At 38.8% G+C, this 142971-nt stretch overlaps 9 protein-coding genes, 3 long non-coding RNA genes and 1 pseudogene across 24 annotated transcripts; 5 read left to right on the forward strand and 8 right to left on the reverse strand.

The window, feature by feature from the left end:
* Nucleotides 1-11920: 11920 nt before the first annotated feature.
* LOC124344551 (feline leukemia virus subgroup C receptor-related protein 2-like) lies at nt 11921-13977 on the reverse strand. Its single transcript, XM_046798116.1, has 5 exons — nt 13748-13977; nt 13486-13688; nt 13249-13352; nt 13070-13180; nt 11921-13000 (listed from the first exon to the last, which is right to left on the reverse strand). Exons 1-5 carry the CDS (start codon nt 13800-13802, stop codon nt 12943-12945), a joined length of 531 nt encoding a protein of 176 aa, XP_046654072.1. The 5' UTR covers nt 13803-13977; the 3' UTR covers nt 11921-12942.
* A 6459-nt stretch (nt 13978-20436) lies between these two features.
* LOC124341831 lies at nt 20437-21297 on the forward strand. Its single transcript, XR_006918623.1, has 3 exons — nt 20437-20629; nt 20685-20887; nt 21205-21297. It is a non-coding gene; the product is annotated as an uncharacterized LOC124341831 (long non-coding RNA).
* A 24543-nt stretch (nt 21298-45840) lies between these two features.
* Nucleotides 45841-48140, forward strand: LOC124344619. Its single transcript, XM_046798222.1, has 2 exons — nt 45841-47423; nt 47486-48140. Exons 1-2 carry the CDS (start codon nt 47113-47115, stop codon nt 47673-47675), a joined length of 501 nt encoding a protein of 166 aa, XP_046654178.1. The 5' UTR covers nt 45841-47112; the 3' UTR covers nt 47676-48140.
* Nucleotides 48141-49092: 952 nt separating this feature from the next.
* Nucleotides 49093-50799, reverse strand: LOC124342287 (cytochrome c oxidase assembly protein COX18, mitochondrial-like). Its single transcript, XM_046795248.1, has 6 exons — nt 50380-50799; nt 50180-50317; nt 49965-50112; nt 49676-49911; nt 49435-49610; nt 49093-49355 (listed from the first exon to the last, which is right to left on the reverse strand). The coding sequence occupies exons 1-5, from the start codon at nt 50683-50685 to the stop codon at nt 49440-49442; spliced, it is 999 nt and encodes a 332-aa protein (XP_046651204.1). The 5' UTR covers nt 50686-50799; the 3' UTR covers nt 49093-49355; nt 49435-49439.
* A 75-nt stretch (nt 50800-50874) lies between these two features.
* LOC124342290 lies at nt 50875-54703 on the forward strand. Of its 9 annotated transcripts, none has more exons than XM_046795255.1 (10): nt 50875-50959; nt 51622-51755; nt 51834-52020; nt 52107-52275; nt 52335-52529; nt 53198-53270; nt 53334-53387; nt 53740-53910; nt 53980-54279; nt 54352-54703. In XM_046795255.1, exons 5-10 carry the CDS (start codon nt 52480-52482, stop codon nt 54526-54528), a joined length of 825 nt encoding a protein of 274 aa, XP_046651211.1. In that variant the 5' UTR covers nt 50875-50959; nt 51622-51755; nt 51834-52020; nt 52107-52275; nt 52335-52479; the 3' UTR covers nt 54529-54703. The 9 variants fall into 9 exon arrangements, 5 of the variants coding, with proteins under 5 accessions (XP_046651211.1, XP_046651209.1, XP_046651210.1 ...); XM_046795253.1 differs by having other exon boundaries at nt 50952-51563; XM_046795254.1 differs by having other exon boundaries at nt 50952-51427.
* A 1241-nt stretch (nt 54704-55944) lies between these two features.
* LOC124342289 (protein MEMO1-like) lies at nt 55945-57754 on the reverse strand. 4 transcript variants are annotated; one of them, XM_046795250.1, is made up of 9 exons: nt 57651-57754; nt 57501-57583; nt 57337-57418; nt 57158-57226; nt 56978-57090; nt 56809-56920; nt 56506-56722; nt 56344-56448; nt 55945-56285 (listed from the first exon to the last, which is right to left on the reverse strand). In XM_046795250.1, the coding sequence occupies exons 2-9, from the start codon at nt 57547-57549 to the stop codon at nt 56148-56150; spliced, it is 885 nt and encodes a 294-aa protein (XP_046651206.1). In that variant the 5' UTR covers nt 57550-57583; nt 57651-57754; the 3' UTR covers nt 55945-56147. The 4 variants fall into 4 exon arrangements, with proteins under 4 accessions (XP_046651206.1, XP_046651208.1, XP_046651207.1 ...); XM_046795252.1 differs by having other exon boundaries at nt 56978-57110; nt 57192-57226; nt 57651-57669; XM_046795251.1 differs by having other exon boundaries at nt 56978-57110; nt 57192-57226; nt 57501-57723.
* A 178-nt stretch (nt 57755-57932) lies between these two features.
* On the forward strand, nt 57933-59000 carry LOC124342291 (E2F-associated phosphoprotein-like). The gene is made up of 3 exons (XM_046795258.1): nt 57933-58062; nt 58134-58646; nt 58730-59000. The coding sequence occupies exons 2-3, from the start codon at nt 58147-58149 to the stop codon at nt 58977-58979; spliced, it is 750 nt and encodes a 249-aa protein (XP_046651214.1). The 5' UTR covers nt 57933-58062; nt 58134-58146; the 3' UTR covers nt 58980-59000.
* Nucleotides 59001-59067: 67 nt separating this feature from the next.
* Nucleotides 59068-62864, reverse strand: LOC124342292 (calmodulin). Its single transcript, XM_046795259.1, has 4 exons — nt 62618-62864; nt 61869-62043; nt 61345-61587; nt 59068-60678 (listed from the first exon to the last, which is right to left on the reverse strand). The coding sequence occupies exons 1-4, from the start codon at nt 62618-62620 to the stop codon at nt 60650-60652; spliced, it is 450 nt and encodes a 149-aa protein (XP_046651215.1). The 5' UTR covers nt 62621-62864; the 3' UTR covers nt 59068-60649.
* A 24392-nt stretch (nt 62865-87256) lies between these two features.
* LOC124342121 lies at nt 87257-90310 on the reverse strand (annotated as a pseudogene).
* A 16790-nt stretch (nt 90311-107100) lies between these two features.
* On the forward strand, nt 107101-108908 carry LOC124342122 (uncharacterized protein K02A2.6-like). Its single transcript, XM_046795093.1, has 2 exons — nt 107101-108135; nt 108180-108908. The coding sequence occupies exons 1-2, from the start codon at nt 107101-107103 to the stop codon at nt 108906-108908; spliced, it is 1764 nt and encodes a 587-aa protein (XP_046651049.1).
* A 12034-nt stretch (nt 108909-120942) lies between these two features.
* Nucleotides 120943-121887, reverse strand: LOC124341802. 2 transcript variants are annotated; one of them, XR_006918613.1, is made up of 4 exons: nt 121749-121887; nt 121565-121686; nt 121351-121499; nt 120943-121286 (listed from the first exon to the last, which is right to left on the reverse strand). It is a non-coding gene; the product is annotated as an uncharacterized LOC124341802 (long non-coding RNA). The 2 variants fall into 2 exon arrangements; XR_006918612.1 differs by having other exon boundaries at nt 121351-121686.
* A 334-nt stretch (nt 121888-122221) lies between these two features.
* On the reverse strand, nt 122222-123456 carry LOC124341799. Its single transcript, XR_006918609.1, has 5 exons — nt 123061-123456; nt 122862-122987; nt 122585-122803; nt 122349-122525; nt 122222-122287 (listed from the first exon to the last, which is right to left on the reverse strand). It is a non-coding gene; the product is annotated as an uncharacterized LOC124341799 (long non-coding RNA).
* A 16-nt stretch (nt 123457-123472) lies between these two features.
* LOC124342123 lies at nt 123473-125281 on the reverse strand. The gene is made up of 8 exons (XM_046795094.1): nt 125182-125281; nt 124784-125108; nt 124584-124703; nt 124397-124504; nt 124042-124332; nt 123736-123959; nt 123551-123665; nt 123473-123489 (listed from the first exon to the last, which is right to left on the reverse strand). Exons 1-8 carry the CDS (start codon nt 125233-125235, stop codon nt 123473-123475), a joined length of 1254 nt encoding a protein of 417 aa, XP_046651050.1. The 5' UTR covers nt 125236-125281.
* Nucleotides 125282-142971: the final 17690 nt, after the last annotated feature.

Below are 142971 nucleotides of genomic sequence, written 5' to 3' on the forward strand. Positions count from 1 at the left end.
CTATTTCTCCTTTTCCCTCCACTTTTAACTGGTATCTTTTGAGACTCCTTTTGACACCAATGATTTGTTTTTTAGCTCTTTGTAGCATCAAGAATTATTTTCGCCTGACTTGGGGCGAAACTATTTTTATTTATGTTTCCTAATAAGAAGAAAAATTAATAACACAAATCTGAGTAAATGAGTGAATGAAAATCAATTTACCAAATACTCTGCATCAAGGGTACTTATAGAGAACCGTATTGGGTTAGCATTCCACGAAACAAATAACTCGATTAGTTTTTCAGGTATCTGTCGCTTAGTATACCTGCTGGTGACTTGATTATTCGTTATAATCCACAAAAAATTCTTATGTCTGGTTGTGGGATTATTCTATTATGCTACAATATTTAAGACGTTTGGATATACCCCATTTCACTACTGTTACAATGTGCCATTTTCTTACTAAAAGTATGTGAAAGTATGAAAATTGGGGTTTTTCCCTACTTTTTCCGCACTTATGATAGTAAAATGAAAGAATCTACCATGAATGGTAGGGAACAAAAAGTGAGAGTGCACTCTCACTTTTATTAGCAGCGCTATTAATCAAATTTATATATAAAATAATTTAATTAAAATTAACTTACATATGAATAGGCAGCAACGTGGATTTAAAAAGTTGCGGAATAAGAAATGGAAGAGTAGAAAAATTTGCGTCGCAGGCTATATTTTCCTAAGATCGTAAAATCGGTAAAATGCCTTGGCATATGAAAACAAGTGTTGTTCCTGTTCCAGTATAAACCCTTCCATGATAAAAGAGGGAATTTCCATCTTTAGTCCTACTATTGGGATAAAAACGCCATAACGTAATAGTATCCAACAAAAATATACTTTCATTTTTTTCATACATTTGACATCGCCCCAAAAGTTAGGAAAAAGTTCTGGGTTCCCCTAATAAATGCAATGAAATAAACGAATTGCTGGAACATTAAATACTTCTAATGTGGATTATTAATTAAAGCTTCCCCTGCTTCGTCGATAGATTGTGGACGGCGTTTACCTCTTCCTTCGCGCTGCATTGACAGTTGAAGTTTGCTGTCAAATGCAATGACAACATTAGGATGTCTATGTAATAATAAGAGGACTTATTTGAGGTGTAACGCTGCAATGGTTCCTACAGTTTCCTGACTTCTTCAAAAATCGCCCGCATCGGTTTGTCTTGTTTCCCGAGCTCTGATCCACATTTCGTTTTTAGTCGAGGGTAATTAAGTTTTAACCTCGAAAAAAATGTATGCAGAAATTTTTTTAATTAGCTTTGTTATTGTAGGGTTTAAGGTGTTACATCCAAAACCCTCCGTGAAAATATTATAAATTTCTGTAAAAAAAATCAATTTTTTTTTATTTTCGTAAAAATATAGTACAATTATAAATAAATTATTTAAAAAATTCCCTCGTGTTCTAGATGTCTTTTATTTTATAAGTTATCAAATTTTTATAAAAATAACGTATAAAATAGCTTATTTATGATATTAATAGTGACAGACAGTCAAATTATTTTCAGCCGCGCGGCAGCCGCGGTTTACATGGCGCCTTATGGCCAAGCGGCCTTGACCAAATTAAGTTTTCCCATTGAACTATAATAATTAAAAATAAGCGGCATTCGCAAAAAAATTAACAAGATAATGCCCAATTGATTGTAAAAAGGCCAATAAAAAGCGATTTATAGCTTTATAATTATTGATTGGCAAAAAAAATATATGCTTCTTGCCGATGACATTTTATTCCTTTACAAGAATTGTCCTTTTGTAAAATATCTTATGGCTTCTTCTCCATGCAGCATACAAGAAACAAGAGTGAGTTTCCATTTTAGAACTCATCAAGGGATTCTAAAGTCATTAAAAATAGCATGTCAGTGGAATTAAACAAGAATTAAGTCAAATAAAAAATGTGATTCCCCAACAACATATCAGTTTTAAGATTTTAATCGTCCAAAAGAAATTCTGATAGTTCTGTAAAATAAGACATTTAAACTACCCATAATTCCATAATAATATTAAGTACATTTTAGAAGAATAAGTGTAGTAAACTGATGATACTGAAATAAACTAACACTTTAGATATTATTATGCAGTTTTGCTGCGACTCCACTACCAATAATTTTATGTTTGAGAATCAATCTAAATATAGCCGATGATTGCTATTGGAACACGAGCGATATGGTCAAAAGTCAAGAAACCTCTTTCCCTTCTTGTCTTCTCGTCTTGTAAACTTACATGCATAACAAGTGATTTCAACAGCATGTTAGCATTTTATTTCCATATTTTTGTAGAGACATTACAGTATGAAAGAATTTTTATGTGATGTGACGATGTGCCTGTGAATATGGTTAATTTTTTAACCATTTCAATAACAGTATCAAATGAATCCCCAAGATAAATAAATAAAATAAAATAAATAAATAAAACAAATTGTTAACACAAGAAATGATATTGGGTCACCTTATTCAGGCCACCTTTATCTTTGGGAATTTTTTTGTTCTATGTGTATTCAGAATCTTTTGGGATCTCTTCACTCGTGAGTAATGCCATTGCCATGCACTACTCCCGCAAATAATTTAATAATACTAACTTTAAATTCTTTTTCGTCTGAAAGAAACCAGAACTGACAGAGAAAAAAGTAACTAGGTGACAATTACAAATGGAATTGTCATTTACAATTTAATTTGACAATGTTTTGCAATTATAAATTTTATTGTTATAGAGATATTCAAAGCTTCTAAAGTTGCTTGGGTGTTAACGTAGAAAAACCAGTTGAATCATGTGCCATCTACATTTCTCATATGTTTCCCAAACGATTTGGAGGTTATCCACAATACGGCGATTCCGGTGCTGGACCGTCTGGCGGCTATCAGGAAGGATATACGCCAAGAGGGCGTGGAGGCTATTCCTGTGGAGGGAGACAAACGACGGTCAAAGAAGAAAGGAAATGTTATTTGTGCGGAGCAACGGATCATTTTATCAGAAACTGTCCCAAAAACACCCACAAAGAGTAATTAATTTTGACTGATTCAATACAATGGCCTTTACACTTTTTCATTGCGCGATCTCAAATCAAGTTTTATTTGTCATTAGCCACAAACAAATACAATTTGTTTTTTACAGGAATTCAGATGAGATTATTGAATCTAAAGACGGGAAGAGACGGTTCGAATAAGAAGAGACTTTGCTGGGACGGGTAAAGAAGTGTAAATCTGAGCATCAAGGAACAAAAGGTTACTCTCTCAGCGAGCACTTCCAGCGATTATTGTAATTGACACGAGACCAAGACTACCAGATAACTTATGATCTAAAGGTGGCCTATCAGCATATAAAAATCCACCCTGTCAAACAAAATATCTCGGCGCAGCCATACCAAAGCCGAACGGCGAGATTCAATATCTCATCTTCCTCAATCTTCCCTTTGGACTCTCCTCTGCTGTCCACTGTATCACAAAGATCCTTAAGCCGGTCAACGCTTTTTTACACGAGAAAGCAATGCGCCATTTAATCTATTTGGACGACGGCAGAGTAATAGCAGTTTCACAACGCCAAGCAGAAGAGCATATCGTATTTGTTTACGATGTTTTGCAATAGTAAGGATTCATTATTGAAACAAAGAAATCTGATTAAAAAGATGACGCAAGTCAATCGAAAGAGAACTTTGGCTTGATCATTGACACCGGCAGCGTGGCGGTACGACTTGCAGTAACAAAAAACAAAACAGCTCAGCTTACAACAAGTAAACAAAACGATTAACCATGGGTCAAAGTTTATTTCAGACAGGGATCTCGCTGAAATCGCTAAAATAGCTGAATGTCGCCAGCACACTTGAAAAAATTGTAGCCATGGAACCGGCTATAGGACCAGTTGTTGTCATGGCTGCAAGAGCAGCGTATATTGATTTGGACAAGGCAGTCGAGTAAACAGGATGGGGCACACGCTTAGTTATGAGTGAAGTGTTCATCAACGGGATGAAATTCTTTGTCGAGAATTGCTACAAATTTGAAAATTAACCGATCGGCAGCCAACGAAATATCAGTTGTGTCAATCATCGGTCCTCAAAACTCTTTCACGAAGCAAAGCTTCGTTGCCAACCATGCTCGAACAAATGAAGAAAATATTTTGGCCAGTGACGCCTCCGGTTTTGCTACTTGCGTTTCTCTATCAAAGGTAAACATCTCTATTTCCGGGGCGTGCTGAGTGAGTTAGAACGAGAATCGTCATGTGGACATAGGGAACTACTAGCAGTCACGAGGACTCTAGAATACTACGAACGGATCGGCGTGTCTACTAACAAAGCATTAACTATCTACTGGCTCACCGACGGCCAAAACATAGTCACATTCCAGACAAAAGGATCAGGAAAAAGACACATCTAAAGTGAAATGTTTAGGATAATTATTTGTGCCAACGACTCAACATTACAAACATTCCGATTCACCGGTCACACTATGAAATACGGTGAAAAAAATCATCACCAACTTCTTTTTGGATTTCTTTCAAAGTACGCCGGTACATCCTTTGACTAGACACAGTCAAGGTGAAGAATCTCCATCAGGCACGTTTGACCGTCTACGGAGATCCATTACTTTCAATCATTCAGTATAATGGAGCAATCAAAAACAATTCGTCCTGCTCATACATATAACATAAACAATCTTTGTGTGGACAAGTTTATGACTTAGTAAGTTAATATATTCAAATTTTTTTAATATTATTCAAATCATAATTTTTTATTTGAATAATTAATAGGGCGTTCCTGCCAGGAACTTCGTTTGATGTCTACAAAAAATGGATAGAAAAAGAAATGAGGATCAATGGCTACTACCATCCTCAGATTGTTTTGCGGGTCTTGGATGATTTGTTACTAACCATGAGATGTGACATCACCCCGAAAAGTAAACTTTTTCGGGGTGAGATACATTTGCACGAGATACATTTGCCGACTTAAATTTTTCATCAAAGGAAGCTGTAAGTTTCATGTTGTGTTCTTTGAGAAGATATCGCATTATTAATTTATATAAATTTCTGTTCTAGTGTACCAAGAGATGGAGGAGTCGAAAACGAAACAGCTGGCGAAAGTTAAAGCATACATGAAGATGGCCTCCAAATTGTACAATTTAAAAGTCAATGGACCATACATGCCTCTGTCAAAACAAGAAAAAAAATGTTGTGAAATGGCTGAGCGATCAAAACCGTCAAGTCCGTCTGGGGGCGGCAAGTCGTCTGAGTCAACTAGTATTTGGTCAAGAGCGCGTCGATCCACTGTTTTCCTAGATCTACACAAAAATCAAGAAAACAGAAAACTCGTCATTCAGGTAGACGTCGCTGCATGCCCTCAGAGCCGATATCACTCAGGCCGGCGACAACATGAGTGAGCCCATCCGCAAGTCCATCTTGGCCAGTCTGCAGTCGATGCTATCGCATCCGGAAGAAAAAACGCGATCGGCCGCCGCCGGATGTCTTGGCGCCCTCTTCCGTCAACTGCCCGCCGACGAACTGGTAACCCTGTTTAACAACTACTTGATTCAAGACGATCCGTCGCTGGACTGGACTCTGTGTCACGGAAAGAGCGCCTGTCTCTCGGTGACCTCAAGGAAGCGGCCGAGAAAGTCTACACGCCGGAATGGCGCGATAAGTTGCACCGTGTCCTCCTCAGTTACCTGGCGGACGACCGGTTCCCATCCTGTCCAACAACATCCGGGCCATCGGCTTCCACTGAAATCACCTGATGACGAGCGGCTGCACTAGCGGCAGCCCAGTCTCTTTACCACCATCGTTATGCCTGGCGTTCACCAAGACTCTGAATCACACCAGCAACGAAGTGAAGAAGCTGGTGGCGCAGACGAATCACTATTTGGGCCGTCATCAAAAAAAGTTCCTCCCCCTAAATTTATTGAAGTTTTGACGCCGCATCTGGTCAACGCACTCCTGGAAGAGAAAACTGCAGTCCAGTCGGCCTGCAAGGTGGCCCTGATGACCCTGATTACCCTGATGACCCCCTCCACCCCACAAGACATCAGTGGAGGAACTTAATTGACGCTACGCTGGTGTCATAAAAAAAAGAAAGGAATAAAAAGCAGGAGCGGAACCATGTTACAATCGTACTCGTTACTACGTTAATCGTGTCTCCAAATGCTGATTAAAAGCTTTTCCTTGTTCTCCCCGACTCTGTATCAGATTACCTTCTCTTCGCTCCTCTTTTTTTTTTATTAGAAGAGAGAGATAATCACAACCCAAACACAGAATTTTTTGTTGGACATTTTCTGGAAATTTGGATTATTTTTTTAAGACCATAGCTACAGACTCCTAGTCTCTAGCTCTGGTTAGAATCAGATTTTTTAAATGTGTACTACTTGTTCCCCCCGACTCTGAATCACATTGTCTTCTCTTCGCTCTTCGCATTTTTTTAGTGGAAGAGAAAGATACTCACAACCCCAATACAGCATTTTTTGTTGAAAAACCACAAAAATACACAGAAGTTTCAATTTCAATCAGCTATACGAACGGAATTTAACTTTATTTTGCAACGTAGCGTTTATGGCATCACTTTATGGCCACTGTGTGTGTCAATTTAAATGTTGTGGGTCGTCTCAATCATTGAACAGAAAAGTAAACAAATAGGACAAATCAAGAAAGTCCGAGGCTTGTTGACAACTATTGAACACTTGTGAAAAAAATTACAAGAATTTGGATTCTCTTGAAATCTTCGATTAATTGAATCTTCATTTGTCAAATTTGTAATTAGCACTTCGACGAATAATTACAAAATGAATTGATTACCAAATTTGATGGTTTGCATGTAATCGACGACATTTTTTATGCCACGGGTGTGACCTTGTCATACCCGTTTCGGATGACTGCTGTCAACATGTACATGATGCTACTAATTGGGGAATAATTGGGGAATAATTTAATTAGGGTTACGAAAAAACATTGACAGAAAGAAAAACAAGTTAGGAAAGATTATAAAAAGACAGTGTTTAAAAATTAGTTTAAATTGAAAATAAACAAGTGAATTTCAGTTTTCCACGTAATGAACGGGATTGATGCAAGTCATGCATCATTCATACATATCAAACAGGACATAGGAATAAAAATAACAAAAATTATTATCTAAGTAATGGCACTGAAATTGTTGCTGGTGTCAAGACAATACGAACACAAGCAACACTTGCAATATCATGCTCTTACGGTGGCTTGCTCAGTCCTCAAATATGCATGAAGGACATTGGCAATGATATTTGTTTTATGTAAATAGCATTCCACTAATTTTGAATAGGTTACACTCTTCTTCTTAAGCGTCAATAAGCATTTTACTGCATTCATAGTTTTGTTTACCTTCCCAAACAGCATGGAACTGAGAGCTTGGAGAGCGATCTGCGACTCAATAGTTGATACCACTTCACATTTATGTCATTTTTTGTTTCATTTATCTTTGTGCTGCCATGTAAGTTTGAAAATAGTGATTGGTCGGTTCTTCTTCGAAATTTTGTTGAACTTACAACTTACTTAAACTAGGTCTTTACTTCCAAACTTGTTATTCCAATGGAAGCAGCAGACGACACATTTTTTCCAACAACTGTATTAGCGCAATCTATAAGAAATCGATAGAATCCAATAACAATTAGACATTCATAAAAAAATATAGCCAAGGCCTTTGCACGGATAGCCAAAGTCATTGCATGGATCGCCAAAGCTTTGACTAATGAAAATAAATAATAGCTGTCAAATAAAAAAAATGTGGTCTCAAGTCTAAGTGTCATGGTTGTTGGTTAGCAGCCTGTTTAATGTATGAAATTGTATCACTTGAATCTAAATAAAAATTTTTTGTGATTAAATTTCTATTGAAATAATCAATAATTGAAATTTTTAAATCAAAAACTATTGTGGCTGTATAGAAAAAAAAATTTCAAAGAAAAGATTAATGTTTTTTAAACAGATTTTAAAAAAAGGACAAAATCTTTTGAAAAGCCCAGTAATATCGGGAACATGTATTAGTCTTTTGGAAACTGTGTAAAACACGAGTATTAGACAAAACGTTACTTTAGCATTAAAGAAAGAAGATCGCAATCCTCTTTTTCTTCTTCTTCTATAATTGACATTCGGTTTTGAATGCCAATTATTTCTTCATCCGTAAGATTTTTGTTTACATTGTTAAGATTTTTTCTCCCTACGTCCAATCCATTAATAAATAGTCTGGCATAGCAATTTAGCCATAGCTCAACAGTCCATGGTAAACTATAAAATCAACAAAATTTGTTTGTAATTATAATTTAAAAAGAAATTATAATTACTTTAGGAATACCTGCTTCTCATTGAAGATTTTTAGCATATCTGAGACATTTAGAGTAAATGGATTACGGTATATGCACCTGCAACAGTCTCTTGGCCAACAAGGAAAAAGTGAACATTTGATTTTGGAATTCCGAAATCCTCAAAGTCGTTCAACATTTCAATCTGAAGACAATTATTTAGAATTAATTCTGTAAATATAATTTCTAATAAATTATATTTACCAAATTCGATGGTTTACAGAAAATTGAAGACATTTTGGATGCTACCAAAGTTACAGAATCCATCGTAGAACGAACGACGCATTTTGACTGGTATACGATATCAGCAATCGGCATGTAAGTTACATTTTTTCATCTTTTAATGGATGAATTGTAACGAGCAAAACTCCTTCTACTTGAACCAATTGGCGGCATTGATACTTGTACGTGAGTTGCGATAGTTGGCATCATCCTGTAATGAATGTTGAATATTAGTACTGATGCCAGTAGTAATATTTTTTTTCGCCATTTACATGTTGGTAGTGTAAAAGTTTTTCAATTCGTTGTAAACGCTGCTGTCGATGACATTTTTTCGTGATTGTCTAGCAATGGCGAAAACAAAATTTATTGCTTTCGAAGTCAACGGTGGCAAGATGAAGTTGCTCAATGTTTTTTTTCTGTATCAATTTGTTAGTAGAAAGATGACCGGTATGACATGAAGTGCACAAATGTTAGTTTTTGAATTTAAAAGTGCGATCAACTTTTTCAAGACAACGGGAACAAGTTAGACCCGATGGCAAATCATTCACGTGGCAATCCAAAAAAATTTCAATATTGTAACAAACACTAGTTGCAATATTTAATTCACTAGCCAGGTGAGCAAATTTATCTGAAACAATAATTCGTTGTCATTAACATCATGAACTAAGAATAGTATTTGTGATTTAAATTACCTTTAATAATCATTTAAAATTCTTCAAAACAACCATCTCTTTTAATTATCTGTTTTACTAGTTCCAATTTTTCTAGTGCTAGATCTTTGTTCGGCGCCATCTTTTGCAGCTGAAATGTGAGCTAAAATATTCGACATGTGGATAAGACACGACCTTTATGGTACGACCAATAATCCATTATTTATAACCAATTTTAACTATCGATTAATTACTACACGTATGTTGTGAACCAGTTGAGGTCAGATAAAATTTGTTTGTGAAATAAAGTGTGCTGGCTTTGTGTACTTGTTTGGTTCTTAAAATGGATTTAAAGGTCAACAATACAACTTTTCCGGATGTGGAGGTATGTAATCCTTTTTTTACATTTGTATGTTGTAATGAAATAAGTGCGTATTATTTAAATTAAATCCCACAGAAATTTGAAAGTTTGCTTCGTTTAAAAATATTTGAAGAATAACACTATAAACCAACAAATGCAATCGATAGATCACACGTGTGAGACTGGAATTGGTTGTTTTCGCACAGAGTTAATGCTTATTGTCAATGTGGAAAAGTCGTGTGCCAAAGAGATGAATGAATAATCAAAAGTGTGTTGTAGGGTTTTTGGTTGCAACGTACCAATTTTAATCGGTGAATAACAGAACGAAACATGAGAATCGTGTACATATCACTCCAAAAATATTTTGTGATTGTTCATGGTTTCTCGGAAGCAAAATACTGCTGGAACAACACTGCTCTCACTTCCATTACATTCCTGGTAGTGATGTTGAACGTAGTAATTCTGTAACACATCGTGACTGGTACTGTTCTTTTACTCTTTCTCATGTCCACTTTAATAAATATTTCAAATTATAAATACTAATTATATTTTGAATAGTGATGTAGCAACAAACGACGTTGGTCGGGTTTTTTTCCAAAGATCCAAAAGAAGACGATCAACTTGTAGATGAAACTTATCAGAACAAACGTCAAACAGTATATTTTATAAATATTTGTTATTTAATTTTAAATAACAAATATTTCCTAAACAAAGACAACGAGTGGGATTATAAATGGAATAATCTGGACTTAAACATTGAATCTTCTGCAGGATGACTCGTAATTCAAATATTATTTAAGTTATTGTTAAAATTATGAACAGGAAATAATTTAGAATTTTAGAATTGCAAATGATGATGTCTCAACGGTGGCTGATGTTCATTATCAGGAATATGTCTTAGATATTTCTATGTGTGATCGTGGAAATATCGCACTTGGGGGAAGATTATGATTGGTTGCTATCGTTCATATTAAAAGAAAATGGTGGTTTGTATAAAACAGAAGATGTTGTTGGTGTTAATGGAATACTAGTTGGCCGAAATTATTGTCCTGAAAATTTTGTGATGGGATTATTGCAAGAGGGGCCAAACCCTGAAATTTTTTTTATATGCAAAATACAGAATAATTAATTTGTATATATCTTTAATTTAGACCACATTTAAGTGTAAGAGTGATGTGTCAAAAAGTGTAAAGGTTTCGCCGAGTGAAAATATTGACGCATCTTTACCTTCTACGTCTTTTAAGAAACCATCAATACCTTTTGTGAGAGGCTGTGCAAAAGTTTCTGAACCACAAATTCCGGGAATCGTTAATTAAATTTAAAAATTACAATTATTTTTTTGTGTTTAATTGTAATTTTTTCTTTCCCTTAGAAATCTGCCAAACGAAAGCATTTCTTGATTCGCATCAACAACTTGAGCCCAAATGTTACCTTTAATATGCTTGCCGACTTTTGTTCCCAGTGTGGCAGAGTCGTATTTATTTAAAAAGTTCATGAGACATATGGCTTGTTGATATTGACGTTGATGCTGCAATTGTAGCCGCCTTCGTTGCAAAGTTCGGAAAATATTGCCACATTTATAACACTACGTTACGTGTGTTCTCCAGAAGTCATATGGCAATGTCATCAACGATAAAACTGAAAAATGGAAGGTATTACCATCAAATAATGATTATGTTATGGAATTAAATAGTAATTGTTATTTTATTTGTTGTAGGTGTTGATTGAAAGTTATAACTGTTCCAAGCTAGTTGATTTGTGATTTGAATATCAAAGTAAGCTATTTGAAAAAGAACAATTTCCAAATCTGGTTTAGCAGTTTAAAGTGCTAATTGAATGTGAGAATTGTAACTTGAACTCGATGCCATGGCATCGGCGACAACCGGCGGCGGAAGTGAATTATAGAAAGGTACGGCCTGGATCGTTTTTGTAGAACGTGAATCTATTCTTTGGAGCCGGTCGTGTAGCCACCGGCCGCTCCACCAAGGCTTTGCCCAGAGTTGAATTAATTATGCCAACTCGGTTGGAAAGACCAAATTACACCTCCGTTCCTCTACATAACAAGTTATTTATGCAATTTTTGAAACTATCCACAATATCGGCGGTTATTTGAATTACCTGCCGGTGGCGCCAATTGGTTATTTTGTTTTCGTTCATCCTTGGGAGAGAGAACAAAAAACGACGTTTTGGTGGAAGTCCCGAAGCGAGCAATACCCAGCCCTTGATTCCAACTTTGACCACTAGGGACCCAAATCAAAACAACAATTTTCTGCTGTTTTTTCTTAGAACTGGCAATGTGGGGTCTCAGGTCCAGTTCCCGAAATCTGGCAATTTTTCAGAAATGTACACTGGGGTAGTCACTTTTTCCTGTAGATGCTTATGGAGCGATGTTTCTCCTTCTTCTCATCCTCCTAGAAGCAAATTACCAAGAGAATTTTCAGCACAAATTATCAAAGTGCTTAATCTCCCGTTATGGCTTATCAAAGACGTCAGGAGGGATATTTGCCTTCACCCAAATCAACCAAAAATCAGTACATAAGATACAAGAAAAAAAAAATAATTCTTGTTAAAGTAAAATAATTTTTAAAAATCACCAGAAGTTTGCTCTGCTTCTTGCCAAAGCATTCAATTTAAAAGCTGGTCGTCTTACGGGCGCCTTTGAAGTTCCATTTTCAATGCAGAAATCTGCAAATTGATTAGACAATATCTTTCCACGGGTTTCTTTTCAAACAACGACTTTCTCTATTTAGGTGGAAGAACTGAAACAGAACGGATCCAACATTCCCGTCACACCTTCAAATCGTATCGAATACATTCATTTGGTTGCGGACTACAAATTAAACAAGCAAATCCGTTTGCAATGCAACGCATTCCGCCAGGTATAATGTGTGATTTTTCACTGTTTCATTTGCCAGTCATTCACTGTTCTATTGCGTCGCAGGGATTGGCGAATGTCATCGATATCGAGTGGTTGCAAACTTTTAGCTACCGAGAGTTGCAGGTTTTGGTGTCAGGTGCATACTCACCGGTTGATTTAGAGGACCTAAAACAACACACGCACTACTCCGGTGGCTACTTTTCAACGCATCCAGTCATCCAAGGATTTTGGAATGGAAGAAGTTCCGTCAGCGGAAAGCCCTCAAGGGCCTCTTGTACTATTAGGGCTGCCGTCTGTATTTTTTTTTCTGGTTCTATCGCATAAGAACTCTTTACCTTTGAAAAAATAAAAAATAAAAAGTACTTTAAGGAGGAAATAGAAACGTATTGGGAGTCAAAGTTGAAGTGAAAAATACCATCTCACAGCCTATGAGACGGGCAGACAAATGAACCGCGAACTTGAGCGAGAAGCCGAAAAAGGGATAGCAACAACACCCAAATGTTCATTGTTGGCTACTCGTTTCCGTCCAGGTAAATGGCAGATATCCAGTCATAAAGAACCTTATCCAAAATACAAATATTTAAAAGCCTTGAAGAACGCATAAGTAATATTTAAAAAAAGTGGATTACCCTACAGCTCCGGCCGTGACGAACGTAATGACGATATATTGAAGTTCGAACGTAAAGGTGTAGGCGACCATTCCGGCCACTGCTAATCCATACACCACAAGAGTTGTTTCCCTAAATAAAGCAGAACGCTAAAGTCAGCTATCTAGCAAAAATAGAGTATCACGAATTTTCTTTTTTACCTGAATTTGTGCGTTTTGTCAAGAATAATACCACACACTACCGAGCCGAACATGCCGCAAACGACGATCGTCAAGCCAATTTGACCCGCATTTTCTTCTTCACCCTGAAATTTAAAAAAAAAACGATTATTTTTACGTGCATTTCTTTGACATAAAATAATGATAATAACTCAATAATGTTGTCATTTTAAACTTCACATAATGCAGTGAGGTATAGCCTATATAAATTTAAAATACCGGAAAATGTCGAAGCACAGTTTGGTTGAGCAGGGTTGACATAGCGTATAAAACACCCGCATTGATTCCGTACGTAATCAAAAGCAAAATGTAATTCTTGTTAGTGACAATCGTTTTGACTGACTGGTAGTAGGTCACCGGCTGTGACGATTGAGGTGCAATGCGTGCCGCATTCGAAGGAAGAGGCGGTTTAGTTTGAAAGCCTGTATCGAATACCTTTTTGAAGTTATTGAAAATATCTTTGGAAAGTAATGGTCTTTACCGATCACTACTACAAGGAATAAGGCCGTGCAGACGCCCGCCACAATGTAGAACATGAGTTTCAAATCGGCTCCAATATCGTCGATATTTGTGTGGTCCTTTACCAAAATAGGGGGCAGAAAAAAGCCGAGGGCCACGCCTAACTGATGTAAAACAAGTCTGGTTAGTTCAGTTTTTGGAAATATTTCAAACTCGCCATTCGGTCTGTCGTGCACATGTGATGAAGCACGACCAAACTTTCATCACATTCGGGCTCATCTTCTGTAACTTCATTTTCAATGGCTGGATTTGGTGATCTACAAATAAGATCATTACAATTAAATATGCAATACATAAATTTAAAAGAGGCACAAAAAAATCACAGTTACCTATTTCGTTGCCTTTCGTCTCCTCTATCTGCTACTTCAGGGGTATCTTCTTCCAGTCCCTGTTTTCCCAGTCCCATTTCACGTCTCCTCCTTTCCTCCACTCTTTGTCTCTGCTCCACGGAAAATGGTTTGGTTGCCCTAAGTGGCACGGGTTCCCCTTTAAACCTGTAAAATTAAACTATGAATTAAACTAACAAATTTCTACATGATTACAAAGCTAACTTACCCTTCCAAAAACTCTCTGATGCGATTGGGACAGCCATCGCAATCACCATCATATACCCAGGTTGTTTTTTTTGTAATTCTCCCACTTTACTAAATACCATGTATCCCCGAATTGACTTTTTCTAAAACATAAAAATAAAGAATTACATTATATAAAAAAATACATAACTTAAAACAAAGTTACCCAATGCCAATAATTTTATCAACCGCATATCTCTTTCGTTTATCCATGGTCGGCGAAACTTGGTCATAAAAGGGAACGAAACGATCAAACTGTTCCGAAAACGGCCAAAAAGAGAAACGGCAAATAAATAAAAATGAAAATTACATTTAAAAAAGGAAAAAAAAACAGGAAGGAGAGAAAAGTTATAACTGCGTAATAAAAGTAGCGCTCAGATCAATCGAATAATACAACAAAAAGAAAAATTCACGAAAAAAGACAAGAGCCCATTTGTTTGTCCCATCTCTTTTCCATCCAGACCGTCGAAAAGGGCCAGGCAAGGCCAGCCCCTCCGACTCCCTTTAACACACACACGCAACACACACGCTCACGATAGATAGCGATGACGTCACGAACCTGACAACACGTCAGATGTCCCACCAGCTACCACCATCCCACTTGAACATTTTATCCGGCCCCCAAGTTGTCACCCGATCTTTCATTTTACGTTTTTGACTGACTTCAGTGACTTGGCAGCAGCAGCTCCGGGTTCTTTTTCTCCTATTATAATTGAATTTATAACTTGACTAGTCTTTTCTATAGCAATTGACAGAACGTTTGACTAACTAGACCGGACAATGTCTGTTCGTTCCCAAGCCGCAAAAGAGAAAGAAAAAGAGAAAGAAAAAGAGAAAAAAAAAGAAAAAAACAAATTTTCATTTTTCTAACGAAAAACAGAACTGTCCAGCGGCCGGCCGGCTGTCAGGTCTTTGGAAAAATAAACGCTTGATAAGTGTCATCCACATATCTACAGTCCTCCATCTCGATTCAAGTGACTGGCCCATGGCAGTAGCAGCAGCAGCCGAGAAGCAGCCCGCATTACATTATTATGCGCAACTCCGGTTTCTCGCCCAGCTTAACCACTGGTTAATATCTGTGTTTGTCCAGCGTGTATGTATGTGTGTGTACATATCCAGCAACTCCCTTTCAAATAATAAAAAAATCCCCCTTCCCCCCCTGGAAGAAAAAAAAAGTAATAATAATAAAAAATCATCAAAAAAGAAAAAGTAGTGGCAATAAGTAAGTGTACGATTAAAAATCGTGATGCAATCATTCCGGTTTGAAATTGCGTGGAACGAAGTTAACGAACAAAACGAAATTTTAAAAAAAGTTTTAAACAGCAATTGCAACGGAAGATGAAGAGAAGAAGAAGTTTCATTTTCCTCAGGCGCTGGCGAATGGCCGTGATGAGACTTTGCAGTGCACGAACGAGACAGCTGTAAAAGTTTAGTTTCTGTTTAGAATTACGCATCACAAAACTTCGTGTTACGTTTCACCTTCAGTTCATACCGTCACATCTTCATCTGTTCTTCATCGAAGCACATCGAGAGATCCGAGTTCTGTTTCAAAGGTAGTAAAAATGGAACAAAAATAAATTCAATTATTAAAAAAATCATTATTGTTATATCAATACGTTGTCGTCATGTTATTTCGTAAATTTTAAATTTACAGATGGGAATTTGGTTGTCATGGAAACTGATAGTTGCGTCGATTCTTTGTCTGACATCTTTGCTGCCACCACAGTACCGCACAGTGAGGTAAAAAACAGACAGATACACTAAAAGGTAAAAGGAAAAAAAAATTATTATGACGCACGTGCCGTAAAAAAAAGTTGGTAAAAAAAAAGAAACTAGATACTAAATTGATTGGAAATTGCCGAAGGATAGACACATCCAATCTTTTACCTACAATAACTGGGTGCCGTGCGCCGTATGCCGGCTGGGCAGGCCTTGCTCATTCAGTCACCCCACTGAAACCAAACAAAAGGGGGGAACACAAAAAACAACAGAGGAGCGACGGTGGTCCCGACGCTTCATCAATTTTATTGCGGCTAATCAAAAACAAATGACGTCGCTTCTTTTCCTTCGTGCTTCAGGCAGAAAGGAAGAAACGATAGAAAATAACAGCAATGGGTTCGCCCTAGCTCTTTCTCTCTCCTCCTGTATAACCCACTGAGTACCACCAGTACCAGCAGCAGCAGCACCCACCCCGCATCCGGCTATTACGTGTCCTCCTCGTCGTCGCCAAGGCGCATGCACCCATTACATATGACCTTCTATGATGTTTCTATGTCGTCGCCGTCGCCCTTATATATCCCCCACCATCGATGTCTATAAATGTTTTAAATCATTGGGACAAGAATAAGGAGAGCGTGACGCCAAAAAGAGCAACTTAACTCACCAATGGGACAAATTAAAACGGGTAATAACATGATTCCGTGATCTGGAAAACCATCGCTTCACTTGTGGTCGAGCGATTTTCGGACGTTTGAAGCAACTGTCTAAATTTAAAAAGTTTGGGGATTTTAAAACCTTTTAAATTTTTAACGAACGCCAGAAAAGTGGCTGTTGGTATTTTTCGTGATGTTGAAAGACCTATATTTTTTTTTAAATTGCATACAAAATACAGGATTTGGTGAGCGCAAGTGACGTCACCTTTGTATTTAAACTTCTCAAAGGAGAACACCCATTTTCTGAAAAAGAATATCAACAGTTTCTTTTAAAAGCCATAGGGCTAAATCAAGAAAAAGCGTCTGTGAACAACGCAGAATGGATTGCAGCAAAAAGTTGGGCTGACTGGTGGATGAAGCAAGGATGAACTCTTTAAATTTTCTCAAAAATCTACCTTTCCTCTCTTCGAATACAGCACAAACACAAACACAACAAAAAAAAAGTGCTCTGACAACGCAATTTTTTTAAAATTTTCTAGCCGGGGTGTCACATACAACACAATTTAAATGAACCATAAGAAATATCTTCCGTCTGCTTTCAACATCGTTTCTCGTTCTCTCCTCGTCTTCTCGGTGATTGACACATTGGTTTTAGAAGACCAACAAACTAGAACTTGTTGATGTCAATGACCATCTGTTTTTGGTGATGTATTTCATGGTCCCCCTATATCATGACTTACACCATGTCTATTTTTAAAACTCGATGTAATTGCACCTGTGATTGGAAAAGTTTCGTTAGTAACTATGTTGAAGAATTAATTAATAACTATAATTACCTTTCTAAGTAATACTGTTCGTTCAATGTTATAATTCACCGCTGCTCTTATAACTGATTCACCATTTCTATTACTTCGCTCCTTTAGAGCTTGTTTCACAGATTCCTCCTTTGACAAATTGTTTTTAGCAAACACTTTCAGCCTACGGAGCTTTTAACTATAAATGAAAAAAAAATTCAATTGTGTTACATCAATCTTCTTCAAATGTTGTATTTGAATATTACCTCGGTATCTAACGCTATTTGTTCCAAATGGAAGATCTGGGAACGGGGAGAGCAGACGAGGGACGGTGGAACACACACGTTTTTCTCGCTGATGTATCCTAACGTTTTTTCCCTCGCTGATTACGTGTAATAAGGAAAAATATTGCCAGTGTAAAAGGCAGAAAAATACAACTGTTGTGATCCGCCAGCTCTCAGGTACAATTGTTATGTTTATTGCTCAACGTGTTCTTAAAGTTTCAGACAATATTGAACACTATTGCTGAAATTCTGAACTAATCAGAAGCTTCAGTAGGTTTCTTTCCTTCTTTAACGGCATTGACTCCTTTCAATAAATTAGTGTGATAATCAGGATCCTTAACGTTTCTCTCTCGAATTAGATTCACCTTTCAAAAGTAAAATTTCATGCACTACACCAGAACCTAATTACGAATAAATTTAGCGAACAAAACATTTTTTTTTTTAATTTGAACTTACAATCGTTAGTAATGTGATTATCCGATGCAACTTCAGTTGTAAAACATGCACAAAAAGTACATTCAAATGTCAAGTCCAATACATTCTCTTCGACCCTTGGTAAGTGACGTAAGGATTTTGGAACAAAATTTCTGTTGATTCCAACACTCTCCACTCTCGCTTTATAGCCAAAATTTCACATTTTAAAATTTTCCTTTTCTGTTGGAAATATTTGATTAAACTACAACGTAAAATCTGCTTACTTTTTGCAAGAATCAGTAAGAATTTGTGTAGTACAGTGTCTCCTTCATAGGGATTAATTTTACTATAAATTGCTGCAGAAAGTTGATTACCGTCAAAGCTGTAATTAAATTTGGGATCTTTTAGTTCAATTCTTAGGAAAATAATTTTTTTCAAATCAACCCCAATCTTCTCGAGAAAATTTAATAGAAATGCCTTTAGAAAAAAGTAATTATTTGTTTAATTTTTAACAAAAAAGAAACTTACTAAATTTACGGGTTTGCATGGTAATTGAGCTTCGTGATTGAATACCAAAAAGAAAATCCATTTTTGTCTTCTTCCTGTGCTCCAATTATTTGGAGCTTCAACAACATTGAAGCATAGGACATGTGTGGTTTTACTTTTGTTCCTTTAAACTGAAAAGCTGGTGTTGTAGCATCTTGGAATCCAACCAATTGAGAGCAACCAGATTGAAATAAACCCTAATTTTTCATGTTGAATGTCATCTTTAAAGTATTTCTTTTTTTTAAAGAAGAAAATTAAGAAAATTAATTATTAAATATCTATATTTTATCATTCTTAACATACTCAATTTCGATTATAGCTTTTTCATGTAGTGCTGGACCCAAAGCATGTTCTATTAAACTCCAAGGGTTGCTTATTCTTGTGATGTAGAATAACTTTAATGTCTGTAGGTTGAGTTTTATTGGGAGTACATAATATGGTAAATCCAGTTTGAAAAGGTAACTAGGAAATATGTCTTCTTCTAGACGTTTTTTCCATTTCTTCCATCAATCAACCCAAAATGTTCGAAATTAGAGTAACTTTCCTGCCTTATAATTTCGAATTTTGTTGGAGTAAAGTGTTAGGCAACTATGTTGTATGCAGGTAACAAATTATATTGGATGACATACCTGTCAGTACAAATCTCTTTCACCAAGAATTTCGAATTTTACACATCGTGTCCCAATGATAACAGCAATAAGCAGAAAATATTGTCACGTTCCGACTGTCCCCTAATGCTTTTGTCCCTTAAGTGAGCGCTGGATGGCTTCCGATCAACCTGAGTTCCTATTTGTAACCTTTTTCCCATAGCAGATCTTGACCACCATTACCGGCAAGGTATTTTTGTTCCCCGTTACTTAGACAGTTGGAGCATTCCATTTAACTAAAGACTGGAACAAGAACGTCTAATAATAAAGCGTAACTATCAAAATATTCAAAGACACTTCTGTAAATAACATGCATACTTTTTTTCAAAAATGTTATCGTCGGCATCAAAGATTTAGTTTTAGCGGAAAAGACATAGTAAATTTTAAAACATGATCTATTGTGGAAAGGCATAGTTTTGTAATAGTTTAAATCAAAATCTATGCACAAAACTTATTTGCAAGTTGAACATCGTATACAACTTAAGACTGCCTTTTGGCATTGATAAAACTTTTGTGAAAAATTTGGAGCTTCATGCATTATAAATGCGGCCATTAATTCTTCTCTCCTCACATCCCAAGAATTGTCAATATCCTGTCTTTCCGACCACTTTTCGTGGTTTTCATTTTTTTTTGTTGTTCTGCTTGTTATGCAATTACATTTCCTCGCAAATCTTTCTCAGTCTTTGTTGATGAATATAAATCCCTACAGAGATATTGTTATTAGTACACAAATAACAACTGTTTTTTTCTTTGTATTATAAGAAAAACAGCTAAAGGATCTGCATTGAGGCAATCAACTAGAAATAGAAAAAAGAAGGATTTTGACGATGGAGAATTCGAAGGAGTGTCGGCAAAATCAAGAACTGAAACTGTAAAAATTAGCTGATGAGTAGTAGTTTTAACATTGCCAGCACGTATTTCTCACCTCATGCTTTTGCCTTTTAAATAATGTTCAGTTGTTTTAATACGAAATTTTGAAGAATTGACATGTGCCGATGTAGTTAACATTTGTTGAAGTTAATATTACAACCCCGAGATCCCAGTTGCTGAACCCCATGTGTTGCATAACCCAATCCTCTCTTCCCCTTGACATCAAGCATATAGTCGTCTGCTAAGCCCAGATCTCACTCACTCTCACACTGACACTACGACGGTACAGTCACAGTTCCTCTCTAAGTATACCATCACTGTGTGTCTTTTGATAACGTGTAACGTGTAAGTTGTATTGCTGCCTCTTTCTATTGTATAGATTAATAAATAATCTCAACAGGTTATGGGCCCAGGTTCACGCATCGACTGATTAGAAAGATGGCAAACAACGTAAGTGAAAATCATCTCAAAGATGTCAGCCATGTCCCTAAGTTTGATGGAAGCAACTTTCGTGAGTGGAGCTACGAACTTCGCATGATTCTTCAACAACTAGGTTTACTTTCAATCATGGAAGCAAGAGTTGGACACACAATCCCCACAGAGGTAATCGTGTAAGCCAAACATAAATTCGATCACACATTTATTTCAAGGCTATGCAATTTAATATTCTCAAACATGTACGAATCCCAGACTTATTTTGATTCACACACATGCAAGAACTTTAGACTCATTCTAGTCACTCACATATACGAATCCCAGACTTATTCGATTCACACATATGTTAACCTGACACTTTTTTGTCTCAACACCCTGCAGTTTAATGATGTCACATGTAAGAATCCCAGACTTATTCGATTCACACACACGTGTTCACACAAACTGTCATATCATGCTAAAAAAAAACATTTGTCAACTTTCAGATAACTAATGACAGAGGGCAAGTTACCAACACCGCCCAAATTGAAGCATGGAATCTGAAAGATGTCACGTCCAGAAACTACATCTTTGCCACACTTTCTAAACCAATGAAGGAGAGTCTTTATTCGTGTAACACTGCAGCTGACATGTGGACAAAACTCAACAATCAATATCAGCTCAGGGCGGCCGATAATCTCCATCTTCTTTGGCAGAGCTTTTACGACTTTTCTCATCTCTCTGGTGATGACATGACAACCCATTTACAAAAACTATCAAGCATTGCCGACAAATTAAGAGAAATTGGTCAACCCATGGACGAGATGCAGTTGGTAACAAAGGCCCTGGCTACCCTACCAGAAAAATTCAGAATTGTTAGATCGGTTTGGGCGAGCGTCCCTCTAGAAGAAAGAACCATGGATAATCTACTCCAACGTCTACGTTCAGAAGAAAACGTTCTCAAGTCATACGAGAGGAACGACGACGCCAGCCAAGCTGCATATGTAGCTCGTAATCGCAGTTCAACCAGAGGAAACCACCATTGCAAATGCGGAGGTTCATCGGGTGCAAGACCTCGTCACCGAACTCAAGATGGCTTCGTTGATCAACGCTCACCACGTGAAGGTCCGCGCTGCGGTTACTGCTCTATCTTTGGTCATGAAACACACGAATGCAGAAAGAAGAAGAAAGCAGAGCAAGAACAAAAAGAAACAGCTGCATTGTAAATGTAGAAAAGAAGAAAAGCAGCCAACACCTTCCTGTGCCGAAGCTTAAAAGTTTCAATGATGTGTATTTGATATTGTGTATGTTCCCAATTTGAGATCTTGGTTTGAGGGGAAGTGTTGATGTTTAATATATGCAACCCAAAGATTCCAATCCCCAACTTGACATCTCGGTTTGAGGGGAAGTGTTGAAGTTAATATTACAACCCCGAGATCCCAGTTGCTGAACCCCATGTGTTGCATAACCCAATCCTCTCTTCCCCTTGACATCAAGCATATAGTCGTCTGCCAAGCCCAGATCTCACTCACTCTCACACTGACACTACGACGGTACAGTCACAGTTCCTCTCTAAGTATACCATCACTGTGTGTCTTTTGATAACGTGTAACGTGTAAGTTGTATTGCTGCCTCTTTCTATTGTATAGATTAATAAATAATCTCAACAACATTCTGGGTTATCCATTATAAACAAGTGGGTACAAAGAATATCCCAAATGATGATGAATATGAAGAAAATGCCCAGTTCGTTGCTGAAACGGGCACTGATGATGAGCAAAGCACCAAAGATTCACAGTCATCTTCTAATTTGGACGAGAATACATGCAACGGAAACAACTTAGATCGTAAAATTGTAGTTACAATAATTTTAACTTGAACGATACAATTTTCAGCTGATATATTATTGGCCACTTTAAGTAACTTTACTTCAGCTTCTGATTACAACTTAACCTTAATCATTTATAATTCTATTGTTTAAAAATTTGTATTTGGCCAAGATACTCATTATTTAATAATGAATAATTGTTTTTGCACTAGTGAAGAATCAGAGGATGAAGACCAAACTGAAGCTGAAGTTCATAAACATGAAAAGAGAATCCAGTTGCTGAAGTCCATGAGAAAAGAGATAAGAAGAAACAACAGCAAATAGTCAACGGCAATGAAGCAAAAACACACGATGAAGAAAAATGATGACTACTCAAAAGAAAGTAATAACGTTGCCGTATGAAACATTGTCTTTAAGAAACATCAATTTTCAGGGATACGTGTGGCAAAAAACAGCCATCCAATGTGTCTACTAATGACATACAATAGTTGCGTTAATGGCAAGTCAAATTCGTCTACTGCTTCTTCACGTTCACTTGATTTACTGTAAAAATAATATGTCAGAATAAATTTTTTAAATCCAAATGTCGAGTTTAACAAATTTGTCTTTGTACATTTAGAAAATCAGCTGCAGTCCAGAGAAAAATATTTGAAATGGGCATCAAATAGGATTTAATATTACAAGGAAAATCTAGCAAAATGAATTGAAATATATATTACAACACAAATCAAAACCTTTTCCTCTTAGTTAGAGATGAACAAGTTGATTTGTATTTAACAATGTTATGTTTAAGTATTGTTAATCCAACAATCGTTAGCAAATTCAAAGGACTGGACATTTAGAAATGTATAGAAAGAAAGAAAAACAGCGTTTTATTTATTTTCGAAGGAAATTTATTAACATTTCTTCTGTTATTTCTAGATTCTATTCTTGATCGATTTCCAAATGAAACGGTGGCCAGGATTCATTAAAAATATGTTGAAGTTTTTACAAAAACAAGAAGTTCCATAAAGTCCAAGTCTGCAAAGAAAAACGAATAACTTAATATCATTTGTCACATTATATGTATTTATATGTAATCCACGTTTCATTGCGCGTCAGTTGAAATAAATATAATTCAGGTAAATTAATAAATATCAAGCTCATGTCAAATTGCTTCTATAATTTTCATATTTACATTTTCAAATCACAAATATATCTGAACAATAATTAGAAAACGATCTCTATTTTACATCCCTTCGTAGGATATATCCAATAAATGTTATATATGAGAATCATTTTGTATTTTGTTATCTCGTGAATGACGTCGCTATTTATAGATAATTTCCACATGTCCCAGAAATTTTATCGTTTTTTAATATGTTAAAACTAGCCTTGTTAGCGTTCTCACTTAGATGTCATTAGGGAATAGTAATAATAACATCATTTTAAGGTTCTAAAAACGATTTAATTTTTGTAAACGTTCAAACGAGCCTCTTTTGCGTTCCCACTTGGATATCCAAATGACATACCTTAAGTATCCATTTTTTATCCGAAAAACGATAACAACCGACTACAAAAATGATATCAAAACGATTAAACGACATCATTTGTGCTACTTGGGTACTTACTGAAATCTCTCACTACTTCTTTTTCCCTCTGCAATGTTGAAGGCAACGGAAATATTAGCCTGGTTCTTCATTTCAATATCGTCAGACTGACACTGATTACCCTTTACATACGATACAGACGTTACAGACTTCTTTTTGGGTGTACTAGCACGCTATAGATAGAAAATGATCACTCTTCGACAGAATTCCATTCTTTCTGTTAAAAAGACCATAGAATTAGAAGTCCGATCCAACTAATCCAGTTCCATGTAGTTGGGCCCTTTTTAATCTTTCCCCATTTCTATGACAAGTTTTACTTGATCTTGTTTTCATGATAGAAGAAACAGCATCAAACTCGGAATTCCAGCGGATCGGACAACTGGCGTTTTCAGTTGCCAACCTGTAAATTGCTAGAATATAAAAAAATCTGTATAATGAATTTAAACAAATTGTTGTTATACTAATAATACCATTAAAAGGCACTTATCCTATTCATAGTATGTAATTTCGGATCCTGGAATATACTTCTGTAACAGGAGTTCCACAAATTTAATATAGTTCCAAACGGTTCCTAATGACTAACTTTAAAAACAGCCAAGAATATTTTTAATCAATTGTTGCCATTAAATTCCAGGATTGTGAAACACATGGAATACGCTCGAAAATAAGTTTAGTGACAACAAATTCAAATGGTGCAGATTCAACATTTACTTCTTTAAGAAATTCGGCTGCATATAGCTCTTGGACTTCTATTTCATTTATTTCATCTTCTTATTCAATGTCCAAATCAATATAGACAACATCATCATCTATAGCTCAATGTCAGAATCGGTTATCGCTTTATGAGAAATCATAGTGTTTATTAAAATAAAGATACGAAATACAAGTAAATTAATACGGCTTTTAGTATTTTCTGTACTTTAATGTAATTAGTCTATTTACGAGCGCTCGATTTTTTTATTTTCTTTGTATTTGGCTTGCCACATTTCTCAGGAAATTTTGCTAACTTTTTGTCTTTCCATTTTGCTTTCGCGGCTTCCAAAACTGCTAGACGACGATTCTTCTCTCTTTCTTGGGAGCAATCTTACATATGTACTTTACGGCTTTCCTTATATTTTCTCCGTGGTCTGTGACACCACTTTTCCCACAATGATGAACTATGATCCAATGAGTCCAGAAATAAGTTCAGGGTGTGTGTCCTAATTAAGGAAAAGTTTAGTTTATTCATATATTTTTATACTATTTAGTAGTACTAAATAGTATATTTTAGTAGTACTAAATAGTATATTTTAGTAGTACTAAATACATATTTAATTCTCTTGCATCACAGCGCAGCAGATTTTATAATAATAGTATTCTCATCCAACCAATGGGCTATTATACCAATCCAGATATGATGAGTCGTTGACCAAATATCCGCAGTGAGACCAGTGTTGGCAACCGAACTCATGTCCGCTTTATATCCTCTTAAAATAGTTTACGTTCCTCCTTTTCAATCATTTTTTTATGTCCCTGCTCCCATTACATTATTGGCTTTGGCATTGAAACCTGTAACCATGGCATTGAAAGCGGAATCGTTGACAATGCTTACTTGTCTGGCTTTGCTAATCACGTTATTCATTATAAGGTTGTCATTTATTTTTACAAATTCTGGCAATTTTAACGGTTGCTTACTTGTCTTGAAATCGATCTAGAACTGCTTTTCTCCATATTGTTTCGGTCTGGAGGCAACCGTCTTTGAGGAAACAGGAGTTGCTAATTTCAATTTTTGGTTGTCTTTTTCGTTTTAAGTATTCAGCCTGAAGCTCATTATGTTTCTAAATAGTCATAAGAAGAATTCATCATAATAGGTTATCAGCAGTGGACTCTATAAAATTTATCTCATAATTGATCTGTTGACAAAGAATATCAATGTAGCTTACTAGCCGAAACATATGAAATGTCCATAAATTTTACTCCTTGGAAAGATTGCCTTTCAACTACGGGTCCACTGTATAATAGAAATAATTTAAACTCGTCCACTTTCCAACCTTCAAAGATCGTCCTTTCTGCTAAAACTTGGAAATCTTTTGCTACACTTTATTGTTCTCTCATTTATATTATCTAACGAGGTTTTCGACTTACGGAAAACACGATCTTTTCCTTTTTGTTTGAACGTGTTGTTTTCCAAGATTAGCATTTGTTGACTTACCTGTCTTACCTCACCAGAGAAATAACATTTTCTTCATGACTCTGAAACGCACCAAGTGCATATAATACAGCGGGAATCTTGTGTGTTGAAATACCAAATAAATATGAAAAGTTAATTAATTAATATTCTTGTTTTAAAATAATAATTTCACTATATTTAATTTTTTGGACCAAGAAGTCTTAGTTTTTCGGCAACTTTTTGTCAAACACTTCAAAAAATATTTCAATTATGTACTACTTCAGGACTTGCCCAGTAAATGTTGTTGCTTCTAACATATTCTTAAATGTATCTTGCTTTCTGTCTGATATTTATTAATTTGCCCTCAATTTTCTGTGTATACATATTACACAGTATATTTGAATTTACAACAACTTTTTTGAACTTACAACTTACACACAACAAGTTGAATATTGCGTCAAGTGTATGACACTGGTTTGAAACGCAGTAAACAAAATATATTTATTAATCAAGATTTACATGCGTTTAATTTTAGTATGAAACCCATTCATTACGAACTGTATCAACAAAAGAATAAAAAATTCAAATTAAGTTCATTTCAAAAACAACAAAATAATTCAAGTGTGTGACAATAGTATGAAACCCATATTCCCCGAATAAATCCCCAACACTTACAAGATTAACTGATACGGTGCTTGAATATAATTCTACATACAGTTCATATTGGTTTCAGCCACCCTCCGAAAAATGCAATCAACTAGAGGACAAAATATCATTAACGAGTGGGTTGCACCCGTTAGGAATGCTCTTGAATCTGATTCAAAAAAAATAACGTTTGCTCTAAGGAAAAATGAAGTAAATAATTTCGTAACGCAAATATCAGAAGAGTCTACAAACATCTATTCTGGAATATATTGTTGACGCTTTTTTAGCCCATAGATCATTAAATTTAAAACCCTTTAAGTTAAAAAATTATAGGAAAGCTACAATTTCACAGACGTTGAAGAAAAATCAGACTCACCATTATTTGAAACATTGGCGAACTCATCCACATCTTTTTTCTTCTGAGGAATTCCGAACAATTTTTCAATGTTTGTCGGGATCATCTCACATTGAAATCATACAAGGGAGTATTTTTCTTCAACTAGATGCCACAAGTTTTATGAAGTGATATGACATTAGGATAAAAGACAGTTCCGTTTTCTTCAAACAGAACAACATTTCTTATTTTTATTTGCAGCAAGCAAACCTGCTGATTTGGAGGTGGGAGCTTCCGTCAATTTCTTTAACACTGGCTCTAAAATATCAATTTCATGTCAATTTGCTATGCTATTGTCATTTAGACATTATTGTCTAAATATGCAACATGAAATGGACACGACTGTTGTGTGATTTATTTTGATATCCAGAAAATGTGAGTTTTATAGGGATGTTAATTATATGTGTATGTAGGAAGTTACACTTTTTTACATTTAAAAAGGGATGTGAAATAGATGTTTTGTTAGGTATCAACATTTAGTTATTCAATTGTCAATATATTAATCATGTACATAACACATTGTGTCTTACATCGTATTGATATGTAATCAAGTAGCGAAATAATTGTATCTAAATATAGATTGTTAGAGAAAGTTTTTCAATCCATTTTATTACATTATTTTGACGTAAAACTACAATTTTTAAAAAAAATTTATTTTCCGTTTTAAAACCGTTACAAAAAATATGTGATATAGACGTCGCTGTAACAAGCCGCACTATGACATCCCTAACTGCTATCAGCATCATTTTCTCACTATAAAAAGCTATTGAACGTATTCTCCACTCTCGCTTCAAGTAACTCTCCGAATCCGGCACTAAATCCTAGTTCGAACAATAGCCAGCACGGCTTCCGAGTTGGCCGATTAACCGAGTCAGTCGGATGGAAACTTGCCAACCTCATTAAAGGCAATTTTAAGAAGATGCTGATCACTTGCTGCGTTTTTCTGGTTATTAAAAGCACGTTTGAAGCCGCTTGGCAGCCCACGATACTTAACGGCCGATTAAACGTTCTCTTGAACGTTTTGGTTGACAACCTTGGATACCATATTTTAATTCGCCAACAAAATCATAGCCTAAGCTGGCGATCTGGTTCCCTGTACGTGGCACTACATCCCTGAGATAGCTCGCCTGTCAATGATCGACCATACCATTTCGTGGGACGCAAACGTTCAGCTAACGTTCAATGTGGCTAAAACTGGATACATGTTTTTCTCTTGTAAATGGCCGGAATCAATCAGACCCCCTACCTATCCATGTAAAATACACGGAAATAAATCCCTCCAGTAGTTGCACCTACCTTGGGCTCACTATCGACATAAAGCTGAACTGGCATGAGCTCGTAACGCAAAAAAGCACCAGCATCAAACGTCTACTTTTTATCGTAAACAAATGCTGAGGGCTCCCATGGAGCCTATCTCGGGAGAAACTCAACACAATTTACAAATCCCTATTCCTCCCCAAATTACCATGTGGCTGTATCGTCTAGGGTGAAGAATCAAGACTAAAATGGCGTACTAAATTACTCCGGGCCGCTCAGCAACCATTGATAATTACCATTTCCAGGTCCTTCAGAACAAACTCGACAGTGCCACCCCTTATTCTTGCCAACATTTGACCGTTCGACTATATCATCAAGGAGCGGATTCGCCTTAAAGTATTGTTGCATGACGATTTTTTGATGGCCCTCTCATTCTGCTGTAGACAACAACATATAGCCAGTGTTGAAAACGGTACTTTGAAAACGTAACGCGGTGGCCTAAGCTGGCGACTGCGGTAATTTTTTTTTTCAAAAAATGCGGTAGCGATAACGGTAGTGGTAAAAGTACCGCAGTAATACCACGGTACCGGTACAATTTATGTTACATTTGAAAAAAAATGCCTGAATTATTTATGCCTATCCTTACAATATTACCTTCGCATTTTCCAAATGAAGTGAAATTTAGAAAAAAGATTTACATGACAAAGCCAATTTGAAAAATCAAAAACTGAAAGTCTGAAGTCTAACTGACAGTCAGGAAAGTAGAAAATTCCATCTTCTCTAAAAAAAAACTCGACTTAAAAGCCTCGAAACTTGGCCACTAGATGGTGATTTTTAAGAAAAAAGTACCGGTACAACAGAGCGAAAGTTTCTGCCACGTTACTGCGGTACGGTACTTAAAAAATAGTAAGACCGCGGTAAAACCCTGCGACAGTACCGCAGTACCGCAGTAATAACGCGGTATTCAATTCACCGAGGTACTTCCACAAGCGCCACGTCTGGCGACTCCGCACCCATCCCCCAGTGTCGTATTCTTGCTGGTTTCTTCTTAGTAGAATTATTTACGTACGAGTTTATGTCATTTGCCTCTGGATGCACAATAGAGCTCCCATCCAATGGCAATCAGGATTTACATACGGTATGACTTTGGCAATGTAATCGCTAGAGTGCAGAAACATTTATATGAGGGAAAAGGGTGACTAAAAATGGACCAAGCCAAAACAAAGGGGAGACAACAAAAAAAGGAGGAAGAGGTTAATGCCTGGGAGGGGGGTGAGCTAGCCTTGGTCGATTCGAGACAGAAAAAACGGGGAAAGAGGTTTGCGGATCAAAGTAAAATGAATAATGTAAATTTATGAAATCCAAACGAAAAAGGACACTGGATAAGGAAATTCAAATGATGGCAATGGGTGGTGATAGTGGTTGCCAAACCGCTATAAAAAAAAGAGCTCCTATCCAATGGCCACATCCAATGATGACGAAAAAGGAATGACTCCTGCGTGGCCTCAAAAATACATATCTGAAGGGGAGGGGCCTAAACATCGCCCACACCACACTTTCATAAGACACCCGAAGTATTTCGTTGACCTGAAGCAGCGAAAGTTCTTAATGTGTTTGTTTTCGTGAGGGTTACTCTCTAATTTTCTCTAAACCATAACTTGTTAGCCCACCATCTTCCATAACAAGTCGTGAACTAAGATACTCTTAGTATCCCATTTTTTTTTAACTCGAACGTAACACGTGAACTTCTATGTGTGAAATGGCAAGTCAAACAGTTAGTGAACTACTAAGATACCGGTATGCAATTCAACGAAATAACAACCTTTGGAATTTATCTTCACTGCATCACTAATGACTTCGAGAAAGAAAACCAAGGTGAAAACTTCAAAGAATATAACTTCAAGGAGGTAGAGAAGAAGTGGAATGTAAGTAGCGTCATCATTATTTAGTTATCGTTGTTTTTCTGGGGAAGGGTAGGTTGGTTTATGTCGAAAGTGGAATCAAAATTTTAATTTATGAAAATTGGCAAGAGGGTATGTTGCACGCAGTTTCACAACAAGGCACCCTATTGCAAGCTCTATTGCAGAAATGTCCCACAATTTAAGTTTCAACCCTTAGAGAAAACGAAAAGGACACTGGTTAAGACCATATTAATGATGGCAATGGGTGGTGATAGTTGTTGCCGAACCACTTTGAAAAAACAAAGCTCCCATCCAATGGCAATCAGGATTTACATGCGGTATTACTTTGGCAATCAAATCGCCCAAGGGCAGAAACATTTATATGACCGAGGGAAAAGGATGACCAAAAAAAGGAATGTCGACGAGGGGGATAACTTTGACCAAGTCAAAACGAAGGGGAGACAATAAAAGAAGGAGGAAAAGGTTAATCCCCGGGGGGGGGGGAGCTAGGCTAAAGCCTTGGTCGAGTCGAGACAGAAAAAAACGGGGATAGATACTTGAATTGTTTTTTTACAGATTTAGTCATCTCTATCCATCTCGTTTTTCTTCCCCCCCCCCCTGGACAATTTGAAATTCAATGGCATTCAATTAGTGGTTAGTGGGTTAGCTGGTTGTCGAATCGCTATAAAAAAATAGAACTCCCATCCAATGGCAACGAATGATAATCCTGATTGCCATTCTTTGCAGCCAATCGTACTATTTAAAAGTATACACTAGATATGTAAAATAATCCAACGTAAAAGGACACTGGATAAGGATATTCAAATGATGGCAAAGGGTGGTGATGATGGTTACCGAATAAATAAACCGAACCTATAAAAAATAGAGCTCCCATGGATCAGGGATATTTTATTTCATAATTATAAAAAAGATTAAGGACTTGAGGGCCCTAATATACGACGGCAACTACTTCAGTCCTAACCTTGATTTTCTTTATGTTCGTCTCCGTAAATCTCTTCAATTGTCTCAACCTTCTCTCCTCTTCGAGACCTTTTCGCCACGTGGGAACGATTCTGACGAGCTGTTTCCTCTCTTTTTTGGCTAATTCTATTCTGTTCCAATTTCTTGTGAACATGGTAACGTATAAACTTCCATACAATTAAGTGTAAGAGTGATGTGTCAAAAAGTGTAAAGGTTTCGCTGAGTGAAAATGTTAACGCATCTTTACCTTTGACGTCTTTTGAGAAATCATCAACACCTTTTGTGAGAGGCAGTGAAAAATTTTCTGAACCACAAATTCTGGCAATTGTTAATTAAATTTAAAAATTACAATTATTTTTTTGTGTTTAATTGTAATTTTTTCTTTTCCCTAGAAATCTGCCAAACAAAAGCATTCCTTGATTCGGATCAACAACTTGAGCCCAAATTTTACCTTTAATATGCTTGCCGACTTTTGTTCCCAGTGTGGCAGAGTCGTATTTATTAAAAAAATTGATGAGACATTGCTTGTTGAAATTGACGTTGAAGCTGCAACTGCAGCCGCCTTCGTTACAAAGTTCGGGAAATATTTCCGCATTTATAACACTACGAGTGTTCTCCAGACGTCATATGGCAATGTCATCACCAATAAATCTGAAAAATGGAAGGTTTTACCATCAAATAATGTTTATTTTATGGAATAAAAAAGTAATTGTTATTTCATTTCTTGTAGGCGTTGATTGAAAGTTATAACCGTTCCAAGCTAGTTGATTTGTGATTTGAATATCAAAGTAAGCTAATTGAAAAAGAACAATTTCCAAATCTGGTTTAGCAGTTTAAAGTGCTAATTGAATGTGAGAATTGTAACTTGAACTCGATGCCATGGCATCGGCGACTACCGGCGGCGGAAGTGAATTATAGAAAAGGTACGGCCTGGATCGTTTTTGTAGAACGTGAATCTATTCTTTGGGGCCGGTCGTGTAGCCACCGGCCGCTCCACCAAGGCTTTGCCCAGAGTTGAATTAATTATGTCAACTCGGTTGGAAAGACCAAATTACACCTCCGTTCCTCTACATAACAAGTTATGTATGCAATTTTTGACACTATCCACAAAATCGGCGGTTATTTGAATTACCTGCCGATGGCGCCAATTGGTTATTTTGTTTTCGTTCATCCTTGGGAGAGAGAACAAAAAACGACGTTTTGGTGAAAGTCCCGAAGTGAGCAATACCCAGCCCATGATTCCAACTTTGACCACCAGGGACCCAAATCAAAACAACAATTTTCTGCTGTTTTTTTCTTAGAACTGGCAATGTGGGGTCTCAGGTCCAGTTCCCGAAATCTGGCAATTTTCCAGAAATTATTTTGAGAGATTATTTTGACAGCGAACCAGTGATTCTTGGCATCTATCGGTGATTTGCAACCTGAAATTGCATTCTGAGAAAAATTAGCAGACAACACGTAAAAATTCTACAAGTCTTCCAAAACAGTTGGGACTTTTTCGAAAAAATGGTTTAAGTCATTTCGAAATTAGGCATGCCCTGCATTTTAGAGGGCATAGTTTCGCTAAGCTTCGACTTCGGGATGCTATCAACTGAAGCAGAAGAGCTCGAGATTTTTTAACTCAAGTCAGATGCCATCTAGAGGTACAGGGAATGCTTCGCTGACTTGTACCAGGAAACAATACCTGGGCCAGTTTTGCTAGGAAAGGACCGATTAGCCACATCACCGGCGCCACGGTTTTGATCCAGCTGACGAAGAATGGACGTGCTGGCGTTCGTTGAGGCCGAAGGAGCCGTGAAATTACTTTGTCGAGGTACTGTCGTGGTTACCGTCGGCTCTTCTTTGTTGCGATAGGTCTTGTACATAAGTAGGTGCGGATGCCATATAAAATTAATTGCGGATACTTATAAAATTTTACCCCAAAATCAATACTTACAATATTTGTAACTTCATCTAAATGAAGTTTAATTTCCTTCTTGTATTCCAAGATTTTGTGTTTGTTGTAGTGTTTTGAAAGAGATCTTGTATTGTTGACAATATATTTGCAATATTGACAAAAATGCAAATTGTTTATCTTTTTTGTTTTAGAGTCCAATTTGGATGTTTTTGATACAAGAAATGGAAAATTACTGATTTGGCCAAAATCAGTTACTTTCAATTTATCTACAAATAAAGAGAAATAAATTAGAAATATTTGTGATAGTAGCCTAAAATAATTTAGATTACTACCAATAACATCCTGTCGTTTTTGACGCATATTAGAAATGCTATCCAAAATTTGTTTACGACGTTTTGAAGCAGCAACTTTTGTACAGTTAGCATACACATAACAAAATTTAACAAATTCGTCATCGATATTCTATAACATAAAAAAATTAATCGAATTCAACTTAACCAAAAAATAATTAATTACCGCAAGGTAATCAAAAAATTTGCGGTTCTCATCATCGCTTTCGTTCGGTTCATCAGAAAGGTTTAGTTCAATTACAAAAACCCCAAATGGGGTTAAGTGATGAACAGAAAATAAATGTTGTCTAGAAAGAAAAATTTCATAATCTATTTCAAATATTTCTTTGAATAGATTAACAATCTAATATATAAAAAAACATATTAATTTAAACAAATTAAAAAAGACATTTGTATTAAATAAATTACTTTTTTTGGGAGTTGCTCAAAGATTTCCCTATTTTCTTCGAAGCAATCTCCAAGAAATTCTTTTTTTAATTCCGATTGGTATTTCAAAGTCGCCATTTTTTATTCTGCAGAGGGAATTTCTATTTAACATAACAACACTATTATATATTATATTATTACACTATAATATTATTCTAACATTTAAGGGGGGGGGGGGGGGTGCGGGTGCCATTTCGTTACGAGGGCAGCGGCTGCTGCCTCTGCTGCAATCAACATCGAGAAGAAGCCGATTCCCAAACAGCAAATCACTTTCATCTTTTTTCTACTTTCTGGCATCGCCTTTGGGGGGCCGCAAGTATTGGTAAAGATTGGATGCAAGCGCTTGATTGCTTTTGAGCAACTTGGGTGAAATAAAAACGTCTAAAGATGAAAGGCGTTGGCTATGGGGTTTGATTGTTGACCGCAGCCAACAGCATTCGCAAGGGGGAGGGCCAGAATTAAGAAAAGAAAAAAAGGAAACCCAAAACAACAGCCAAAGAACCGAGCGCACACACATATACGTATATGTATCCTGGCTGACCTGCTGTGCATTCGCGCCAGTCCCAGATAAAACGCAACGCCGAATCCGCTCAGTTTCACGCACATTGGCTACGCGTTCAACTACGCCAGCGTATAATCCCCCGGGCCGTGCGGAGGGGATAGAAACGTGGATGAACACAACAAACGGGCCGAAAGAAAGAGAGAGAGAGAGAAATCTAAGAGGGGAAAAAACGAGGCCAAAGAAATAGCGTGATATTATTCGAGTGTGAGAGAAATGACGGGAGCGATAGCAGAGGAGGGGAAAAGAGTTTGGATTCGGAAAACTCGAAAAAGGAAAAAACTTCCTGTACACACATCGTCAAGCGAGTGATGTAGACCTGGTCGTGACAGCTCCTGTCATCTTTTTACGTACTAACCAGGTTCATTCCGCTCCCATAGTCGCGAGGGATTCCCGAAATTATTCACGACATCGACAAGCTGAAACCGAGAAAACGAAGCTTCCAATTTTCTATTTTTTCTTCTTTTTTCGTAAGTTACGCGCACAAAGAGAAGAGATAACTAGTTGGATGGATTGACGTTCGGAGTCATCTAATAACTTTGATGGACATGTCGACACTTTCGGGACGATCCCAAGCTCAGACACTCCCTTACGCCATTCAGAGATGACAAGAAAACCAATTTGAAAGATGCCTACGACGATATGGAAACAGCGGATATAGTATTACGCTCAGCAGCTTTCTATCAATCGATAGAGAAATCAACATTACCGAGAGCCATAACTGTGCACAGTCCACCTGTCGGTCGCGATCGTCGTCGTCTTATTATTATTACTATCTCCCGCAAAAATTTGGCTACCCGATAATATTAAAAATTAAGCCAGCCGAAATGTGTGTGTGTGCGCCTGTATGTCGAAAAGTTTATTCGCCCTCCCATATATGAACCCGCAGCGCCGACGCAGCGCGTACAATCCAGTAATAAAGTTCTTTGATTCCCAATCAAAAATGAAAAAAATAAAAAAAAAATAAAAATAGAAAATGTTAGAGAGTGGCGTGATGGTCAGCTCGTGAAAACTTTGCGTCTGCTGTGTCTTTTTCCCGTCTGTTTTCCGTGAACTAACGTCGAACTACCCACTCCCCCCCCCACTTCTATCTAGCCAACTTTGAAAACCCTCTTCACCTGGCCCTGTGTGTTTGATTAGAACGAAAGAAAAGAAAAGGTAAAAAGAAAGAAAAGAATCGCCCTTCGCTCAACTGTCGAATGGCCGCAGCATGTCCATGTTTTTTGCCCTTGTACACTAACACACAGTTCACATAAAGAGAGTTATGTATATATATATATATGATCGCATAGAGAGGCACATAAAACTTCTCTCTCTCTCACGCTGCTCCCGCTGTCTATATGCGCTGGACCCGTTCAACGCCGGAAAAAAGAAACAGAATAAAAACCAAAAAGAAAAGAAAAAAACCAAAAAGTTTGCCACCAAACAACAACAACAGAAACCAGCTGTTCGACCGTTGGCGTCCACCTTATAATACCGGCGTCGGCCGGTGGTGTGTGCACCGGGCAAATCATCAACTGGACTTTCTATCCCATCATATATATTATTATATCATTGGAGATATAATAGTATATGTCCATCTCCATAGCAAAGGCTATCGACACGCTATAGTCAACTTTTCCAAACCCTTTAGTATCGTATACGACCCCCCCCCCTCACCCTTTTCCTCAACCCCCCTCTCTCAACCTTCCGTTCACTTTACCCGACAGTCATCGACCAGTAAGCCCATTGCCACAATAGGTTCTCGTGATTCCCTCTTGATCCATTAAGGGACTCGGTTAAACGGGGGGAAAAAAATATCCAATCAAAAAGTGGAAATTGATTTTTTTTTTTTTTTTGTGGGTCAGAATTCGCTACTAACGCCACCGGCAAACGAAAGGGGCAAAAGAAAAGTAGTTCACGCAGAGGAAATGTCGAGTTTTTCACGGATTTATAAACAGGTCCGCAACCAGTCGAGTAATTTGAATAGACAATATGGACGCTCGACCTACTCTGTGTGAGTTTATGAATCAAAAGAAGTACGCAACGCACAATGTTTGGTCCCGTGTATGAAACTGGACGGCGTTCAACAATGGCCAAGAGACAAAAGGGAGAGAGACCTACTGCCTACCTACCCACACACAGACACAACGGATAGCAAAAGACACAAGGTTTCCGATCACAACGCACAAACAAATGGCTACATTTTCTACAAAACTGATTTCCTGCCTCTCTCCTATTTTGAAGGGAAAAAACTGTGGAAAAAAGGGAAAGAAAAGCCGGGCCGCATATATCCCCTTCCTGTTCTTTGATTTCAGGCCGAGCATACACACACACACACAATCATAATCATCATCATAACACAAATAACAAAAGAGAGAAAAAAAAGTCCATCCGCTTTTTATTTCCATTTTCTCTAGCTCTTTTAGTCGCAAACAATAACTCCCCTTTTTGTCATAAATAGACAAAAAACAGAAAATTCCATTATCAGAGAATTTCTTTTTTTTTTTTTATCTCTGGTTGTAAATTCTTTGTTTTCTTTTCAAATCCCCCGCAAATAGTCCCCGGATACAACAGTACCAAGAGGAGCGCAAAGATCCAGATCTACCCTACCATCATCAGCCACCAGCTTACCGTCCGGAAGAAATCGGATTGAACTACGACCAACCGGAAAAGCCGGAGAGACCGCAGGAGCACCACAGGCCAAAAGAACCCCATAAACCCATCTACGATTACAATAAACGGCCAGCAATCACATGGGCCAAAGAATCAGCGAATCGTCGCCCGCCTCCCACCGAGTTCTCTCGCCCAGTCACCCAGAGCTTCAACACCCTCAAGGTAAATTGAAACAAATAAAAAAAAAATTGAGATAAAAAAAAATTTGGTGGGTACTTTACATTATTCCCTTTGTTTGATTCGAGGTGGAAGGCAGTGGGGACTCCATAGTCTCCATAGTCTCCATCCGCCACTCCATAGTCTCTAGTCGCACACGGGGAGCCGCCAAAAACCGCAAAAAAAATGAACATGAACACATGATACCATAAAGCCAAGAGTCAGGTAACTGGCTTCTTCTCAACTGCCGTGATAAGAGCTAGTTTGAAATCGTCGTATACATTAGAGAGGTAATAAAAAAAGCCTACTGGCTGTCGCTTTGGGTTCGCGTGTCAATTGTCACAAGTCGTCACGACACTCAATGACTGAACGCAGTCAGCAGCACACGGCGGCAGCACAAATAAATCGTGTATCTGTCCATGAATATCGTGGACGACCATGTTTTTCTTGGACAATAAACATACGAAAAAAAAAACGGAAAGTTGCATACCTGGATTTGTGCCAAGGTTTCGTCCTCCTCGCCAGGTGTGACGCTGTGTTGGGCCCACTCTAACTTAAGCAAACACCATTGTTGAATATCGTCGAGTTCTGCTTCGATGCCCATCCAGTCGGCGGCCGCATGTCCGTAACAATTAGACCGACGATCCAAAGATGATTCCAACTCTGTCCACTGCACTTCCACGTCAGCTGCTCGTTCGCCGGCTAGCGGTTCAAACGGTTCGGCCAACAATCCAACCTTTTTGTGCCTGGATGGAGAACCGCGAATAATTGGGTTCGAAATATTCGACAAGGAAGGACGTCTCTAGTGGCCTTTTAAGTCTGTAGAGATCGAAAACCTTTTATTATCCAAAACAAATTCGACTATAGATAATCTCTCAGCACAGGAAGCGTAAAATATAATTTTCTTGCAATTGAATTTGATTCACACTAAAATACATCAATGTTTTTATTGTTTCCCACTTGTTTTCTACCTTTTTGTTTTCAATTAAATAAATTCAAGATAAGTCACAAATGCTTTGTAAAAAAACATTCTGACAAATTAGGAAATTGTCGTCTGCTGCAAATTCATCGTAAACTTTGTGTTTCATCGCCAATTCTAGATTAATAACTATGGCAAACCAGAGCACTGGAGCCAATTCATCCTCCTCCATTATTGAACTCGATCATGATAGTCAAGTTTGTCTGTCGGTACAGATGCGGCCCATTACTATTTTCCTAAGTCCATAAAAGACTCAAGTAAGCAACAGTCACCATACAACTTTTGGCGTACTAGAGTTTGGAGCCGATCACAAACAGTTTGCCGCCTGTCTCTCTCTCGTGATGCTGGAAAATAGATCGTATATGAAGGTCGAGTTCAGCAATCACACACGAATAGGCCAACCGCATCCGTATGCTACAATCACTGACCACCCACGAGACTATATCATTGCTCTTTCGCGGAAATTGTAATGAGCATTCTCAATCACGTGTCGCCTGATTGCCTACACAACTGAAGAGATCCTATCCAAAATTTATTCAAATCTCTAACGACCCGAACATGAGACGGATTAAAAGCTTCTGTCGTTCTCTCGAGAAAAATCTGGAGAATTTCGTTGGAGTATCACACTGTCAAGCAGTTTAGTGACATAACCAAGTTAAACAGGGAAAAGAAGTCGTCTACAAATCAAACCCATCCCCACATCTCAAGATTTATTTCATGGCGGAAAAAATTATCAGTATTTGGAGGGAAGTGAGAGGTTTGTTGCTTCAAAACCTGACGACAAGATTTGCCCTGTTAAACTTACCATAAATTTTTTTCGATTTTAGGACCCACATATTCTGGTTACATGGTCCCTTCTTGTACCCCAAAGAACACACCAAATCCGAACAAAGCTATACCATATAGCGGAACACTTTGCGACATGAAAAAACTGATATCTACATTGGGGTATGACGCAAAACTTTACGGGGAACCCTCCAGGAAGAGAGGAGGAGCGACTACAGCCGCGGTCAATGGAGCAACTGATAAGCAACTGAAACGTCTTTGGGTTTGAGGTCTGAAACTATGGCCGCTTAATATGTCGATCTCTCAATTAACAATCGGATTTCAATGTCACAAATGCTACTAAACTAATACTGCTGATAATAAACTCTTGAAATAAGTTCCATAGCTTGCCGGGACGTGAACCACCCGCTCGGAACCTCCTATTTATCTGACAGAGAAATAGTTACAATGCGTGATTATAAAGAACTTTTAATCACGTTTTTACGTTAGTGAACGTAAAAGAAAATTATACTTTTCATAAGTTGTAACCACCATTGAAAATTGAACAGTTTGAAGGGTGCAAGATTCTACCTTTCCTTCAGAGATGACTAGTGGATTTCGAGTCTTTCATTTCATCAAAGAGAAAACCGAAGTGCCAGAATGCTGTATAAACTTTATTGCCCTTCTGCACACATAAATTAGTCAATCGGTTGTTTTATTCCGCGCATATAGAGTAACCAAAAACCTGCCGCACGATCCCTGGCCGAACAAAAAGGGAATTCGGTACAAAAAACCGTTCGCTTTATGCCGCAGCAAAATGGCATGGCAGAGTGAGACGATCGCACGATAGTCGAAGGTGCACGCACGCTTCTCTACTCTAACAAGGCCCTATCTTTCCAGCTCTGGGCGGAAGCCATCAACTGTATAGTATATGTTATTAATCGTCTCTTTCAACTGACTTCCATTTGAAAACCCCATTCGAAACCTGGTATAGCATAAACCGGATATCTTCAATCTTCGAATTTTTAGGTCCGAATTTTTTGTCTTAATTCCCAAAGAGTTGAGACGTAAACTCGATGCTAAGAATCGGCTATGTTTCTTCGTCGGCAACACCGATAATCAAAAGGGCGATCGGTACTGGGACCCAATGAGCGGAAAGATCAACATCAGTAGAGATGTCTCACCCATCAGGCATCACTACGTCCCTCAACCCGATTGACGAAAAGGCATCGATGTATGTCATCCAAACGACATTCTACCAGAAACTCCTGCTCCTGCTTCAGAGAGACACACCATTCATCCAGCCATTATGGTACCTCTGTCGGTCCGTGAGTCAGACGATGTCACCGTGCAACCAGAAAACGTGGATGATAACTCTCAATCAGGCCAGCAACAACTAACTAATCTCAAAATAATTTGCCACACTATCAACAACCCGGCTCAAAACTTCCACATAGTCGCGTACTTCTTCGAACATCCGCTCGTATTCAAGAACGTAAGGCTTTAGGAAGAGCACATCCTGCTCTGCATCGCCAACCCGACCGTTCGAGGAAATGAAGGGAATATATGACCATGTCTGAATCTCTCCTCTCCGAGGAACTTGGACCGAATCAATACAGAGATGCAATGGCGTCTAAACAAGCTCCCGAGTGTTGACTACAGCCAACAAGAAATTCGATTTGCTTATAAACAACGGTAGTTGGGTTTTTGTACCACTTCATCACAATCGCTCTCTCATGGATAGCAGGTGGACATTCAAAAAAGCCCGAACGCTAGAATTGAGAAAAAATCTACAACAAAAAAGCCCGCTTTAAAGAGTTCTCTTGAGTAGCAGGCATCGACTACAACGAGCCCGAGATCTATGCACCGGTAGAAAAACTTACTCTCGCAATTCACCCTGTCTTAATTTTTACTCCAATCAATTTGATTAAGGGGAAGTTTTAAACTAAGGAATGCTTTTTGTCCCTCAATCGAAAAAAACGTCGGCTTATCTCCTCATGACGTTGAAGTTTATTTGTTCGTTAGTTTTTTGGAACAAAGAGTATAAAAATTCTCATTGTAATAATTAAATGTAAACCTGATTCCTCGTTTATATCTAACAGGTTGTGGGCCCAGCTCACGCTTTATTAAAATTAACGAGATGGCCAATCCTTTAGCTCAGGAGAGCATTTGTAATAATAAATGCTCTGTAATATTTGATGGAATCAATTTTGTGAATTGGAATCTAAGCTTTTGGTTTCCCATTCAAAGAAATGAATTGAAAGAGATAGTCCTAAGAACGGACAGGATTCCAGATGAGATGAATTTTATTATTCGTTTTATCATTCTGAGGCAAAGTCTTACAAAAAAATATGGGTTTCCACCAAAATTTTAGGTGACGGAAGGAACAGCAACGGTACTTACTGCAAATGTTTTAACCAGAAAAACTTGGCTTAAAAGAAATAACCTTGCTCGCAGTTTCCTTATCACTCTTTTGATAAAAGTCAGCAAGAAGCTTTAGTTACGTGCAAGACTGTATTTTCTATGTGGACGTCGTTAACTACACGATATATGCAAAGTACCGAGGAGAGACTACAAAGTCTTCATACTCTTTATCTGAATTACAAGTTTAAGCCTCAACATGACGTCAAGAATCATATTGAGGAAATCAAGCTTCTGGTTCAGCATTTGGAGGATGCTAAAGCTCCTGTTACCGAATCAAATCTGATTATCAGAGTAACGACATCTCTTCCTCCAAGCTTCCATAACTTTCTCTCAGCTTGGGAAAGTGTGCCAGCTGTGGATCGCAAGATTGATTCGCTCACAAGACGTCTTATTCCAGAAGAATCCAGAACTAAAGAAATAAATGACGGTGATAGTAGTAAAGACGACAAATTATTTTCATCGTTTTTCACATTGCATAACAGATTTTCGCCGTATCCTAGGGGACGAGGTGGTTACGTAAATCGTGGAACTTGAAGTTTGGGAAATCGCAGTCGCCGAGGTAATCGGGGTGGAGGACAGAACAATCAAAGTGGACAAGGACAAAGCAATTAAACTGCAATTGACAGAAAATATTCTATTGATTTCGAAAACGGAGCTTGTTACAACTGTCACGCCTCAGGTCATCTAAGTCGAAACCTGTCGTATTGGAAAGAAAGAAGCTCAACCTCAAGGAAAAATCGCTGAAGGTGCTACTCCTTTCTGACATCAGGCTATTGCTCTTGCAGCTCGAACCAACTTGTACTGGTTTGCCGACTCCAGTGCTACAGTAAACATGTGCAGTCAACGTTGGATGTTCAAACCTTTTGCCCCTATTAAACCAGGATCTCAGTCGATTGTTGGAATCAACGGAGTTAGTGTAAAGGTGCTTGGAGAAGTAGACGTAGTTTTTTTACTACACTAAATAGCTCAAAATCATCATTGAACTATATCCAGCACGTCCTTTTCGCCCCAGATCTGGGAATCAATCTGTTTTCAATAGCTGCTGTTACGAAATATCTAACATAAAGTACTTGAAGGAGAAGCCTCTTAGTTACTGTCTCACTTACTACACTTAATTATTGACAATTATATCTACCAACTTCATCTTGATCTTGAGTAAACCGTAAATGACCGTTCAGGATTCCCAGCTGGGTAGAACGGTAGAGCAATCCAAAATCTGCTGCAGCTGGTGGCACTTGGTAACCATTCGGGCCATGGATTTTTCTGCTCCGTTCTGTATCCACCCATTTCCTGCCTCAACGACGGTTAAAAACCGGGCGATGAATAGTTACACGATTCGTATGGGCTGTACAAAACTCCAGGTGTTGATTCATCTTAACGTGGACAGCGTCTTCCAAGTGTTTGTGTTTTTCCTACAGGGTTTTCATACCGACCCCATCGCTTAAATTCCCAGAATGTTACAAGCGGCCCAATGCCAACGGATCCGCCTGCTGATTTGCTGAATTTATCGGACAGAACTGACCAAATCCAGGGACTCGACAGCATTCAGTAAGTCCTTGGGGTAATCGGAACAGGCAGATATTTTTTGTAGGGCCAAGGACACTAGACAAGGATAACTTTCTCGGACTTTTGCATCATGGCCGGCCTGTCGAGAAAACTGCCCAGAAGTTGACAAATGACTCGATCGGTAAGCATTCATAGGTTTGTGGCATCAGTGAGGGCGTTCCTGACAATCGAAATCATTTTCTCTTCTAGACCAATGACCGAATGTTGAAACTCGACGGCTACGGTTTCAAATTGATGGTTGTCAGGTTCCATACAATCACCAAACTGACCGCTGACAACTAGTGCTTTGAAATCACAAAACTGGTTGCAGATATTTTGCACCTGTGTGATTAAACTACGCCCACCCATGGTACTCAATTCGAATCTGCTCAGTCATGAGAATTCTTGAATCAATTGGAAGATTCTGACGAGTGCCACCAATCGTTTCTCGAAAATGGTCACTTCTTAAAAGACAGTTGGCGTGGGTGGATTCCAGAGTTTGATTTGTGGCGATGAACAAAACATCATGAATTCTTCAAGAGCACATTACTATGCAGCCAAAGCCGAATGCTTCGACCACTACATCTCTTATCTGATAAATGCAGAATACATGACTTGGTAAGTTTTTTTTTTAGATTTTTTTTGTTATACAATTTCATTTAGCTTCAATTTCAAAATTTTATAAGGAAATTTCTCCCCGGCCAGAATTTCAAATTTTACTGGCAAAAAATCCGAAAAGCCCTTCTTCCTGGGGTGGCGTGTATCCACACGAATTGGCCGTGTGCCAGCGTGCGGAATTTGACTGTATGGGCGCTTTAGGTGTTTATGGGGGTTCAAAGTCATATGCATTTGCTGCCGATGGGCATAAGAGAAACCAAAAGGCTGTGAGGGTTTTCTCTTGTCATGTATTCTTTATTCTGGGATTCAACACACCATTAAGACATCAATACGCATGGTGTACACTAGTGGAAGAAAAATGAGGAGCCCCGCGGGACTGCATGATATGGCTTTATGCCCTATCACGCATATTTTCTTATTCAAAGACGAGAAAAGAATATTTCAGTTTCAGTTGCTTCAATGTGTTTCAACACAGTAGAGAATTTGTAAATGCTAAACGTAAATATGCGTAGTGTATTGAAATAAATACACCAAAATATTTGGCAGGCTTTCTGGATAATTTTCATTGTACACTCACTTCCAAAAATAACTGGGCCAGGGAAAGCGCGAAACAACGCAACAATGTTGGCTTTAACCAAACTTCTCTTTTCTGACATTGAGAAAAATGTAATCCTTTCCTCTCGATTACAAACAACAAAGGCTGTACACCACTGTGGCCAACTTAGGTGCGTTGTTTTGCGCTTTCACTGGCCCAGTTATTTTTGAAAGTGAGTGTACTATCGTTGCGTCAATACTTGTATGCTGTTTGCTGCGCGCAATAACAATGCAATAACTGTGTAAATAACAGAAACCTCAATAATATCCGCACAAGACATTTACTTCTTATTCTTATTATTTTTATTGTGTATGCATCAATATTGCATTCACTTCAACGAATGCAATGACAAAGAAATAATTTTTAAGAAAATTATTTCAAGACAAATTTGTTCGCTTGCTTACAGGCAAAAAGGATGAGTTTAATAACTCAAGAATTCCTGGAGAAACAAGCCAGACTAAAGAAATATCCATTAGGGCGTTTCAATTCCGACGAATTTTTTTTGTAAACAACGGCGTTTTGGGAGATGAAAGATGATGTTATAAGCTAGCTTTTCCCAAAATATCATCCATTTAAAATAAAATTTAGAGGTCGCGCGTTACTCAAATATATGTTAATTTTCAGAAAAATCGGGAAAATATTAATAAACGGCTTATTATAGCCGAAACATGAGTTCTACTGCATTGATTTTTTAACTGCAATTACATATTTATATCAGTAACATTAACCTGAAAAATTGAAGGAATCAAATCAAAATTAAGGGTCCCGCGGTCAGAATTTATTAATCATAATACTTTTAAAAATGCACAGTCATTAACAACTTGCAAGTAAACACAGAAACTTCTTGCAAAACGGTAATCAAACATTTGCTCCCAATATTTTTGTGGAAATTGAAGCCAGTTTTGACTAGAAGGGAGACCAAGCAAAGCAAAAATAAGCCAAGATTTTGGCCCTATTAAAGATGATGAAAAAGAAAGATTGTTATCGTCAATAGTTGGAAATTTTTGCTTTCTAACATTAAAAACGTCCGGTCGCGGGGTTGAAAAAAGTTTTTTTTGCCATAACAGATTGTGTAAATGATCCCAATTCTTCATTGAATAACAAAAAATTACCAGTTCTTCAGTTAAATACCAAAGGTGGCGTTTGATTGATGTTAGGGATGGGATGAAGGATATAGGATTTCTTGAATAGGGCGAATATCTTGGCTCACGAGTTAATTTATAGTTATATTTGAGATGCTGAAATAAAATATTGAAATAAAGAATTGAAATAAATATCTCAATTCTCATTCAGACTACAAAGAATTTGTGCCTGCGTTAGTGCGTTTAACCTACAGATTTCACGAGGCGCCTCCCATCAGAACAAGAACCGAGAAAAATATAAGGGTTACGTTATTCCCTATCGGACCTGACGCCGGACCAGTGCCAGACCAGTGCCGGACCATCAGCTCAGCTGAGTACAACCCAAAGCAACCGTCATGATTGGAACAATTAAATTTGACTAATTTTAAATACATTTTGAATTAATTGCAATTTTCTTTAAAGTAAAAAAAAAAATAAAGGTCGCTTCTTCATTTTACTGTGCTTTGTCTCCGTACTGGCTAAATGGCAGTCCACGGCAGCATCCAGCGCTTCCGTGATATCCTAATACGGTAACTTTTCTTTCGCCAAAGTTAAAAAAACAAACAAAATCGAATCTTGCTTAGACTGATTTGTGCTGGGCTTGTACTTTTCTCCATTGCGACTGCTTTAACACAACTTTCTGTCGGTGTCAATATATAGTTATTGGCAGTTATTGGCTGGAATTAGGAATCAGTTGGAACCTATTCAAATTTAAACTCCGTATTTCAAGGGCTAGGTCAAAATTGTTTTGTTAATTTTCATTCGCGGTACATTTTTCATCTTGCTCCTTTAGAAAAGCTTGAGAGAAAGAGAGGAAAGAGTGACGTAAGCATCGAGAAAAAATGTCGCCTTCCCTTCATCGATTGATTGGCAGGGCGTGGTGTGGCCTCGAATTTATTCACCTGCTGCACCTTGACTGATTCTGAGCTTAGTCTAAGATTAGTTTATTAGCTTCCACGGCCAAATACAAAAGTTCAGAGTTCTCCGATGGTTGTCGACTCGTCTTATTCACAAATCCTGTTCTGATTGTTGAATTGATTCAGTGATCCAAATGTTCTGATCTTCTGTGGCCATTTCTTTTAAAGGGAAAAAGATAAATGTGATTACTGTCGGTGGCCACTTCTCCATTCCCCGACAATCAGCCCACGTGAGTTGGGAACGTAACAAGATGGAAGGAGGGGAGTTGACACATCACCAAGTCGATCACGACGCGTGGTTGAGCTGATTGCTTCATCCTATCGAGAACGACCCAATTTGACTGAAAATTTTTATTTGACTGACATTTTTTTTTTAATTAATTTTTTTTTAAATAAAAAATACTACAGGTTATTTGGAACAGTAAAACTTGACATTTCGTGATACTTCTCTTTCGTGATACGTAGCAGACGGATTACTACTCCTCTGCGTCTTTCGCGAAAGCCGAAGGGGCCAAAGCAGACGAACCCACACTGCGCAATCGCTTTATCTATTAATCTTCTGTTCTGAATCGGATTTCGGGGTGTTCCTCTGTTGAACTTGGCACTTTTTTTGTAAAATTCTGATGATCTACTTTTTGAATTAAGCTGGTTTAACTGCACAAAATGGCTCCAGAATCTGAATATTTTGAAAAAACTTGGTCTAATTTAGAGAAAATAGTTAAAGGTATTGTTACACTTGGAAATGTTTCTCCTACTGCATGGGAAAGTGGATGTAGTCATGTGAAATTCCTGTGCAAGGCTAATCCCACTTTAGCTTGGCAATATTACGACAAAACTAAAATGTGTTTAGAGAACCAGGTTAAATCTCTTCTCATTCAAGTGAATGAAAAAAGGAAAGAAGAGACTCTCACAGAATACTACAAGCTTTTGCAGCAATATACCCAAAGAATTACCCGTTTGGACAAACTCTACACGTAAGTTATTCATTTCTTTTCTCAAATGAAAAAGTAAATGCATGCTTTTTATTCAAATACAGACATTTGAATACAAATTACTTATGGAGACCAAAAATTACGGAACCAGACTTCCTTGCTCTTTTCGAGAGGGAGGATTTTGAAGAGGAACCTGAAGAAAGGAAAGAAATTCTAGAACTAGGTATAAATCACGGGCTAAAAACCAATAAAAAGTATGGTTTTTCACGCTTTTTCCCGCGGCGCGACCCTTAAATATTTTTTACCCCTCGAAATAAAAAATACACGGAGTTTTCACATATCAAAGAACCCCGATCCACAAACGCCCTTGTGAACAAAAAAAAATCGTTGGGAATGAAACGCCCTAATATCCATCTCCGAAGACATGTTTTGGCACACAATTCATGGATGCTGATGTACGAGAAACCAAGTGTGACGACATAAACCATTTCTTCAAATCTGTTTATCATGCTTGTAAGTACATTTTCAACAACTTCCATAACAAGTGACCAATTTAATGGATTCACACGATTAATCATCCTTATGACTCCTCACTCCTTATGAGTCGTAATTGCAATCGCAGCCAAACACGATTAAGAACTCATTCAATTGGACGTGATAACCGCATTTCTCTATTGAGAACGATGGAAAAGTCGACTGAGAAATATACATTTAACAGCCAGAAGGCTACGTCACCGCTGGACGTGAAAACGAAGTATGCAGATTAAACAAATCGATTTATGGCATCCGTCAAGCAGTCTGCCACTTCTGAAATAATAAAGTCGTGCAGGGTTGCCGGAAACGTCCCGAAAATTCGTTTGTTTTTTTTAATCCTGCACTTTATCTTGAACGATTATCTCTTGCCCGAGGGAAGAATAGGGAGGAAAGGAAAGTCTGGTCCCCTCTTTTTTTCATTCTTTCCTTTCCTCCCTTTCCTTCCCTCGGGCACGATTTACCCGTAAAGTCTATTCGGGAACACCAATGGGCGAGCCAAATAAAAATCTTCTGTCCACGGCACCCCTTCACACTGCAACGCGACGCAAAGAGGTCGGCTTGACCCATACTTTTGCATTTGAATAAGGTCTATACAGCAACAACAAAAAGTCAAAAACAAGGCTCCGACGGGAAGTCCGTTCTCGTCGTCAGCCGTAAAAATATCAAATGAATTCAGAAGCTGCAACTTTTGAAAAATCGATTTCGAATACATGCTGAAATCCTATGATGCAACAAATATTCAAAATGTCAAAGATCAACTTGTTGAGAAAGAGTTGTTGTTACGTAGGCTTGGTTTCTAATAAACTTATGCTTTCCCACATGTTACATGTGTATTTCTTACTGATTGGCAATTGTCTGTATCAAAAGGAAAAATTTTCACATGGGAAATTTCATAGACCCTCTCTTCCCCGAAACTATAGACAGCAACACAACGCAGTAGCATGCCTCAAAAAGAAAATATAACTTGCCAGTCCAACTTTAAGTTGTCACTTTTGCCTGTTTTTGATCTGAATACGGCTTCAAATCAAAGGCAGTCAAAAAGAACAACTCAAAATTGATAATGCGCAAAGTATAAAGATACGAAGGATATGCTGACTTATAGGTGAGACTGTAAATAAATGACGGTACGAAGAGCTCCAGTTCTTCCTTCAGCTGTAAAAAGTTGTAAAATTGCCAATCAGTTTACTCCAGTTCTTCTTTTTTTATTGATGGAAATGCAAAACATATTATACAAATCTGCAACATAGCATACAAATTTATACTCTAATAAACATATTAAAACACACAGAATGGATTACATATCTTTACTTTTACATAGTCGACCCAGTCAGTTATAGTGAGACTTACATTATTTATATAAATACACTCGAACTCACTGCAAATAAAATGTAAATGATCTCTGATCTTGGTCTGACATTGAATCCATGAGACTAAATTTGACTGTATTCACCCAAATAATTAAAAGCAGCTTTAGTCATGTCGAATAATATATTAAAGCAATAATACAACATAACATTACCGAGGTTATTGAAACAGTCTATGAGCTTTTATTTGGTTGACGATGTGCCGATAAGGCTGAGGCCTCTCACCGCGTGTCACGGGTATCCGGGAAAATCTCCTGAAGCTTGGCGAGAGTAAGACTAAATTCTGGGCCAATCCGTAAACCGATGATACCGTCCAGTAAAGCGCAACGTCCTGGGTTATAGAATAAGACTTGATAATACTATCTTGGGTATTATTCATACGAGAATTAAACGTACGGCGGGCGCATAGGCAGCAACGGGGACCATAACAAGGCAAAAAACTCTCAAAACATTCATCATAGCATTGGACAGCCGGGATGAGGGTCCCACTTTGCTCATCACTTGGATTTGAATGATGGCCAAATTAGTAAGGGCCATGAAAACTGGCAAAATCAATGAATGGTCCACTTCGGTCAGATTGGGGATCCAACCAAACCCACCGGTGCTCAGAGACAAGTAGAGAATCTGAGCATCTAAAATTTGGTTAGGAAAAAACTGTTTGAAAGGACTAACTGTGTAAACATACCAATGGTCTGTACAGGAAGCATCATGGCCATGTTTCTGAGTGCTACTGACATGCAGACCCAGAGAGGAATCTGACCCCAGAGTAGGACTGTGGCTTTGAATTGATGGCAATTGTCCCTCTGAATGAGTAGATTCCACTGTTTCTTGGCCTGTACAAGGAAGAGACCAATACAATGAAAATATAAAAATTTCAGTTGAAATGTGACAATGCAGTACAGAAACATGGAAAGCTAGTTTGGCTTTTTTGGCATCCCATTTATACATGATTACTGCTCGGTCAGTCTCTTTCTTGAGATCTTTGAGAATGGCGTCCATTTCTGGTTTTAGGTTTCCCAGTCGGGCATAGATGATGTGCTGGAAGTAGGAAAATAACAAGATCTTGAAAATATTTGGATGTTATGAAACTAAATTAGTACCTGATAGGCAGCTAAAGGCAATGTGATTGCCAACCTTAGAGAGATGGTTGAGACAACTATTGTGGCCCACCAAGGCAGGTGTGTGTAGTCATGAACAGTTTCAAGGAGATGTTGGGTATTCACGACCCAGCTGGATCCTGAAAGGTCTGAATAAATTTGGCTCAAAAACGTGGTATTTCCTGTAGCAGTGCTGGCAGCCCGACATGATTGTAAAATTAATTGAGATCTCGGCGAATAATGAGTGGTATTAACTAATTTCTTTAATGAGGCCGGAGGGAACAACACGACAGGTTTGATTCGAAACATTGTTTTGATTTATTCGGCAAGAAACTCTTAGAAGAGTTGGCGAGTTGCCGAACCCTTACCAAAGAGGCAAAGACCAAAGAGCCAAAGACGAAAAATGAAGGAATCAAGGAAGCAGACGACAGTCGAGACAGTCATTTTGCCGCACACACACAGTGTCATTTTGCCGTGTGCCGCGCGCCGTGTGTATCATTTCGTCAGACCAAAAAGGCCCAAGTTTCATTGGAATAAAGTTCTTATTAACGGCAGCATCGACCATCGAGATGGTGAATTAATGGTGAGTTTTTCAATCGAATTTCCTTGGCATTGTACCTGGCCTCTGGGTTAACGGTGAGGGCTGGGGATATTTTGAAGCACCCGGGCCATCCAAAGTATCAAGTAAGAAAAATAAAATAAAAAAAACAAAGGAACAGGAACAGAGCGTGAGTTCGTGACTAGTTGGTAAGCTTCACTGGTTTCTCGTTGCTGTGGGATAATAAGACGAAAAACAGGAAAAAGAAAAAAGAACGCACGGTACAAGTCTGCAGTACAGGACATCTAATAACTGTTTATTTCTTTTCTCATTAAAAATTCGTTTTACGGATGCAAGTCTCGTATATCTTCGCCTGATGGTTTTCTTGTCAAACCAACAACAACAGTTCCCCAGTTCGATAAAATTGAGTTTATAAGATCGAACCCAAATCGAAAGTTTGTCTTTGTCCACCAAACGAGGAAATCCTACTCGAACATTTTAATGTGATCCTCGGTAGGTTCTTTTTAAAAAGCTTTTCGACTGGTCTCAACTTCACGGCAAGTTACTTTAATGATTAGAAGTACATTTTCTGCTGGAGTTTGATTCATATGAGTACTGAAAGCGCTTTACAAATTGAACCCTTCAGAAAGTACCAGTTTTATTAAATGAATATTAGTTCGCCTAACAAGAAATGATTATTTGGCTAGGTGGGATTGAAAGCCGAACGGACGAAATATTTTAAAGGAGCCATAATCCTGGAGCGGACCCGAAATGGACCTTTAATCTTGCCACGAACTTTTGCTTTTCGCCGACGCTCGAATCAGTCAATACCCTGACACTGGTGAGTTCACGTTCGTATTATATCAAAATTGGTTGTAACTTTTTGATTTAGTGCATAACGCAAATTTAAATTCTGCAGGCAACTGTGGATGATTAAAGCAATGGATACCAGCCGTCGAGCCGTGCTTGGCTGCTGACCAGACGTTTCCACAAAGACTGCGACTGCGCTGTAACGGGAAAGCGGATATTGCAGCACCGACGGATCCGACGAGGATGACTGCAAGTCTTTTGGACATTTTAACACGATGCGCATGATCTCCATCTACGTAACTATTTCACGAATATTTCGCTTCTCGCCGCGCAACCGATAAAGAAAAGAAGTTGATTGACTTTTGATTTCCTCTCTATGCAGGACAGCATTGTTGCTATATGGAAGCCCTAACGGAATACGCTTATCGAGCCAGATTGCGTGACATCACCGGCAGGAGTGTCGTCGTGGAATAGCATCCGCGTTTTGTCCAAAATGGGCAAAAATTATGCGCATTAATAGCAACGGTTTAGCCAACGTTCACCAAATGAATGTAAGATTTGCCAAATCTTTTAAGAAAAATATAGTTGATAATCATAACTTATATTTTAGATTCCTAACGTTTGGGGCTTAATGAAGAATGCACTCGGCGATCCAATGAATTCCGCACTTCCGTATCTCAACCTTATTCAGAAATTTGTTTTACAGAATTAAAATAGCAAGGATCACCTACGCACTTTGAAATTATTTTGTGAATATGGGGCAAAACCAGAACTTCGTCAACCAGAAAAAGTTTGCAGATCAAAGGTATTTTGTAGCATTTAGTCATTTGATAATACTATGATAGCACTAGTAAAAAGTGAAATAACAGCAACGCTTCAATCAAAATAAAAATTAGTTTAACAATTTTTGTAATCACACGAAAATCAGCTGAAAAAAACTTAGTGGCTGAGCTTAGAAAACAGGGAATCCGTTCCACCATGATGCATTACTTTATGTAGAACTTGCGATTATTTCGGTAAGAGGATGCTAGCTAGCTTAGCAGCTTAGATGCTTTTAGAAAAATACTTGTGCAGATATTTATGGAATATATAGTTTTACCGAGGTAATTCCCCATAAAATGAAACCGAACAAAACAACGTGAAACAGCCATCGGCACAATGACGCAACGATTTCTTTTTACTTTTCACAAACAAAAAAAGACGAACATTTTATGCTAAGACTTTCAATTTCTTGTTATGTACAATCAAGTGCCAAAGTATAATTGTTCCGTCCGTTTCAAGTTGATTAAGTATTTTTATTATTTAAGCATGAATTTTATTTTATAAAAGACAAAGAAAATCGCTTAAAATAAGAAAGTATGGACTTGAATAATCCTGTGAGGAATATTCTCATTCTAGTAATCAAGGAAAATTTGACTTTATATATCGTCAGCTTATTTGTTGTATTGATTTACTTTTATTTATTACGAAAAGTGAAGAAAGGGAGAAGGCGGAAGAGATGACGCAAGGGCGACAAGGCCTGTGGCGAAAAAGAACATTGAACTCGGTATTCATTTGATATTTGAAGCCTTTAAATCAGGACTACACAAAGCGTCTTTTCTTTAAATAGCCGTTGTTCTCGCACTCGACAACATCGTATTTTGCTTGTTGCATCTATCCAAAGGTAAGTTATTTTTTTTCCTGCAATCTCATATTCTCTTTGGTTATTGTTATTTTTTTTTAAATAATGAAAAGTGATTGGAATGTTTTATTCAAGGCAAAAAGTTTGTCGATTTGAAAAATGGATCGGAAAATTTTGATTGTCGCAGCTGTGATGGCATTCATATTGACGGTGCTCATTAACGGCGTTCATAGTCATACATTTAATCTTGGTTCTTGTCCTCGAGTTGAGCCAGTCATTGATTTTGACATGTCAAAGGTTAAGTTAGAAAACATCTCATCGTGTATATCGTGTATATATATACTGAAGAGGAATAGGAACTGATTTATAATATTTAATTTGATTGATTTCCTAGTTTCTTGGACGTTGGTATGTCATACAGAAATTTTCAACAGCTTCCTCTTGCTGGATATACGATTTTAATGGCAACAATTCCGATCATTCACTAAAAATTGTCCAGTCACGCAACCATGTCGCTCTGGATACCATTGGTCTAGACAACAATTATCGTTACACTGGAGCACTAGTATGTTCTGATTGCGTGATGAATTTGTTTTTCAGTCAATTTAATTATTTATATTATTTTAACCGAGAGGATGTCCCTGATTCGAATCAACCCGGCTTTATGTGTGTGCGATTTCCGATGAGTAAGGAATCTCTTTTGAAAATTAACGTTTGTGACCAAAAGTTATGTATCATAACGGGAATAGTCAAATTAGGAATATTGCTCACGATAAAGGTTTGGCAGGCAAGGCTGATTATATGTAGTATTCGCAACGGATTACGAAAATTATTGAGCTATTTATACAGCTGTCAAAGCATTTTATTCGGCCATCGTCGTTCCGCTTCCATCCTTTCCCGTCGCCCGACTTTGGATCAACCACAAATCAACAAGGTTTGTTTCATCTTAAATAATCTCTACACTTGAAACTTTTTTTCCCTTATTAAACTTATTGCGCAACCGTAGATTCGTTCAAAACTGGAAAGCTTCGGTGTGAATCCTCACGACTTTTCCATTATTGACCATTTAGATTGCAAGTTGCTCCCTTCGATAAGTCTACTGGACGTCGAAGTCAACCCTCATACTTTCAGTAGAGGAGAGCGGACCCAAACCGAACAAAAAACCTATTTTAGTCATAAATAGTTCCGTGAGATAAAAGACTGGGTAATGGATGTATGATGTTAATTGATTCACAAATTTGTATTAAAAGGGTGGGAAAAGGCGCACACTGTAAAACAAAAAGGATAAATGTGGCTCGAAATGTGGTTTTCAATAATTCTGAAATACAAAAAGAAAAGCGGGTAAAGCTTCGAACAAGGATTCAACTTCCATCAGACCGTCATCTGGGTTGATTTAATATTAGGGCCCTGCAATTCGTAGGATTGAGTCACGCGTGATTGCTGCGCTCTTGAGCAGAGCTTTGTGCTGCCGCTTTGTACTGCCTCTACTTGCGACACTGATAAAGAAATGCAAAGAGGCTTACTAATTCATCGGCGGTCAACTCTTCCTTCGAAGCAGGGTCAGGATGTAACAGCTAGTCAACTTCACGCATCAGGTGTAATTGTGTTTCACGGGCGAAATCTTGGAGACGACAACGGGTAGCAATAAAATGGCGTGACGTGCAGTTGCACGAAATGCTGGTCCTCTGGTGTTAAGTGAGAATTTCGTCCCTTCTTTTGCGCACGAACGTTGGGCGTTTTGTGTTATCTGAGAGCAACTGATCCAGCACACAGCACGATCAGGAAATATGTGTGATGCATTGGCGATGATGACGAGCCGAAACACTGGCTTTGCAATAGGAAAATTTTCGGATCGGAAACAACGCTTTGCCCCTGGGCTAATGATGAGGTGGCAAATTCCCATCGGATCGCATGGTTGGGACTTGGCAGAAGAGAAGTTACGACAATAAGATGCATTTCCTGACACTTTTCCAATAATTATTCATGATAAGTACCACAATTACGTTTTTCAATTTGTGAGCCTTTAACAGCGCTCATTATAGAACATGCCTATTTCATTAATTCAATCTTCTTTCAATGGGTCGGGTCTAATTGACGCAAACCGGAAGTAAATAGGTTACATTTGTCAACTTAAATTGGTCTAATTGTTATGAATTTTTTCAAAAGTATTCGTACTGTTATATTTAGGGTTGGATTCGATCCCCGCAGCTGATGACTTTTACCTATATTTCCTTGCCAATTCTTGCTACCCAAGCAGAATGAATATTGCAAGAAGTTGACTAATAAGATCAAAGGTATTTAGTCGCAATTACTCACTTAATAATACGGTCATGGATAACAGTCCACCAACAAAGCGAAATAACAGAAGTGCTTGAATAAAAAAACGAGGTAAAAAATTATGTATAATCACACAGAAATCAGCTGAAAAAAATTATGTGGCCAGAAAGACAAACAAAACTTTTTTTTTGTGAAAACCGGGCTCCCGATTAATTCAGCATTTATATGAGATACGAAGCTACACGCTACACGCATTACCTCTCAATTCGCAAATCGTCGAGTGATTCAGAACTTTGAATTAATACTAAGGAATAGACAACTGTTAAGATTGCAATCCAGCCTTTCATTAAACTAGATTAAAGTAAATAAATGTAACTTATTCACGAACAATCCAAATTATAGCGCGGATTTCAAGAAGTCAGGAAAATAGTATTCTTAACCCTTCCCAATTAACTAAGAACGAAATTGCTGTCTTGTTCCCTAACTTAACACAATGCTCTATAAATTTAGATGCTTGAAGGTTATTCATTCGATTAGTAGAGCAGCAGACGCGTAGCTGACTGACGAGTCGCTAAAGGAGCGGCATTGACTCGATTGAGCATAATCCACAAACTTGAGTGACATTTTCAAGCCGTTTGTGGTTTGACGGATATGATCTATCATCTAAAAAAATAGATAACAATTAACAACTTTACTAGTCTGACAATACAAGATTTTTTACATTTAACAGGACTCCGATTGGATGTCTACCGCATATGGTATTGCCGTATTTTTTTAAATATTCGGTGAATCCTGCCGTATCCAGTGTTTCAATGATGGACATACCCTGTTCATTTATGGCACAGTAAATATTAGTAAATAAGAAGGGAAAAAACAATTATACTTCTCGATCTAGCCTTTGGATAGACTGGAAAATTTCTCCGCATGCTTTGTCATAGTGGGTGTAACGAAATCGTTGACCCCAGTGGCAAAAATCCGATGAAACGACGAAACAGTTGTTGGGGTCCGCGAGATACTTGGAAAGGAGTCTTCCGTAGTGGGTTTCACGTTCCGGAGACAGCGATCCAACCAAAATTGGGACAATGGTAAAATCTCTGTGACTAAAAAAAACAGCAAGATATTTGAAAATGAACAACATTGCAATAATTTGCATGTGAAGAATTCTGATTGCAATAAATTCACATACTTTTCAAAAACTTTGGCAATATAAGGCAGATGCATTTCAATGCTATGCTCATCTTCATCTGTTTCCAGATTCATCCACTCAAAGCAGCCAGTACCCTGTAGTTCTTTATACACTAAAAATAATACAGACTAAATATTTTCCCTTACAAAATTGTGAAATATAAATTTACCCTGTGTATCAATGGTGAGATCATAAAATGGAGTGCGGTATTTGGCTACAGATGAGAGGGCACATCCAGACAGCCTTACATGATGGGAAGGCCCTAGAATAAAGACACGTTTCCTGTTCCAACAACATACACACTGATGGGAAAATAAAAGGTAAAAAAATTTTTGAGGCTTATTTTTACACATTTGTAGGATCAATCTGTTTGTATGCAAAACCTGCACAAGATCCGCAATAACGATAGCCAGCATGCCTGTGGTAAAATAATAAACAGCTTTTGTTAATTTTCACACAGGAGAGACTTTCACAGATTTATATTTTATTGATAGAAGTAAAACAAAAATAATCATTTAAAAAACTTACGGTGCAATGATAGCCCTTGCTGGTCCCTGTGAGAAATTGGCTGCATCTAGCCACCCATCGAGTTGACGACCAAGTTCCTTAGCTAGGAAAGGGTAAATATGATAAACAACTTAAACATGATGTTTTTTCATTTAAACAAAGGAACAAAGATGTCTCAATATTACCCGAATCAGAATACCAGCTGCCAGCGTGAGATGCTTTTCGTACGGACATGTTAAAAATAACCCTTTTTTACGTAATCTTTAATCTAAAGGATATCACCAGTTCTATTCTCGATTAAAATTATTTAAGAATAGTCCTATTTCCTAACCCACCTAGCAGTGTGCCACCACTGTACACAATGCAACCAGCCGTCCTTCTCACACAAGTGATTGAGGATTGGACCATTGGGGGGTGAAAGCAGACCGACCGAAAGCAATCAACGATGCGAAAAATTAACTATTACAGAAATCGAAAATTCCAGGAAAAGTTACATGATTTTTATTTTTAAATTATTTTTTAAAAATCCTGATAGATTTTTTAAAGCTTTTTATAGGCATTTAATCAATTTGAATGAAATTTTAAATCAGTGGCAGCTATCGGCCTATCGCCTGAAAGAATCGAGTTATAACGATGTCAACAAAGAATTGACAGAAGGGCACATGCTTATTTGCTTAGTTATACGTACGTAAGACCATCGTTTAATGCTTGTTGATGAAAACAATATTGGTTTCTTGTGTAATAACGGTGAGTAAAACTTTTAAGAGTGTGAAGCTAGTTTTCGCTGTATATAAAATGCTTGTTTTCACCGATTTCAGCTCTTTTTCCAAAATGGATTCAGATGACGACTACATTGTCCAACAGTTCAGCGATGAAGGAGGCATCGATTCGAGCGATGACGATGAAATGGTTATGAAAGAATTTTACAAGCAATCAGAGTGTGGGGAAAAAAAGTCGTTGAAAGATTTTCAGGCTGAAATGAACAAGGAATTGGAGCTTCGTGTGGCAACTTATCTTGAGAAAGAAAAAATTCAAGATCCAACAAAATTTGGGAGTGATGTTAAAACAGAAAGCAAGTCAAGAGATCACTACTTTGACACTGATTCTGAAGAAGATGTCGAAACAGAAGATTCAACAGCTCAAGCACAATCTAATATGGAATTATTTTATGATCCTCAAATGGATCTCAAAGATGAATCCTATGTACAAAAGCAGCGAGACATGTACAGAAAGAAATTCAAGAATCAGGCCAAGCCCAAACTTTTACCTAACAGTGATGCAGTGTTGAACTGCCCTGCATGTTTTACAACTTTATGCCATGACTGTCAGAGGTAATTATATGACCTGCTTTTTAATTAATTACATCATAAGACTTTGCTGAATCTCTTGTATTGACTGAATGTTAACCTTGTAGGCATGAAACTATCAAAACACAGTACAGGGCTATGTTTACTTTTCATTGTCAAGTAGACATGAGTGAGGTGATGAAAATTCCTCTGCAGTCACAGAAAAACCGTTCCAAGAAGACGGCGTCAGATGAACCTACTTTCAGTGGGTCTGAAGATGTTTATCATCCAGTACGGTGTTCCACGTGCAACACACATGTGGCTATGTTTGATAGTGATGAAGTGTATCATTTTTTCAATGTCGTTACGAGTCATTGAATAAAGTCCCGTCTGTTATTATTTTTGTCAGTGTGTTGTTAAACTTGTGTGTGCACTTAAAGTTATTGTAATAAGAAAATCAAGAGTCTTCGAGGACAAAAATTTTGTGTAATCGCCACACATCAAAAGGGGGAGGAGAGGAAGTCACAATTTCTTTTCATGTGAAAAGAAAATAAAATAACGGAAGGGTCAGTGGGCAACGGTTCACACACCCAAAAGTAATATTCCGCACTGTGCGAACAAAACATGGGATTTTTTTAACCAAAAAACTAATTAATGATGTGAAACGCTGTAAAACGGGTGGGAATCAAATGATTAAGAGGAATATTTATTCAAAATAATTCCTGTGTGTCTGTGTTATCCAATCGACTCGGCTACCATCAAACCCCTATCCCAGATCCCTATCGAATTCGAAATTGGAAAAGATTTGCACAAAATAGCCTCGAAAAAGGGGAAAACGCAAAAGCATCAACAGTATGGGGGGAACGAAAAATTATACCCACAAAGAAAAACGCGAAAGAAGACGAGACCCAAAAATCAATGCACAAAGATTGAAAAAACGGGAAAGGGAGGAAGTCCACGTCTATTAATTTTTTTTTAAGTGGACAAAATTGGTTGTGTTTTATCGAGGAAAGAGGTTGGGCGGATATAACACACCACAAAGAATTTGAAAATAATTTGGTTGTTTCTAGGGCTCGAAGATGAATGTGTCTCAGTCATCGAACGGATGGATTTTTCTAATTTATGGGATTAAAGTTCGGAGGGGAGGAGGAATACAATGAAGAAAAACATTCAAAAATAGAATGAAGAAAACTGGCCGACTCCAAACATAAAAACTTCTTCCTGCTTTTTTCACACTCGGCAGATTCATCTAGAATACTAATTCTATCAAAGAATGGTGGGCTTCTTTTTCTGCCATTCTCTCACACCACTACCCAGCTCAGCCGTTGCTCGATTTTGTGTACAGATGGTGAGATGGTTCAAAAACAACGAAAATTTAAGGGATGAAAAAGAGCAAAACTAGACACAAACGATGAAGGGTGAACCAAACAAGTTTTTTTTTTATGAACGAAAGGGTAAAAACGAGAGGAAGGGTTCTGGTTGATGGTGAATGTATCGAATTTCTTCTACAGCTGACGAAAAAATCACTTATTTTTTTAAGACAAATAATTCCCCATGTTATGTTTTTTTTTTCTTTTCTTAATCTGCCGATTCGTATTCTGTTTTAAATTAACTTGGTCCAGTATTCCATCCCCGAGCAGCACGGCAGTTCACAACACTACACTGGACGAACGCAGCTTATATGCATGGGAACCAAAGTGTTTTTAGACAGTAACGTTGACGTTAGTTTTTTTTTACACACAAAATATTTTTAAAAAAGCAAAAAAAAAAAGGAAAAAAAAAACTATTTGAAACAGAAATCTGGTGATGTTATTTTCCCTTCACAAAATGGATGCCGCCCTCGAAAGATCAATGACAACTGGCTTATTTTCTTTTTTTTTTTCTTTTTCTTGTTTTGCGTATCGTCAGCCGGGTGTTGTTGTAGTCTTACAAACAGTTGCTTTGAAAAGTATGGTACGTTTTGTTGTTGATTGTTGTTTCGGTAAACACAACCAAGTCCACGCTACACACGGCTCACTGGGGAAGGGGCACGACACCGCAGGATTTATTCATTTCGAGGTCATCATGGTCACGAATTCTGCAAAGATAAGAAAAGTCGTGTTAGTATCATCGATTCCACTATAAACTAGACAAAAGTGGGGGAAATAGAAGTTGTCCTGCATCGACTATCAAATTTTAAAACGTCTTGGGAATTCAGGTCACATATTAAAGGACCAGGTTGGACTGAATCTTTACGACGAAAGACGATGCATATTTTAGAGATAACGCGCTAATTTCGGTTTAAAATCGATGCATCATCATGTTTCTAACACCAAAACTGTTTGTGAATGCCTCCAAAATCAGATTAAAATTGGATTAGGTTAAGCCATGGTTGTTAAATAGAAAATTGATAATTGAGAGTTACGTTGTCACATTGACATTTGTCACAGAGTTTAGAAATTGTGCGTCTGTGTACCAACAGAATATTAAAGGTGCGTCTTTGATAGTTTCTAGACACATGGAACCAAAAGCAGCTTTTTAAATTAATATTTCTACTTCCATATTCCACATTATTTTTTGGTCCATCTGGGAAAGTATGGGACCCGCACGTGCATGCAAGAACCTCCCTAAAAATGTGGATATCTGACTATTTGTAAATGCAGGGCTTAGTTAAAAATCTAAGGGTTTAACAGGCGGACAGACGATGTCGACTGCGATAAAAGAAAATTGGATGCAGGTGAGCATGACATATCATAGTTTTTACCTTCATAGTTAACTTGGCCGTCTCCGTCGATGTCAGCTTCGCGAATCATTTCATCGACTTCTTCGTCGGTCAACTTTTCTCCTAGATTGGTCATGACGTGCCGGAGCTCAGCAGCTGAAATGAAACCATTGCCGTCCTTGTCAAACACACGGAAGGCTTCTCGAATCTCTTCCTCGCTGTCGGTATCTTTCATTTTGCGAGCCATCATCGTCAGAAACTCGGGGAAGTCGATTGTTCCGTTACCTTTGGATTAGAATGATAAGAACTACATTAGATTTCTGTATGATAAGAAAACAAGAGAATCGATAAGAAATAAAAGTGTTTCAAAACAATTTTCATTGATATTGAAAACATGCAGTCAGTATTCTCATTCAAGAAAAGTTCTGCGAGCAGAGAGCAGAAATTTCAGGAAGCCTTTGACTGCCAAGCAGTCAAGCCACTTAAGCAGCAAAAACAAACTTGTCAGAATACTTGATAATCTATTGGAGTTGCAATAAATTAGAAAAATTGAATAATGTGTGTACCATCAGCATCAACTTCATTGATCATGTCCTGGAGTTCAGCTTCAGTGGGGTTCTGTCCAAGCGACCTCATGACAGTTCCCAACTCTTTGGTGGTGATGGTGCCGTCACCATCTTTGTCAAACAAGGAGAAGGCTTCCTTGAACTCAGCAATCTGTTCTTCTGTCAACTGGTCAGCCTGTAGAGGTACAAATGTTTCTGGTTAATATAATTGTCTTGAGAATTCCAAATTCCAAGACATTTCAACATGAGTAATAAAGAGAGAGCCTTGATTGGTATCAACATTGCTCAAACCAGACTGTGTAAATTTGCCCTGAATAAATCTAGCAGTACCAACTTTCTCTTTACTACTGGCCTTGTCTGGTCAGTGTGCAACCATATTGTTTGAGAGCTTCAAGTCTGGTTGTGTGCCGAGCTTAAATTGACGTGTGCAGCAGCAAGCTGTTACGAGCTACTCCAAAATTAGAAAAGAAAGAAGCATTCGACATTTCGAGGGCGATGACGGCCAAATTGCCCCCTGTTTCAGTACAACGAGCCGGCAATGTCAAAAGCGACAACTATCTGAGAAGAGAATAGGGAAAAAAGAAAAAAAAAAGAAAAAGGTCGTTTGATTTTACTTCCCCCTCCCCCCGACCCACCCGACTCTTCTCCAGTCATAAAATCTATATTTCCGTCAAGTGTAGACTAGGCACTAAAAATGGCGGAATTTTCGTGTGCCGGTTGGGAGAGGATGCCGACGTGGAAGTACTTACCATAGTGGATATTATTGGATGAAATAGAGAGTTGTCGGGGAAAAAAACTAAGTTATCCTGGACGACGGGGCAGGAGAGAGAGCAAAGGCGGTACCACAACGAGCAGCGACGGGGGACGTTCACCAAGCACAACAGACGACAGCCAACTGAGCCGAATGCTCGGAGGAAGAGAGAGAGTGGGAAAAGAGGCGGGGCCCGACTAGAGGCGCCACATGCACATTGCGGAGAGGAGGAAGAAGCCCTTTTCTCTCTCTACGTATATTGACCGGGTATAGCGCAACCTTCTTACTATTTCGAATCCTCAAAAAATAAAATAAGTTGACTTTTTTTTTCTCTCCTTCTTTTACCGTAATTCTTTTTCTAGACTTTCAAAATCGGGAGTCATTGAGCAATGCGGTGGTACACACACACACACCGTCAGGGACGGATCAACTCCGATACAAGTTGTCATATGGCCGTCCCAGCGTCGCAGTAGTATGTATGCAGCACAGTAGACGTCAAGAATGATGAGTATAAGCTCTAAGCTTTTCTATATACCGTCAGTCCATATGAGTTTCGGGTTTTATTATATATATGGAGAGACCATCAGCCCTGAATAGAAATGATATTGCGCTAGAGTGGCGAATGTTATTTGGCGTAATTGCAAAGGCTCGGCGTTATGCTTGACACGCTTCAGTGTGAGACGGAATGTTGTTGACCTTGCTGCTGCTGCTGCTGCTAAACTATACACATGTCTTCTCTCAAAGACATCCTATATATGCGTGGGCTATATTGGTTGCCAATGTTATAAATTCGTACCAACTCTCAGACCGGAAATAAATTCGACCATTGTTACAGGGCACCCCTGTGGGTAAAGTTGGGGTTTTTTTATAAAAGAAGTCTAGCCACCAAACTAATAGAAAATCTACATCCTTTTCAAAAGGCTAAAGTAAACTCACACACTATGGGAAATTCTTGATTTTGTAACTTTCACTTTACATCCGCCTTGGAGATGTAACATCAAAAACGAAAGTGAGATGTTTCAATGAGAAAATATCATCAAATGAAAGCTATTATTGTAGTACGAATAATGGGATCTATTCAACTGCGCCCCAAAACGTGTCTTTTGTGTTAAGTGTGTACGTATTTATTCATTTTCATTTCGAAACCAAATTCCGACTTAACGTTTCAATCAATCCGCACAAAGTAAGCTAAAGTTGAAAAAGTTGGCGCACACACACACGTAGAAAAAAGGGAAGGAAACGTAATAATGTGCAACTTGTGTTTGCCGTTAACTGAATTATGCCGAAATGTCTGAGTGTAAAGTCAAATATTTAAATTCCATCATCGTGCAGAAAGTGTTGGTGCTGCAGACTTTTCAAATGTAATGCAATTAACTTTCCGCATTGGTACGACATCGCGACAGTGAAAATAAAAAAAAGGTACGCGACGAATTCGTTCACGCAAGTCAATAAAATGGGAAAAGTCATTGGTAAAATCTAATTTCTATTTGCGGCGGACAAATCAAATCGACGCGAGACCAAAAAGGGTCGGGCGGGTGGGGGGCGATCACCACGGAAATTGTTTTCACTGGTCTTCTTGTTACACGCTGTAAAACTCTGTACGTTAGAAATTCCCCTGGGAACGGCGGCTGGTCCAAAAAATAAAGAGTCAACCGAAAAGAGAGATGACGATTCAGTTGGAAATTCATACAATTAATTCTTTGTTGAGCGTCCAATCCAACATCTGCACTTCCGACATGTCGAGCAAATGTCCATTAGCTACAGTGTTTTCCCCCCTATTTATTTTTCCGTTGACTCTCGTTTTGTTCGGGCCGTTCAATATTATGAGAGTCACGCGATCATCCCAGCGAGTGCGAGCCCGGTGTGTGTGTGTGAATTGTTGGTGTGTTTGTCGAAGCCAAATGGAATATAACTACGACGAGCTATATAGTACACACACACACAGCCGGCAGCCATGTCGACTGCAGCAGCAGCAGCAGCAGCAGCAGCGGGCAGGCTTGGTTAATAATAGGGCCTTTCAACCTCGCCTTTTCTGCCATTAGACTGTCGGCTAGCGCCACCACAACTCCTTGAGGCTACCACCACCACCACTCTGGCTATCTGGTTGGCTGGCGAACGTACTGCATCGCGCCCGTTTTATTTTTCCTTTTTCTTTTTTCCTTTTTTACTTTCCCATCCCGCAGCTCACTTTCCACCCATTTCCCCCCCCACTTCCGCGTAGGGTGGGGTCCGCCGTCGCCTATTGGTCGGCTGGCACCTGCAATGCAGAGTCGACGACACACAACAGAGAGCGAATCACCCAGACTATCAGCCCCGGCTAAAAAATTTTGATTTAACGTCTTTTTAATTCCTTTTTTTTCGACTTTCCTTTTATTTAATCAATTTCAGATTTTAACCAAAGAGAAATTTTCTTTTACGACTTGATTTTTAATAAAATAGCTCACTTGAATATCACGACGGCTAGTTCACAGTTTTGAAATAATCACGTAACAAAATATTTCAGGTTAACGAGGAAAATTGAGAAATAATTTTAGAAAAACGAATGATGTCAAGGGAGGAATGCCAATCTAATCCCGAGTTGTTATCTAAATAAAACGCCTGATAAGATGGGGGAAAACTTTGGTTTTACAAGTCGTAAAAATGTAATTGAACTAGAATTTAATTTTGGAGATTATTATTACAGTTAGCATCGGCTATCTGTTCTCTGTCATCTGTTGAGTCTATATACTTTGCATGTCCAGATTAAATATTTAAAGTAAATTAAAAAAGCCAAAGAATCCACATCCGTTTGGTTAATGACTAAAATGTGTCACGGTCCCGTTGTTGTGCCAATTTTATTTATTTGGTTTGAGGTTTTTTCTTCTTTTCTTTTCCGTCATTGCCCCGGCCGTTTCGTCTGTTTGCAGCGCCCTCTCTCGTGTTGTCGCACCTCGTTCCCAGTTGTTGCCGAACCTCATTTCTTTAAAGGAAAGAACGCCATGCAGAAGCAAAACTAGACTACTAGCGGCAACCTATTATTTTTCAACAGGTATTGTTGTATGGGTTATTATTATATCTTACGTCTTTCCACTTTGGGTGGCGTGCTGCTGTTTGCCCCGATGAATATAATCAAAAGTAAATGCATATTTATTTAGTCGAGTCGAGAAAAGGCGATAGCTAGATGTGTGTAATATCGCTGTCGCCACGAGGCGCCCCCTTGGCCCTGTTTTTCCCTGTCAAAGTGGCTGGTGGGTGATGACAGGAAAGGAAAAGTGCAGCCCGGGGAATTTATTTGCCACTTGTTATTTAAGCCCGTTTCGGTATAATATCGTTGCGCGTAGAAAAACAACACCAAGTTTAGGCTGCTGGCCCAGATGGAAGTTTGGCGGCGAAAGTATACATACCGACAGACCCAGAGAATGTCAACCATAAAATATATACCGACGTCTTTGTCGTTGAATAACTCTTCTTACAATTAGAAATGATGTCTAGTTTAGTTATACGAAAAGAAGTATTGATAGGGAATTATTAGTTTTAGAAATCTGCTGATGAGCGCCACCTGTCTCTTGTGTAAAAACTGCCCAAATATGTCTATGGCAGACAAGCGAAAACCCGTTCCTGTGTCGTGACAAATGGCTTTAAAAAAAAAAAAAAAAGAAGAGCATGTTAAGAAAGAAAAAGTCGTTTGATTTTATGTTCTCTCTTGTCGCCAATCTTTTGTTTGGGCCGGGGTTTAAAAATAAAAATAAAACCTTAAAAAAGAAGAAGACGACACGAAAATGTGTTGAGAAAATATCACGGCATGAAACTTGTGATTTTGCGCTAAATGTGACGAAAGAAAACGGAGCGCCCAGGAGACCCTGGGCGGCTGTTGTGTGCGTGTAGAATATAGAAGAAGAAGAAGAAGAAGGGGCCAAAAAGAGGGGCCCGATCAATAGACTTGGAACTCATTAATAGTCCCGCCCGGCGCACACTCCCTGCTCTGCCACCAAGGTGTGTGCTCTCTAGTAGTAGCTACTAGCTAGTAGAGAGTATTGGGTGGGCCGGGCTGGGCCGGCTCCTATACCAGCTGATGGTTCTATAGATCCTATAAATTCTTCTCTTCGTCTATGTTTTTTGCAGAGGGTTTATCTTTTAGTTACTTATAGACAATATTCAACCATTTTTCTTCGAGACACTTCCCAAATGGCCCGCATATGCACACATAATGTATGCGCATCGCATTTAAATTATTCATCCGCAGATAATCAGGGTTTATTGTTGGCGGTATACACTGACGCAGCATCTTTTTTCCCAGCCGCCCTGTGCTGTAACCTGATTGATGCTGAAACAATAAGTCAATAAATAGCGCATCGGCAACTATACACGATTTAGAATTACAAGGGAAACCCACAGGCGAGCGACGCCGAAAAAATAATTAGTGAAATAAATTTCCAATTCCCGTCTGATCGATTTATACGACACTGTCCACGCCGGTTCTTACGTACAGCATTGTCACGACCGCGATATCTATCAGCCATTTCCTCCCGGGAAAAATCAGAAAGAAAAAGGAATAAAAATTTTCGCTCACTCGACGACAAACGCTCGTCTGCATCGTGATCGACCTTGTCTCTTTCTCTCTACGTAGTATAGAACTGACGAGCCATCGATTTCTTCCGGCAGCAGATGCAGTCATAATCCGCACTAGATGGAACGTCAGCAGAAGAAGAAGAGTATAGACATTCCCCAGTCCAGATTACACACAATAACCTATTCGAGACTGTCTATGCATGTTTTAGACCTTGCCGTGATGAAACAAAGGTATACTTATGTACTAAATATAAACTCAATCCAGCGTGTGTGTAACATTTCCTTTCTGTCATCATCAAAACAACATGTATACCAAGTAGCGGCGCTATACTTTATACTAGTATAGTGGCGGGTATTATAATAATACGTCATGCCTGGCGTCAAAAGTTCGCCTTGCACATTCATCTTGTTTTCGTATTCTGCCTTGTCGCTTGTATGAGCGGATATAAGATGGAAGACGCGACAACAGCGTGTTTTTTCTTCTTTTCTATTTTGTCTTTCTTTTTTTTTTGTCCCGAATCAACTGCCAGTTCCGACACAACGCTGAACATATGGCGCACAAGACTAATGGATCCGACCCATCAACTTAAACCTTTTTTTTTTCTTTTCTTCGCGTTCACGTTATTATTTCCCTTTGGCGTGAAAAATTTGTTTCTTTTTCCAATTCGTCGCAATTTCGCTGCTTCCTATTTGTTCGTTTATCCATTCAAATGGGAGATTCGTAGCCCAGCAGAAGTGTATAGACCATAAGTGCCATCCATAACTCTGACGGAGAGGCACGATAATAAAGAATAAGTGTGTTTTCTCTCTCTCTCTCTCAAATCAGGGGTAAAAAAGCTGTTTTTTACTTTTTCTTGGCCTTTTTTATCCGTATGTTACGTACGTTGATAATACATAAATCGTGACCGATCCAAAGAGCGTCTCGCGGAGCCGAACGGAACGGAGATAAAAGATGGGACGCTTTTCGCATTGCAGTAGATCCAGCCAGCCAATACGGTACGTGGATGAGAAATAAGAGCTGCTCGCCGAGTAAAAGCGCGGCCAAGTTTTGATGCGCGCGTCATCTATAGCGGCTAGCGTCACTCTGTTGCAGCTCAGTTGCACTAGTGTGGGCTCCCTCTCTTTTACAGCGACATGTGACTATATACCCTGATATGCTATAGCATTATTATTATTATCATTAGAGTATAAACCCCCCCTCACCCTACTGCCGAACGTGAACACGTCTCGGGACAAGTTGGTCGGTTGGGGTGCGCTAGCAGCTAGCTATAGCTCTATAAGCTTCGTTTCACCGCTGCGCCAACGGCTGCTGCTGCTACACCCAAACAACTGTGCTATGCTGTTGAATAACACACACACCTTGCTGCAGCAGGCGAAAGGCGGCACTGGTTGCATCACATCTGTCATGCGGTAGAATGACGGAGACACACACGTCCACCTCCGCAGTATGGGTGTGTGTGATGCAGTGGTACGGCGACATTTATAATGACCACCTTTTCGCTCATGAACGAAACATGTATTCCATCTCTCTCTCGTCTAGCGCGGGGGAGGTTGAGAAGTACATCAATGAATTAGCGGAATTTTAACTTTGATGAGAAACGCCCTCGCAAATTTTTACAGAGTCGAATGAATAAGAGTTAATGCGTAATTTAATGAATTGAATCAACGTCGTTGGGTTCTTTCACGATTTCTTCATTCGATTGTGACATTTGATCTTATCTGATGTTTTCTTTCCTAATAACGCGCTGACGTAATCATTTGATTTGTTATCACTCGGATCAACCTAAAAGACACAACGTTAGCATATTATTTGTCCGTCTTGTTAAAAATTCGTATTCGATACTTTGAGCAATCAAAAGGAAGAGAGCCTTTATGTTTAGAAATAAACGTTCTGCGAGCGGACGATAAATGTCAAGAGAGAATAACTATATATGAGCCGGGCGAATCATTTAGGAGATTCAGATTTCGATTCCGTTTGTGTCAGATTTAAGTCATCTGAAAATGGCGTGGTAAACAATATTTAGATGAGATCGCGGGGGATGCGATGCAAATGAGAGCTGTCGCTCTTTTGGGAGCGTGGGACCCCGATCTTTTGTTGCGCTCATCTGTAGCTATTTGTAAATCAATGGAGGATTAACGAAGACGACAACAACATATACACAGTCTCATTAAAAATTCCACTTTCTTATTGACTCGCATCAGCAATTAACAAATTCAAATTTCCCCGTCTCCCCTTTATAGGAATAAATGAATTTTCAGAGGAATTAAATTAGAGCTGCATAAACGATGTCTGCGCCATTTCTTCCATTCTTCTTCCAACACTAGATCTTATAGGACCAGATAATAAATAGAATATTCTACGGACCTTGGTGTGATGGATACCGTTCTATATGGCTGCCTTCCTGTTGTTATATAGCGACACGCCCAAACTGCGAGTCTATATGTGATTTTGATTCTCAAACAAAGAAGAGTTAAACACCACACATACATCATTGAAACAAAAGAAACGAAGGGGATATAAAGAGAAGCGCTGAAACCCCCCGGCCCTGCTGGCCACATATATTTTCTATGTATGCAAGGAGCGCATTGTTTTATTTCTGCTTAATGTGTTGTGAATGTACACACGAGCAGAGCAACAGTTTCCGGACCGACCAGCCAACCGGACGAGAGACCGGCCGCCTGATTTATTTTCTCACTTTGGTGGCTGTTGCTGTTTTTCTCTATTGTCGAGATTTTGGCTCTCTGCTTCCCCTCTTTTATTTCATTTCAATTATTTCATGAGCTTTTATTTGTTGATATATTCCCGTGACTGTACTTGGTTATGGATTAGGTTGCCGGTGTGTGTGCGATGCGTTGCGCACTTTTACGACGACACGGTCGATGATTCCCTTTCTGCTTTTTATCTCGTTACCATAGAAACACCCCTCTAGAATCTACATGGATAGCAGAGAGAGAAAAAGAAAAATATTACGTCGTACAACACAAAAGCAGAAGAAGAAAATAAGGTGGAAACACACAACAACCAAAAAACAACCAAACGGAAATATTGTCCAGTGTGCCGGACAGCTGCAGACCCATCCAGCAGCAGCAGCACAAGGGGAAAGTTAATGTAATTAGTAGGACACGCGAACGGCATCAAACAGACTGGAACAGAAATGCCATACGGCGGATCACAAAAGAATGAAGGGCGGAGATTCAATAATAAAGTTTAGATAGGCTATAAATCCCTTAATCTCCACTGACGGCTTGTGTTTCCAAAATGGCTAAATTCATAATTAGTAGTAGCTCGTTTGAACAATTCGAATCATTATTGGATGATATTAGTGTGCCTAAGATGAATTAGCTAGTCTTTCAACTTGCCTTGACGCATAGTTGAGTCGTCCAACTCTCACGACGGGCTAATTAACTTTTGGAAGTTCTCTCACGCTGCCAATACAAAATATCTTACCTTTTATTTTATTATTATTCTTTTGTCGTGAGACGTGAATATTTTGTGTGTGTGTGTTACATGTCGTGTGTGACGCATTTATTCACAAATCAAATGTCCATCACCGCATAATTCAAGGCCGGCAACAATAATCATTCCGTCCAAAGTAATAGCAGAGTAACCTTACGCAAACTCCCAGCAGCAACTCGTCAAGAAATATATATCTATCGATTGCTGGCGAGCACAGCTGAGATGAAAAGGACTTTTTTTTTCCTTTTTTTCTGCTTTCCAACTCTATTCTGTCAACGCTTATTGAATTTTGCCAACCGCTCCGAGGCAGAAGACCCTACAATGAATAATAGAATAGAATATCTTCCAACATATAGCCCCCCATGTCTGTTTGCCAAATCTTGTATAGTCACTTGGACACGATCCCGCGTCTCTATAGAGGGAGAGCGCCGCCGTATGGTTTCTCCCATTTTCTTTCTTTATTTTTCAAATTTTCTTCTTCTTGTTTTTTGTCTCTTCTTTTATATTATTCTCTCTCCGCTCTATATCCAATGTCCCCCCCGTGAGCTGCTGCACCAATTCCAGTTTCCCTTCATCGAATGTTATTCGGTCGACTCAGCAGCCCAGCAGACCCAGCAGCTAGCGCACAAATCTCCTTTGATTTCCGGAATCGTGTGTGCTGTGTGTGTGCGCTCCCGCGGACATCCCAGCACGAAACGTCAGCAGCATCGCTCCAGCTAATAATTATTGACAAATCATTCCCGACCAGCAGCAGCTCTCTTATTATACTAGAGTTATAGACAAAAGGTATATAGATGCATTGAGCGTCTAAATCATTCATCATTCCTAGGAATATACAGTATATTACACATGATATGATCGCTATGGCAGGTTTTCTCTAATCATTGTAGTCCGGTGTATAGGCTATATAGAAAATGAAAGATATCTTCTTTAATTCTTTTCTTCTGCAGGGGCGAGTGCGTGCAGCGATGTAGACAGTTTGCGGTCGTTATAAGCCGTGACTAGACTGAGACTGACGATCCTTGGATTGACGATTCCCGACGCGGCCGGGCAAGATGACACGCCCATTCGACTCTTTTTTTCTTTTCTTTATTGTATAGTAAGGTAGTAAGGGGGAGGGGGGACCGTGATGGGTTGGGGGGGTTGTTCGTCGACTTAAACGTCATTGGCATTCCGCACTCGTGTTGCTGTGGTGGTGCCTGGTGGCCGTCGTTTGATGAGTGAATCATAACACAACGCGGAAAATCGATGATCTGCAAAGCGGAAAAGGAGCGACTGCGGAAAACTGACTGGCCGACATGGAGAAGCCATTGAAAACGATCTGCATTGTCGTTTTCACGACAATTTATAGATGTTCGTGTGCGAAGACCCTCCTGCTAGCTGCGACGACTGCAGTCCACAGCGGAATGTTACAGCAGACGACACACACTGGCTAGTATACAGCTATAATGTCAGACGTCATTGCTGCCGGCCTCCTTCTCATCCAGCAGCGCACAAATGCCACACCCGGTTTTTATTGGACGGGGGGCGATCAGCAGCACAGGACAATCAACATTTTGTTGGTGTGTCGCACGACAATTGCCCGGCCCCGCTTCCTCTATCTCCACTGTCCGTCTATATAGAGTATGCAGTGACTCTTTTTTTCTCTGCATTATTATGGGTCGGATGGAAAACAACACCAAGATATCAAACGACCTGCTCGCGTTCTTTATAACCGACGCCAGTTTGCTCGATTGTTCAGCCGGACGACTACGACTGAGAAATCACCATTTCAGGCCCCCCCAGCACCTACCAACGGCGGCCGGTCCGGCGCGGATCAACTTTTATGGTCGACAGCTACTTGCTTGGCCGACGTTCTCTGCGGATTTCTCTCTCTCTACCACAGACATGTCGAGCAGCAATAGCCACAACACACAGTACCACGGCCGGGAATCAACGCAATAGCTATTCCCCCAGCACACACACGTCTATACAGCCTATAGACCCGCGCGGCCACATGTGTATAGTGGCTTGATTTCGAATCCGCACTGCCGGATGTCTAATAGCAGCAGAGACTTTCCTTTTGAACTTTTCCTTTTATGAGGGCACGGCCGTCCAATTGTCGGATCGGAATCTCCGCCGAGACTGTTACGACACGACTGATGCAACAATAACAACAACAAAATAAAAATCTACAAGGCGGATGTCAATGAGGAAAAAAATGAGCTTCCAAAAATAAAAATGCAAGGAGAACTTTTTCTCTAACTGGCCGGTTAATAACCCATTGCGACGCTCTTGGAATATGATTATTGAAATGCCAATTTTAATTTTCCAACTTGTTTCCATCATTTGATCGACTTTGCTGGGGAACAATTCGGCGGTACTATGAATTTACTCAGAAAAGAAAGTTCAGGCAGATATAGCTATTCAAAATGACTCCTGTTGAAATGATAATTGTATAGACTTTTCTTGGGAAATTCCATGTAGAAAGAGAATAATTAAATAATCGAGAAAATGGTCAAACAAAACAGACTATTATGTAACGAGCGAGTGCCAATTACCACCATCTTCGTATCGGTGTAGATCCAATCAACCACGTCGTAAAATTAAACACTTCAACAGGGAAATGGTGTAATAAATGATTGCACAAATTTTCACTCCCCATATGTCAGAATTGTCCAATTTTAGTTAAGACGACAATGTTATAAGTCACTCGCTCGACTTTATCAAACTTGACACGTGGTGGAATCCAGTCCGTAATACGTTTTAACAAAACGTTAGCAAAAATCGCAATGACCTTGCCGACATTTCGATTCGATTTGACACGCAAGTCGCGTGCAGTTCATCTTTGATGTTCGTATATTATATTTATAGATTGCCTGCACGTCAGACGCCATTAGACGTACCACGTACGTCTAACATCTAGAAATCGAATTTCCATTTTTGCAGGTTTCGTGATTTCTCACAATCAATTGGAGATGCGCAGCCGGCTCAAGATATCGAATTACAATTTCTCGGATGCGCCAAAAGATGCGCTAATAAATTTCTGGCATCTGCAGAATTTTCTTTCTTATATTGCCCATTTTTTTGGACGTGTATAGTTGTATAATACCGGGGGGTAAAAAAAAAAAAAAAGAATTGAATGCTCCCTCTTCTCTCACTTCATCTTCCGCGCTGGCGTCAAATCAATCACTTTTGTATATAATATTATTACTTTTAAAAATATAGTATTATAGAGACTAAAAAATCTAAAAGGATCGAGCGCGGGAGCGGGAGCTAAGGGGGAAGTGGTGATCCTCCCGAGCGGCAGCTCAAGGAGAAAGAAGAAAATCAAGAATAAGAACCAACACGGTCGGCTCCAGCACCAAATCCAAACAAAAAAGAGAAGAGAAAAACAACAAGACAAAAGTCATCCTGTCTTATTCATCTACATTATGTTGTTGGAGGTTGAAGCCAAGATTTTTGGCTGGCCTTGCAAGAGTGAAGCATCAAGCTATCCGGCCGGGGGGATTCTGCTCTTCTGTTCATGTCGTTGTGCTGACCGTTTCTTTCAATCTTCTTTTCCTATTGTTTCCTTCTTTTTCTTTTCTCTTCTGGGTTGTGTGTGTCCATTTTTTGTTGTTGTGTGCGGCAGTAATGTCCTTTTCCGGCTTCGCTCGTCGTTGGCCCTCGCTCCTGGATCCGAACGCGTTCGTGCAAAGCCTCCGCAATGCGTCGCCTTTCTCCCCCAACCCACCCATCCTCTTCGAGAGCTATACAGCTAGACGAGAGAGAGAGCAAGGAGACCGAGATTACGGTGGCAAGCGTATAACACATCGACAATGACGTCAATCGGCCACTAGCTGCCGCCATGGTGCTCACGGTAGAGTTAACGTATATCCCGAGACTTGGTGCGGGACTCAGACCGCAGCAGCAGCAGCGGCAGCAGCATAGCCACTTGCCCAATTCCGCATCACCAGCGCATCACCATATAACTATAGACTGTAGGACTATATGCTACAACATGTTTACGTAGATCCTTATCAAGATACACAGCGGCAATGACACTGATCCCGAAATGGTGTGTCGTGCTGCTATCAAATCTTCACACGCGTTTCCTGTGCTGGTTTGTGGTTTTCTCACAAATTCATGACAATTCTCCTATGCAGATGTCCCCACAAAAGTCTATAAAAGGTTGAGAGCTAGTGGAAATGATTATTTTGTCACGCTATAATTATCTTGGTGACGAAGAACAGCTCCGTCTAGAGGGCGTAGTAATTGGAATGCCGCTTGAATTCATAACTTTCAGATGCGGTAAACGTCGTCATTTTTTATTTTTCTGCTTTAGAAATTTTAGCCTGAGCTAATACCCTGTCAACATTCCATTTAGTATTCGAAGGAGGATATACACTCGAAATGCAAATCATTATTTCACCACACCAATGTAATCGCTGGTTTATTTTCAGCAATTATCTGGAATTATTAATGGTGTCCTGTACATAAACTTATTTCGAATTAAACATCTTTCGTGTCATTTGAATTTTCTGAAATGTTTTCTCCGTCAACAGATGATGCCGATTGATAAAACAACACTAAACTATAATGTGGTCAGATAAATGAAGACCACACCTAATGACAATGTCAAATACGGTAGGATATTTATTGGTAATCCGCACATCCTTAATTGCTGTGCTGGCCGGACTTTATTCGCCTTCTCTTCCTAAAGCAAATATAAATAAGGGACGAGAAAAGTACATGCATGCAGCTATTACGTTCGGTCGGTTGATGGAACCTTTTGTTGCGCGCGCTCTAATTGATCCAATTATGTGCCAGACCATAATGTATACGAGAGTGGTGAGTTGCTAATGGCTCCGTCACGGACGGAATTCCGGACTCAACAGTATGGCCGTCAAAGGGACCAACGTGCACCATCTCTTGTCGCCAACGGGGTGGAGTCCATCCCTGAAGGTATAAAACTAGATGAGCCGCGCAGTTATCTAAATGTTATATGTATATTGATATTATACACTGCCAAATGATGTGTATGATAATACAGTACACTAATATATACGAGATGAATATCATATGGGCTCAAAGGCTTTTCCTATTTTTAAACAAAATCCGATTGTTCTGGATTCGTACGACTTCCGAAACGAAATCGATGACACTAATACATTTTTCAGATTTCAATTTTAAAAAAGATATTTAGTCGCTAAGAATAAACGAGTATAAGAGAAATTACATTATTAATCATCTAAATCTAATCTTCTCCCAATCTTTTTTTTTTTAGTTTGACAAAATGGACAAAACGTTAACAAAAAAGGGGGGAAATGTTAACTTTTCAAAGTTTAGACTATGGATGCACACGCGCTGCTCGAATGTATTGAGGGACCGATCACGAGCGATCACGAATCCTTGAACGGCCAAGTTTTGACACGGATGATGCGCCCGAAAGCTCTGCTATAAAGTAACGTGTTGTTTATCTTGATCGTTTTCTCCTGATGACTTGAAAAGATGTCGACCACCTGTGGTTGCTGACTGATCGTCTGTGGATGTTACATAATACACTTTTCTCTGCGACACAGGCAAATATACCGCAACAAGGTGCGGCCAACTATCTAGAAGCAGCTGGGGTGGTGTGTCTGTATAAAACAAGATGCGGAGACAGAGCGTGGGTTCTATAGCCGCTCTAGTGGCCCCCTCCATTCATCTGATCTCTCTTGTTCTCTTCTTCTCATCCAAGGGGCTGCTTCATTCCAATCAATATCTCCGTAGAGAGAGCGCGGCCCGCCGGGGTCTAGCGCTACTTTCTCCGCTCGTGTGTCCTCTGGCAATTTTAATGCGACACATAGCCTCTTTATCGATCGACTTTCGACGATATTGTCCCCATCTATCGACGAGACACTAACAATTCCCATTTTTGGACAAACAACTAAATCAATCATTGAGAATTTAATGCAACTTCATTCACTTGTTTTTTGTACCGATTCTGAAATGAGCTGTGGAGTAAAGGAAAATTAGATTTCATCGATATTGTGGTCAATATTGTCACCACACTGGCAGTTTCTTCAGCGGACATTCCATATTTTTTTTTCTTTTATCTTCTTTTTATCTGTGATAACCACACGTCAGTGGTAGTCGCTTTCGGTTGTTCTTAACATTTTCAACGACAGACCGCAGACGGTATAATGAATTGAGGTTGATTCAATACCGGATAGAAATACATGGTTGGCGATAATGAAGTGATGTTTGAAAAATGAGCACACTTCAGCCATGAAGAAATGAAGGATAAGGTCATAAGGACATATCATTTAGGCTGCAACAGCGAAACGATAGCTATTATTATACACCGTGCAAGAACCCAGATGACAATTACAATTTTGTCATACTCCAGAGCCATCTATGCACTGGAATAGAAAATATTCTGTCAGCGGGTGACAGCTGTTGGAGTGTGCAGTGTGCTACTATATACAGTAGCACATACTCCACATAGTATAGTAGGAGACCGTTCCCACCAGAGCCATTAAGGGGGAGGTCAGTCAATTCCAAGAAAATTTTCCCTTGGGCCGCGAGACGGTTTTTCCGAGCTCCCCTCCTTCCCATCCTCCTACTGCTACGAGAAATTCCTGCCATCTCGCGCTAAAGATGTGAAGAGATGGAAAGAGTCGAACGAAACGTCTGTAAAACAGTATGTGTTTTTAACATTTTCGTCACCAGGATTCAATCGGCTTTCGTAGTAGTTCGAGACCTAGTCTGTGACTCCAGAGTACAGATGTTCTAATCTTGGATTGTACACTCCTTTTTTTTCAAATTTTTTGTCTTTTAATTTTCAAATAATTTAAGCTGAAAAAAATAATACTTGATTTACGCTTCTTTTACGTATCTGCAGTAACCTAAACATTAGTGCGATATCTACAAGGACTTAGACTAGAAAGACTGAGTTTCCCGTTCGTAGGTGGTAGTTCACCACACAACCAAAAGAGGCAGCAGTGTACTCGTAGCAATCTCTGTCTCGTGGCCTTATGGAAACCCGTCTTATGGAATTGACTGACCTCCCCTTTAATGGCTCTGGTTCCCACTTTGGAAGTTTGGACACCTCCGGTTTTCCCCATTATCTCCCGCCCCTTAATACGATTTCGTTTCTTTTTTGGAAACAAATAATTTTATCCCTCCCTCACCTCCTGTTTTTTTTTTTTTTTTTTTTTTTTTTTTCGTTTCTGTATAGGCAGAGTTATAGATGTATGGTAGAACCGAAAGGCCTTTCATTGCATTTTCCTCCTGGAAGTGTTCTAGCTGGAGACCTTAGTTACAGAGCCACAGCGGGTGTGTTGGGAAACACATGTTTTTTTCCAATACCAAAATTAACAAAGTTTCAGTAGATGGCCGCTGTTGGCGCTGACAATTAGGTCTAAATCGATATTTAAGCACATTTTTCCACTTTCGATTCGTGATATTGGCTGCAAATTTAGGAAAAATTTTCGAGAGGAAAATTTTACAGGCAGTGGTTCTACCATCATCTTTAGCTCTGGTATAGGGCTGTTCGACATCTTTTTTGACATTTGTTGCCATCACGGCAACGCACGGCCCCGCTTTGTCTGGCTTTATCTGACCAACTGACGAAGGTCAGATGACGTCAGACAAAATCTGACATCATGTGACCTACGCCAATTGGTCAGAAAAGATGGGGTGGACAATTGTAGCAGACATCAGCTTGACTTAAATGCTGCGTTGCCGCGATGGCAACATGTAAAAAAAGATGTCGAACAGCCCTATAATAAGAATTGCCGAAGTTATAGCGATTTTAATTTTTGGGTGTTTTTTCCTGTATACCGGGGTGACTTTGGTCAGACGCCTGTCCCACTTTAGACGGGGTCGAAAAATGGGAAAGAGTCCATTTAAAAATTAACAAAAAAATTGAGCCGATAGTTATTTAAGTAAGGAACAATTATCAATTAAAACATAATTTCTTAAAGAAATATTGTTAAATAAAAAAGTTTTTTTATGCTTGAAGTTTTTGACAGTGGATACAACAGAAAAGGAGGAGTTTAACTTATTTGGATCTTTACCTTACGGGTATCTTTCAAATCGATTTTGGGCCATCGCCATGATTGGCGCTTTGACACTGACCCTCCCCTAACACGCCCACCTATAGTTCAAAGTCACACCTCGTTAGTGTTTAACTTGACCCCCCCCCCCCCAAAACAACATTTTGAAAAATCAAGATTGCGAATAAAATTGAAGGAGCAAAATTATTTCCTTTTGAGGAATTATTTATTAATGGCGAACCTAGAGTTTTAAAATAATTTTAACTGAATAAATAGTTGTATAATAAATATGAAAAATTTCACCTAGAAGAGAAAAACAATTTGCGAATTTTCCCTACTGTTTTTATTTTTTAAATAACTAATAAAATATTCGTCGTAAGTGTTTACAATTTTCACACCATGTGCGGACAATAAAAACTACTTTCCTGTCAGAACCAAAAATTTATTTCGATTATTTCTATTTTTAGGCCACTGAATAACATGGGACGGTGTACAAAGTGGGAACGGTCTCCCCTATAGTAGCACGTATAGTAACTATACGTAATGCTGGCATCCCGTTCCGGTGTGCGAGGTTCCCGTAGGAAATATGAAATAAAATATAAATATAAAGAATCAAAAGATAAACTAAAAATTTAAATGTATGAATCTGATACGGTATGTTGAATTAAGGGGAGGGGGTGGCGGGCTCCGCCCGCTGACCCTCGCAGACCCTTTCACGCTTTGTATTTTGTGTTAGTTATTGTGATACTTTTATACTTCAAAAATAGAAAAGAGGAATAGTGTACTTATTGAAATTAAAACATATAGAGAAAGTGACTGACGCCTACCCCCTGGTTTGTGAACGCACTCCTGTGGAATCCGCCATGTTTTCACCCAATTTCGTGTTTCTCTCGATATTTGCATAGGGAAAAGAGGGTGTCGCGAAAAAATGTTCGTGAAACGTTTCAGTTAAAAGAAGACAACATGGAATAATTTCATGTGAAAGGTAATTGAACAAGCTACATTTTAATATAAATTGATGTGACATATTTAAAAGAAAATCCGTCAAATTTAAATGTTTTCCGTTATGTTTACGGTTTTATAGACCAAATCCCCAGAGAATCGGCCCGAGGGAAGAAAAGGGAGAAAAGGAAAGTATGATAAAAAGGGGGCCCATACTTTTGTAACGGTTCCTTAACCGTTCACTTAGCGACAGGCTCGACACACTCCTCAATAGGTAGTAGTTGTAAAGCTACCAGCCAGATGCACAAGATCAACACGTATCTGGAGCGTCTGGGAACTGATCTCCAGTCTGTGCCTGCAAGGCACAGCCACGTCAGTAACTCACCACTACTTAAGCGGAGCCCACCTGAGACTCCGCAGAGACAATATGATATACACTGTTACTGTATGTATCATCTAGACTTGTTTCTTATCAATACAAACTGCTCTCTCTAACTCCGTGTACGTGTCTTTGCTACCTGTAACGTGCTGTTACATTTGGTGAACGTGTGGATTGGAGTGAAGCTGACATCTTCAACATCTTTTAGGCCAAAACTTCCATCATCTTCAAAACAGCCCTTGGCTCGACATCGTGGACGCCTTCCTCATTGCGTCTTCAGTCCCCGCACCAACGTGAGTTAAGAACAATCTAGCTGACATCACACTACATTGTTCTGATGCATTAGCCCTGAATTATACCACACCACTCAGCATTAAACTACCAACTCCAACCATACACCCCCTATTACCCATTGATTCACCATTGCCTCAACTATCGACATTCTTCCTACAACCAAACCCGAACCTATCTAATTCTCCAATCATGCGGACGCGTTACAAGACCTTATTATCACGGCACTAAACCGACATGAAGACATCCAGGCCATCTCCTTCTTTGGCGGCAACGCAACGGACCAGTACATATCATCATGGCTCTCCGAAGCAGAAGAAGTTGCGACCATCCATAATTGGGACGATGCAATCAAAAAACAAAATTTTGCTTCAAGACTCAAAGGTCCTGCCTTAAAATGGCATTCTCAGCGCACTCGAGCTCACCCAAACGAAGTCTACGCCGTATGGAAACAAGCTCTGAAAGACCACCTCAAACATCCAGCCGACAGAGACAAGCAGATACAAAAACTAGAGAACCTGACCCAAAAACCAAACCAACCTGTCCGAATGTTTATCGACAAAAATAATAGCTCCTACAACGCTATATACGATGACACTGATAACAATAACTTAGCGATAAAAATGATTTACTCGTCAAGATCCTCCTCAAAGGCATCCTGAAGCCGAGTAAAACACTCATGGTTTTGAACCAAATGCTCCAAAAAGTCTCTACTTGGGATGGTGCACAAAGAGCAGCATTGAGATGTGAAACCACTCTCTACAAAACTCAAACGAAAGTGGAATACTAGAACTCCCTACTTTCACTAGTCCTAATATGTACCTGGATCCTGGTCTGGGCTTCTTCCAACGCCATAGCCAACAACTCAGCACTATCAATTAATTTTTAAAAAGATGGGAACTCCTTGTGTTTTAACCTAGCCTGAATATCGGATTGGAGGCCTTCTATGAATCTGTCCATCATTATTTGCTCTCGTGATGCATTTGTGGTGGGGTCTAGATGAGTGCCTTTTAATGGATGGGCCAAGTGAAACGCCTTCCTCATTCTATTAGCGTACCGCCTCATGTTCTCTTCCGGCTCCCTACTCATTTTATTAAATTCAACACTTCTTTGAGACCTCGTCTCCATGAAGTGAAACAGCTTCATTAACCGAGATTTAACCTCGGTATACGACCTGCCCCTAATTGGGTTGTCGAGTTTAAAAGTATCAAACTCTGCGGCAGCTTCCCCGTACAGCTTGGAACACATCAATTGCAGTTTTCTACTTTCATCAAAATCCCCTAAGGCCAACGCGGCTTCCAGATGAGCTATCCAGTCGTCAAAGCGGCCAGAAGTATCCCGATCACAAAATATTGTAACCGAGATGAGTGCCTGCATGGCTTGCGCCTGCTTAATATTTTTCGCTTTCTCTTCAGGAGTCAAGAAAAAACTGCTTAATTTTTGAGTAGGGTCTTGTGATGGTTCATTTTGTCCTACTGGAGTGTGGCAGGGTGACCGTTATCCATCATATATGGGTGTTAGGGAAACGACCGGTCCTGGCGCGGACGTGACAACTACGGGTATTGTAGAAGATCCTAAATTTTGGAAACCCCCTGCGGAAGGAGAAGTGGTCGGTTGGGTAGCTGGATATGGGGTGGTAACCTGGTTGGTATTTATCTGATTGTTGTTACTGCATAAAGTGGACAGGCAATTTATACTCGGCGAGGCGGCAGTGGCACGAGAAATAATAGATATCCAACTTTGAAATCCTCCCGTGGGAAGAGATCCTGTTTGTTGCGTAGATAGGAGTACATCAGGTGTGGTGGAATTTGAATGGTAGACGAACGTGGGATTCGGTTGGGCCGGAATAGCTGGTGCGGAAGAGGATAGCTCGTGTACTGCGGTCTGAGCTAATGACAGGGCAGTTGAGACGGCGAGTTTGTGGCTGAGGCCAGAAGCGAGCAAATGTTCTAATTCCAGAGAGTAAGTCTCGTCGAATATGTCTTGGTACGGCATTGTGGAGGGGGGGGGGGGGGTTTAAAAAGGTTACCTTACTATTCGCTTTGGAGGTATGTTCCGTTTTCGTGATGGGGGCCAGTTGGAGTGGTTTCTAGTACTGGGGCCGTTGGTCAAATTGGGGCACTTTTTTTAATGTTTACTGAGAGGGCTTCCTTTGTTGGAGAGTTAGGAATGGAGGGGGTGGGCCAATGATGAGATGGGGGGTTCTTCTCGGACGTAAGCTCGCAAGAGTGTACGTGAGTTTGCGTTATTGGTGGAGGAGAGAAAGGACAAAAGGTGCGTCCTTTTCTGTCGTGGTCTCACAGGGCGAAACGTGAGTTACTGGGGGAGAAAAGGGATAAAAAGAAGTGTTCTTTTCTGTAGGAGATTCGTTGATTTTCAACGGTACGGCTGCTTTGTTGCCTGTGGAACAGGATGGAATATGATGAATGGTAGGCGGGGTAGTATGTTCAAGTGATTGCTGTTGGGGACAGTAGAGGAGAATAGTTGATTTGTAGCTCCAGATATTTCAATAATTTTATAGATGTATCTAATTCGGGTCGCGTAATTAGGAGTGCCCGAAGTATGTCTGATAGCTCAGAGTCAGTCAATAGCTCCCTATGATTAACAAGAAAATGGTGCTTGACTTCGAACAACAATTCGTCCTGTGGGACGTCTATTATGGGAAGGTTCCCGTAGTTCAGAAAGAACTTTTGAGAGTTGAAGGAATTGGTCAGGGTGTTTTCGGCTTCGATGATAAGGGTCTCGTTTTGGCTAAAAGAGCCCTTCTTTCTGCTTCCTGTGAGAGGTCGTACCCCTTGAGTTGCTGAGCTAATTCCGCTAGATATTGATAAGCGGCTCTTTCTTTCCCTTGATGCGCGTGAGGGGTTGGGGGTGACGCTGTAAATTTGGGTACCTTAGGCCTGGCACCCAATGCCTCCCAGTTAGAGTGATTGGTTGTGTTTATGCCCAGTTGCTGATTTTCGAACTTCTACGTGATTTCCAGGGGGGAAGGTTGGACGTGCCGGTGGCACCCTCGGTGTGTTTGCGTAAAAAGGAACTCTTGAGTGATTTGGATAGTTTTTTTTAAAGGAGGGTGGGGGATTCATGATAATTGAAAGCTATAAGCGAGGTTTGCCTTGGTAGCGGCGGCGGTCCCATAGGTTGATAGATCTGACCAGTAAAATTCGGGGGGAAGGAAACTGGATTGCTGCCAACATATGAAAGACTTCTCCCGTCTCCCGACCTGTTTCCCGAAAGGCTTGACCGCATGATCACTACTTTCGGCCGACAGGTACCAGGTCTGGGTACGAAGGCTTCATGCGATGCTAGCTATTATGGGTGATATAATTTCGGGGGTACAATAATTTCGGGACTTACTGTTGGTACATGTTACAAAAGGGGGTAACGGCGGTGAGGTGAGGGAGGTGGCGATCTAGTAGGCGGTGGTAGTTGTGGTTGGCGCTAGATGAGGGTGAAGCGGTCGGTCGTGATCCGGCGGAATGCAGCCGTGACTGGGTGAGATGGCGGCGGGCGTGGCTTGACGATCCAGGCAACGTGGTGTGAGACGGGATGATGCGTTCACTACAAGCTGGACCTATGTTGACGGACGCATATAGACGAATATAGAATATGTATTAAATATGTAAAATGTTTAAAATATATAAAATTCAACAAATAACACTTGTATTATTTATTACGTAGACGTCATCCCATGCTCATCGACGATACCAAACGAGGACTTGGAAAACGAAATACACTAAATTGTGGAACGGTCATCTGGCTCTGCAATTATCGGCCCAAAATAAATTCCTGTCCAGGACTCGTCAATCAAGTTGGCAACCACTTCGTCGAAAAGCGGAAGCATTCATGTAAGCCGAAGCAACATCTTAAGGTCAACACAATTTTGTCTTCCCGTGCTAAGGCCTACGCCCTAAACAATGTAAGGGAGCTCCCCTTGAAAATTGTAGAACCCCTTATCGTTGAGACGCTTGAAAATAACCCTAATTGGGAACCGATGGAGCCGGCCGTTTTAGCCAAAGCTGTTTCAAGGGTGAAGTCAAAATTATTCGCAAAAAACCAGAATGATCTTTTCTTCCAAATCCAACATGTACACATTCCGAATGATTTTTACCGTGGGGAAGTTCTGGTTGGGAGTAAGCGTCATCTCATTTTCATGACAGCAGAACACATTTCTTTACTGAAATATGCTGTGAGGTGGTATGTCGATGGAACTTTTAAAATCATCTCAGACAAGCCATTCACACAGCTTTTTTCAATCCATGGTTTCATAAGAAAGGAACACAATCTTAAACAGATCCCGCTTTGTTTTATATTCATGTCTGGGCGGACGGAAAGGGACTACAGAAAAGGTTTTGAAAAGATAGTCGAAATAGTTGGTGGGGAATGCTCCGTGGAAGAATTCGTAACCAATTTTGAACGGGCAATCTGGCGCGGTGCCAAAAACGCACTACCTGGACGAGTAAAATTTCTTGGGTGTGCATTTCACTGGTGTCAAGTTGTTTACAGAAATCTTAAAAAGATTGGCCTTGTAAAGCTTTATAAGCAGAACGAGTATGCACATAAAATATTGAAACGCGTTATGTCACTGCACCTTATTCCACATGAAAAAATCCCAAAAATGTTCAACTACTTAGAAAAAGAAATGGAAAAATTGTTTCAAAAGGGGAATGCTCTTTATCGTAAAAAAATGAACATGTATTGGTCTACAATTTTTTTTTCGTGTATGCTGGAAAAATGGTGTAAAACTGGATTGCCGGAACTGTGTGGCTTCCCGTAAAATGGTCTGTTTTCAACCAACATGTCCGAACCAATAACGATGCCGAAGGATGGCACAATCGCATCAATGAAAGGGCGAGGGCAAAAATAAATTTTTATGAACTTGTCCCAAAACTGTTTTCGGAGGCCAAAATGATCCCATTGCAGAAAAGGTTGCTTTGTAGAGACAAACTTCTAAAACGTTGTCGTAAAGTTACAGCTGGCGTAAATGCAAAATTTATTGAACTGTGGGATTCTTATCCAGCATCCATTTCTTGCAAACAACTGCTAAAAAAGTCTTTGAAATTTATGATAGTGTCATCAACGAACTTAATGATGCAAGATGCTATGATGATGACAAAGACGATCTCAGCGAATAATTGTCTGCAAACTTTTCTTCTCCGTAAATTTGTGTCAAAATAATATCTATGTATATGTATGAAAATAATATACAATTTCCTTCAGATGTTTCTAAATTTTAATGTGTATTTGGGCATTTATAATTGACAAACAATTCTGAAATTTTGTGGAATTGTAACGGCGATTCGGCAAAATGTTGATTCGGCAAGCCACATTTTTGCCGAATCGACCAGCACCCGTAAAATAAGGCATACGATTCCTTGTACTTATGTTGTATCAAACCAATGAATTTCGAATTTAAAAAAAATGTAATTCAGTTTGTTGACAGACATTAGTAGCACTGATTGTATTTGGAAGGTACCAATTTAATAATTTGCAAAAAAACTATGATAATATAAATAATTCTACTATATTAGGTCACACAAATTATGGTAAAGGTGGAAAAAAGAGAGAGCATATTAAACCAATCCTGTATCACATTGTAAAATAAAATGAAAATGTTCTTTATACCTCGATATGTTACAAATACTTAAGTAACATTTAATCTTGTTAAAAAAATTATACTATTTTACTGTTCTCAGCGAAGAAGATAGTTTCTTACATCACCTAAGGAAGAAGGGAAAGTATAGAGGCGGACAACGAAGGTTTAGAAGATGATGAGGAAAGCAATAAAGATGAGCAAGGTGGCGACAAGGGTAAGCAAAGTGAACAAGAAAATGAGGAAAGTGAAGGCACGCAGAGGAAGGAGGAGAAACATAAAAGAAAGTAGCTGAGGAGACAAGCATGTTAGCAGAGATGGTTGGATAACCAACGAAAGAAGAAAATGAAACTGGATACTGACAAATTGTCAGAAGAGTTGGCTGAAAAATTTAGCACAGGTAATTTAAAACAAAATAGTAAAAAAGTAATTTTCCCTAACAACATTTTTTGCAGACAAAAATTCCGAAGACGAATCCGATCCGAAACAATTCTAATGAAGAATCTGGGGAACAATCCTCAGACTCCAAAGAAGAATCTTATTTAGAGATAGTGACTGAGGAGAGTTACGAAGAAAAAATATTCTCAAAAAAATATGACATCCTTGACAAAGAGTACAGTTTCACCGAAAAAAACTAAAGCTCCTGAAAAATCAGATGGGAATTCGCTGCAATTGTTATAACAACTAGATCTTGAAGAATATTCAGATTGAATAAAACTCAAAATGCAAAAAATTATGTTGGTGATAATGATTCTGATACCTCGATATATCACGGAATTGGCATAATTTCAACCTTTATAACTATAAATCGAGAAAGAGTCCAATAACAATTTCAAAATTTCATAAATTATCTTGGCTCTATTATTTTCTTTCATTCTGCTCGTTTTGCAGCAGCGAAAATTATTGATATCTCAAAAAAGTCAGAAGAAATGTCAACTAGCAGTGTTGCTGCAATATTTCCGATTCTGTTGCTGCAACACTGCTAGTTGTTGTTTTTTTCTCTGACTGACTTTGACTCTGACTGACTACCTTTTTTTCTGGCTGACGTGCGACATTGTCGTTTGCCTACAGAATTCTGATTAATGCTCTTATATTAGAGCTCTTTTTTTAGCTTCGCGGCATTCCGACAGCGGCATTCCGAGCATTCCGACAGCTGTTTAGCTGTCAAAATTGGGAAAGTGTGGGAAATGGAATAACATTGTTGGGTGCATCGCCGACGTTGCCAGAAAAAAAAATTGAAGAAAAAGGCTAAATGAGCCTATTACTCCTTTTTCTTTCTTCCCACCTTTCGCTTTGTTCCTAGCCCCCTATATTAGGACCAAAAGTTAAACATAGTTTCCCGCAATGTGGGTAGGTGGTTTTCAAAATAAAATCGCTGTTCGGATTTTTTAGGACCATACTGCACGATTATTGTTTCGGGCGGGTTAGTTGTGGGTGGACCTACTTCGTCGACGGAGTTGGCTTGTATTAAGCTGCTCTTGTTTGCTCTCTTGCTTAGCTATTTCCTACGGTGGGGCTAAAAAACAAACAAATTACAATTAATAAATATGGGAGGGTTCCAACTTCGGAAAACTGCTTACCATTTCCTTTTCATCGTACAAGCGAGTGACCATTTCATGGTCAGTGTACCAACGCTGTTTATCCATAACCAGAGTGGAAGGCGGCTCGTGTTTTTGTCCCATGTCTAAAAAGAAAAGACAACTATAATTAAAACAAAAACCAGCAAAACCTCAATTTTGCATGTTTTGTGCCAAACCAATGATGATTAATTACAGCTGACGACCAAACAGACAGTGTTGCGCAAGGAGCAACTTTGATTCCCCGATGAAATTTGTAGACTGTTCTGTCTTTCGGGGTTTCGTGAACCAAACTCCACGCACTCAAAAATACCTCCTCCTGCAAATTGACGACACATTTTCAGGATAAATTACAAATTGTCTAAAGAAAAAATTTTTACCTCTTCGCTCTTATTGATGAGGCGTATGAATTTTCCATCAGATGCAACTTCATCGATTTTAATATTTGCAGTGGGACTAAAATTGATGCTTAAATCGTAGAAAGCGTTAGAGGAGCATTCTGCGTGGGGCGCCACTTCCAATCTGTTTTTAGAATTACACAATTCATTAATACGAGTTAAAAGGACCTCGTGGAATGATTAACTCACCGGATTTCTTCGATGTAAACTTCCTTGAGCTGTTTCTGATACACTGGCAATTTAGCCTTCAACTAGAAGAGCAAGTGTGGCCGAAGCCGAGGTGGAGACTAGCGGGACTAGTCGTCGATAAGGCCAAGTCGAAACGCCCGGCTGACCAGGTCTTCGGCGTCGTTTGGTCCGGTGAGGATCTCGAGTTCGTCTGTTGAGATGCGGCGGACCCGAGAGCGACTCCGAGTGGCAGGGCGCCTAGAACCTGATTGAGAGGCCGGAGTAGTACTGGCTGCCGCTGGTGGGTCCCGTAGAAGGGCCTCCTCGTCTTCTGGCCCGAACAATTCCCGCTGCCTTGGTGTTTGTCCGGTTGACCTGCTCCGGTGTCGCCCCTCTGCAGTTGGAGTTTTTCGCCTATTGTCCGGAGTCTTGGATCTTGGTGCAATCACGCAGAATTCTCGGGTTTTCTTGGGTGTGCCTTCCCTTATGACCTTAATCTTCAGCGCCTCGAGTTCGGCTTCTGTGATCGAGCTTGATGATGGTACAGGCTGTGATGTCCCAGCGTCGGTTTTTGATCCTTTGCGGAGGGTTTTTCCTTTATTCGGTTTCTCTGTCGGTGTGGTGATCCGAGTTAAAACCGGGCGGAGAGTGCAACCGTCTTTTGTCAGGCTCTGTACCAGCTCTTCCTCAGTGCGTGGGCGTCAAGGGGTAGACGGTAGTGGGGAGTTGTTGGAAGAGTCTCGGTCGACGGGACGTGCAGTTCCTCTGGGGTTGGTAGTTGCGGTAATGGTGTTACCGGCGGAGTTAGGATCCCCGTGCGGATGGCTCCAGTCCGAGCGATGCGCTCTTCCAACGCTCTTTCAGCTCGGAGTCGGGCTGTGATTTTCCCGATGGTCGTGGCTTGGGGGCCTGGTGGTCCAATGAACGTGCCCTCGACCAGTACGCGCTCCTTGGCCGGGATGAGCCCGCCTTGCGTTGGGGCGCAGTTGGCCTGCACAAGGAGTGGGGCGTTTGTTGTGCGTCTGCGCTTGGCGTCAAGTTCCAGGAACCGCTTTTCTAAGTCGAGGGCGTCGTGGTCCAGGAGGGCCTCTTCGTGTATGATGGCCTTACGTTTGGCTGCCTCCCTGGCGTTCAACCTCGACTCGCGGGTGATTCTGGCGTTGTCGGCGAGGATCTGGTCTTCCCTCTCAATTGCTCTACGCTTGTCCTCGGGGAGCCGAGCGACCGCGTCCTTCAGGCGTCTGGCTGCCTCTAGCACCTTCCGTGGTGTTTGCCTTGGTTCCAGTAGTGCCAAGGGTGCTTGGGCGTTGATAAGGTGGAAGAATAGTAGCTCAAAAAGATATTCCAGTAGACGCCAACACTCCCTAGGGTCCCCTGCGGCCACCAGAGTTTTGCCGTACTCTTTTATGGCGTCGATCGGAGCGACTAGGTCGGCTGGCGGAGGAATAAACCGGTTGGACACTGCAAGTCAAAGAAAAGGTTTCTGAATTAGAATCGGCTCGAGGAACCGGTTCGAAGGACCAAAAATTATATTATACTCGCACTATTAATTGGGACTACGGAAATTACCTTGTGTTCCATATTAGCTCTGACCATGCCACCTTTTAATAGATCAAGGGACTCTTTGAGCTGATCATAACGTTTTTTCAAGCTGCTGGAACTTTTTATTGGCTTGAATGAGGTCTCCATGGGTTTTATTGTACTTATTTGAAAAATAATAAAAAATTAGAACCATTAAGAAAACAAATCCATTTTTGATAAAAACTCAACTAACTTGCGAATAACTTTTGCCAAATAAGCTTTGTCCCGTCCTGCTTCCAGCTCAATTTGTTTCTTATCTTTGGTTGTTTCTTGCAAGATTTGATTGATGCGTTGTATTTCTTTATCCAACAAAGTCGCCTCCCTAGAAATAATGTTTTTAGTGGTTAGTGGTCTTTAGCGATAGTGTCCACTCTTTCATCCATCTACCCCGCACTTTTTTTCAACTGCGCAGTTTTTGAGGGCGTGCCATGATTCCAGACACTTAAAACAAACATTATTTTCCTTAACCACTTTTGATCTTTCTTCCACTAAGTTGTCTTGGAATCTTTTGCAGTCTCTTGTAAAGTGCGGTTTGTCACACTGAGGAATTCCTTCTTCACCAACGCTCTTCCAGGTTTCGAGTTCATGAAGACCACTGGCTATAGACCTCCCCCCCCCCCTTCTGCTCTTGGCGGTCATTCAGATGAGTGTTGGGAGTAAAAGCACGATCACTGCCGGCTCGAACACAGCATTCAGCCATGACGCAGTTGTCGAGCCAGTTATTCAGGTCGATGAGGTCAGGAAGACGATCCATGATGGTGTAGCTGAACTCAGCCCAATGGCTATGGAAGAAATGCGGAAGCTTGTTCACGACGTGTCCAAAAATGGTTTTTGTCTTACGAAAACTTGATTTTTTGTGATTTAAAAAAAAGCAGTTTTCCTATAAGCTTCTCTCAGCTGTTAGGAAATTTTAGGTAGTTACTGTAATAAATGGAAATAAAGGTGCGCTTCTTTTACGGTGAAAACTAACTATAAGAACATTCATCACTATAAGTTTACTTCAATCAATATTAAAGACTATATACATACTGCTGTCTTGGGCATGAAATATAAGAAATATTGATTATGATTTATAATTACTATTTTCTAATTTTTTCTGCGAAAGATGCGGATACAAAAATAAGGGGATTCCTCGACGAAAAACAAAAAGTTATCAAGTGCATATAATCCAATAATGAACACCATAGACCATTACTGTATTCAAACGCTCAGTATCAGTATCTAATCTGGTGAGGAAAGTTTCATGCGTAGGCAGCTTGGCATCTGTAACCTAACGTTGAATTATCAGCTAACTAGACGTTGACTAGACGAACCTACAGAGGTATTACTTGGTTTTAAGACTTAGTTTTAAAGAAGAGTCTCGTTCTGCTAATTTCTTGACATTGTTATGACCTGTCTCACGCTAATAAGTGGAATTGGATCAGGTCTTAACTATTTGACGCTAGTCACCAAAAATGAATAATTACCCAGAAATTTTTGACAATAAAGAAACTCTAAACCAGATTTGTTTGACATTAAAAATGAAATTGTGAACGAAGAAGAATAATACAAAGTAAATTAGGAGGATGTTGCAGTCAAGGGAAATTTTGAACAAGAATCTGGAGTAACAAAGGATGGGTATAATGATGTTGAAGAAGAGAAAGACAAAAAAGACAAAGTAAAAGAAAAAAATAGGATATCCAGAATCGGAAATGGACGGTTTTCTAGACGCCTTTTATTGACGACTATGATATCCTTGACATATTTAACGCCTCGGAGGAAGAAGAAGAAGCTCCTCCCCCAGGTCCAGATTTTCCACCTGTTCCAGTCCATCACCCTGATAACAGGATTTTTTAAAATTTTGATCTTTTGATTTTTCAAACTTTTGTAAAAGAAAATTTACATTTCTCACTCGCCGTTTTGACTATCTTGTTTCTTTTTAAATAAAATTTGTTGAAAAATTTCCACCTGCGCATTTTTTTTACGTTTGTTTAAGGAATTCTTGATATTTCATTAAAAAATGAAAACGTAGCATAAGCTAACTTTAGTCACAACTGCACATATTGGAAATGCCACGGAACGGCAGTTTTTTATTTTCATAGGATATTCAATACGTATCTTAAATTACCCAAAGGTAATTTAGATTTTAATATTTACATATATACCAGTTTTGGTACAAGTGTAAATGAGTATAAACCAGTGAGAGATTGTAAAAACAATTCAACCCCAAGGGTTACAAAAGGTTCCGGCCTAAAAGTGGACCACGGTCTTACGTCCAGGAAAGAACGTAAAAAAGTCGGACCGACCTTAACCTTAACACAATTCGGACGTTGCGTTGTAGTAAAAGATACGATGTTGATTTTCAATTTTAAAAGTGGTGGGAAGCCCACCGCAGTTCAGTTGGTATTGCTCATCCTTCTCAAAATACTGATCGCGAACCACAGGTCTAAGTTTATAGTGATTGTATTATGTGATCCTGTTTTGTTTGACTGAAAACCTACTGGTGTGTTCTAATCTACTCTCGTGTTGAATCTGTGATTGATTTCCCCCTTATTGGGAGCCCGCGGGTGAACAGGTGTGGCAAGTGAGCGCTCACCCATGGGACTGGCACTGGGAGATAGACTTATTTAATTGATTAAGCAATCTCCATGCCTCAGTACTGTTGGTGTAAATTCAATGGGAATTCATCCCACCAAGTAAGAAAGATGGCCCAGACGGGCCAGTGTTCTGCGCTACCTTGTTGGCCGTCGACTTATCCTGCCTAAGTTTTTATAGTGAGTGCATTTATAGATCTGTGTATTATATAGGGATATTAGTACATATGTTGATGGTACTCTCTGCGGAGTCTGGGGAAAGAATCCACTTTTATACTGCAGAAAACGTTGACGTGGCTTATGCAAATAATAGCAAAAGCTATTGCGTGATGTGCACGTTATTGTCAGTAGATAATGATGATAGACTCTAATTAAGAGAACATATAGTTACCTAACGTGGTTAGCAACAGTTATAACACAACTGTTACACATATTAAAAAGTTATTACAACCTTTGTTTTCCTGTCTGGAAAAACACGTTGGAAAACTACAAAATATTTGTTATTGATCTTATAGATTCCACGAAATGGCATGTTTTGAACTTTTTCACAAATTAAGATAACTATTCGTTTGCCGTCTGCAAACTTTTACGTAAATCGCTCAGTACGGAACATTGGCATAATTTTGTATGTAACTACTTATAATTCAAAAGAAACTACATCCTATTGGAATTCGTGTTGGTTAACATCTGAAATTTCAGTCAGTCATTCAGAAAGCAGACTCCAGATAACCCACTTCTTGCCTGCCCATTCATTCCTGCTCATGTTATTACCCAAGTTATCTGAATCTCGTAACTATCTTTAGTAAATTCCATTACTTAACTTGAAAAAAACATTTGGAAAATCAAATATTGTATGTATTGTTAATATTGACATGTATTTTGAACATCAAATGTAAGGTTTAGTCATTTGTTTAGTTATCCATGTATTTAATTTATTTAATTTATTTGTGATATATTTCTACGGTACGGTTGTTTAGTCTAAACCATCAGCTTCAGACGAAGGACATAATCCATGGATTCTGTGTACCAACAAAAAACTATTACGAAACAATTGAGTTGGGGAAGGCTCTGGATAAGCAAACTTCATATCTACGTGGATTATCCTCTTCATCTCTAAGTGGTCATATAAGTCCTAATACTATATACCTAATGGTGCTAATACTTTGCTACGATCTTCCATCAAAAGGACGGTGCTCTTGAGGTTTCAAGTTCACCATACTTAAAACATTCATTCTGGATGATTTATATGACAAGGAAAAGAGTAACCATTTTCACAATTGTGGTATTAATGTGTGTGTTTCCCTACGAAAGTACCACAAACAACGGTGAGACCAAATACAAACACTTTTTAGAATGAAAACAAAATGTCAATGTTCAATTTAATTGCAAATAAATGTTCGTTTGAAAATTTTTATAATGGTAGTTACCCTGAAACATTCACTTGCAAACTACCCGACAATAACAAAATTCTTAACTGGTTGAATGCTTAAAATATCAACAAAAGTGGATGCTTTTATGTTCCCCACAGCCCGTGTGCCCGCAAATGATTCCTGTCCCCACTTCTACTCATCATAAACATATTTCGTATGACTTTTGAATAAAAGGAAGCCCTCCAAGGATCTGGAGGTTGGGAGCAAGGGGAGAAAAGGATAGGGAATAATTCGCGTATTTTTAGGAAGTGAACCTCTCCAAGATCCTCTTCTTCGTGAGAATCCTCCCCAGTGATAAATTTCTCCAAATTAGATTCCTCCTATGAGTAAAAATATTTCTCACCGTAGTACCATTCCGCATTGTCTGGCTGGCATTTTTTTGGCTGAAATTGTCTTACTCGAGGGCGCAATAGGATACATTAAGTGGGAATTCCACGTTTAATTATAATTTATTACTTACTGCTTGGCCAAAAGGTTAACATTTCTTCAAAAATATATCTAGGGTAGGTCATCTAATTGGGAGTAATGGTAAAAATCGAAATAAAGTTTATTGAATAATGAATTAAAATAAAAGCAAACAAATTCTTTCCTAAAATACAGGTAATTACAGGAGACAAATAAATATTTGAGGGAGAATACATCATGGAATTTTAAAACGTTATATTTTTTACTTTTTTTATGGAGATTAGTTATAAACTTGAACTGAAGCTGCCCGAAATATATGACGAACTCATGTCAAAATAATACATAACTGGAAAATTTCCTTTGGAACAACATTCAACAAATGCAGCGAACTGGAAATTAAGGAAAGTCAAATCCATTAGGATTATTATGAAGGGAGCAGGGAGCTATACTAGAAGTAGCAAGCTCACACACATTATTTATTTTATTATTTGGAAGTGCAGTACATTTTGATAGCAGGGCAAAATGTTTCCCGGATATGTAAAATTTGTAAATTTTTTAATAAGAAAAAACTTCTGTGGATTTGAGAAATTTTCAGTCGAATTAACAATTTTTAAAAAAAATATGGCGATATTTGTTTGAATTGATACATTAGCAGCCTGTGCTGCACTTCTTGTCAAATATTTATCAATCTTGCTGTCAATATTGCTTACACTATTTTATCTTCCTTCATAGCACGCGATTCATTTCGATTACGAGACCATCACATTCAGGAGTAAGATCGTACTTTTCTAAAAAATATCTTATCTTTAAACCTTTTAAATGTTTGCTTAGTTCTAACCTTGTTTTTATTTTATTTTTTTGCTTTCATGATCCTCTTTTATGGCTTCATCATAACAAAACCAAACCTATAAATGATTCAATTATCTTATAGCTTCTAAGCTATAAGGCAGCCGCTATACAATCTGCTCGACGAAAAAGTCTCAGTAAGTTCAAACAGAGGCAAGAGGACAACTCCCGGACCCAAGTCTGTAAACTTGAAAGACTCGTCGAAACTTATCTTTGAGAACAGTGAAGATGTGTTTATAAATGATCAACCTATATCCAATTCCAGTCGTGACTTCCCCACAAGCACCTACAGTTCATCCTAGGCAGTACCATCCAACTATTAGCCCTTGCGGAAGCCGAGGTTTTACCTCGGCACCGATCCAGCCGAGGGAGAACATCGCGACTTGGAATCTAGTGACTTGGAGCTTGAACCTTGATCTGAAAACTAAAACGTTTGACCCTGCAAGTAAGTAAATAAATAAATTAAAATTAATATGTGAAAATCCAAAATATCCCACTTTATCTTTTAGGGCCCCAGATTGCATTAATGTTACCTCCAATGCTCTGACATAGGAATGTGAAGAATCTTGAAATAGAAGGTAATAGAAGAAAACATAAGTTTGATAAATATTTCAATAATTAACTTTTCTTTTTTACAATGTAACCCTCTTAAAAATTTGTAGTTTTCTAGAGAGGCTTAGGATAATTCACAGGTGGAATACATGGATCCAGAGGAAGAAAAGGATTCGAAATTCGAATGAAGATCTATGGGGACTGTGATTACACAGATCACAGTCTGATTCCAAGAAATCGCTCTCTGATTCTTCTGAGGAAGATGAGGAAGAAGAAGAGGAAGAAGATGAGTAAGAACAAGATCAAGAATTTGGAGGTTCAAAGAAAGCTATTCAAGCAAACAATCTACAATTGCAAAAAGGGGCCCGCAATGGAAGATACACAAACAATTAAAAAAGGTTAAAAAAAAGGTTTTTAAAAACAATTAAACTTCACCCTTTTCGTCTTTCGACTTTCGGCCCTAAGGGCAAAAGAGGGGTATAGGCAGCACGAAAAAGGGTGAAAAGGGGGGGGGGAAGGGGGAAATTTATCACATTTTAAGGACCGCCCACCAAAAATGGCGTAGGGTTCGTTTTAAAATGGGGGGAGCTAATCTCAACTTTGAAGTGAGATAACGTGGGAAAATGTTTTTTAAATTAAAAAAAATACCATGAGAATCAGCGTGAAAAACTGATTTTAATGGTATTTTTTCAAACGAATCCCTTATTCATGCACCCACCCTATTTCTGTTTTTGACAAGCAGCTAACAGGTTAGATCCAGAAGTTTATTTGTGACTGACACCTACGCTTATCCTGTCGAAAATTTCAGTGCTTAATAAACTCGTCCACCAAGTAAGAGCTGGAGTTCTAGGCGGGCGTTACTTTTGTTGTTTTTGGACGTCCCAAAAACAACGTTTTTGAACAAAAACTGATAGAAAAAATTCTAGCTTCAAGCCTGGTGGATGTCCATTTGTGTTACATTTTTTGCTCTTAAAATGAACGTAAAAAAATGGACGTATATTTGCAGCCAATGGATTTCCAAACTAGGCTGAAAAACGTAAAATTATGTACAAATAATATTTTAATAATTTCTATTTAAGTTACGAGTCTGAAATTTTTATCACCCATTATCAGTTTTATCACTAAAGGTCTCGTTGACCAATGGTCTATTTCAATAGGATAATTCGTTATTGTAATTATGATTCGTTAATGTATAAAAAACTTCCTACTAGTACGTCTGTTTTCAAGACAAATACATTTTTGCTCGTCGACGATTAGCAAAGCGTAATTCGATCGTTTTTCTGCTAAGACTAGCAGTCAGGACAGTGAGTGATATTAGGTAGGATTCGAAGCAACGGGCGTCGTTGGTTGCACATCTTTTTACATTACAACTCTATCCCTCCGTTAGCCTTTTGTATATGGATGCTTACCTAGTATATTTAAGAGTCATATGTAGCATCATACGTTACGAGATCTGTCCTACTAGCGTGTATACAATTTATTAAAAAAAAACGTAACATAATCTAGCTTCTGGTACAAAATCTTTTAGATATCGTGACAATAACGCAATCTTGAAAACTAAAGAGAATTTAAATTATTTAAAATTCGGTCTCTCAAAGTTTTTTATTGATAAATGGTAGAAGAGGAGAGAGAATTCTGCTTTCTACGAATGATTTTAGAGGGGTCCGGTCCATATTGTTTGATTATGTCTTGGTTTACCGGGTTATGCGGAATTTCTAGAACTCTCAACTCAGCATACGTTTTTTGGCACTACTCATGAAATCAAATTTCTTTATAGTAAGCCGTCCTTCATTAATATGATTTTTAGATCTTAATTCAGTATTTTCAATAAAGTAAGTTACAGATACATTTTGTAAGAAAAATCTATTTTAGTTTGTAACTTACTTGCCTCTCTTTCTCTATAGTACTTCACAAATTTTTAGCATTTCCTTTCTGAAGATCCAGGTAGCTGATGCTCGAGGTGAATCAAGTATTCCAAAACATCTTCCGAATACAGATATTATCAAGGACGTTGTGAGATCGGGCCAAAAACCGGATTGGAGATAGAGCTCAACCGTGGCTTCTGTTTTATGCAGACACTTTGTACACTGGATTAAAGAATCTGAAAGATCAAATCAACCTTCGTAATAAACAATAATTAGTTTCATTAAAAAATATATGTTTGCTTAACAATCAGTAATACCATCAAAAGTAATGACCATAATCGACTTATTACCGGCGAGGTATTTTTGTTCCCCTTTACTTAGACAGTTGGAGCATTCCATTGGACAAAAGACTGGAACAAGAATGTCTAATAATAAAGCGTAACTATCAAAATATTCAAAGACACTTCTGTAAATAACATGCATACTTTTTCAAAAATGTTATCGTCGGCATCCAAGATTTGGTTTAAGCGGAAAAAAAATAGTCAAATTTCAAACATGATCTATTGTAGAAAGGCCTAGTTTTGTTATGGTTTTAATCAAAATCTATGCACAAAACTTATTTGCAAGATGAACATCGTATACAACTTAAGACTGCCTTTTGGCATTGATGAAACCTTTGTGAAAAATTTGGAGCTTCATGCATTATAAATGCAGCCATTAATTCTTCTCTCCTCACATCCCAAGAATTGTCAATATCCTGTCTTTCCGACCACTTTTCGTGATTTCCATTTTTTTTTCTTGTTCTGCTTGTTATGCAATTACATTTCCTCGCAAATCTTTCTCAGTCTTTCTTGATGAATATTCGCCGCTTTACAGTTGTTGTAAAATATGTAAAATTGTAGTTACAATAATTTTGACTTGAGCGTTACAATTTTCAGCTGGTATATTATTGGCCACTTTAAGTAACTTTTCTTTAGCATCTGATTACAACTTAGCCTTAATCATTTATTATTCTATTGTTTAAACATTTGTAGTTTGCCAAGATACTCATTAATAATGAATAATTGTTTTTATTTCTGTTCATATAGTAATATACTCCACTAGTGAAGAATCAGAGGATGAAGACCAAACTGAAGATGAAGTTCGTAAACACGAAAAAGAGAATCCAGTTGCTGAAGTCCATGAGAAAAGAGATAAGATGAAACAACAAATTGTCAACGGCGATGAAGCAAAAACACACGATGAAGAAAAATGATGGCTACTCAAAAGAAAGCAATAACGTTGCCGTATGAAACATTGTCTTTAAGAAACGTCAAGTTGAAGAAATACGTGTGGAAAAACAACAGCCATCCAATAACTAGAATTTTCTCACTTAAACATTTCTAGCGAGAAAAAGCTGAATTTTAGCTGGTTACAAATCCGATTACCTAAAACTTTCGTACGGGTTTCGCAGAAATAGTTTTTTTTTCGAAAAGATGTTGGTCGTTTCGGGGAATAGCAGGGTGCCACTTGTTTTGCAAAATGTCGTTTTGAGGTGTCGAGAAAAATTTACCCTTTGGGCTGTTCCCGGGTTGTGACCAGGTTTGGGCACGATCACCACTTTTTCCTTAAATTTTCCATTCAACTCCGAAAGCCAATGAAATCTCTGGGTATGTTTTCCTATCGAATCCCGGAGATGAGGACATTACATCTATCAACATAACATCTCTTAGATGGGTTGACGTTACATTCCCTCCCTATATTTTCGATATAACGCTAAAACGCACCTGTGTTGGTTTTTACCTTTTTCTAATTTTCTTACGTTGAGGAAAAATGTAACCCTTCGCCCTCCATTACAAATATTGGGTGACCACTCGTCCTTATCAACAGCTCTGGTGGTGACATATTTGGTGCCTATTGGATCCTATTCCACCAGTTGGTGGACCAGTTGGGATGTTAAATTGGCTGGACAAAGACGAGTGCATAATTGCCACCTTGAATTGAAATTATGTTTAGGGCCTGTTCGATGTCATTGCCCCGAATGCAACCCCTGTTCTTGACCATAACCGACAGGACAATGCGAGAGTGATCCACTGGACTTACCATGTAGTTGACGGATCAAATATCTTGGCCGTTTAAGTTTGAACTGGCACCGATTTAGAGACGGTGAACTGGAAGACGAGCTGGACGAACTTGAGGAAGAACTCGTTGCAGTCGGTGATGTGAACCCGACCGACCGTTGACGAGTCTGGATTGGATGCACCCAGTTTGTAATAATTTTTCTCTGCGAAATCGAATGAGCTCTTTGTGGCCACAACGCCCGTCTCCGAGTCGATGGTAAAGAAATCTTTGTCATTGCCGCCGATAATGGAATATTGGATGATTCCATATTTGGCTGAATCAGCATCAAATCCATGACCAGCATAACGGAATACAAGAGTCCGTTGCGAGAACTGTTGCGACCACTTTAATTTATCGGTGGATTTTCAGTCCTAGGATGCGATCGATTTGGTTCACCGAAAAATTCTCTTGCCCTGGACATCAAAATCAGGCGATTAGTAAGATTATTAGATTGGCAAAGATTTTTAGCCTACGATCACAGTTCCATGCAAATATTATGAAATAACAATTATATTTTAAGATTTTAAGATAGTTGTAGAAAAATATTGACATAGTTGGTAATCTTGAAAATAATCAGCTTTGACATTCCAGCCAGATTAACTCAGAATAGAACGCTAATGTAAACATAAACAGGTAATAATGACATATATCTAAAGTCAAATTTTGGCGTATTACCTATTCGAGGTCCAGCCTTGATCAAACTAATACAAAATATTACATTTTCAAATTGTTGCTACTTTGATGAGGGTTTTCAGTTATTTGTTTCAGCTTCACAGTTCGATTTGATTTAAAAAATTCCTTGTCGAATCCTAAAGAAGTTTTAGGATAGTGGAATATCCAGCGTGAATTTTCCATCACGGCAATAGAACAGAAATACAAAAGGAACATCGAACAACAGTTTCCGTTTTTTTTTAAATCGGATGCCTGAAACGACTACATATCCCCTGATCTTGGTTTGGCGTTCTCTGTTGAGGAATGAACTTGGAAAAAAAGTAAATGCATTTCTATATTTAACCTATTTGCCTGCGCATAAGACAAATTAAAAAAGATATCGTAATTTTTCTAAGTTTTTTGTTTACTAAAAATTAGCAGGTAAAATTCCTTGGCGCTTATTTATTGCAAATTCAAGTTACAAATTTTTAACTTTACAACTAGATCAATTTGTTTTGTAAACTTTGAAAGAATGTGTGTATTTAAAATAAAAACACTAAATATTGTTTTGTTTTTTTAATAATTTTAATGTAATCACTTCACTGTATGACTGTCAACAAATAATTTTGCTGGCAAATGTTAATTTAATTTAAACAGATATAGCAATAGTTAAAATGGTATACCGACGTTTCGGACCCTACCATTTTTGCCCCATACCTTTTCGGCCCTTTTTAACCATTACGGGCCGGGGCCGAAAATGTCCAAAACTGGGTCCGAAATGGCTTAATAAAATAAAAAAAGTTTGAAGAAAGAACGAAATTTGTATTATTTATTTTGCATTGATATAGGCATAACATTATTATTATGGTGACTCAATCGATTATTACATGTTATTTCACGTGGCCATTAAGATACTGAAAAGCTCACACCACTGTAATACCTTTGCAAGCTATGCCGAAAGCCTTCTGGAGAAATTCGCTAGTGATTCCATTAGAATTTATACAGACAAAGCGAGACGGGCTCTTGTAGCAGAAGGATTTGACTATCAACTGCTGGCTGCTTTACCGCTATGGAAACAAATTTCAAAAAAGATGTCGAACAGTCCTATAGAGGGAATAGGGGTTCTAATGATTCCCGCAGAGCTTTCACAAAATCGTTGGATTTCGAACGATTTGCGTCTGTTAACTTGCCGGATTCACCAATTCTGCTCCAATTCGTTTCTTGATAGTTGAAGTGAGATTGTTGATTAAACCAATATAAGCTAGAATCACATTACCAATAGTTTCAAAACTCGCATACCCGTTAAAAACAGTACATATCTTCTAATGTGGGTATGGGACATAACTAATCATCAACTAAAAGACTTAAAGGACTTTGGGGTGCGCCTGGGAAGGGAGGGAAAGAGTTTTGTTGACAAATCGGTGACTTATTGTCGAGATAATCATTCGGGATCATGTTGGCTAATCACTGACGGATTCGCTTCCCCCTTTCTCATGGCTTTCTTTTACTTACTTTCTGTCGTGATTTTTTTCTTCCGTGGGCAACCTGGTAGGCTGCACTGACGGTCAGAATAAAAACAGAAATAAAAACAGGAAATAGATGGGAGACAAACTGAGTTAAAAGATTACAATAAAAATGTTAAAATAAATTTAGCTGGATAACTCCTGTGGTGGGTGTAGAGTGCATCAGAGTGTTGGACATTTGTTGGCATCTGTGATTATCAGGAAGTAAAAAAAAACCAGGAAATTAAATTTTGTTGAATGAAATATCACCATGACAACCTTTGTTCATCTCCCCTGTCCCTTTTATTTTATGAAAAAGTGAAACTCTTTTCCCCCTTCTCTGCTGACTGTGATTGAATAAATTGTTCTTGACTCTCAAGCCTGTTGGTTGCAATGTAAGCCGGGACTCACTGTGACTCGCCAGGCGTTGATAAAAATAATTTTTTTCGAAGACAAAGAAAAAATTGTATGTTTTTTTAAATATATCTATTCATATCTATTCGAAAATGACTAAAATCAGTTAAGGTAAATAAAAAATGAAAAATAACCAATAAATGAGGAATATAAAAAGTGAATCGGTTAATAGGTAAATGGGCTCTTAATAATCATTACAAATTGCTAACAAGATATCCTCTAGATGTGACATTTCCTCAATACAAAGACACCATGCAGAAAGATATCTAACTATTTATGTATTTACCAGATATTTAGATATCGAAAAGAAATGCTTAATATATATTGTTCTACTAGGGATAGCAGGTCTTTTAAAAAGTAGTAACACCTGCTTAATGCCATGATACTTGCGTTGTCAGAGGAAAATCCAATAATATTGCGGAGTGGAATAATGGCTTGTTCAAATTGTCCTACAATAAGATTTTTCAGTCCTTTTTCAGAACAAGGACGCACAAGCACAACTTGTGCTGTAGCGTCGACAACTTTTGTTAGAGCAAAGGATTTTTGTCAGTTTTAAGTTGAATTTTGCAGTGGTATTGGATTGTTACAATATCATATTTTTTGTTAAAGTCCTGCCAGTACCATCCACAATTATGAAGCTCATAGCGGTCATGCTGACCGAAAAAAATTTGATATTAATCCAGTTCCTTTTGTTCCTACTGCAAGATAACTTTATCGAGATTCACGAGTCAGGAATTTTTTAGCACTTGCTGCAAGGAATCTTGAATAGATATGGGCAAATTTTTCTTAACTATTCATCTGCATAGGGCTTATTCCAAAGATAAACTCTATCCTCATGCAATGCTTCTCTACGTAAAATAGAACCCACTGCTGTGTCATCGTTTCTAGTTGATGGGTGGTGAAGCAAAATTTTCCAAATGCTCAGTTGATTCTGAATGGCTGTTTGAAATTGTCTTGAAACTTTTTTTTACATAATAGCTGACAAAAAGTCTTCATTTATCTTTCAGGGTCAGGCTTTGAAAAGGGTATCGCTTTCCCATTTTTGAGTAAGTGATTGTTTATAACCCCTTTTCCGTTTTTTCCCAATTATTGACTCGCGGGGCACTTTGCCTGCGATGATTGTTAAACACAGCTTTTTGCAATATTTCAATTTTCTGTGAGTGAAAGACTCATTGCATGGCTAGAAAATTCAAAAACATTATCTGCCACCATTTTTCATGACCTGAAAACTGTAAACGCAGCATTACATTTTAAATTGGTCATCGAATTTAAACAAAAGTGACTTTTGTACATCAATGAATAATCTCAAATAGTTTATCAAAAGTGTAGGTGTAACTGCTATAATTTGAAGCCAGATGTCGGAATAGAAAAGACTTGTACTCGGTATGATTTTAAGGGGAAGTTTACGGCCCTCATACTAACCTTAATCTGCTCTACTAAGATTCGATCGCTAAGTGTGGTCTGACAATTTTTCTTTCACTAGATGTCTACTTAGTCAAAATGATGTGGTTTGTCTTCAAAAAGGACGCTGACAAGGAGTGAATTAATCGGGTTGAGGATGCTTAGTGTTTCATAAATTTTGATCTTTAGGTTTCTCGTTCTAATTTCCTCCTTCTAATCTTTCGCAACGTGTTGTGGTGTGGTTTAATTCATTTTTTCGTAAATTTGAACCGGTCTGTTATGTCCCTGTCTCCCCCGTTCGACGATGGTGGTGCTGCGGGGCCTGGGGGCAGGATGGCAGTCTCGCTTGCACCTTCGTGTAGTTCACATTCTTGTGGTCTTGTTTGGCTCATCTAGAAATACAGTGGCGTGGCTTAATGGACACGCACCCAGACTTAACATGGCGCAGTTGCTATCTTCAACCTACTGTTCTTAAAGCCCTCACCAACTTACTGAAATTTACGATATTAGGATGCCACCCATTCTTATGCCCATATTCCCCACGCGGTGCGTGGAGGACGCCATTGTTCTCACTTTCCATGCTGTCTATGGAGGCCGCCATTTTGTTGTGTGAATTTTCGTGTGGTTCCTCCCATTCTTCAGGCGGAACATTTTATCTGTGAACACCGGTGAACTCGTGTTGCAATCGTTGTCGGTCTGCCCAATCGGGGCCCCAACAGCGACCATTTCATCGCGTGGTGCCACTATATTGCCCATTTTGGCGCGCAGTATCTCCTGACTATTTTCTCGATCTGTGTGACAACTTTGTGCTTCGGTTTGAACCACAGGGTCACCGACGAGTGTAACATTTCGGTCAAAGTGTTTATGTGTGTATGACCGACGACGACCCCATTTCTTCTCGCCTACGTTCACGGTTTAGAATGGCGCAACCGACAGCAGCGGACGCATTGGCAGCCGCAAACGCGGCGGCTACTACCGCTACAACCGTTGGCAACCGCATTGACGCCGTGGAAACTCAATTGACCAATATTGCGGCCCAACTTCAAGCCTTGATCACGGCCGCAGCAGCGGCCGGTGGTGGCGCCGGTGGAGCAGGGGGCGGCGGTGGCGCTGCAGGTGGTGGTGGTGCTGCAGGCGGCGGTGGCGGGGGTCCCGGACCAGCTGGTCCGATTCCTCCCGCTCTGCCTTCTGCTCGACGTCGCATTGACCCGTCGGGATTGGACAAACTTAACGGCGACGTTCAACTACCGCAGCTGCGGACATGGCGGAATCGGAGTCAACTGAACCAGCTGTCATCGTACCCTCCAAAAGAACAAACAGCGGCATTCCGCATGGCACTCGATCCTTCAATGCAACAAGTGGTCGAGGTGGCACTAAATATCCCACCAAATACGCCACTTACGCCCGACGAAATTTTAGATCTCATCGCGGACTACATCCGGTCTAAAAGAAACATTGCGCTGGATCGGGTCGCCTTCGATGAGTGTTATCAGTCGACATCCGAGTCTTTTGAAGACTTTTATATCCGGCTCCGTCGTCTGGCAGACGCAGCAGACCGGTGTGGAACCTGCGCTGACGCCCGCATCGCCACGCGGATCATGGCGGGGGTCCGCGATACTGAAACGAAGCGAAAATTGCTGGCCCTATCTCCATTTCCGTCGGCTCAACAAGCAATCAACGTGTGCAGGAGCGAGGAAGCGGCGAGAATCAACGAAAAATCGCTGAGCAATCAATCGGTGGTTCATCACGTCCGCCAAGGCCAGCGCGGTAATTAGCCAACGTCGTCTACGCCAGCCTGTGGATCGTGCGGCCGGAATGCCCACCGACCAGGCGAGACGTGCCCAGCAATGGGAAAGTCTTGCCATAATTGTGGTGGCTCCAACCATTTCTCACCACGATGCACTAAACCGCGGAAAAATGTCAGCACGAACGGCGGTGGAGACGCTTCCAATGGTGACCATGGTACGGCCCACAACGCATCCAGTGCATCAGGAGCCCGACACAAGGGCAAAATTGGCCGGATCCTCGTTGGGTCGGTAAATGCAAGCCGGCGCTGGCGCCGTGCTCCTACCGTCTCAATACGGATTTTGGATAGCCAGGTACGGCAGCGTACCACCATCGATGACGCGATACCCGACGGCGGGACTGAAATTTCAGTCGGCGGGTTGGACATTCTATCGCAGCTCGGTATGACGGAGGCGGACCTAACTTCGTCGTCCTACGACCTGGTCATGGCGGACCACTCATCTCCCCTTCTCGTCGTCGGCCAAGTGACAGCGGTGGCGAGCTACGGCGACGTCACCGCCGAAATAACAATCGTCATCTGCCCGGAAATATCCGGCCTGCTCATTTCCTGGTATGACTGCATCGCCCTCGGCATTTTACCCGAGAACTATCCCATGCCGATCCGCCGTACTCAGTTCAATTCAGTTTCGAAGAGTGAAGTTAGCAGTGAGACGCCCGCGACGGTGCCGACAGAATATCCGGACGAGCTCATAGAGAGCGTGAGGGAGGAACTGGTGAAAGAATTTGAAAGAGTATTCGACCAGTTCGAGGGGCTGCGATGCATGGACGGGCCGGAAATGGTTATTAGTTTGAAAGATGGCGCCGTGCCGTACTACGTCAACGGTGCGCGGCCCATCGCATTCGCCGACCGCCCAAATGTGAAGCAGCAGCTGGACGAGTTGCAGGTCAAAGGCATCATTGAACCGGTGACGGAACCATCCGAGTGGGCGGCACCTTTAGTGGTGGCCAGGAAGCCGGATAATTCCATCCGCATATGCGTGGACCACACGAAGCTTAACCAGCATGTCCACCGACCCACTTATCCTACGAGAACGCCTCGCGACGCTGTCGCGGAGATAGCCGGCGACGCTCAGTTCTTCAGTACCTTCGACGCCGCCAATGGATACTTCCAGATTCCGCTACACCTTGATAGCCAACATCTGACGATTTTTATGACTCTATGGGGCCGCTATAAGTTGTTTCGGGCCTCAATGGGTCTTTGCAGCTCAAGTGACGAATACAATCGCCGTGCGGACGCTGCTTTCGCTCAAGTGGCCCAGGTAGTATGGGTGGTCAACGATATCCTTCGCTTTGACTTCTCCTTTTCGGCTCACGTGGCGGGAGTACGCGCGGTCTTGACCGCCGCGCAAAATGCCGACATCACCTTGAACGAAAAGAAATTCCATTTCGCGAAATGTTCCGTGGAGTTGGTCGGATTCCAGATCCAGCGCGGCGGCTTTGCTGTGGCCCCGGACAAACTCAAACCCATTTCGGATTTCCCCCGGACAGCCAACATTACAGAGCTTCGCTCATTCATGGGGCTCGTGGAACAATTGGCGGGATTCTCCACGGACGTAGCGGCCGCCAAGGGCCCATTACGGCCGTTGGGGTTGTGGGGTGATTTGGACTAGAGCTTCAACGCTCTGGAAAAAGGCAATGAGGCTCTGGTTTCGATCCCCAGCTGAACCCGTCAACAAATTGTTAGTCGCGCCTGTAATGGCAGCACAGCACAGATTCTTGATAATAGTGTCAAGAAACATGACGTTAAATATACTATGATGTATAATACATCTCGATAAACTGAAGCGCCTTTGATCATGTTATGGAAAAGGCGCTATATAAATGTAATACATAATAATAATAAAAAGTTGCTGAGTTCCCGGAATTCGTATGTATGGACGCCGGACCACGAAAGTGCCTTCGCTGCGGTTAAAGCGGCGCTAACGGCGCCTCCAATATTGACTCATTTCAACCCGGAACTCGACACAGCGCTCCAGGTGGATGCTTCCCGAAAAACGGGATGGAATACGCCCTCCTGCAGCGCCACAACGATGTATGGAAGCTCGTCGATGCAAACTTGCGGTGGTGCACCGACACGAAGACCAGATACGCGACAGTGGAGCTGGAACTTGCCGCAGTGGAATGGGCCATGCGAAAATGCAAACTTTATTTGCTGGGGCTCCCAACTTTTACGTTAATGATCGACCACCAGGCGCTTGTAACAATCTTGGACCGTTACACCTTGGACGCGGTTGAAAATCCGAAATTGCAACGTCTAAAAGAGAGGCTCACGCCATTTGTATTTACAACCGTGTGGAGGAAAGGGCGGGATCATGCGATTCCAGACGCGCTGTCACGCGCTCCGGTGAACGACCCCGGACCAGAGGATGAAGCGTCCAGTGACGACGTTCAGGCATTCGCGTGGACCATGACACTGAGGCGAGTTGCAGCCATCACCGCTACAAGCTCGGACGATGACGATCAATCAGATCTGTCGCTCGAAAATTCGTTTCGACCTACGGACATGTTGCTCAACAGCCTACGCGAGGTCGCAACAGCCGACGAAACGTATCTTGATCTCATAGCCGCCGTCGAAGCCGGATTCTCCGCTCGTCGTGAAATAACCGCTCCATCCGTGCGACAATACTGGACGATCCGGCAGGAATTATCCGTGGACAACGGCCTGGTGCTTTTCGGAAAGCGCATCGTCATCCCCCAACGCTCCCGCCGCGACATCCTCGTGAAACTCCACGCCGCCCACCAGGGGATCGTAAGAATGAAACGACGTGCCCGTCAAACGATCTACTGGCCCAGCCTGAACAACGACATAGTATCGATGGTCGAACGCTGCCAGGCCTGCCAAGAACGTCTCCCGTCTCAACAACGAGAGCCCCTCCTCCGTGACGTCCTACCAGAGCGCGTCTTTGAAGAAGTAACGGCGGACCTGTTTGAGTCTGTCCACCTCCATGTGCTGGTTTTTACCGATCGCTTATCTGGATGGCCGGTGATCCACCGCTGGCATCACGCCCCGACCGCACGCGAATTAATTCAGGCAGTAACCGGGAATTTTGTCGACCTTGGCGTCCCTACTCGCTTCAGGAGCGACGGCGGCCCACAATTTGCCAGAAACGTCCAGAACGCGCTACGGAATTGGGCGTGGAATGGCAGAACTCATCGCCGTATTACGCCCAAAGCAACGGCCATGCCGAAGCCGCGATGGATGCCATGAAACGCTTGGTCGAAAAAATCGCTCCTGCCAGGGACCTCGACTCCGACGAATTCCTCCAAGGCCTACTCGAATTTAGGAACACGCCGCGAGAAAACGGGATGTCTCCAGCCAAAATGGTCTTCGGCCGTCAACTTCAATCCATCCTTCCCACTCACAAATCCTCATTTGATCCTAGATGGCGGGAAATCATGGAAGCCCGTGACCGGCAGCTGGAACTCGACGGAGCCGTGAAATGGATATACGACGAGCGGGCCCGTTCATTGTCACCACTTCTCATCGGATCACGGGTTCGCGTCCAAAACACGTCGACTCTGTTATGGGACAAAGGAGGCGTCGTCGTGAGCGTGGGAAAGTACAGTTCATATCGGGTCAAGTTCGCCAGCGGGAGTGTGCTATGGCGGAATCGGCGACACCTGCGGCCGATGATTACCGACAACGAACCTGCCCCGCCACCAGCTAGCACCGATAACGAGACGAACAACGACGGCCACATCGGCGACGACCCAGCCCTGGGTCCAGACGCGGCTCGTCAACAAGCAGATCCACCGGCGCCAATCATCCCCCGACGAAGCGGGCGAATCCGCAAACCAAATGTTTGATTTGCTGATTAGGGCGCTTTTGTATTACCGCGCTATTCATTTAAGGCGCCCTTGCATTGCAGCGCCACTGTACGTCATGTTCATGTTACATCATTCATTCACTTCACGTTCATGTTCATGTTCTTTTCATGTTAAGTTCATGTTACTTTTCAACCCGTGTTTACTTTCTATGAAATTTTGTATCTTTATTATGCGGGCGAGTGCTCCCCCCCCCCATCGCTGCCCCCGTAATTACAATCCAGGCTATGAGTAAAGTTCATTCCCCACCCTACGTTATATGCCCCACACTACAGTACCATGTCTGTCCTTTTCAGAGCCCTGACAATGTTTGCATTGTTTGTGTTTTGTGTCAAGCGGCTCCATCCTTGTATATGTTGCCGCTTGGAAGAGGGTTGTTATGTCCCTGTCTCCCCCGTTCGACGATGGTGGAACTGTGGGGCCTGGGAGCAGGACGGCAGTCTCGCTTGCACCTTCGTGTAGTTCACATCCTTGTGGTCTTGTTTGGCTCATCTAGGAATACAGTGCCGTGGCTTAATGGTCACGCACCCAGACTTAACACGGTCGACTTTCTAAACTTCTGAAGTCTGAAGGATAAGTAAGTTTGTATGCAAAAATGTAATTGCAACCAATTTTTTCTTTGGTGATAGGTGAGACTGGACCTATCTTGAACACTGTACCAAATTGGACAGTGTCGCTCTCTCTTTATACAGATAAATCAATCCAAATTATTTTTCTAGCACGAGGACTTTACCAATAGGATTACCTTATTCTGATCTATTTCGTTCAAGGATAGGGAAATCAATCCTTTTTGCTGAAAAACGGGCCAATGTTCAAAATTCTTTGAGATACTTACTTTTTAATTCTGTAGTTCTAGAAAAAGACAATTAAGAATACAGATAGATTAAAAAACAAAACAAATCTTTGTAGCGTCCCATATTACCATTACTGATGATCGACATGGAGTTGTTAAACTTGCACGAGAAGATCTACACAATCCTGGGCTTGTTCATATTCATTTTAGCAGCCAAAAACTGAATCGAAAAGATTCTTCTATCTTTAGGGTTTACCCAATACGATTACCTTGTGATTTATTCCATTCAATAACACGGGCTTTTAAATCCTATGACATTTTAAAACTATGGAAAAATATTTTAAAACAGAAATAGTAAAAGAAAATAACTTAAAATTTAATTTTTGTTGTTATAAATATTATAAATCAATGAAATTTTAGCTTAAAAGTAAATAAGGGTGCACTAAAGCCAATGAGAATGAATAAGGTAGCTGACGCCGTGCATTGTGTTTGTGAATTGTGATGCAATTGCCACCCCAGGGATCATGGGAAAACGCAAAAGAGTTTTGAAGCTAAACTAAAACAACAATGTAATTCAGTGGGAAGTCAAATATTTTGTATGCCTAAGTTACGTAAAATTATTAAATAACATTCAATCAAACAAAATATGAATTTGCTTTATATAATGCCAATCCATTTACTCCATTTTGGAATGCCACTTAGAATGAGGACAAGTAAAAACCAAACATATCATTTTGATACACTTTTTGGCAGATGGACGTGTGTTTCTGGGTACGTTTTTTGTTCTTGCCGCACCTATTAACCCCGAAATTTAGTCAAATCGATAGACGAATTTATTTGAAAAACGTAAAATTACGCAGTGCAATGGACCACTTCAATCATTTCACATTCGAAATGGGATTCAACTGGATTGATTGGCCAAGCTGGTAAAGCCAATTTCAATTGCTTGATCAGCCGGATCAGGAACTCACTGGCATCTTGCTGCTCACGGACTGAATAACTCGGATGAAGCATCCACAAATTCTTGACAAGATCTCTGTTAAAAATAGATAAACTTATAAAGACACATTGATAATGGACACCACGTAACACTAATTGCTCGTTTATTTTGTCCACTTCAATGGACAAACCTTTCTTCCGTGCGGTTATCATGTTGGCCAGCAAGGAAGCAAAGTGTGGCAAGTTTCCAGTGCCTTCGAAACTCGTAACCAGATCGTCAGTGAAGCCGGGAAGAGCAAACAAGGCTTGGAGGGTTGCATTGACGTAACACGTATTGCCAAAATTCCTGAGGCTTTGTTAAAAATTTGCAAAGTAAGTTTTTTTTGCAAGATATTTTAAAAAAGAAAAACAATAAAACGAACCCGATATCGTAAGGTGGATATGTAATCGTCGGATCACTGAAAATGTAAGGTCGGCTCCTGGTCCACTGTTCTAAAATGTAGAGAAGAAAAAAAAATATTTAAGAATACATATATTATAAGGAAACCTCCACAAATCCACTTACTCCTTGGACTCCTATTATTTAGAGGAATGTAGGGACTCAGGATCTCTTTCAGTTCGTTTTCCTTAATCTCAATGGCAAGCCTGACTATGTCGGGATGTTTTGTCTTTTTTGCTATCGAGAATTTGTTTGGCGTGGATTTTCCTGGCTGATATTTGCGGGACTTACTCTACTAATTCAGGTGAAGAATGCGTTAGTATTCTCGACTTCACAGATGACTTTTTGACCGTGTCGGCATCAAAAATAGAAGTCAAAGAAGACTTTTCGTGCATGGAATCGTAGTATGTAGTCTCCTGTGTATCTGTGTAGTGTATCAATACACAGTTTTCCATTTGCCATGACTGTTCCCTAGTGGCACACGATAGCCGTTGGATATCCACCCATGGTTTTAGGTTGATCCCAAATGATGTACTTTGGATGTGTTTTGGACATCATAATTACCGTTCCATACCAAGTCTTCAGGTTATCTGTGGGTGATCTAAAGTACACTCGCTTCCATAAATATGTAGGCCACCGCCCGCGGGTTGTACCGCTTCAAATATACCTTTACGGTATGTTTACTTAAGCTTGTGAAAGGAAGAAAATAAACTTGAGGGATGGGTCAGAAAAAATCATTATCTTGGTTTCATATGTAACCCCTTCCTACTCTATTGTCGAATATACCATAAAGGCGCGCATAAAGGTATTTTTGAAGCAACCAAAAACCAAAATAAAAAAAAAAATATGCTGAATAAATTTAGTCACGAAAATCTTGAACTAAGTTACAATTTATACGTAAAAAATGTATATTTCTTTCTTGTCAAAAGGTGTGGCGCATACAGGTTTACTGTTGCCAATCGGGTTTTCGGCGATAACCCATGCAGGTCTTCATGAGATGGATGTATAGGATGATAGAGAGCTGTGTAGTATGATATTAACTCAGATATATCTGCTAAAACAACAATAATTTTGATTCAAATTGTTTCTAAATGCGCAGTTTCCAAACTCTTCAATTTTCTTTTTTTGCACTACGTCACCTTCGACTGTTTTAACGAAGTGCACTTAATGGTTGATTATCCTGGATATTTCGTTCTTTCGTACAGAAATAAAATTTGAAACAAGATTCCTTCGGTAATATCCTTCGGTAATTTTTTTAAACGTTAAAGAGACAGAAAATAAAGGTTATGGTAGATTAATACATACTATAACGTTTGGAAAATTCTGTTTCCCTTTATTCTCTTTCATAATTGATTCTTTATAACTAATTGACTAATAATCTGTTAATAAAAAATATTATGAGTTGTGCGACTTAGGTGTGGCCGCCACCCCACGTCGCACTTCATGTTTAGATTAAGTTTTAGCAACATTTATTACTATAGTAACATGGAATTTGAAAAATTATTATTTACATATAAACTATAAAGAAATGGATGTGGTCTCTCAGCAGTTAGATAAACCACCGCTGAAAAAATCTTAATTCGGGCATATAACCTAAGTGTTTTATGATCGGTTTCGAAATCGATACCGATGGTAGCGTCGCTAGCGATATTACCATAGCTTTACTTCGTCTTTCGTTACATTGTTTGGTGTACACACCAACCGGACCACGCTTTCCCTTATACTTAATGTCAATGTTGGTCTAATGGTTAGCAATCCGGGCTGCCACTCGTATAGATCGGGGTTCGAATCTCGATCAAGTCATTTAGGTTATTTAAAATTTGTAACTTTTGAAAAATTACACTTCTCGGAGGTAAATGGAAGTGGAAGATCGGTGGTAACTCTTCACGACCGCCAAAAGATTTTGATGACTGTGGAGAGGACAAGGGAAGAAGAGAGAGATGACCCAGAGCTTCAAAATGAGTATGATCAAACATTTTTTAAATGTTCCTCAACTTCTTGGTTGATGACTTACTGTTAAAATAAGGGGAATAGAAATTTTTCTTGATCAAAAAATTTATTAAAATCAAGATCATCATTTATTAAAAACAGTAAACAAAAAGAGGCAATAAAAAGAACAATAAAGACGAAATCGAACAAGAACAATAAAAATCAAATCAAATATCATCAAAATATCAATATCATATCATGAAAACTTGTCTCGCTAGGGAAGATTCAAACTTTTTTTCTTTTTGTTTACACTGCTGAGCACTCACTGCACTGACAGTTGGAAGGTTAAGCAAACAAAAGCGAATTCACTGCCTTGGATTCGGCAACCAGCTAGGTAACAAATACGCAAATTAAATTTTTTAAACAGTAAAAAAAACAAATTAAAACCCCATGGCGCCATGGATCAAATTTTGACAGAATTATGTACAAAATTTGGTGACGATTGGTCATTCAGGGAAGAAACGTATAAAGGAAAACTAAATGGACATTAAACCCTCTGAATTTCACTACTAGCTACTACTACCCTACCCCCTATACCCCACACCCTATATATTGTTAAGGACCTTCGTATATAAATATACCTCAGGGATAATTAATTGTAATTATTTGTTTTTATTTTGTAGTTAAAAACAAATTTGCCAAAATAAATGGAGCGTTCAATGGTTTTGCAGTAAAATCTATTGCTTGGGCCATTAATGCGGTAATACAGCTGTTGAAACTATTTTTCGACATTTATGGCAAGCCTATCTTTGTCCACTGTGTTAACTTGTCGAGGGACATCAGTTTGGCATCTTTCGCACAATTCTTTCCTTAAAGGAATTCTAACGATTTCTCGAATGGGATGAACACAGTTCAATAGGAGAGTCATTAAACCGACAGCGTTTTCCACCAAAGTATGAGAATGCAAAATCAAAAATTTTTCCACTCACTTTTAAAGAGAAATTATTGCATATCCAAATAATTCTATTAGGATTAGGACTTACGCAATAGGACTACCTTCGCATCTAATCCGTTGAAGAACATCCGGTTTTAAATCAATGATATTTTAAATGTACAATTTTTTTAATAGGAAACAATAATATAAAACAGCAACAACTAAAATGTTGGAGTCGTAAAGAATAGACTAAAATTTATAATTTATTTTTTTGTAGATTCAAAAACACTTCCACTGATGGTGTTCATGTGATGGATGAATTGGACAATTTGGGGTGCAGTCAGGAATCAAATCAGTTATATCGATATAGATCAAACAACAGATTTGATTCAAATATGTTCAGAGTGGGATCTTCAAACTGTTATTAAAGGTCTTTGTTTGTTTACGGCATCTTCTTTAATGGGTTTGATAATGCGAACTTAAGGGCTATTCATTATGGTTACTTTGTACAATCGCATATAAATCCAATTGATGTCTAAAAAAATGTATCTTCTTTTTCGTTGGTTCATTGACTTTGTTCCTTGATTCATCTGTAAAATTAAAGCTGTTTTATTTTGATGGTTAAGTTACAAATTTACAATAGATAAAATTGATCGCGTAATGACTTGGCAGAACAGTCTATTGATTGGGCCATTTAAGCTCAAATTCAGCTGTCGATATCTTAACCTTATATCTTGAGGCGATAACAATCGAAGTGGAAAATGTTCAACATTAATAGGAAGCTATCTATTTTCCACTGTGTTGAACTTCAGATTGCTTTCAGTTTTACATCCTACAATGCATCTAAATATGCTTCTATCAAAGACTGGCTGAAATTTGGTAAAAAACACAGTTTTCTTCTTCTAAATGCTGATGAGAACTATGTTTGAGCATTTTCTCTGTAGGTTTAACATAACAAGATTATACTAATGCACTGATCCACGCTTTTTCTTCCGGTTTTAACTCATAGAGAGACTGCATGATGAAGGCCATAAATTTGTATAATGCTTTCCAGTCTATTACTGCTGGGTGCGTTGGCAGTGTTGCATTGTTTAGTGGTCTCTTTTTAGCAAAATCATTTATGTACGAGTTTATGTAATTTGCCTCTGAATACACTGGCATAGATTGCTTTAATTTGTACGAATGTAACGATTGAATTGGTTTAGTCATCAGAATCGTCATCAGGTTCCTCGTTCACTCTTCTTGGATATACTGGAGTTGAATGGTTCAAGGTAGCGATCCCACTCGAATCAATTCGAGGTATTTCACGCAATCTGAGTTGAATAATTTTTTTCAAAATACAATTAGAGTTGAATTTGAATTGATTTGAATTGACAAAAACTCAATTCGAATCAATTCGAATGGAATTTGAATCGATTCGAATGAAATCAAGAAAAAATAATAAAAAAAAAATTTCTTTTATTTGGCAAGAAATATTACACTAAAACATCCATAATTTTAACTGGTTTAAATAATTGCAGTAGAATATCACTTAAATCTACTGGATTTAGTGATAATTCAATAATAATAGAATATTGGTCCATTTGAAAGCACCCAAACAGTATCCATCACCTTCGTTTATAGAAATGAAGAGGTGGCACATCTAGCGGTCGAAATTGAAACTAAAAATATTCCAACTTTGCAAAAATTTTATCAAATTTGACACGAATTGACCAAAATATTCGTGAATATTCACAATGAATATTCATGAATCGGGAAATGAATATTCAGGTAAATTTTTATGAATATTTACCCAAAAATATCACAATTCAAATGAATATGCCTGAATATGAATTTGATTTTTCCAATTCGAGTTGAACTGAATATTCGAAAAATCTCAAAAAACGCAATTCAAGTTGAATCGATTCGAATCAAATGCAATTCGGGTGGGATCGCTAGTTCAAGGGTACAAAGACAGTTATGGTTTTGGGTGTGGGCAATGGTTGACGATTTTGGGTGATGAGGCAGATCTATGTTGGTTTTCTCTTGATGGTAATGATTTTATTACAGTGTTTTTCGTTATCTTGGTTGTCGTGAGGTTAGATGTCGTTGTGGTTTTGCTTTTGGTGTTGTAGTCGTTTTTTAAAATGATTTCGAGCATGAGATCAGGGGATCCTAGACGTTCTGTCCCGGATCATCTGTCCCAGACGTTCTGCCCCGCCTTTCTGTCCCGATTCTTCTGTCCAACCCTTCTGTACCAATGAGAGACGTTCTGTCCCACCCTCTGTATGTCGATCAAGTATTAAGGATTGCAGCAAACAAGTGCCCGTGGTGTTCGCTCTAATGAGCCATTGCACTGTTGATGAATACACTGTCCTGTTTTCTTCCATTAACAAACTGTTTGAGCGAGACAAATTGGGTCCACCTAAAGTAATTCAGATGATGCTTGATTTCGAAAAAGCAACGTGGAAGGCCCTTAAATCGATCTATAGTGGAGTTGACTTGGTAGGCTGCTTTTTTCATTGGTGTCAAGTGGTCCGCAAGAGAATGGACCAAGAAGAGCTGGAAAAGTCAACAACTTCATCTGAAAACCGTAGAATGTGCCGTCTTTTTGCTCTCCCCCTTCTTCCTCATCAATTCGTTAAACGCAGTTTTGATTCAATATAATGAGCTAAGCAACAGGACCACTAATTGCTGTGTGTGCTTATATGGATCGCCAGTGGATTTCCTCAAAGGTTCATCCGCCAGAGAATTGGTCCGTCTTTTTGTTAGTCGTTCGTACAAATAAGCTACTGAAGACTGGCACAACGGTTTTCAGGTACTATACGGTAATCTCTATCAGTCTTGATTGTTTCTCTTTTATTCTTCTCTTATAGGCCCTTTTGGTACGAGGAACAAAAATGCCGTTGTATAATTTAGTCAATAGTTGTTAAGAAGAGGCCGACCTCATCGATCTTCAATCAGCCAGAGCAAACTGACTCAGGAACAAAGTCCGAAGCCTTGGCTGTTAATGAGCGGTTGACAGAAGTTTCTATTTCAATGCAGGAATAAAAGAGTATGAAATTGTTTTTGTTTTTTTACAACTCTGTCCCGTTTCAAACCTTTCTGTCCCGGTGCGATTCGTTCTATCCCGGGACAGAATGTCGGGACAGAACGTCTGGGACAGATGATCTGGTACAGAACGTCCCCGTACCAGATCAGGTGTTGTGTTGGGATAATCTATTAATAAATTCAGGGTGTCTGGGTTTCAAATTATTTTTGGCAAGGAAGGGAACGGCATGCTGTGGGCAGAAAATTTTGGTGCCATTGCAAAATTACGGGTGTCTACCGTCGGAGAAGTCTATTGAGTTTATCAGTGTTGGATTGTGGAATTCAAATTTCCATTTCTGATTCATTGGTCTTTGATCGTCACACAAAAATAACTTAAAGATTTTCCTTTTCTTTTCCGATACACTTGACTAGCTGTTTATACAGAATTAGTCTTGTGATTTCATTCGTCCCAAATCTCGTCATGCTAATTATTATCGCACTATTCTAAGTTCGATGTTGGTTCTTCTAATTTCAAGGGATTATTTGAATTGAATTGTTGGATTGTACAATCTATGGCGTATTCAAACAGTTTATTGGGTTGGAAAACCTCGCCACCTAGTTATTTACAAGGTACTACAGTAACATTTATCATGCCAAATGTGTGTTACACACAACAATGATAGTCTTTGACGACATAATATAAAAGTTTATTAATTTTTTATTTTTATTTTTTATTTTTTGCATCTCTTGCAGTTAAAATATGTTTACAAATATGTTGTGATAAAATTAAATATAAACAATACTAAAAGTAATACACATTTGAATTTTGGATAGATTAAAGATAAGAGCTCTTCCCTAGCAAGACAGGTTTTCTAATATATAAAAAACGAAAAGTACAGGGTTGTAGATCTCGTTACGTTGATCATTTTTAACATGGGGCTTAGGGTGTTCAAATGAGCGGGTGTACCCATAAAATACGTCTAAAGTTTCTAGTTTTACGGGGCCGTGTTACCACTTCGAGTTTGTTCTCTGATGAAAACGATTAGACGCCACGATGTACTCTTAGCTTCTCGACTACTTACCCATTAGGCTCAGTAGCAGATCCTTCCTTCGTAGAACAAAGGCTGGCTCACACAAGGCAGCCAAAAGAACCATGGTTGGGCCTGCCAGAACGGCGTTATATACGTCAGTTGTGCCTGCTCCTTCATTGTCTTCATCAGACGTGTCTGAACTAAACGAATTGCAGCTAGCGATACTTGGCCTATCCAACGGAACTGAACGGCTCTTTCGCCAACGCACCCGATTGTTGGTCATGAATGAGAAACTGTTCCTGCTGCCAATTCAATATTGATGCGAATATCCACCTTTAGCCTCTAGCGAGCTCTTAGGCAATTGAACAGCGCAGTTTCAGGGGGCTCTCGATAGTTGATTTGGCATTATTTTTCAGGGGGATACACCTCAAAGATATTTTTCGTCGATTTAATTAGAACATATTTTCTAGATTTGCAAGAATATGGTTGAGTTTTGTTGCTTTGACGTAATTAGCTGCGTAATATTCGTGGCAAAAATTTTAATTTCTTTATATCTTCTAGATTGCCTCAGCTTTTTGGTCTGAATGTTAACCAATTATTACCACTTACTTGGTCAATTATTTTTACCAAACGCCTGTGTGGGGGAAATCCCATCAAGGCAAGGATCTCTCTACCATCACACTTGTGGTATTTAATCATAAAAATATTTCTTGTACGTTATCTTTTCATTAATCACTCATATATTCTTCTTGGAAGATGACCATGTTGAAGAAACCAAGAGGCTTATTGAATTGCACCAGAGTGGTGAGTTTATACCCAATAAAGAATCCTAGTATAGCAAAAACCAACCATTCTTGAACCACACGCAAGGTAATACAGCCTTGGCAGACGATGTGTGGAAACATTATTAATAATAAACTTCCAAACTATTTTTAAACACCACCTGTAGATTTTTACAACGCAGACCAATAGCAAGAAGAAAAAGAAGATGAAGATGTCGATGCTTTTGAAGGGACAACTGTAATTAATCTTACTGGTAGTTCTTCAAAAAACAAACAGCAAACCCTTATCGTCTAAAAGAATTTTGTACCATTAAGCTGCTAGTACTTTGCAAAAGAAAAGTCATCTGACGTGCATGCTGCAGTTGCTGAAGGAGCACAGGCCCCAGAAAACAATTGATATTCATCGACGGGCGTGATATGCCACAGCCATCTACCTAACATTAGCGCCTGCTAGGTAATGTCGATACAGCGTTTGTTGGAACTTTTGGACTGAAACACCTTCCCTACAGTTATCTTACTTAATGTGTTTTTACAGTACAAACATTCTGAATCTAAAGAAACATCCATTGCCACACGTCACTAATTTAGACAACGAAGGAAATGAGAGTTACACATTTTGGTATTGAAAATGCATTGGCCGGTGAATCCCCAAGTGCATATTTTCACCACGCAGATTATTGCAATATACTGATAATTTACCAATCCAATCCAAACACCCTTCCACCATCTATCCGAAAAAGGTACTATTTTTTTTTCAGTTTCCATTTCACTCTTTTCCTATTTCAATTTTTGTTTGTATAAATAAGGATTTGTATGCAACTGTATCTAAAAAATCTATTGTACAGCTACCACTGCAAATATGTCACTAGTAATGTGATTTTTTTTTTCTCTGTATTTGATTAAGAATCTGCACAGGGAACTGGAAATCGAAGAATCTGGGTGGCTTCTAAGAGGGGAAGCAACTCGCTCAATTGTCAATAACACAACAACAATTCCACACTTCGAGGCTTATCTTAGCTGTGATGGTGTCCTTTTTTTCAACAACTCTGAGCAAGCCGAATATATCGCTCTCTGTGTTATTGTACATTCCGTGAGTGAATCTGCTGATCGCTCTCGGAGAAAGCCGATTTTGTCGTAGAAACAATCTCCAATCATCGTTGGAGTGGCTCACTGTAAAGAGAAGCCAGACTTGAATTCGTTTTTATCAGCCATTATTAAGGAAGTAAAACGGCTCGATCCAAATAACGACGATAATACTACTATTGGACGCCCATTCACCACCTCTATTCGCTGTGATATCACCGATTTTCCAATGCGGTAATATTTAAAAAGAGTAAAAGGCCATACGGGATACTATGGCTGCGATTGTTGTATACAACCTGGTGTTGCATGCGAAGTTCATTCCAAAAAGCGCAGTAGGGAAAAAAGCCCCAAAAAACAATTCAGTTTCTCGATGTGAACGCCCCTCCTAGAACTGACGAAAATTTCCTGTCTTACTGCAAGTCTGATGACTGTTCCGATGAACATCTAAATGGTCATGACGATCTCAGTCCGTTTATGGAATAGAATTTTCCGATGGTTACCGGTTTCATTGTAGAACCAATGCATACCTTTTATGCTGAATGTGTAGGTGGTAGACTGAAAGGCATCGCCTGCAACCCAAACGAGGGTAAACTGAGTTCTTCACAACTCAAGCAAGTTGACCAAAGGTTGGAACTATTTGAACAATGCAAATCTTTTAAATTTGAAAGGCCTTACCCGAGGAGAATTTTCGCATGACGACATGCATTTATAATGTATTGTAAATGGAAGAAAAAAATGTAACCTGCATTGTGCAACATACACCAAAAGTGCTCCCTTTTTCCGTTTTGGAAAGCGTTTAACACGTATTCTACGTGCATGCACAGAACTGTTTTATTTTCATTTTTAAATGTGTTTTTAATACATTCATAATGCATGCTGAAAACGAACTTTTATTTGGCCTACAGATATGAAATTCCGCATATTTATGAATCGGATGTAGTTCTATTGGATTCAGAAATTTCGGCAAAAAAGACAAAAAGAAACAGATTTTGTCAACTTTATTTTATTTATTTCATCAACGTTACTTATAACATGCGACGTATAACATATAACTTATAACATTTAAACTCACCACCGGTATAGTCGGAACATCGCAGCCTTCAGTCTCTTTATCAAAGCCGTCGATAGGCACATCTTGCAAACGGTCCGTGTCAGCGAATTCCAGCGGAACGGGCAACGCCAGGGCTGAATAATCAAATTCGAAAGACGTCCGCGTCTCGGAAGCATCCGGAAAGGGCGATATGGCATTCAGCATATGGCATTCGGATGAGTCTTCTCCGCCAATGGCGCGTGAAGTTGCAGCAACGCCATTGCAAACTTATTTTTTTTTTTTCATGCCGATGGATCGGAAAGAGAAAATTTCGATTTCCGTGAAATGTTGGCCAGACAAACTTTCAGCTCAATCATGGCGTATTTTTGCGCTAACAAATTCAGAAAAATTATTTTTAATTGAGTCTAAATAAAAAGCTTCTGAATTAAATTCACCGATGCAAGTGCGGACGCCAGCGCTAAATGGAATAAAAGCGTACAGATGTCGTCGACGCTGTTCTCCGGCAGGAATCGATCCGGTTTGAAAGATTCCGGATCAGGGAAAAATTCCGGATTGTGATGGGCGGCGTAAATATTCATGCAAACTGTTACACCTTTAATTAAAATTTGCGTTGGCATGAAGAAGGCCTTGGCTACGTCGCTCGCTTACCAATGCATTTCTTTCAACTGTAAGGCTTTTTTCAAGATCTTGAAGTAGTTGCTTTTCTTCTTGAAGCATCGAAACTTTTATCTCTGCGCTTGCAAGCAGTTGCTGAGCATTCATCGCTTCGTCTATGAAACAGGAATAATAATTTCAAAGTTATAATTTTAAGTGAAAGATGTAATGAAAATACCTCGTAAAACTGCAATGCTTTGCTCGTGTTTAGCAATTGTGCAGGCATAAATCTTATTCTTATCTTCTAAAGCGTTAAGTTGTTTCTTGCAAGACTCCAAGTTGCCCTTAAGAGCACATTTTAATACAATTTTACTAATTAAAACTTATTTTATTGCGATTACCCGCAATGTTTTTTCCTTTGAATCGGCATATTCATTGTGGGTGCTTAAACGCACGTTCTGGGCTCTTAATTCAGCTAACTGTCCTTGAATTGCTTGAATTTGACTGTCTAAAGCAGCCTCCTTTTCTTTCTTTTCTTTGAGGATACTATCTTCGCGTTGTCGAGCTATGGTTGGCGCTCGATCCTCGTGTTCCTGTTGAAAGAAATAAAAGAATTAATTTTCAAACACACAGAAAAAATTGTATTTCTTTACCTGAAGAATTTGATCTATGTAGTTATTCAATTTCTTATTCTCTTCCTCTTCAAATAGAATTTGCTCAGAAATAGACACATATTGACTATAAATCTGAGTTAGGGTCATTCCTGATTTTAACAACCTATTAAATGAAATCATTATATTAATTTACATTAAAAAAAATGGGAAACACATTCGATTACCGAGAAGCCGCAGGTGACATGGCTTCAATGTTTTCTTCTAGTTCTTCGAGTTCTAGCACTCTTGAAGTCTTCTCACGTCGTATGGTCATAATCTCTCTTGTTCTTGTTTCAAGTTCATCTTGCAGAAGCCTCTGTTGTCGAACAATAAGTTCCCGTTCTTGGTCCAGCCTTCTCTCTCTATACAAATTTTCAATTTTGATTTACCTTAATACAAGCTGTTAAAAATGTGAGCTTACTTGTATTCCAAAGTGAGTTGTTGGCTGTTAAGCTCTTCAGTTTTAATAAGGGCTTCAGATTTTTCTTTATTAGCATGAACAAGTTGATCAGTTAAAGCCTTGAGCTCCCCTGTAAGTCTACCCAGGCCGTCATTTCTTCTTGAAAGTAGAGAGTTAAGCCTATTTTTTTTCTAAAAGCGATTCCTTTTTTTCTTCCAATCTTGCTGCATAGCTTCAAGCCTAAAACAAAGATTGATTTTAAAATACGAATTACAAGAAAAATAGAAATATAGCTTACAAAGTAGGTTTTGATCCAACATTTTTGAGCTGATCTTGCGAGGAGGCAAGATTCCCATCTGTCAGATCTTGAATTAGACTCCTCTCTTCGTGCCCAATCTTGTAGTTGCTGAAGCTGTGAATCCAACTTTTTAGTTGGATGTTTTTTAAAAACATATTAAAGTAGGCTAAAAGTTACACAAATTCTTTTTCAAATTTACCAGCAACAGTTTGAAATGCCGTAAAACATTTTGCTGTCAACTTAACTAGCAACAGGTTAAGATCGTAGGCGAAAATATTTTCTGCACTGTTAGTCCATTATACAAACACTAGTTCCAGGGAAAACTGAATTAGATAAAAGGCTAGAATGAATTCATTCTTCACAACTTTGTCAACTTAAATTGTTTAGTAGGGGTCTGCTTTCTGCTCCCGTAAATCAAAATATTAGAATTTTGTCACTTTGACATTTTACAAAACATGGCGGCCATTGCAAATAATTTGAGAAATGAATGACGCTAAACAGTAGACCCCGAAAAGAAAGTGCAAGACTAAATCTTTTTCAAAAAATGTGCTGTTAACGGAAAATTATATTGTTGTTGAAATTGAGAATCATAAAAAAGTCAAATTATTGTTTCAATTCACTATTGGTACTTGAAAAAATTAATGTAGAAACCAAAAAGAAATAATTCACCAACAAACTAATACAATCACTTGAAAGAAATAATATTATGTTCTCCAATGCGCTTGTGATCAAGCATTCCATTATTCTTTTAGCTAAAGTTGAACAGTACGAAATGTGACCGAGATCCGTAATTTGGACCGCGCACTAAATGTAAAGCAAAGTAAAATGATCTGACTGGCACAATGCGATGTAATAATATAATAATTAGACCTACCAGACTAACGGATAGATCCAAATCAATTAGAGCAGTGTTGAGTATCATGACGTCTTCTAACCGGTTCAAAGGAAGACTTAAGTTTCGGTCTACCGTTTTCCGAAAGTGATCCATGTTTTTATCGAGACATGTTTCTATAAATTTTTTTGACGGAATCAAATGCTTCAGTAATGAATTAGTGGCATTTATGCCCTGCAACACTTGGGCTTTCCAAGCTGCATCATCTAAAATGAATTACGAAAAAGGGACATATCAAGTATAGTAAGAAGAAAGATAAATATTAAGAAGGAAACACGCCATAAATACCAGAAGTGTTTGTTGGAATATTGTTCTGAACTGCAATTCCGGTCTCACCATTGGAAACACTATTTCGTTTTTCTAAAGCCGTTACTCCCGTAAATCTCGTTTCGGAATTTTTACGATTAGAACTTGCGTTCGGTTCACTGTCAAGAGAAATCACGGATTGATTTCTACTATGAGTAGAATTTCGCTCATCGTCCGTTCCCTTTGATGCTGCTCCTTTCTTACTGACAATTGTTCGAGGCTTTTTCGCAATATTTCCACAAGTAGTAGGAAAAGGCTTGCTACCAGAACCAGCTAAATACCAAAATAAACAAAATAATTTTAGCAAGAATTTGATAATGAATGTGAAAATAATTACGTCTATTATTAGGAGTACTTGCAGAAAAGCTTCTAGACAAGTTTTTGGAGTTATCCATTCTTTTCGCTAGCTGCATAAGGGCGTGCGAACTTGTATCATAATTAGAGCCTTATGAAAAATAAAGGCAAACATTGATAACTTTAATTAAATTAGTTGAAGAAATCACCTTATATTAAAAATTACATACAAAAAGAGAGCTCTTTCGGAGGTCGTTCCCAGGATTCGAGGCTCTCGTTGCTTCCTAGCTGAGTTTCTTGCAAGGTGTTTAAAACTTTACTAATTTCATTCTCAGCTTCTTCATAAGGAACTACACATGGACAAAAATATAATTCGGGAATAAATTACAGCACTCTAGACGAAGGTAAGAAATTTTTTTACAGAACTTACCAGGGCATTCAGTGGTAAGATCCATTATGTCGTATTCTACAAAAGTCAGCTCAGGGTACCTGCGCTTTTTGAAATTAATCAAAAGCCATTCCCAAGTGTAGAGTCCGTTGACATTAAAGTCAGGATGGGGATGAAGAAAATATTTGAAATCTACATCTACCCAATCTTTTGGCACCAAGGATACAAGTTCAAACGACTTCCCATCAGGCCCGGTTTGATCACTGGAGACCACGTGAAAAAGCAGCTCTTGACTTGACGATCCTGGAGGAAGGCCAATCGTGGGATACGTCCCTCGAAATGGGCCTCCATTGTAACGACTACCTGGTTGCATTTTAAAACAAAGTAACATTTTTTTACCCACTCACAAAAAAAACTTTTAAGTTGAAATTCGAACTCACTTGCTTTGCCAATTTCAGAAGAGGAGACGAGCTGGTACCGTCAAAATTCGCCATTGTGATTTCTTCTTGGTAGACTGCCCCGAGAGTTATACGTGTAATGAACGCGTTTCTGAATGAAAGAAGACAACGGATCAGATTGCGCACTTTTACAACTTAGGGGGGGGGGACTATTGTTCTAGTCACGCTTTAATCGATTAATCAGTATGATTAATAGATAATGATTAATCAGTATCATTAACAGTTAACAGTATGATTACAGCTTACAGCGGCTATTCCCTGAACTTCGTAGACTGTGGTTGAAGTGAAAAACAACCTATGATTGAAGTGATTCTCTGAATTTTCCATCTAGTTTTGGGGCAGGAATATGGCTTTGAACTCTTTCAGGGAAAATAGCATCAAACTGTCGGATGATGAGATCGAAAAAGTTCTTAATGATTATTCGAGTTATAATAGAAAACGCCCGATAAGTGAACTGTCAAAAAAATATGCATCAAAATTACGCCGCAGAGCTAATGAGATTGTGGAAGTTTGGCAAAATCAGGGAGTTCCCCACAATTTTTGGGTGAATATGAAGAGCCACCCTGACTTGGTGTCTAAATTGCAATTGAAACCAGAAGCAGATACGATGCGTCAATCGCAAAATGAGGTAAACGAATGACACAATCAATCAAAAATATTTTTGCTCACTATAATTTGTAATTGGGTCTTTCACTTTATAGTTGTTTGTTCCTGGAACATTGGATGACAATCCTAGTGATGACTGTACAGATAGTGTGACGGACGGAAACGTAGATTTTGACCCTGATATACAAAGTTAGCATGAAAGTCAAAATTTATAAAAAAATCGTAGCTATAATTTATTTAATCATATTTTAGATTCAAAAGAAGCAGATAACTTCAAACTGAATTCAATCACAATGTTACAGCTGCTTAGACATTTCGCTGTCTATACTAATCAAAAACAGAAACACATGACGTACCTGTTGACACTGTTTAAACTTTACGAGCCTATCCCCTGTTATTCATTGCTGCCAAGCACAGGAAAGGAGTTGTTAAAAATTGATGGTAGTGACTGGCCTATCACTTCAAATGAATCAACACCACGAAAGCTGCCTGCAGCAATTCCAATAAATGAGGGCCATTATATTCATTTTGGGATTGAGAATGCTTTAAATGGCTCCTCTGTTGGCCTCATTCATCGCGATGCGGACCTGATCCAATTTGTTGACTTATATCGCAAACAACCAGGTCTTCTACCGGAAAAATTACGTGATAGGGTAAGATTAGTAGATTACGTTTATAAGGCTGTTCATCTTGATATATATAATATATCTAAGTAACCGAGGGACTGTTCACTCTTTTTACCAATTATAATCTCCGGAGAAAATAGAATTTTTCCTCAACTTTTTCCAGCAAACTGAGAGGCCTTTCCAAATATTTTCTTATTTTTCCTATTTATTTCCGGACGATTTTTTTAGATTCAGGCTTTTGACTACAAATTACAAAGTGAGAGAGCGAAGGGTATGCTCCGAGATGAATTCATCGATGAAGAAGAAATGACTGATGCAGCTGGTATTCCTCATTACGAAGTAGATATCAACATTGACGAGGCAAAACTGAACGAGGATAAAAATGCTGCTACCATTACACCCATTCTTGGACGAATACATTCCGTTCGCCCAACAGCTTCATCTGGAATAGGTACCGAAATTCTGCTTGCCACCTCTGTATTTGTTATTGGATTCTATGTTGGTAGGGGAAAGCCCGGTGATATCTCTAGCTTTCTGTATAATCTTGTCCTTGAATTTTGTCGTTTGTCGCCCTCAAATTGTGACAACGTATGTACTAATGGACGCGGTTTTACTGCTTCACTCCGCTGCATAATAGCAGATGGTCCCATGAGATCGTATTTGAAACGTACTAAGGGTCACTCTGGTTATTGGTCATGCGATCGTTGTATTCAGAAGGGGGACATGGTTAATCGAGCAATTTTATTTAAAAATGTAAATGCTCCAAAGAGAACGGACACTGATTTTTTGACGTATCACGCCAGTAAGTTTTCTGCCGACGACCACTTAAAAGATCCAACTGATATAAGTCCGTTTGTAGAAATGAATTTCCCAATGGTGACAGGCTTCGTAATTGATCCTATGCACACAGCAGTTGAAGGGGCTTTTGGACGTAGACTTGAAGGGTTTATATTTCTTTCGGGGGAAGGCAAACTCTCTAGTGCTCAAGTAGCTGAAGCTGACCGTCGAATGGGTCATTTTAATTTTTGTCGCCTTTATGGTTTCGATCGTTCCGTCGGGAAACTTTCCACCTGCAGAAATTTCAAAACTCATGTGAAGCGCAACATTTTGTATTATTTCCTGTATCCACTTTTTAAAGGGATTCTAAGCGATGAAGATCTGGAACATATAATGTTGTTACAATACGGGATGTTGCTCTTGGGTTCATTCAACCGAAAACCAGTTTCTAGTACAAATATCGCGGAAGCTAAGAAAACTTTCAATCAATATTCTGTGGGTCTCACTGAGCTCGGTATACCATGCAGGTTTGTGAGCCATCAGGTGACTCATTTGTGGACGGACGTACAAAAATATCAGTGTGGCGTTGAAACGAATAGTGCTTTCCCTTTTGAGAGTTTTCAAGGCTTTTTTCGACGGTGCTTACGTAGTGGTAATCTACAAGCCGAACAAATTCGAAACCACTGTATCGAAAAGAGTAAATACCAATTACCAACAACATCGTGTGGAATGATAATTGAAAACAAATTGCAACTTACTATTGAAGCAAAGACTTTGAATAAGAAATCAAACAAACTTTTGCAATTGGTACATAGAGGTAATCGCTGGCCAAAAAAGCTTGTTTTTACTGATTTTGTTCTGAGTGATACGTTTCCCAACAACGTATTTTTATCAAATTCATTCGATGCCTTTGTATGCGTCGATATTGCTATTAAGAATGGTATTACCCAAATAATTGCACACAAATTTCTCGAGCTTGTCAATGCATTCACATATCCTTATATTTCTTCCCGGTTTCATATCTTTTCTGGTTCAAATCTGAGCAGTGTTACGTTTCCCATGCGCCCCTCTGACGTTTTTTGTAAAGTTTTCGCTATTCCATTAAACCCATCCCCCCCAATATCTTTTGAAAATATCGAGCTCATTTGGTATTTAGCTCCCTTACTACATACATATGAAAACCGCAATCAATAAACACTCATAAAATCTTCCCGGTAATACCATATTGAAATAAACATGTAAGCATTAAGAAATGTTTGACTTCTTTGCGTGTCTTGATTTGAACTTGCTTGTATAAGTACTAATCAGTTTCAAGTTATAAACGCATTTATAAGAAACAAATCCACGCATTTTTTATAAATTTTATAATTGAAAATATTGTGCAGCTTTATATCGTAACGATCAGTGTAGTGGTTTGAGTGTTGGGTTGCGGTGCATGAGTTTAATGTTCAAATCCTTCGTCCGTCTGAAATTTTCAACATTTAATCATTATGAAGAATTTAGAGTATTTTGAATGAAAGAGTAATAATGTGCGACTTTCATTTATTCTTATCTTTTATATATGCATATAAGTTACCAGTTTTGATTGCAGGAGTTGTTTTGTTGAAACTGTTGCAGTGGTTAGAGTGTCGTAAGATGGTAATGGCCTACGTTCGGTTTCTACTTCAGACAGTCAGGTAATTCTTGAGTCAACCAATATTGTTTGATTGACGACGATATGCGTCTTCCACAAAATAATTTTAAAGAGTTAAGACGGCCATTTTGACTAAAGGATCAACAGTTATCTCGTTTTGTGTGTTGTATTGTTTATCAATGTATATAAGCAATATGTGGTCTGGTTGGCATAGTGGTTATAGCTTCGGTATGAGAAGCTAGGCAAAGTTCCTCGGTCTTAGGTTCGATTCCTGTCCTCGAAGTAGCTTTTTTCAAAGTCTTTGAGTTATTTGGCCTTCCAAATGAACAGGATTTTTTTATTTTAGCCATACAATATTTGTAGCGAAAGCATTTATAAATACAAAATTTTATGTTTTAACATGACTTTAAACGGATTCTGATTTTAGTTATTGGATACCATATACATTGCATTTTTCATCCGTCATTGAAACGGAAAATTCTTTTTCGCAGTCAGCGCCCTTTTTTCTAACCACTCCTCTTCAAAAACGGAGAATTCATTCCAATAATGAATTAAAATTGCGTTCTACATGCATGTGCTGATCCGACCGTATAACACAATGCGAAAATTCTCCTCGGGATAGCAAGTTCGCCAAGAAGTATAATTATCACGTGATAAGAAATATGCTGAAAAACATTTTGATACCAGTATTGGTTTTGCAATAAGAACACTTAGAAATGGTTTTGTTACTTCAATACGCCAGGTTGCTGATTGGTGGTTTTTCTAATGTGCCTGTCTCCAACGCAAATGTAACAGAAGCTTCTCGAGTGTTGACGATGTATGTGCAAAAATTGAAAGCATTTTAATACCCTATCCGGCCGACTTCCTGCTTTGCGACACATTTACCTGAGGACGCTGTGGAGTATGGCTGTGAAGTGGAGTAGTTGAGCGCCTTTGTTTTTGAAAATTTTTATATAGATTTTTCTGAAATATTCTTGCTTCTGGAAACTTAACGTCAGAGCAAATACGAAATAGGCTTGTAAAAAGTACTTTAAGCCGACTCCCGCTGACGGAATGATCATAAATTCTTCAACGCAATTTCAAATTTAATTAAAGAAATTACAAGTAAAGCTTGGCGGACAAAATATATTAATTAAATGTTCCGAATGGAAATTTTTTCCCCTGATTTTGTGCAACAACAAAAATTTCCGAACAACGTATGCTTATTTAAAAATGGAAATGTTGTGGTTTGTTCTGATTCATCGAGTTTCCAAAGCATGGCAATATTTTCCTTGTTGTTAGTTTTTTATTTCAATCCAAAGAACCTGCTTGCGTTCAGCCTTAATTATCAGCCAAATACAACACATTCATTGTATCTACGTTGGAAAACCGAATTGGTGAATGGAATATGAACAACTTACTTTGCAAGATGTTTAAAGTCCCTTATAAATTGTCTCACTATTCCAAGATGCCTGACATTACCCAACCAAATTTGAACCACAGATGGTATACCACACCTATACAACATACCATATGATATCTAAATAGCTATAATAAATGCTACTTCATGACTTGTCCAGTAAATGTTGTTGCTTCTGACATATTCTTAAATGTATCTTGCTTTCTGTGTCATATGTATTATTTGCCCTCAATTTTCTGTGTGTGTACATATAACACAGTATATTTGAATTTACAACAATTTTTTTGAACTTACAACTTACACACAACAATAAGTTTAATATTTCGTCCATTGAATGACACCGGTTTGAAACGCAGTAAACATGGGTTGGAAAACTATATTGATTAATCAAGATTTGCATGCGTTAAATTTTAGTGTGAAACCCATTCGTTACAAACTGTTGCAACGAATAGAATAAAAATTATGAGTTCATTTCAAAAACAACAAAATAATTCAAGTGTGTGACAATAGTATGAAATCCATATTACCCGAATAAATCCTCAACATTAATAAGATGAATATATACGGTGCTTAAATCTAATTCTACATACAGTTCATATTGGTTTCAGACACCCTCCGAAAAATGCAATCAACTAGAGGAAAAAATATCATTGACGGGTTGCACCCGTTAGGAATGTTTTTGAATCTGATGTTAAAAAAAGTTTGCTCTAAGTAAAAATTAAGTAAATAAATTCGTAACACAAGGATCATAAGAGTATCTAATGCAGCATTCACATCACGGAAATGAATGGTCCCCTCTTTTTTTTCATTCTTTCCTTTCCTCCCTTTTCTTCCCTCGGGCACGATTTACTCGTAAAGCCTATACGGCAACCACAATGGGCGAGCCAAATAAAAATATTCTGTTCACGGCACCCCTTCACAGTGCAACGCGACGCAAGGGTCGGCTTTACTCATACCTTTGGATCTTAATAAGGTCTATACCTGAAAATTTTACTATCTACAAACATGTATTCTTAAATATATTTTTGACGCTTTTTTAGCCCATAGATCATTGAATTTAAAACCATTTAAGTTAAAAAATTATAGGAAAGCAAAAATTTCATAGACGTTGAAGAACAATTAGACTCACCATTATTTGAAACATTGGCGTTCTCATCCACATCTTCTTTCTTTGGAGGAATTCCGAAGAATTTTCTCAATGTTTGTCGGGATCATCTCACATTGAAATAAAACTAGGGAGTATTTTTTTTTCAACTAGATGCAACAAGTTTTATGAAGTGATATGATTTTAAAATGAAAGACAGTTCGGTTTTCTTCAAACAGAACAACATTTCTTATTTTTTTTGTCGAAAGGACACCTGATGTTTTGGAGGCGGGAGCTTCCGTCAATGTCTTTTACACTGTCCCTAAAATATGAATTTCATGTCATTTGATATGCTATTGTCATTTAGCAAAAGTACCGGTACCGCAAAGTGAAAATTTCTGCCGCGTTACTGCGGTACGTACGATATGCAATTTGTTGCTTGTAAGTAAAATCAGGATTTAGCCGATTTAAAGTTTCACTTATTCAAAGTTTTTCTATAGGTGGACAAATGGAAAACCTCGATAATTCAAATAACTTACAGTCTGCCTCTTTTCCTGCAGCAAATTCATCTGTCAATGATGCTTGTAAGTAAAATCAGCATTTAGCCGATTTAAAGTTGTACTTATTCAAATTCTTTTATTATGGGAGCTAACGAGTTTTTTCTCACACAAGTTTTTTGAAGAATTAAACAATGACCAATCTTATCCTTCAATGACAAATGAACAATTGCTGCTTTTAAATTTCCAAATAACGGATTATCACAAGCTTATGCTAAATAAACAAAACATTATTGCCAGTGAACAGAATTCTCTGCAAGTGCAGCATTCCAAAAACATCCTGATTTAGAAAAACTCAATGGCATTGAAGAAGAAAGCTAAAAAAAGAAACACGACACTTTTTCACGAGATACTGAATTGGAAATTAATGCTGTTGTTAACAACACATTAGAACTATCCGAAGAGTTATGTCAGAATGACGACATGTCCGTCACTCGTCGTGATTTACTAACAATTTGGAATGGACCGAACAAGTGAATCAACAATGTCGTAAGTTTAAAAGAAAAACCAACAAAACTAGACTGTCAAGTACAACTTTTTTTAAATAGATCATCAATTATCAATTGAAGTCAATCGAAGAAAGAGGCAAGTGGGATGTAGGCCGAAGCGAAGCATGTCAACATTTTTCCCAGTAAAGCTAAAAAAACTAGGGTATTGTGGTTTACCCAGATGGATGATTGATAAGGATTTTTCAACAGTAGACATGATTTTTGTTCCTGTAAATGTCAAGAACAACCACTGGAGTCTTGTAGTTGTCAATACCAAGACATTTGTATTGAAACTGTATGACAGTCTAGTCAGAATTGAAGAAATAGCCGGTTACATGGAACTGCTATAGATGTTTGAATTTTTCACGAGTACATGGTTTTTGGAAAACAAAAATCTCCTTACAACATGGAAAAGTGAAATCGCCTTTGACATTCCACAACAGACGAATAGTTATGATTGCGGAATTTTTTTGCTTATGGTAAGTCAACCAATTACCATAAAACCGCAATTGTTTGAAAGCTTAATGTCGTAAATTTATTCGCCTTTGTGTATATTAGTTAGCTGATCACTTACAACGGTACAAACCTATGGATTTCAACCAAAAAGACACAACTGTCTACCGTTTTAAACTTATTCAAGAAATGCTTTCTTGTACAAGCAGTGAAACATTCCCTACAATTTCGAGTTTCTTCTATCCATCTCGTTTTTCTTTTGCCCCCCCCCCCCCTGGACAATTTGAAATTCAATGGCTATACTCAGTTAGTGGTTAGTTGGTTAGCTGGTTGCCGATTCGCTATAAAAAAATAGAGCTCCCATCCAATGGCAACGAATGACAATCCTAATTGCCATTCTTTGCAGCCAATCGTACTATTTAAAAGCACAAACTAGAGGTAAAATAATCCAAACGTATAAGGACACTGGATAAGGAAATTCAAATGATGGCAATGGGTGGTGATGATGGTTACCGAATCGCTATAAAAAAAATAGAGCTCCCATGGATCATGGATATTTTATTTTATAATTATAAAAAAGATTAAAGACTTGAGGGCCCTAATATACGACGGCAACTACTTCAGTCCTAACCTTGATTTTCTTTATGTTCGTCTCCGTAACTCTCTTCAATTGTCTCAACCTTCTCTCCTCTTCGAGACCATTTTGCCACGCGTGAACGATTCTGACGAGCTGTTTCCTCTCTTTCTTGGCTAGTTCTGTTCTTTTCCAATTTCTTGTGAATATGGTTACGTATAAACTTCAATACAATTAAGTGTAAGAGAGATGTGTCAAAAGTGTAAAGGTTTCGCTGAGTGAAAATGTTGACGCATCTTTACCTTCTACGTCTTTTGAGAAACGATCAATACCTCGTGTAAGAGGCAGTGCCAAATTTTCTGAACCACAAATTCCGGCAATTGTTAATTAAATTTAAAAATTACAATTATATTTTTGTGTTTTGAATTTTAATTTTTTCTTTCCCCTAGAAATCTTCCAAACGAAAGCATTCCTTGATTCGGATCAACGACTTGAGCCCAAATGTTACCTTTAATATGCTTGCCGACTTTTGTTCCCGGTGTGGCAGAGTCGTATTTATTAAAAAAGTTGATGAGAAATTGCTTGTTGAGATTGACGTTGAAGCTGCAACTGCAGCCGCCTTCGTTGCAAAGTTCGGAAAATATTTCCGCATTTATAACACTACGAGTGTTATCCAGACGTCATATGGCAATGTCATCACCGATAAATCTGAAAAATGGAAGGTATTACCATCAAATATTGTTTATGTTATGGAATTGAATAGTAATTGTTATTTCATTTGTTGTAGGCGTTGATTGAAAGTTATAACCGGTCCAAGCTAGTTGATTTGTGATTTGAATATCAAAGTAAGCTATTTGAAAAAGAACAATTTCCAAATCTGGTTTAGCAGTTTAAACTTTAACTTTAACTTTAACTCGATGCCATGGCATCGGTGACGACCGGCGGCGGAAGTGAATTATAGAAAAGGTACGGCCTGGATCGTTTTCGTAGAAGGTGAATCAATTCTTTGGGGCCGGTCGTGTAGCCACTGGCCGCTCCACCAAGGCTTTGACCAGAGTTGAATTAATTATGAAAACTCGGTTGGAAAGACCAAATTACACCTCCGTTCCTCTACATAACAAGTTATGTATGCAATTTTTGACACTATCCACAAAATCGGCGATTATTTGAATTACATGCCGGTGGCGCCAATTGGTTATTTTGTTTTCGTTCGTCCTCGGGAGAGAGAACAAAAAACGACGTTTTGGTGAAAGTCCCGAAGCGAGCAATTCCCAACCCTTGATTCCAACTTTGACCACCAGGGACCCAGATCAAAACAAATATTTTCTGCTGTTTTTTCTTAGATCTGGCAATGTGGGGTCTCAGGTCCAGTTCCCGAAATCTGGCAATTTTTCAGAAAGGTACACTGGGATAGTCACTTTTTCTTGTAGATGCTTATGGAGCGATGTTCCTTCTTCTTCTCATTCTCCTAGAATCAAATAACCAAGAGAATTTTCAGCACAAATGATCAAAGTGCTTAATCTTCTGTTATGGCTTATCAAAGACGTCAGGAGGGATATTTTGCCTTCACCCAAATCAACCAAAAATCAGCACATAAGACAAGAAAAAAAATAATAATTCGTGTTAAAGTAAAATAATTTTTAAAAATCACCAGAAGTTTGCTCTGTTTCTCGCCAAAGCATACAATTTAAAAGCTGGTCGTCTTACGGGCGCCATTGAAGTTCCGTTTTCAATGCAGGAATCTCCAAATTGATTAGACGCGAGTAATTACTGTGTGGTGTAAGCGGCAATTGCAGAATCACCTTTAAAATAAGAATTATAACAGCTTGTTAATCCTTTCCTAGATTCCAGAAAAATTCTATTGAGGTTGAATTCTTAAGAAATTTTCAATCTTATGTTTTAGTTTGCTAACCTGTCGATTCGAAGAGCCTTCCACGCATTTCTTTCGTACTCCGGTGGATCGTGAGATGCGTTTAGACTGACTTTTATGGCATTCTTCTTCTTTTTGACAAATGCTACACTAGTGATGAACTGATGGTGTTCATGGGATGGATGATGGTCAGTGAAGTCTGGAATTAAGTCACAGACATCTGCTTAAACCACAGTTTTATTTCGGATTTGTTTTGAGTGCGGATCTTCAAACTGTTCAAATTCTGTTTTGGGTACAACAGCATCCCCTTCGACTGTTTTGACAAAACGCAGGCTGTTCATCTTGGTAACTTCGTTCATTCGAACAGAATCGAGTTGGTGTTTGACTAAGAGCTTCCTCCAATCTTTCGTTGCTTCGTTGGCCAGCTCCCAAAGTTGGTAGCATGACCAATTCACCTATAAAATTTTAAATCATTAGTTTTAATCATTTGCTTCAATTTCATGGTTAGGAACAAATTTATCAAAAGGGATGGAACGTTCAATGATTTGTCTGTAGATCTGTGTTGCTGAGATCACTAATGCTGAAGTATAGTTGTCGATACTTAGTCTGTACCTTGGGAAAACCACATTAAAGGTGCACGAGAAAATGGAATGCTCAACATCCATGGCAAGTTTATTTATGTCCACTGCAGTTTTAACTTGACATGACTATGGCCATACGTAGAGGGATTGGAGGGATCTTGTTATCGTTGTTTAACGTAGTGAAAATAATGGCAGCACAATTAACATCCCAGCCATTGGCTTCCAAGCACTGTAATGAGAAATTCTTATTCATTCCGGATTGTTCACAAAACAAAGCCACCACTTGCAGCTGCTGTTGAGAGAAAAAGGTTTTTGCGGTAGTTGGTCTAAGGTTTTGAACTTATGGAAGGCAGCAGCAGCACGAATGAAATCCCATTCAGTCTCTTCCAAACACTTTGTTGACCAGGTGGGATTCATTCCAGTCTTTTCAGAAAACGCTGCCACTATTTGTTGCTTCCAAGTGTAGAATGCTTCTGGCGGGATCTGGTTTGCGGCATTGGAGTAATTGAATGAACGGGTGGCAAGACTGTAGTTCCAGCCGATATCTTTCAAACATTTTAATGACCAAGAGATGACCAAGTGAACGTTTCAATACCCGATTCTCCAGTTTTACATCCTACAATGCATCTAACATTGCTTTTATCAAAGAAAGGCTGAGATTTGGATGAACACAGTTTATTCTTCCAAATGCTGATGTGAATTCTGGTTGAGCATATTCTCTGTTTACTGTTTACAGTGTTTTTCGCTATCTTGGTTGTCTTGAGGTTTGATGTCGGTGTGGTTGCTTTTGGTTTTGTAGTCGTTTTTTTCAAATGATTTCTAGCATATGATATCAGGTGTTGTATTGGGATAATCTATTAATAATTTCAGGGTGTCTGGGTTCCACATTATTTTTGGCAAGGAAGGGAACGGTATGCCGTGGGCAGAAAATTTTGGTGCCATTGCAAAATTACGGATTTCTTCCGTCGGAGGAGTCTACTGAGTTTATTAGTGTTGGATTGTGTAATCCAAGTTTCCATTTCTGATTTCTATGTATTTGATCGTAACACAAAAATAACTTAAAGATGTTCCTCTTTTGTTTTCGATACATTTGACTAGCTGTTTATCCAGAATTAGTCTTGTGATTTCAGTCGTCCTGCCCGTCATGCTAATTATTATCGCACTTTTCTAAGGTCGATTTAGGTTTTTTCTTAATTCAAGGAATTATTTGAATCGAATCATTGGATTGAACAATCTATGGCGTTTTCAAATATTTGATTGGGTAGGAAAACCTCGCCGCCTAGTTATTTACAAGGTACTACAGTAACATTTATCATGCCCAATGTGTGGTATACACAAAAGTGAAAGTCTTCGACGACATAACATAAAAGTTTATTAATTTTTTCTGCAATACACTGCATCTTATGCAGTTAAAATATGTTTAAAAAGACTCTTCCCTAGCAAGACAGGTTTTCTATAAAAATAAAAAAATTTCTATAAAAAAACGTTAGGTACAGGTTTGTAGTTCTCGTGTCGCTAATAATTTCTAACATAACCATTTTTAACCAAAAATCCGCCTTTAAGATACAAGAAAAAAATAATTCGTGTTAAAGTAAAATAATTAAAAAAAATCACCAAAGTTTGCTCTGTTTCTTGCCAAAGCATTCAATTTAAAAGTTTGTCGTCTTACGGGCGCCTTTGAAGTTCCGTTTTCAATGCAGAAACCTTAAAATTGATAAGACACGAGTAATCACTGTGTGGTGTAAGCGGCGATTCCAGAACCACCTGTAAAATAAGAATTATAACAGCTTGTTAATCCTTTCATAAATTCCAGAAAAATTCTATTGAGGTTAAATTCTCGAGAAATTTCCAATCTTCTGTTTTAGTTCGCTGACGAGTCGAAGAGCCCTCCACGCATTTCGTTGGTAGTCCGGTCTTGTTGGATCGTGAGATGCGTTTAGACGAAATTTTACGGTATTCTTCTTCTTTGCGGCAAATGCTACACCAGTGATAAACTGATGGTGTTCATGGGATGGATGATGGTCAGTGAAGTCTGGAATTAAGTCTAAGACATTTGCTTAAAAAAAAAGTTTTGTTCCGGATTGGTTCTGAGTGCGGAGGGTTTAGGGTGTGGAAATGAGCGGGTTTGCCCGTAAAATGCGTTTAAAGTTTCTAGTTTTACGGGGCTGTGTTACCACTTCGAGTATGATCTCGGACGAAAACGATTAGAAGCCACGATGTACTCTTAGCTTCTCGATTTCTCGTCCATTAGGCTCAGTAGCAGAACCTTCCTTGGTAGAACCTTCCTTGGTAGAACCTTCCTTGGTAGAACCAAGGCTGGATCACACAAGGCAGCCACAGGAACCACAGTTGGGCCTGCAAGAACGGCGTTATTTACGTCAGTTGTGACTGCTCCTTCATTGTCTTCATCAGCCATTTCTGAACTAAACAGAATTGCGGAAATGCCTTTCTGAAAAAAAATTTGCTTACTGCTACCTATAATGGATACGGCCAAAAAAAATTCATCACGATCCGACAAAAATTGGATTTTTTTGATCACCAAGAAAAAAAATAGAATTTTGTGCCATCTGGCTGCTAGTACTATGCAAAAAAAATCATCTGACGTACATGCTACAGTTGCTGAAGGAGCACAGGCCCTGGAAAACAATTGATGTTCATCGATAGGCGTGATATGCAACTGCCATCTACCTATACATTAGCGCCTGCTAGGTTATGTCGATACAGTGTTTGTTGGAACTTTTGGACTGAAATGAATTTGACTTGTTATTATGAGAAAAGGATTTGCAATATAGCTGTACTTTTCTGTCACCCTGGAGAGTATGATTACTAATTCTTTACACTGTGTTCCATAATAAAGAGCAGATTTCACAATGGCATCGTCTTGATGAAAATCACAAATTGCCCTTGAAAAAAGGTGCTGTACAACACTGATCAAATTTAAAAGCAGTAATAGCATACATACTTCTCAAAAGCACTTTCTGGCCGGAAAGGGTCATCTATCTGTCCAACAACTTCAGTGTTTTCCTTAGCACTACCAATCACACTAGAAATATCATGCAGCCTAAAGTAGTAAATTTAGGTAGCTACCTGGAAGGAGAATTTTTATGCTGTGATGTGTATTGAATAAAAAAAATTATAAAAGCTGGCCTTGTATTGAAGGAACCCCATTTTAGCTTCTTGTATCCTGAGTGAATATGAAGCCAGAAGATGTGGTCGAACAAACCACTCCTCATTAAGAAGTAAGTCGAGAAACCACTGTTTCTTGGGAAAGTGGCTTTTTTACTTAACCCCCATTCAAAAGGATTATCAATAAAGTATTTTTCGAGTTATTACACGAAAAATCCATTTATTCAAATTATTTCCTTTTTTGATATGTTCAATGGAACTTGGTGCATGAGTCATATTTAGATTTCCCCAAAATTTCTAGAAAATCACGAAACTTATAAAGCATCACTTAGTGATATTATAATTGAAATGTAAACAAGTCACACTTCGATGACATTCAATTGACTAACATTGAAATGCCATAGGCTTATTTGTCAACTAAAAAGGTTATGAAACAGAGCAACAAATCATATTCATAGACAATTGAAAAAATAGATATTATAACTTAGTTGTTTCGCAATTGTGCAAGCAGTATTATAAAGAAGCTAAACGAAGGAATTTTTGTTTTAAAACCAAAATAAAATCCCTAGAATGTTTGGAATTCAATTGGCGGCCCATTACAACGCCCATTACAAAGTTCTTGGTGAAGTTCTCGGAAATTTGTTTGGGAAGCAGCATATTTAAAAAAACATACTTAAATTATATAGGATCTCAGCAAAACAAAATTTAAGTACGAAACTTGATGAAGTACAAAGTGGCCCTCGTGATTAAGTATTAATTAAGTACTCTACTGCTGCTGAATACGGCCAATTCCTGTTGAATCAACGAATATCTTATTCGGCTGTTGAGCCCGAAATCCGGATCCTCGGATGTGACGGTATATAGGTTTCGACAAGTTATTTGGTTTTCTCTTTAAGGAAATGAAATTAACCATTATCTTATTCCGCTCTATCGATAAAGATACAAAACTGTCCAGTGAACACAAAGAAGCAGTGGATCAAAAAATATTTTTCAATTATATCTAAATGTCAATGAATTTTCCAAGACTGATAAATACAATAGTAAAATTAGGTGCTCAGTAAAACTGAAAGTGAAATCTTTGATGGCAAATTTTATAGTTGAAATTGTTAATCCTATACATAAGACAATAGACCAAATTTTGTATGAGTTATCTGAAATGCCTGAAAAAGAAGACATTGTCAAAAGAGAACGATAGTAGTTTCACTTAACCAACTTGTTTTGAAATTTGTTATATTTCAATTGAAATAATAAAAGCAAAAGATTTCTCGTCTAATCACTATAGAATCGACTCCTTCCCTACTTAAGCCAAACATTTGCAAGGCATATTGGGATAGGTTGCACCATTAAAAGAAGCCACTACTTTTACACTATTTAGCTAAATTTAACAGGTAATGAATTTATTGCATAAAGAAGTAATGAATTTACTGCATAAAAAAGTAATAGAATTTACTGTTAAAGATATTGAATTTAAACATAAAAGCTTAACAAGCAGTTTGCGCAAAAACGCTCCTCTAACTTTGACAGCAGAATAGGATATTCTTCGGAAAAAAATAAAATTTTGAAGCTTCGATTCTTACTGCTAACAAGGTTGTTGTGTTTTTTTCGGGTTTTTTTTTGTTCTTTAAAGCTAGTCCAGTTATTAATGTTTTGTTTTTTCCTTTTCAAAGAATTGACTATCACTCAGGTGGCACACATTTCTGTAACAGACTATGTATTAGCTCTGTTACCCATACAATGGGAAACAAACCCTGTAAAGCCCGGATGAATGAACGAAAATTGGCACAGCTAGAATTAAGTTCAAACTGACAAAGTGGATATGTATTTTCAAGATTGCTTTCTCACTCATGTCAAGATGTTAAATCATGAAAAAAAAACAACGAAACCCTAGCTATGGACCAGAAAATCTATCCGTAGCGGCAGGGCTCGAGAAACTGTGTTTCCAAAATCTCACTTTTCAGTCTCCATTTTGCTTCCCTGACAGTCTCACCTCAGGAACCCCCTGTGAAAATTTTTGCTGTTGCTAAACGCAATAATAACCAGTAGAAGAATGATAATGAAGTTGATCCGCGCCTCTTAGAAACCTGTGCGTCGTATGTTCCCTACTCAAAAATGTCGTTTACTCTTTGGATCAAAGAGTCTTGTGTCCCCCAAGAACTAGACAACATTTTTACTGTGACTAAAGTGTTATCACTTAAAACGGTAGTTGAACATTTCTTTCTTGACGCCAAGCTAGCGCTTTCCCCTCTATTTGAAGCAATTCTACGTCCAAATGATAACGTGGATGTGTTCGAAATGGACACAGGAAATCTTCCAAAAAATAACACAGCTTTAAATCCTTGCCAATTTACGGCTGTCCCGTCTATTTCAAGGACATTGGTTTGCACATCGGCCGAAGAACAAAAAATTGCACTAATACATGGACCTCCAAGTTAGAAATAATGTCCTCGCTTAATTTTGTTACTTAAAATGTTCTAATATGCTTTTTTATTTAGGTAACGGTACCAGTGAACTACTCGTAGTAGTGACAATAGTAATTATTAGTCTAATCACGGAGATACAGTAAATCCCGGTTGCTTCCTTTTTTGTTTTTTTTTTATTAAAAACAATAAGTTTGGTCGTGGGTAGATGAACACTCTTGATGATAATCGTTTTTTTTTTATCTTGAAAACAATTTTTTTTTTGTTTTTCATTGGGAGATTCATTACATGTAGGCTTTCTTCCACCAAAGACATGTAAATCGATTTGTTACATCTCTTGTCGTTTTGATTCACGAGGGGTTACACTCCTTCGCCAAGTGTTCGGGATGCAGACAAAAATTTTTTTGTTTTTTTAATGATTTTTATTGTTTTTCCAATCCATGTTACTTTTTTTTCCTAATTTAAAAAATCACGTTCAAATATCCAAATAAACATTAATTTTTCGTTGTTACCTAATTAAAGAGTGAGTTTTCGTTGGTTAATAAGTGAAATATTAACTTTTCCTTGATTTTCTCCATCCAAAAAAAGACTTTTCGGCGAATATCTCGGTGGTTGAAAGATTGGTTGCGGGACATGATTAATTTTGAATTTATTATTATTGGGCGCATGAATATTATACAGAATACTAATGACCTTTGTGTGAAAAGCAAATTAAACTATATAGAGCCAGTCGGCCAAAAGCTTTTGCGAATCCACTAGAATCCAAGTATTGGGATTCTTCATACATTTCGGTTGCTTTTTCTTTTGCGGTTATGATTTTTGCGCCAATTTTTGACAGTCATCTGAAGCTTGTAAATCCCACAGACTTCACAATGTCACTGTCGATTTAAATATCTGTATTCTTTTTCTCTGGCGATGTAAGTATATTACGTCAACAAATGTCGTAGTTCTCATTGGAGAATTGAGAAAGCCGTACAATGTAGTGTATTGTGTAGTGTCGGTGGCTTTTTTTTACCCCATCTTGAAACCCCCTCTAGCAACAGAAAAAGTATACTTTATAGTTGATTTTTGAAAAAAAAAATTCACTTTATTAATGATTTTTTGATTAAATTGTGGTTTTATTCTTGTTTTAACTGACTTGTCCTTCAAAATTGGGCCTTTTTTCCTAAGAGAGAGATTTCATTTTCTTGAGAAGTAGTTTCCAACCCAAATGTACGAAACTTTCTCGAGTCATTCACTCGTGTGACATTCAATTTTTTCCTTTGTTTCATTTTTTTTTAAATATTTATTCTTATTTTTTCAATAGGTTATTTGTTATTGGTGAAGTTGACGTTGAGTGCATTACGGCTGAAAAGTCCATTACGCGATAGTGGCTTGCAAGAAGTGGCTAGGGGATTGAGGCCAATTTTGGTTGGGGCAGAGATGTTCGTCGCTCTCCAGTCATCATTGGCCTGCTCCCTAACCTCGGTCACTGTGACAAAGTTTTCCAAAAAGGAAGGGGTGGGGTGGTTTTAAAAAATTTTTTTCGACAAAGCCACTTTCGTGACAGTTGCTCATCTTGGTCAACAGTCGGCAAACAGA

This window comes from Daphnia pulicaria, chromosome 6, assembly GCF_021234035.1.
Source record: "Daphnia pulicaria isolate SC F1-1A chromosome 6, SC_F0-13Bv2, whole genome shotgun sequence".
Taxonomy (NCBI): domain Eukaryota; kingdom Metazoa; phylum Arthropoda; class Branchiopoda; order Diplostraca; family Daphniidae; genus Daphnia; species Daphnia pulicaria.

Bases quoted from the DNA above. Each gene is read 5' to 3' on its own strand.
- LOC124344551 (XM_046798116.1), bottom strand. From the start codon at position 13,802: ATGTTCTACATTGTGGCGGGCGTCTGCACGGCCTTATTCCTTGTAGTA. The intron at 13,353-13,485 runs GTATTTTAAATT...TTTAAATTTCAG, and splicing joins CTGTGCTTCGACATTTTCCG to GGTGAAGAAGAAAATGCGGG. The intron at 13,181-13,248 runs GTAAAAAAGAAA...TGCTTTATTTAG, and splicing joins GACAAAACGCACAAATTCAG to GGAAACAACTCTTGTGGTGT.
- LOC124344619 (XM_046798222.1), top strand. From the start codon at position 47,113: ATGGCTCCAGAATCTGAATATTTTGAAAAAACTTGGTCTAATTTAGAG. The intron at 47,424-47,485 runs GTAAGTTATTCA...ATTCAAATACAG, and splicing joins CGTTTGGACAAACTCTACAC to ACATTTGAATACAAATTACT.
- LOC124342287 (XM_046795248.1), bottom strand. From the start codon at position 50,685: ATGTTTCGAATCAAACCTGTCGTGTTGTTCCCTCCGGCCTCATTAAAG. The intron at 50,113-50,179 runs GTACTGCATTGT...TTCCTTGTACAG, and splicing joins AACTAGCTTTCCATGTTTCT to GCCAAGAAACAGTGGAATCT. The intron at 49,912-49,964 runs GTATGTTTACAC...ACCAAATTTTAG, and splicing joins GCTTCCTGTACAGACCATTG to ATGCTCAGATTCTCTACTTG.
- LOC124342290 (XM_046795255.1), top strand. From the start codon at position 52,480: ATGGGGCAAAACCAGAACTTCGTCAACCAGAAAAAGTTTGCAGATCAA. The intron at 53,388-53,739 runs GTAAGTTATTTT...TTGATTTCCTAG, and splicing joins CTTGTTGCATCTATCCAAAG to TTTCTTGGACGTTGGTATGT. The intron at 53,911-53,979 runs GTATGTTCTGAT...TTTAACCGAGAG, and splicing joins ATCGTTACACTGGAGCACTA to GATGTCCCTGATTCGAATCA.
- LOC124342289 (XM_046795250.1), bottom strand. From the start codon at position 57,549: ATGTCCGTACGAAAAGCATCTCACGCTGGCAGCTGGTATTCTGATTCG. The intron at 56,921-56,977 runs GTAAATTTATAT...TATTATTTTTAG, and splicing joins TCTCACCATTGATACACAGG to TGTATAAAGAACTACAGGGT. The intron at 56,449-56,505 runs GTATAATTGTTT...ATAAATGAACAG, and splicing joins TCCAAAGGCTAGATCGAGAA to GGTATGTCCATCATTGAAAC.
- LOC124342291 (XM_046795258.1), top strand. From the start codon at position 58,147: ATGGATTCAGATGACGACTACATTGTCCAACAGTTCAGCGATGAAGGA. The intron at 58,647-58,729 runs GTAATTATATGA...TTAACCTTGTAG, and splicing joins TTATGCCATGACTGTCAGAG to GCATGAAACTATCAAAACAC.
- LOC124342292 (XM_046795259.1), bottom strand. The intron at 61,588-61,868 runs GTACACACATTA...TCTAATCCAAAG, and splicing joins CAATGAAGTTGATGCTGATG to GTAACGGAACAATCGACTTC. The intron at 60,679-61,344 runs GTAAAAACTATG...TTATCTTTGCAG, and splicing joins CGGCCAAGTTAACTATGAAG to AATTCGTGACCATGATGACC.
- LOC124342122 (XM_046795093.1), top strand. From the start codon at position 107,101: ATGGAATACGCCCTCCTGCAGCGCCACAACGATGTATGGAAGCTCGTC. The intron at 108,136-108,179 runs GTAACCGGGAAT...TACTCGCTTCAG, and splicing joins CACGCGAATTAATTCAGGCA to GAGCGACGGCGGCCCACAAT.
- LOC124342123 (XM_046795094.1), bottom strand. From the start codon at position 125,235: ATGGCGAATTTTGACGGTACCAGCTCGTCTCCTCTTCTGAAATTGGCA. The intron at 124,333-124,396 runs GTAATTATTTTC...TTTGGTATTTAG, and splicing joins AAGTACTCCTAATAATAGAC to CTGGTTCTGGTAGCAAGCCT. The intron at 123,960-124,041 runs GTATTTATGGCG...AATTCATTTTAG, and splicing joins TATTCCAACAAACACTTCTG to ATGATGCAGCTTGGAAAGCC.